Consider the following 144,179-nt stretch of genomic DNA (forward strand, 5'->3'; position numbering starts at 1 on the left):
ACTATTGTTCTTTATCATGAGGACAATGAAACTTTTACTCTAGGGTGGCAGTGAAAGGGGAGAAATTATATGTTAGCATATGAATTCTATTTGACTTTCACCATCAGAAAACCTTCTGCTTTAAAATTCACAACTTTATTCACTAAGAGAAAATGACTCAGACTCACAGGAATAAATTTAATTCTAATTCTCCAATCATTTTTTCTTCCTTCATCAGTATTTTGATGAAAGCCAGTATTATTTGGTGAGAGATGTAAAACTGCTTAAAATTAGGGTTTATATGTAGTAACTTATTCTTTCATTTTTTAAAAATCATGCACCTTTGATTTCAAGAGATCAAAAATGAAGTGCACCAACTCCAGTCTAGCTTCCTCATACACATCAGAGTATCCCTGGGGAGGATGGAGGACAAAAGTAAGATCTAATTATCCCTCTTTGAACAGGCAATTTAATGACATCTCTACATGGTGGATAATGTGAATTGGTAGTCACTATTTCCATTCCATATGCCTTTTGGCTGGAGATGTGACACCTATACTTCCCACATTCTCTTGAAGCTATGTTCTTGTGTAAATTAGGATTTTGAGATTTGGAGGTGGAAGTGAGACATAGGTTCTCTGCCTCCGCCTTCAGCTCTTTCTGCTAAGAAGCAAAGTCTTGGATATATTAAGGTTTTCCTGTCCAGTTCACCAGTATCCCTTCTCCATCCTAGGGGACTAGAGGTTATTACAGCAGCTGCAACAGCAGCACCTACTATTAATTCTGGCTTCCTATCTCTGGATCACAGCTACTGGATGTGTCTTGAAATCATAATACTGGTAGAGGTCTTGAAAGTAGAAGTTTTCCTAGGCAGTCAGTTCTGTCTCGTTTCGGGCAAGAGGATGCAATGGTTTTAAGCTCTTAGAAATTTCGAAATCTAAAGAATTCATGTATAATGCCAGAGTAATCATTTTTCCACTGGGGAACCTTGTTATTATTGAGTTGAAACTCCAGGAAGGTTGTTAGGTGAACATGGAATGAGAGTAAAATTGGGTAGGGTTTTTGCACACATTACTGAAAAATATTTTGTGTGGAACACCCCACACAAGTTGCCATAGTAAAATGATTTCCACATAGTCCAGATTTTCCATAACAGTGCTGATTAAATATGAAGTATTTAATTTTTGGTTAGAAAGTATGATCACAATATATATATATATATATATATATATATCTTTTCAGTAACTAAAATACAGTATTTTTTTTTTATTGGAGTATAACTGCTTTACATTGTTGTGTTGGTTTCTGCTGTACAATGAAGTGAATCAGCTATATGTATACTTATATTCCCCTCTCTCTTGGACCTCCCTCCCACCAGCCCCCCCATCCCACGCATCTAGGTTGTCGCAGAGCACCGAGCTGAGCTTCCTGCACTTTATAGCATGTTCCCGCTAGCTATCTATTTTACACATGGTAGTGTATATATGTCAATCCTAATCTCGCAATTCGTCCCACCCTCCCTTTCTACCCCTGTGTCCACATGTCCATTCTCTATGTCTATGTCTACATTCCTGCCCTGCAAATATGTTCATCTGTACCATTTTTCTAGGTTCCACATATATGCGTTAATATACGATATTTGTTTTTCTCTTTCTGGCTTACTTCACTCTGTATGACAGGCTCTAGGTCCATCCACATCTCTACAAATGACCCAACTTTGTTCCTTTTTATGGCTGAGTAATATTCCATTGTATATATGTACCACAGCTTCTTTATTTATTCATCTGACGTTGGACATTTAGGTTGTTTCCATGTCCTGGCTGTTGTAAATAGTGTTGCAATGAACATTGGGGTACATGTGTCCTTTTGAATTATGGTTTTCTCAGGGTATATGCCCAGTAGTGGGATTGCTGGGTCATATGGTAGTTCTGTTTTTAGTTTTTTAAGGAACCTCCATACTGTTGTCCATAGTGGCTGTATCAATTTACATTCCCACCAACAATGCAAGGGGTTTCCTTTTTCTCCACACCCTCTCCAGCATTTATTGTTTGTAGATTTTTTGATGATGGCCATTCTGACCGGTGTGTGGTTATACCTCATTGTAGCTTTGATTTGCATTTCTCTAATAATTAGTGATGTTGAGCATCTTTTCATACGCCTCTTGCCCATCTGTATGTCTTCTTTGGTGAAATGTCTATTTAGGTCTTCTGCCCATTTTTTAATTGCGTTATTTGTTATTTTGATATTAAGCTCCATGAGCTGTTTGTATATTTTGGAGATTAATCTTTTGTCTGTTGATTCATTTGGAAATATAAAATACCGTATTTATATCCAGTTGTGAGTTGTGAAAATGAAGTAATGAGACTCTAGGTTATTGGGTTTGCTAAAGAAAATATCATACATATAACCTCTATGATCAGTTGTGCTCTCCATCCAATCTTGGAATCTTTTCATGGATCCAAGAGCAACCTCCTCACCCCCTCTCTAGTGGGGATGTGTAAACACTCAACTCCCCATCCCACAACTTTCCCTCTCACTCTTGGTAGATGATCTGATTGGCTTTGCTTAAGTCAACTGCCCATCCATTGGCTGGGGAAGCAGAGGGTGTCTAAATTAAGAATGTAACTCCCCCCAAAGCAAGGAGGGAATGGATGCTAGTGGCCATAGGATACAAACTCCTTGGCATGCATACATGATCCATCATAATAAGGCACTGCCTAACTCTTCAGTATGCTCTCCTATCCCCTCTCTCTTCATACCCAGTAGTCACATATAACTCACACTCTTTGCCATCTGCATACTTTTGTACTACCATTCCCTACACTTAGCTGGTGGTCTCCAGTTCAATTTTCAAGACCCTGTTCAGTCATTAGCTCTTTATTTTGTACTTTTATTTTTTTAGGTATCCGTTCTTTAGAAATTCTTCTCTGACAACTCCCTTTTTCTCCCTCGCCTCCGCTCCAGGTTGGATGCCCTTCTCACGTGTTCCCATACCACCCATAGCATCATGATGTGTTCAAACTGTCTGTTCTCTTGTCTTTTTCCCGTTTGTCTGATGCACAGTGAGGCCAAACAATACCAAAACGTCACAGTTTGGAACAGAGAAAGGTTTATTGCAAGGCCATGCAAGGAAATGGATGGCTCACGCCTTAAAAGCCCCAAACTCCCCGAAAGTTTTTAGCAAAGCCCTTTTACAGGAAAGGTGGGGGAGGGACATGATTAGTTGTTGCAAACTTCTTGGTGTCAGATCCTTTGTTCTTGAGGTCAGGTCATGGTCAGGTAACTACGTTTCTGTAAATCTCCACCAAACAAATGTTAGTCTCTGTTCTGACAAGAAAAGGGCAAGGTCCCTAGGCAAAACTTTCACCCTCCGAGGTCCAGGTCCTGGCTAGGAGTAGGGGGTGCCTGCAGGGGCCGGTTACCCTGCCCCAGAGCGTTTGTCCAGCACCCAGTCTGGGTCCTCCCACCAGTGCCCAGGCCTGGCTGAAGAGGCAGCTCCCTCAGGGCCAGGTCCCCAGACCCTACCCAGCTGTCATCGCTGAGGAAGCCTGGCGCCCAGGACCCAGCTGGCCCTTAGGTCGCTCAAATGGCAGGGGCCAGGTCCCGCAGACTGCGACCCAGACAGACTGCAGATGCAGAGGTTGCAGAAGGGGCCATAGAGGCGGGGATGGGGAAGAGGTTCACCGCTGCCTTAAGGCCTGGGTGCAGCCAGTGGGCGGCCTTGGAGAGGGCTCTAGAGTCCTGCAGGACACAGCCCCCAGCCTGTTCCCTGGGCCCCCCAGCTCACCCGAGGCCAAGTGAGCTGGAGGGCCCTGGGGAGAAGGCCGGTATCTGCCTCTTACCCCAGTCTCCGCCTGACTACCACCACTCGGCCGACCATTGGCTGAGCAGGACCTCTAGCTGCTGCTCTAACCTTCCCGAGTTAGTGGTCTTGCAGTAACCATTGCCTGGTAATGGGTTGCCCAATAACGGCGCCCAGCAACTGGCCGAGTGCTAATGGCTGCACGTTGCCCTGCTCTATTACAAGCTCACAACTCAAACAGTATTTGAATAGAACAAATGGCAATGTCATATCATTCAACCTAATAGACCAAATGCCTTTCCAGACAATCATCATAGAATGTTAAAGATATGTATATTTCAAGTGTCAAGTTTTAATATAGTTAATAATTGTTACTGTTTCATCTATGACTTTCTTAAATGAAACTGGCTTTTTTTCTCTTTTTCTGCAAAGAGTAGTGGTGAAGAATACAATGACTACAGTTTAAAACAAAATAAAGTAAAATAAAGTAAAAGACGTGATGTCTGGAGCTCCAACAACAATTTTGGCCCAAATTTGGGGATAGAAGCCAAGCAGTAAGTATAGAGCAGAGTTTGGATCCCTGGGGTACCTACTTAACACTTTCTGAGAGAGGGGAAAAAAGCCATATGTGTTTAAGATGTTGGAATTTGGGGATGCAGGTGAACCCGTCAGTCCATCTGTTAACAGCTAGTGTGAGATTGACTGCTGGGCTTTGCTCTAATCCCAGTATTCCCATCCCTTGCAGTGTCCTTGGGAACATCCTGGGACTAGCTGGAGGCCAGGTGGCCAGTAAGAGTGGGGCTGGACCAGGATGATAATAGAGGGAGAAAAGGCGAGAAATAGACACCAGGTCCAGGGCGGAGAGGCTAGCCAAGCCCCATAGTCTGTCAGCCCTCGTCCGTACTCCTTTCCCTTCCTTCTCCCACCGAACTCCGGTGTCCTCCGGGGAGAGCAGCGGGAGTCAGAGCCGGACTTCGGCTACCCGCAGCCGTGCAGAACCGAGCCCGAGTCCACCCACGTTATCAGGCCCCCTCTCGCGGCCCTGCAGCCAGCTAGAGCCACGCCGCCGCCTCAGCCCGCCGCCCGCTTTGAAAACGCCCGAAGCTTCCAGTCGCGTCATGGGCTGTGTCGAGCTGCCATTCGCCAGCGCGCGTCACGTGCAGCAGCGTGCGGCGGCGATTGGTGCGGTACGAGGAGGCGGGGGCGGACCGGGGACCACAGAGCCAGATTTGCCTCAGACCCGAGCGCCCAGAGGTGGTGAGCGGTCTGCGAGGTGGGAGGCCTGGTAGAGCAAGGCCGTGAGGGGCGGTAGTGTTGCTTATCGTGCTGCGGTGGGCGGCGGGGCCTCTGGGACACCCCGGCGAAGCGCGGCCTGTTGGGTTCGGTTGAGGCTGGGGCCGGCGGGAGAGGAGCGAGTGGGGCGGGGCCGGCGGGGGAAGCTGCGAAGCTGACCCGCCCGCTGCTGCTAGGACTCTGGATGAGAAGCCGGGGAAGAGGTGCGCGACTTGCAGCTAACGTAGCTGCGCCTGCGACTCCAACACCGTCTTAAACGTCTGGATCAGCACGTGGTGAGTGCTGGAGGGCACCTCAGTGAGGGGGACTGGTCTGGGTCTCGGGGCTGCAGGGCCGGGGCGCGAGGGGCCGCCCTCAGCCCCCACCCAGGACCCGACCTGGATCTCGAGAAACTGAATGTCGCCATTCTCCTGTAGAAGCTCCTGATTTTTAAATGTTAGTAACTAATTAAAAGTAAATAAGTAAACACGGGGGGAACCAAACAAGTTGACGGGCCGATTCCAGACCATCAGTTTGTGACCTATGTAGACCAGATTCTCTTACAAATTTGTGGTGTGACCTTGACCAAGTCACGTCTCTCTGGGATGGGCATTCTCAACATGGGTAATAGTGCTCATATACCTGGGGGTCAGAAAGGTCTTAGAAAATACAATGGCTTGTGGCTTTGCAAAGGGCCACAGAATATAAGCAGATGTACATGTGGCGTTAAAATGTTAATAGGGGCTGGGGGATTAGAAGAGAAAATGCCTAGAAAGGCTCCTGGGGGAGAGAGTGGGGAAATGAGAAAAAGGTGAGAAACACTGCTTTAAGGGAAGAGGTAAACAGACGTTCCTGTGATAGTTGTATATATTAAAGGATTAAAACAAACTAGCATTTATAGACTGAGAGTTGGAAGAACCTGAGAGGTCATCTAACTATTAGAAAAGTTTTGTGACACCATACACGTACACACACATAATTTTACTTGGTCTCCAAAACAAACTGTCATTCCACTTTCTATAATGAGAAAATTGAGGGTCAAAGGGTTTGGGTGATGTGCTGCAGTCAGAGCTATTAAATGGAAGAACTGGGATTTAAACCCAAGTCTCTATGGCTCCAAACCCACCTACTCATCACGTTGCCTCTCAGCCTGTGGTCCAATTATGTCCCAACCAAGAATTCTACTTTGTGACTTTTTAAAAATGAAGATTCCCAGCACCCCCCACTCCAGAAATGTGAATTCAGTATCTGGGACCGGGACCGGGAATCTGCATTTTAACAACTTTACTAGGTGATTCCATTTTGGTGATCCAGGGGCCATTTGGAGAACAACCACTCTAGTAGTTGTTCTAATTTCCGACCCAGTCCCCAGTCCCCATGTCCTCATGGGATTGTACCCTAGGGATTCAAAATTCTCCTTCCAGAGCAGCGATTCCATCTCCTCTTCCAGATAGGTGACCAGCCAAGCTTTAGGAGGAAGTCCTTTGTTGGGAGAAGCCAAAGTTTATGAGATAGCACCTTGCACAGCTCTGTTTGAGAAAGTGCTGACAATTTTGCTTTTCTTTCTTTCTCTCCCTTCCTCCCCCCGTTCTTTCCTTTCTTCCTTCCTTCCTTCCTTTCTTCTTTCCCTTCCTTTCTTCCTTCCTTCTTTCTTTCCTCCTCCCTCCCTTCCTTCCTTACCTCCCTCCCTCTCTCCCTTCCTTCCTTCCCTCCCACCCTCCCTCCCTCCCTTCCTTCTTTCCCTTCCTTCCTTCCTCCCTCCCTTCCTTCCTCCCTCCCTTGCTTCCTTCCTTTTTTTGTAGAGCTTCCTTCACTGCTATTCTGACCCTCCTGAAAAACCAGGCTCAGGCATTTCTTTTAAAGTTAATATTAAACTTTAAAACAACATGAAAAAAAGTTTAAAAGCCACAATTCACTCATAATGCTACCAGTCTAACAATGTTCATGTTCCGTTTTATTGTTCTACTGTTAATTAATGATCTCCCTCTTGTTAATCATTGAACAATCCTAGATTGTTCAAGTTCACAAAATTTAGAAAATTCTTCCAAGAGATAGGCTTGAACTTCACAATTCCAATTGGAAATCAGAAAATTATGCTGAAGATAAACCTTAAATCACAGTTCTCTTGAAAGCATGTCTCATTCTTCTTCCAAATTCCTCAAAATCTGAAGGTTTTTCTTTAGTTCTAAAATAAATGGTATAGTGGGAATGAAAATGTATACACTGAAATATTTCTTCTCCAGTAACTTTATCTGTTCTTTGCCATATCACTTCAACCTCACCAAAATATATGTTTAATTACTTAATTTGCTTATATATTTCCTGTTCTAAAAAATGTAAGTTGAATAATCAAAACATTTCTTTGCAATTATTAACTATCATTTAATGCACTTTGTTGCTGAAAAGGTTTTAGTTTTCTGGCTCTTGTGGAGGCAATATGGGATAGAGAAAATAAAGTGGGTTTTGGTTTAAGGAAAACTTCATGTTCAAATCCCAATTCCAACACTTTAACCTTGGGCCATTGACTTCCTCTCTTTTTCTCACTTTGCTCATCTTTAAGATGGGGACAGTGCCACCAGGGTTTTATCTGAGACAGCATTTATAAAGCCACCAGAGTACTAAGCACAACTCTTTTTCTACTATTAGTTCTCTTTCTCCTTCACTCTTTTTAGAGCAAATTTGTGAGTTCCAATCCTGCTGTATAATATTTGAGGTCATTTTCATTTCCAAAAGAGATGCAGAGGTTTTTTCTGAGGATCTTCTATGTGTGAGGCGTAAACAAAATCCATAAAAATAATAGTGAACCACCTTTTAAATTTTTCTTTGGGAAATCTAAGGGCATAGACTATCTAGCTCTTTATCACATTTTGCTATGACCAAAATCATCCATTTGTTAATTCGGTAAACATTTATGAACACTTATTAGTGCCAGGCATCTAAATGTAGGGGATGTACCAGTGAAGAAGACAAACAACGTCCCTTATCTTACAAAAATTATATAAGAAAAGGAAAATAAATGAATAAAACAAGGTAATTACAGATTGTGATAAATGCCAGGACAATAAGACTATAAAGTGTCTCAGTGTTAACATGATAAGGAACTGTGTTCCTCACTGAGTTTAATTTGTAACAGATATTGGTTAGAAAATTCTCTAAAAAGGCTCAGTTAAGATTGTGAAAGTAGATTGTGTGTCAGAAAATGGAGAACTTAAGGAAAATAAATGATCACAGTTAAAGATTACCGAGATCTGAAATACTGTTCTTTTTACAATTGATGCAAGAGATGTGATTTACATTGGTTCCATAGAACTGTCAATGTTGATAGTTCTTCACCTTGACTTTAAAGAAGTTATAATATTTTTCTTGGAAATTATTCCCTTTAATAGAAATTAACATGGGTACCTAGTTTGGTAGAAAATTGTGTCCAAAAAACATCTTCCTCTATGGTTTCTGTAAAATTTATTGATTCTTAAGCCCATGGGAATTTTAACACACACAGTGAATATGGACTGACCATTATAAAACAGGTGTCTAAGAAACTTTAGATACAAGTCCAGTAATTTTAGATATAATTTAGAAGTTACATATCTTTATTTTTCTAGTTCATCAAACAGTGATCAATCTGATCACAGTAAATTGAGCAAATTGGATTTTTTAAAAAACTGAATTTTGCAAGTGGCTCGTTACAATGATGAAAATTTTAAACTCCCTATCTACATACACTTGCATGAAAAATATAACTTAAAAATATTAATAGGGATTCTGCTTTAGCATTTTCTCTGTTATTGATCATGTTTTCTGGGCTATGTAGTTAAGTATTTGGACATGCTTTTTTTGTCTTGGTTTAAAACCTAACATTTGTTCTCTTGGGTAATAAACCTTTATGATTTTAATCCATAACTTTTTGAGTAGCAGGTTCTACCACAAGACCATCACCCAGCCTCATTCTCGCTGCTATTTGAAAGAATACTTCCTCTCTTTGTTCTTTCTCTTGGGTGTGAATAAGTATCAGTCTTTGGATCATACTTTCTTGTCTGGATGCTGCTGTGTTTATAGCACAAGGAGTTGACCATTGCAGGTGGAGAATGGTTTGGAGAAAACCCACAAATAGTACTTGAGGGAAACAAAGGCATGCCTTTTTGATCTCTGAGTCATTTCTATTCACTACAGTTCAAGCAGCACCATTTCTTCTGCACACTTGATCTAATAATTTGTGGCACTCTACCCTTCAAAAGGAAGGTTATCTGGCTGTATAAATGAACTCAGGACTTTATTTCATCAAAAATTTTTGAATACTTGCTCTGTGCTAGACATTATGGTAGTTTAAATGGATCTGTTATTATGGATTCAGTGGCAGATTTCTGTATGTTTAAGAAGGGCCATGTGATCTTAGCTACTCATGGAAACATTTTCTCATTTAGAAACATGCCTTTGCAAAGTCAATCTTGATTATGTTACTTTTATAGCTTTATAAAGGCTAATTCAGCTCTAGGTGGAAAATGTTCTAAAGAATTTATATTTTCTCCATTTAAAAAAACAACTGTTCTAGGAATTAAATAGCCCAGTAGTTTAATTTAGTGTTGTGACTGTGGATTTTTTTTTTTACATTTTTATTGAGTATAATTGCTTTACAATGTTGTGTTTCTGCTGTACAACAGAGTGAATCAGCTATATGTATACATGTATCCCCATATACCCTCTCTCTTGAGCCTCCCTCCCACCCTCCCTATCTCACCCCTCAGGTGGTCACAAAGCATCAAGCTGATCTCCCTGTGCTATGCAGTCACTTCCCACTAGCTATCTGTTTTACATTTGGTAGTGTATATACGTCAATGCTTACTCTCTGTGACTGTGTTTTTATTTTATTCTATTCACAATACTGTTTCCCAAGAAGTTTTCATATAATATATATTGACTTTTAAAAATAATGTTTTCTAGGAAGAAAATAAAGGTATAAAGGTAATATATATTCGGTATCAAACTTAGAAAATATTAATAATCAGAAAATAAAATAAAATACACCCTGTTAATATTTTGATATATATTCTTCTGGTCTTTCTCTATGTACCTATTTTATTTATATATTTCTTTGATAAAAATGAGATCATACTCTGCATTCTATTCTACAGCTTGTATTTTTTAATCTAGTATTACATGGCAAATAAATATGCTTTTTGATTCACATGATTCCCATTCTTTGTAAGCAGATGTTTTATTGCTAGAATAGGGACTACTAGAATCTATTTATTAAATTATTCTGCAGGATAAATCCAGAAACCCAATCTACCAACAAAATCCACTTCTCTGCTCCTTTCCGTCCTTAATTCTGTCCCCCTTACTCCCCACTGCCCATTCTCCCACCCCCAGGAGGGTTCTGTTGGGGGAGTCTCTGAAAGAAGGTTTATCTAGTCAGTTACATACTAACGCTTAAGATCTCATCTTTTCAAACCTTTTCAGCCAATCCTTCAGAATTTTTATTTTTATTTTTATTTATTTATTTATTTATTAAATAAATTTATTTATTATTTGTGGATGTGTTGGGTCTTAGTTTCTGTGCAAGGGCTTTCTCCAGTTGCGGCGAGCGGGGCCCCCTCTTCATCGCGGTGCGCGGGCCTCTCACTGTCGCGGCCTCTCCCGTTGCGGGGCACAGGCTCCAGACGCGCAGGCTCAGTAGTTGTGGCTCACGGGCCTAGCCGCTCCGCGGCATGTGGGATCTTCCCGGACCGGGGCACGAACCCGTGTCCCCTGCATTGGCAGGTGGATTTCTAACCACTGCGCCACCAGGGAAGCCCAGAATTTTTATTTTTTACTTTATTTGCTAGAGAACCTGTTTTGTGAATGGCTGGGCTTATTCCTATTCTAAGGTCGAAATCTTTTATCCACCCTTTTTATAAACCATAACAGATTTCAGCTTCCCATCAAGAGTGGAGTTGGGAGGGTTTGGAGTAATGTGGGAAAATAAAAATCATATGCTGGAATTCTTGCTCAGAATTGTAGGGGAAGGGGAGATAACTGAATAAAAATATGTTTAGGGTTGAGTAATAGACATTCAAATTAAAATTTTTTGTGTTCCAAAGAAAGTAGCCTAGTTTTTAAATTCCATTTTGCCTTTTGTGTATTACTTCAAACTTTCTAGCAGTTTTGTTATATTGTTTCTAATGTACAAATATATTTGACTATTAAATATCCCTGTTTTGAAATATACAATATTTTTGTCTTCATTCTCAATGTCTTTATACTCTATGAGAAATTATATATAAATGACTCAAGCCATAGATTAAGTTTATATTGGATATTACAAACAATGGTAGGACTGGGTTTTAAATTGTAGCATGAAAGTAAATACCCAAAAGTGTACATAATTGTAACCAGTGCAACTATAGAATCTTTTGAAGACAAATTTATTTCTATAAAAGTAGAACATTTAAAAATTTAGAAAATACCAGTAGGCCAAACAGAAAAAAACACTTAGCATCCCACCATTGTTAATATTCCATTAGTTTACTAATCTAATTTGCCTTTCTCTTTCCTAATCTATAGTGAATTCTACTCATAATGGTCATATCAAATGACAGCTCTCCTGTAGGTGCTTTAACTCTATTTGAATTGAATATGTATACATTATCTTTTTTGAACCTGTTTTGTGAATGGCTGGGCTTATTCCTATTCTAAGGTCGAAGTCTTTTATCCACCCTTTTTATAAACCGTAACAGATTTCAGCTCCCCTTGCGTATCTATAGATATCTGGCACATCTTGTGTCTTTAGGGAAGCGTGTGAGCATACTAACTTTTTAAGTTTGTTTTCATAATATGAGTGATAACAAAATAAGAAATAATATAAGTAATAATGGAAAATATAGGAATGTGTGAAGGAAAAAAACAATCACACTCCCATTTGTGGTCAGTTTCTTTCAAGTCCTTTTTCTCTGCCTGTTTATTTTTACAAAGTATGTGTACAGTTTTTGTATTTGACTTCCTTAATAGAAGTGTTTTACCACTTTAAATCAATTTTTAATATTTTAATATGTCCCTGATACAATGTACTGCAGCTAATGCTAGCCCCTGTCTTTCCCGGCTCCTCCATCTGAATTCTCCTGCAGGCTAGGTTCTTCCCAGATGTCGATCATCCTGACATGGATGCTTTTTAATATTCACTGTCATCATTGCTGCCATTTCTTGAACACTTCTTATGTTTCTGTACTTTATATTGGTGGCTTATCTGAACAAGCTTACTTTATCATGTCCCGGTGAATGCTATTATTGGACTGCTCTGTCTTCCTTTCTTCCCCATAGCTGAGTTCATTTTCTCAGCCCCTGTAATCTCCACATTTCCTCCATTCTGTAAGTCTGTTTTGCACAGGTCCTACCATGCATCTAATTTAGCCTGCCTAATTTTGTCAGTAAAAGGCTGTAAAGAATCAACTGACTCTAGTTCAGTGTTTTCTTTCCTTTGAGCAAAAGCTCATTGAAAACAAAGATGATAAGCAGGACCACAGGGGAGGTTTTCTTCTCTCTGTAACTATTTGTGTGTGGTTCCTGGTGCACATGGGAGAAGTATTCTCATTTAGATAATTTTCTTCTCTTCTATCTTATGCAAATGATTAGATATTTCAAAACAGGGAAAACACAGTTCTAATTATTTGTGGATTTTTAAAGTGTGAATGCCATTAATGGTCTAAATTGCTATAAAAAGATTGTAGAATAATTATGCTTTTAGCTTGTACCTTTCAAAGTCTTGTTGTCTAATTGATTATTACTTGGATCAGTGGTAGACCTCCTAGATAGATAGACAAATCAAACTTCAAAATTCCTCACGTTGGTGAAGATGGAAATAAAATTGAACTATTTTTCTTTATATTAAATTTTGGACTTAAATTTTATACTTTTTTTAAACTAACTTTTCTAGGTGACTATGACAATATAGACTAGAAGTAATATCCTTTTGTCACATAAGCGGTGAAATTTATTGGTTTCAGCAGAGTGAATCTTGTCGTATGGGCATTTGGGGAAGAGATTTTAACGTATAGGAATCATTCACTTTGTGCCAGACATTGAGACCAAGGGAGCCTGGTACAGTATCCACCCTTCATGCCTAAGCCTATCCCTCAGGTCATAGTGAACAACCCTGACTCCTTTTCCACACTTCATTACTCCCCGGGTATATGCTTTCATCCTTTCTACCATGCAATTATGTTTTTAAAGGTCAGGGCCTATTTTATTTATCCTTATATTCCCCATGACTCTCATAGTTCTTGGCATCTAGTAGCAGCTCAAATATTTATTATCTTGAATTGGACTGTTGTTCATGTGAGTCCCTAACTATCCTGGCCTCTTCCCCTCTAAACATATTCCAGTTTATCTGTCTTTTTTCAGTTATGTTCCTTGTATGTTCTGTCTTCCGACTTTGAAAAAAAAAAATTTGCACAAAGACACAATTTTACATGATTGAAAGTTGGAAAAATATCCAAGATGGCCTAATTTTATTATTATTGAGGATGTCAAAGTTTTCTCTTACCAGACAGTTATAACTGAAAACTGTATTATTTATTTTGTTGCTCAAATTGTTCCAGCATTTGCCATTGGGAGTTCTTTCAGTTGGCTGAAAGAACTTTGGCATAGTCCCAGCAGTTTGTGTTTTGAGCACTTTCCTACTTTCTGGCACTGTAGGATGCTCCAGGATCATCTTGTATATTCCTTGCTCCACCCCTAAAATCAGCCATTTCTTTTTGTTTGTTTTTGTTGTTGTTTATTTTTTCTTTTCCATTATGATTTATTACAAGATACTGAATATAGTTCCCTGTGCTGTACAGTAGGACCTTGCTGTTTATCCATTCTATATATAATAGTTTGCATCTGCTAGTCCCAAACTCCCAATCCATCCCTCCTGCACTCCCCTTCCCCTTGGCAACCACAAGTCTGTTTGCTATGTCTGTGAGTCTGTTTCTGTTTCATAAATAAGTTCATTTGTGTCATATTTTAGATTGCACATGTAAGTGATATCATGTGGTATTTGTCTTTCTCTTTCTGACTTAACTTCACTTAATATGATAATCTCTAGGTCCATCCATGTTGCTGCAAATGGCATTATTTCATTCTTTTTTATATAAAATCAGCCATTTCAACAAGGATCCCCAGATCCTTTTATTGTAGAATGGTATTAGAAATGAGGAATTGGTCTGATCTGCTCATCATTGAAACTGGGGTGTCACTGCCTTTAGGCCCTGTCAGTGTTAGAAAGTAAATGTATGTATATTAACCTGTGTATGTATACACATCTGTGTTATTTCTACTATTACTCATCAGTTCCTAAGTTAAGCTAAATAGGAGTTCCCACTGATGTCTCAGACTCTAGTTCAGAACTACATGGTTCATTTTAGCCTCTTCCCCTTACTTATCTGTAAACTCCCATTCCAACAGTGAGAAATCTAGCTTCTACCATTCCCCATCTTTTTACTTATTTTATCAGTCGCAGTATACAAGTACAGCAGTATCAGAATTGTTAACCAGTACCTCCTTGAGAAACAACATTACCAACTACAGTATAGTGTTTATATACAGTTCCTTTTGTTTTGTCCTACAGTCTCCAGTCATTTCCAAAGATACTTAGATCCGTTCCTCCCCATCCCCTCCAGTGGGGTTATGTCATACGTTTGTAATACAATTAAATTCTTTTGTCATAGTCTGCATTCCATGCTGATATTCCCCCCGTCCACCCTCTTAGTTGAGTTTTTTAAATTTTCATTTTAAAATATTACATTAAAGTTGATTCCTTGTGCTATAAAGTTCCGTGGGTTTTGACAAGTGGATAACATCATGTACCCATCACTGTAGTGCTAGACAAAATAGTTTAATGGCCCTAAAAAATTGTGCTTTACCTAGCCACTCCTCTGCCCTTTCCAGACCACTTACAAAAACTGATCTGTTTTCTATCTTTTCTAGAAAGTCATATAAATGAAGTCATACAAGATGTAGGCTTCTCAGACTGGATTCTTTCACTTGGCATAATGCATTTAGGATTTACCCATGATTTATCCATGTTGTTGCGTAGATTAATGGCTCTTTCTGTTTGATCACAGAATGGTGTTCGTAGCATGACTGTAACATCTTGATTGTTTCCAGGTATTGGCAATTGGTAACTACGAATAGATCTTTTGCCCATTTTTTTTTTTAATTTCAGTAGAAACTAAAAAATAGAATATCAAGGTTTAATTTTTAATTTCAAAGCAAAGTTCAGACAATACAGAAGTGTATAAAGGAAATAAAATAGGATAAATGCTCCCTTTTTGCTCCAAACCTAAATCTTTTAAAATAACTGGTGTTAACAAATTGACACATATGCTGCAGGTTTTTCCCCTGTGCTTCTAGTAACACAAATGCATTTTTTCTATAATTTTGAAATTTTTTACATATAAACCTAACTAGACTAAAATTATTACTCTGCAACTTGCTTTTATTTTTTATCACTTATCACTGTATTATCACTGTATTATAGTCAGTGTTCCAGGTCAGTACATTTAAATCTAACTTGTTCCAGCTGGTTTTTATTCCATAAGAAATATATGCTATAATTTGCTCAACCATTTCTTACTCAGAAGTATTCAAATTAATACCAGTTTCTTGTCTACAAGAAAAATACTACAGTAACCACACTTTTATACACACTGATGGCCTTTTGGTTTTTTTCTTAAATAAAAATACACTATATGGATATCTATAATTTTATAATTTACCAATATATAAACAGAAAAAAAGCAGTAGGCTTCTTGGGAATGGTAATCATATTCTATCCTGAAACCTATCCTTCTTGTCAGTCTTGCTCTCACTCTCTCTCCTCACCATTTCCCTCTCTCATTTTGCCCATTAAAAAAAATTGGGTTGTTTTCTTATTCATCCTTAAAAGTTTCTTTGTATATGCTGGAAACATGTCCTTTGTCAGTATGTGATTTGCAGATATTTTCTCCTGGTATGTCTTTCCTCCATTCCTTCCTCCCTCCCTCCCTCCCTCCCTCCCTTTTTTCTTTTCTTTCTTCCTTCCTTCCTTCCTTTCTTCTTCTTTCTTTCTTTCTTATTTATTTATTATTTTTGGCTATGTTGGGTCTTTGTTTCTGCGTGCAGGCTTTCTCTAGTTGTGGCGAGTGTGGGCTACTCTTCGTTGTGGTGTGCGGGCTTCTTATTGTGGTGGCTTCTCGTTGCGGAGCATGGGCTCTAGGCGTGTGGGCTTCAGTAGTTGTGGCTCATGGACTCAGTAGTTGTGGCTCACAGGCTCAGTAGTTGTGGCTCGTGGGCTCTAGAGCACAGGCTCAGTAGTTCTGGCACACGGGCTTAGTTGCTCCATGGCATGTGGGACCTTCCTGGACAAGGGCTTGAACCCGTGTCCCCTTCATTGGCAGGTGGATTCTTAACCACTGTGCCACCAGGGAAGCCCCCAGTATGTCTTTTCATTTTCCTAACAGTGTCTTTCACAAAGCAAAGGGTTTTGATTTTAATTAAGTCCAACTTAAAATTTTTTCTTTTATGAATTTTGCTTTTGGTATTGTACTTAAAAACTCATCGCCAAACCCAAAGTCATGCAGATGTTCCCCTACATTTTCTTCTAGAAATTTTATAGTTTCTGCATTTTACATTTAGGTCTGTGATCCATTTCAAGTTAATTTTTGTGTAAGATGTGAGGTTCAATTTGTTGCATATGGACTTCCAATGTGTAGCATCATTTGTTGAAAAGACTGTTCTTTATCCATTGAATTGCTTTTGCACCTTTGTCAAAAAATTGACAGTATTTTTGTAGGTCTGTTTCCATACTCTCTATTCTATTCCATTGATTGATGTGTCTATTCTTACCCTGTGTTTATTATTGTAACAGTGAGTCTTGAAATTGGGTAATATAAATCCTTCAACTTTTGTTCTTCTTTCCCAGAATTGAATTATTCTAGTACCTTTACCTTTTCATAAAATTTTAGAATATGCTTATGTATGTCTATAAACAACCTGGCTGGAATTTCAGTAGGGATTTCATTAGGCCACAGAGAATTGACATCTTTACTGTGTTGAGTCTTCCAGGGCAAGAACACAAAATATCTCCTCTATTTATTTAGATTTTCTTTCTTTCATCAGTGATTTCTAGTTTTCTATGCTCAAATCCTGTACATATTTTGTTAGATTTACACCTAAGGACTTCATTTTGGGGGATGTTATTATAAATGTATTATTTTTAAAAATTCAAATTCTGAGTATTCGTTGCTGGTATATAGAAAAGCAGTTGACTTTTGTGTATTGACTATGTACCTTTTGACCTTGCTAAACTCATTCATTATGTACAGGAGTTATTTGGTAGATACTTTGGGGTTTTCTGCATAGATAGTTATGTTGTCTATGATTAAAGCAGTTTTGCATATTTCTTCCTTTCTAGTCTGTATACCTTTCATTTCTTTATTTGAATACACTAGCTAGGACTTTTAGTATGAGGTTGAATTAGAAGTGGTGAGAAAGGACATCCTTGCCTTGTTCCTGATCTTAGGGGGAAAACTTAACATCTTGCTATTGAGGATAATGTTAGCTGTGATTTTTAAAAAATAATCTTTATTAGGTTAGTGAAGTTCCCTTCTATTCTTAGTTTTTTGAGAGTTTTTATCATGAATGGATGTTGAACTGTTTCTGCTCATGTATTAATATGATCACATGATTTTTCTTGTTCAATGTATTAAAATGATGAATTACATTGATTAATTTACATATGTTAAACCAACCTTGCAATTTTGGTATGAACACCCAGGTGATCATGATGTATTACCCTTTTTATATATTGCTGGATTCAGTTGACTAATATATTTACATCTAAATTCATGAAAGATACTCTTTTATAGTTTTCTTTTTTGTAATCCCGTTGACCCTTGAACAACCGGGGTTTGAACTGTGTGGATCCACTTATACACAGATTTTTTTCAATAAATACATACTACAGTACTGAACGAACCCTGGTTGGCTGCCTCTGCAGATGTGGAACTGTGGATACCAAGGGCTGATTGTAAAGTTATACAAGCGGATTTTCAACTGAGTGGGGGGTCAACATCCCTAACCCCAACACTGTTCATGGGTCAACTGTATATTTTAGTTTTGGAATAGGTTACTGCTGGCCTTATAAAATGAGTAGGGAAGTGCTCTCCCATGTTTTCTGGAAGAGACTGTTAATGTGTTATTATTTCTTCCTTAAATACGTAGTAAAATTCACCAGTGAAACCATCTAAGCCTTGTGTTCTTTTTTTGTGTGTGTGGGGGTGAAGGTTTTCTACTAACTTAATTTCTTTTTTAGATATAGGGCTATTTATATTATCTATATTTCCTTAAGTAAGTTTCAGTAGTTTGTGCCCTTCAAGGACTGGTTCATTTTATCCAGATTATAAAATTTATGGGCACAGACTTGTTCGTAGTATTCCGTTATTATCTTTTCATGTCTTTGATTTTAGTAATGATGATACCTGTTTTATTCCTGATATTGTTAATTTGTAGTCTCCTCTTTTTTTTCTTGGTTACTTTGATTAGAGGTTTATCATCTCATTCCTTTTACTTTAGGTTTAATTCATTTTTCTTTATCTAGTTTCCTAAGTTGAAAGCTTAGGTTATTGATTTTAGAACTTTCTTCTTTTCTAAAATACATAATACTAAACATTTGTCTCTAAGCACTATGTTAGCTGCATCCCATAAATTTTGATGTATTTTTAAAAGTTATTTTTAATTGTAGTAAAATATACATAACATAAAATTTACCATCTTAACCATTTTAAGTGGTTAAATGATATTAAATATATTCATGCTGTGCAAGTTAAATTGTATTTTCATTTTTATTTTGTTTAAAATATTTTCAAATTTATCTTGAGACTTTTTAGCCCATATATAATTTAGAAGTATGTTGTTTAATTTCCAAATATTTGGGGCTTCCCTGGTGGCGCAGTCGTTAAGAATCTGCCTGCCAATGCGGGGGACATGGGTTCGAGCCCTGGTCCAGGAAGATCCCACATGCTGCGGAACAGCTAAGCCCATGTGCCACAACTACTGAGCCTGCGCTCTAGAGCCCAGTGCTCTGCAACAAGAGAAGCCACTGCAGTGAGAAGCCCAGGCACCTCAATGAATAGTAGCTCCTGCTCGCCTGTTACTAGAGAAAGCCCGTGTGCAGCAACGAAGACCCAACACAGCCAAAAATATATAAAAAATTGATTTCCAAATATTTTGAATTGTCTAGCTATCTTCTATTACTGATTTTTAGTTTTATTTTGGTATGCTTTGAGAACGTACTTTGTAAGGTTTCTGTTCTATTTGTTAAATTATGTTTTATGTACCAGAATGTTGATGAATGTTCTGTGTGTGCTCCTGTTGTTAGATGGAATGTTCTATAAATATCAGTTGTATCAAGTTGATTGATAGTGCTGTTCAGGTCGTCTATATTCTTACTGATTTTCTGCCTACCTGTTCTATCAATTACTTGGAAAAGAGTGTTGAAGCCTCCATTTGTAAATACAGTCATCCCACTTATGCACAGTGGGTTGGTTCCAGTATCCGCCCCCCCCTCCCCCGCCCCCAGATTCCAAAATCCATGGATGCTCAAGTCCCTTATATAAAGTGGTGTTGTGTCTGCATATAACCTATGCATATCCTCCCATATACTTTAAAACATCTTTAGATTACTTACAATACCTAATACATTGTAAATGCTAGGTAAATGGTTGTAAATACAAGCTGAAGTCTATGTAAGTAGTTACAGGTATGTAGCAAATTCAAGTTTTGCTTTTTGGAGCTTTCTGGAATTTTTTTTCCAAATATTTTCCATCCATGGTTGGTTGAATCCATGAATAGGGAACCTGTGGGTATAGAGGGCTAACTGTAGGCAATTTGTCTATTTCTCCTTTCAGTTTTATCAGTTTTTGCTTCATGTTTATAAAGTTTATGCTATCAGTTCTCAAATTTGGGCATATTATCAATTTTGAGTCAATTTTTGTTTGTGGTATGAGAGGTCATTAGAGGTTCCTGTTTTTTGCATAGGGATAGTCAGTTGTTTCAGCACACTTTGTTGAAAAGAGCATACTTTTTTCTACTTCACTGCCTTTATATCTTTGTCAAAAATCGGTTGTCCAGTAGGTGTGGGTATATTTCTGGACTTTCTTTTTTTTGTTGCATTGCTCCATTTATCTGGCTTTATGCTACTACCTCACTGTTTTTATTGCTGTTGGAAGTATTAGACTGAAAACTTTTCTTGTTCAAATTGTTTTGACTACTGTATTTCCATAAGTTGTGTAATTGGCTTGTCAATTTCTGCAAAAAAACCTCATGAAATTTTGGTTGAGATTGTGATGGATCTATAGGTCATTATGGGGAGAACTGATATCTTAGTCTTCGGAACTACTAACACAGTAGATCTTGCCCCTTTTTAAGGTCCTCTTTATTTTTTCTCAGTAGTGTTTTACAGTTTTCAGTATACAACCTTTTCACATCTTTTGTTAGATGTAGCCCTAAATATTTCATTCTTTTTGATGCTATTGTAAATGTGCTTTCTAATTTTAATTTTATTATTTATGATTTATATAAAAATATGATTAATTTTTGTATGTTAATCATGTAACCTTGTTAAGTTGGCTTATTTCTAGTAGGTTTTTTGTGGATTGCATCAGATTACATAGTTGATGTGTCATCTCTGAATAAACATAATTTTGCCTCCATACTGTATTGTGTAAAAGTGGTAAGAGTGGACATGCTTTTCTCAGTGGGGGAAATACGTTGAACTGAATGAAATTTCAACATATCAAAAACTTGTGAGCTGCCTAAAGCACTGCTGAAAGAGGATGCAAGGCTGCTTCAGTATTTGAAAATCATTGTAACTGACCATATTAACAGGTTAAAGGGACCAAAGTCACAGAATTATATCAGTCAGTGCAGAAAAAGCATTTGACACAATTCAACACTGACTTATTAAAAACTCTCAGAAAGTTAGGAATAGAGGGGAACTGCCTCAACTAGAAAAAGAGCATCTTTTTCTTACAGACCTTATAGAAGTAGAATTTATATTTAGTTTAAACTTACAGAAATACAGTTGTTTTTGTATATCAATCTTGTATCCTGACAACTTGCTGAACTTGTTTATTAGTTCTAATAGTTTTTTTTTTTAGTGGATTCCTTAAACTCTTCTAAACATCACATCATCTGCAGATTGAAATTCTTTTATTTCTTCCTTTGCAATATGGAAGACTTTTATTTCTTTTTCTTGCATTATTGCTCTGACTGGAACCCCCATTACAGTGTTGAACAGAAGTGATAAGAGTGTATGTCTGTCTGGTTCTGGATCTTAGGGGAAAGCCGTTTGTATTCCACCGTTACTTATGATGTTAGTTGTGGGTTTTTCATAGGTGCCCTTTGTCAGTATGAGGAAATTCCCTTGTAATGCTAGTTTATTGAGTGTTTTTATCTTGAGAGGATGTTGGTTTTTGTCAAATGCTTTTTGTGTCTGTTGAGATGATCATGTCGTTTTTGTCTTTTATTCCACTGATATGAGGTATTTTGTTGATTTTGAATGTTACACCAACCTCATGTTCCTGAGATAAATTCCATTTTATCATGGTGTATATACTTTTCTGTATGTTGTTGGATTTGGTTTGTTGCTAATATATTTTGAGGATTTTTTTCCTCCATATTCATAAGAGATACTGGTCTATAATTTTCTTGTGATGTTTTTCTCATTTTAGTATCAGTGTAATTCTGTACTCATAGAATGAATTGTGACATGTTCCTCCTCTTCTATTTTTTGAGGAGCTTGTAAAGGATTGGTGTTAATTCTTTAATGTTTGGTAGAACTCACCAGTAAAACCATCTAGACTTGGTGCTTTTTTTGTGGCAAGTTTTTGGAATAATAAGTTTCTTTACTTGATATAGGTCTATTCAGATTTTCTATTTTTTCTTTGTTTTAATTACTTTTTTATTGAGGTAACATTGGCTTATAGCATTATATAAGCTTCATGTGTATAATAATATACTTCTGCTTCTCTATACATTACAGCTCACCAAAAATTTAGTTTCCATCTGTCACCACATAGTTGATCCCCTTTACCCATTTCACCCCCCTGCCACAACACACCTTCCTCTCTGGTAACCACTACGCTCACTATATCTATGTTTGGTTTAGTTTATTCAACTTCTTAAAATTTGTTTTTTATGTTCCACATGAATGAAATTATATGATATTTGTCTTTATTCATCTGACATATTTCACTTAGGATAATACTCTCAAGGTCCATCCATGTTGAAAGAAATGGCAAGATTTCTTTCTTTTTTTATGGCTGAGTAGTGTGTATTCTAGTATATATACATCTATTTGTCTGTCTACACCTTCTTTCTCCATTCATCACAAGATGGGCAATTAGGTTGTGTTCATATCATGGCTATTGTACATAATGCCACAATGATCACAGGGGTCCGTGTATCTTTTGGAGCAAGTGTTTTTGTATTCTTTGGATAAATACCCAAAAGAGGGATAGCTGGATCTTATCGTAGTTCTATTAATTTTTTGAGGAATCTCCATACTGTATTCCCTAGTGGCTACACCAATTTACATTCCCACCAATAGTGTATGAGTGTTCCCTTTTCTCCACATTCTTGCTAAAACTTGTTATTTCTTGCCTTTTTGATAATAGCTTGTTAATTTTAACAAGCATGAGTTAGTATCTCATTGTGGTTTTGATTTGCATTACTCTAATAAGTAGTGCTGTTAATGTCTTTTCAAGTGCCTGTTGGCATTCTGTATGTCTTCTTTTGGAAGCTCCTTTGCCCACTTTTAAATAAGGTCATTTGGTTTTTTTGTTGTCAAGTTGTATGAATTCTTTATATATTTTGGATATCAATCCCTTATTGGATATATGATTTACAGATATCTTCTCCCATTCAGTAGGTTGTCTTTTCGTTCTGTTGACATTTTCCTTTGCTGTGCAGAAGCTTTTTAGTTTGATGGAGTCCTGTTAATTTTTGCTTTAGTTTCTCTTGCCTGAGGAGACATTATCTAGAAAGATAATAAGATCAGTGTCAAAGAGCATACAACCTATGTTTTCTTCCAGGAGTTTTATGGTTTCAAATCTTACATTCAAGTCTTTAATCTACTTTGAGTTGATTTTTGTGTATGATGTGAGATAGTGGTCTAGTTTCATTTTTCTTTTTTTGCATGTGATTGTCCAGTTTTCCCATCACCATTTATTGAAAAGACTAGGCTTTCTCCATTGTATTTTCTTTGCTCCTTTGTCATACATTAGTTGTCCATATATGTGTGGGTTTATTTCTTGCTCTCAGTTCTGTTCCATAGATCTATGTAACTTTTTCTGCCAATACCATGCTGTTTTGTTACTATGGCTTTGTAATATTCGAAATCGGGGTGTGTGATACCTCCAGCTTTGTTTGTTTTTTTTTCCATCAGGATTATTTTGGCTATTCAGGGGTCTTTTGTGGTTCCATATAAATCTTAGAAGTTTTTGTTATGTTTCTGTGAAAAATGTCCTTGGAATTTTTGATAGGGATTACTTCAAACCTGAGATTGCTCCTAGGACATTTGAGCAATGTTAATTCTTCCAATCTGTGAGCACAGAGTATATTTCCATTTATTTATCTCTTCTTCAGTATCTTTCAACAGTGTGTTATAGTTTTCAATGTACAGATCTTTCACTTCCTTGGTTAAATTTATTCCTAGATATTTTATTCTTTTTGTTGTGATTGTAAGTGGGGTTATTTTCTTAATTTCTCTTTCTGTTAGCTCAATGTTAGTGTGTTAAAAACAGCACAAATTTGTGTATGTTGATTTTGTATTCTGCAACATTGCTGTGTTTATTACTTCTAATAATTTTGTGGTGGTGTCTTTAGGGTTTTTAACATATATAATCATACCATCCACAAATAGTAACATTTTTTTATTTCTTTTTCTTATCTAATTGCTCTACCTAGGACTTCCAATGCTATGTTGAATAAGAGTGGCAAGAGTGGGCATCTTTGTCTTATCCCTAATTTTATTTTTTTATTTTAATTTTTAAAATTTTTAAAATTTTTATTTGTTTTTGCCTGCATTAGATCTTCATTGCTGCGCATGGACTTTCTCTATTTGTGGCGAGCAGAGGCTACTCTCTTTGTTGCAAGTGTGTAGGCTTCTCATTGCGGTGGCTTCTCTTGTTGCAGAGCACAGGCTCTAGGCACACGGGCTTCAGTAGTTGCAGCACACAGGCTCAGTAGTTGTGGCACACTGTCCCTAGAGTGCGTGGGCTTCAGTAGTTGGTGGCGCGCAGGCTCAGTAGTTGTGGCGCGTGGGCTCAGTAGTTGCGGTGCGCGGGCTTTAGGGTGCGCAGTCTCAGTAGTTGTGGTGTGTGGGCTCAGTAGTTGTGGCTAACAGGCTCTAGAGCGCTGGCTCAGTAGTTGTGGCGCACGGGTGTAGTTGCTCTGTGGCATGTGGGATCTTCCCGGACCAGGGATCGAACCCATGTCCCCTGCATTGGCAGGCAGATTCTTAACCACTGCGCCACTGGAGAAGTCCTTATTCCTAATTTTAATGAGATAGTTTTCAGTTTTTCACCAATGAGGGTGATGTTAGCTGTGCTTTTGTCATATATGGCCTTTATTATGTTGAGGTATGTTCTATACTCACTTTATTGAGTTTTTATCACAAATGGGTGTTAGAATCTTGTCAAATGCTTTTTCTGCATGTATTCAGATGATCTTATGTTTTTATGCTTCATTTTGTTAGTGTGATGTATCATTGTGATTGGTTTGAGGATATTGAACCATCCTTGCCTCCCTGGAATAAATCCCACTTGATCATGGTGTGTGATCCTTTGAATATATTGTTGTATTTAGTTTGCCAATATTTAGTTGAGGATTTTTGCATCTGTGTTTATCAGAGATATTGGCTGTAATTTTCTTTTTTGTGTGTTGTCTTCATTTGGTTTTGGTATCAGAGTGACATTGGCTTTATGAAATGAGTTAGAAAGCATTCCTTCTTCTTCATTTTTCTGAAGGCTTTGATAAGGATAGATATTAAATCTTCTTTGAATGTTTGATAGAATTCACCTGTGAAGCTCTCTGGTCCTGGACTTTTGTTTTGGGGGAGGTTTTTATATTACTGTTTCAATCTCTGTCTTTATGATTCAGTTTTGGAAGGTTATGTTATTCTAAGAATTTGTCTGTTTCTTCTAGGTTGTCCAATTTGTTGCTACATAGCTGTTCATAAGATTCTCTTATAATTCTTTGTATTTTTGTGGTATCTGGTTTGCTCTATTTCCAGTGCTTTCTAGTACATTCTTTATTTCATGTGTTGAGTTCTTCAGCTCCAGAGTTTGGTTCTTTTTTAGAGTTTCAGTCTCTTTGGTAAAGTGTTTTTTCTGTTCATTAATTTTATTCCTGAGCTAATTGAACTTGAGCCTTTCTGAGTTTTCTTGTAGCTTGTGGAATTTCTTCATGACAGCTATTTTGAATTCTCTATTAGATCATAATACTCCACAATTTTAAGGTTGGTTTTTGGGGAATTGTCATTTTCTTTTTGTGATACAGTGTTACTGTGGTTCTTTAGGATGCCTGATGAGTTGTTCCTCTGCTGGTGCATTTGAAGTAGCAAATACTTTTCCACTGGATTCTAATAACTCAACAAGTAAGAAATTAGAGGATTTTTTTTGTTTTCCAGTAGGTGGCACTATAGCACAAGTTTTTCTTTATCTTAGCTGAGCTGCCACTGGTTATATTTAAGAGTTGGCACTTTCCACTCTCTGCTTGTGTCAGAGGTATTGCCCCATACCCTCATTATCGCTTCTTGTGCCTTCAGGGTCAGTGGCATCACCTCCTGGGGCACAGGGATGATGGGCTCTTCTGCTGCGTCCAGAATTCCCTGAATCACAGGCTTCACCACCAAGGGTGGGGATGGAGAGTTGGGGTCATGCAGGCACCTCTGCTTGTGTCTGGTATTGTAAGGTTCGCAGGCTCCACCACTGTGGGCAGTAGGCCAGAGTTGTGGGCGCCTCAGTGACTTGGGGGATGGGGTCCTGGGCCCTAGTACTGCTGCTGCCCAGTTACCAGTGGCCATGGGCGCCACTCCTGCTGGGAGGTCAGAGTCACGTATACCACCTCCTCTGCTGCTACCTGGTTTTCTGGGGCTGTGGGCTTAGCTGTTGTGGCTGGAACGCTAGGATTGCAGGCACTGTCTCTATTGTTCCCTCAGTTGTGCCTCTATGTGTTACAGTCCACCCACCTTTTGGTGTACAGGTGCATGGTATTCTTCAGCATCCTGTTGTGTTGAGTAGAGGGGCCCTAGTTGAGTTGTCTCATTTCACCGTGCTGCTGACATCACTCTCCCAGATTTTCTGTTTCTTCTCAAAGGTATTCTTGGTAGTTTGTGTCTTTCTAGGAACTTTTTAAATATTTCTTACCTATTTGTTGGCATACTTTTCTTCATAGTATTCTCTTATAATCCTTTTTATTTCTGGTTATAATGTTCCCTCTTTATTATTATAATTTGAGTCTTCTCTTTTTTGCGGTTGCAGGGGGAAGTCCAGCTAAAAGTCTGTCAATTTTGTTGATTTTTTTAAAGAACCAACTTTTGGGTTTGTTGATTTTTCTGCATGACTTTTCTCTATCTTTTTTTTCCATTCTAATCTTTTGCATTTCCTACCTTCTGCTTGCTTTGGGTTCATCTTGCTCTTCTTTTTTCCAGTTACTTAAGGTGGAAGGTTATTAAGTTGAATTCTTTCTCTTTCTAATATAGTGTTTGCAGCTATAAATTTCTCTTTAGCACTGCTATGTATCAGCATAGCTGTGTATCATAAGGCTTGATTTTTTTTTTCATTCATCCCAAAGTACTTTATGTTTTTCATTGTGTTTTCCTCTTTGACCCATTGGTTATTTAAGCATATGATGCTTAACTTTTATATAGTTGTCATTTTTCCACATTTTCTTTTGTTATTGATTTCAAATTTAATTTCATTGTGGTCAAAGAACATACTTTGCATGATTTAATTATTTTTTAGTTTATTGAGGTTTGTTTTGTCACCTAGCACATGGTCTGTCATGGAGAATGTTTCATGTGCATTTGAGAAGAATGTGTATTCTGTTCTTTTCCGATCTAGAGTATTCTGTAGATATCTGCTACGACAAGGTAGTTTATGGTATTCTTCAATAAATTAGCTCTTTTTTGTTGATCTTCTGCCTTGCTTTCAACCCATTCTTATAAGAGAGGTATTGAAGTCTCCAACTATTTTTGTTGAATTGTTTATTTCTCCCTTCAGGTTTTCAGCTTTACTTCATGTATTTTGGGGCTCTCTTTTTAAGTGCAAGCATACTTATAGTCACTATATCTTACTGATGAATCGATCCTCTTATCATTGTAAAATATCTTTCTTTTGTATCTAGGAACAATTTTTGCCTTACAGAATTTTGTGTGATATTAGTATAGCCGTCTCGGTTCTATTTTGGTTATTGCTTGCATGGTCTATATTTTTCTATCTTTTATTTTTCAGCCTGTTTGTGTCATTGAATCTAACTTGTCTTTTGTAGATAACATATAGTTGGATTTATTTTTTTGAATGGAATCCAATTTATGCCTTTTTGTTTTATGTTTTTTGGGTCCATGTTTTTAAGACTAATTTTTTTAGATCAGTTTTAAGTTCACAACAAAATTGTGAAGGTACAGAGATTTCCCATATATCCCCTGCCCCAACAGATGCATCTCTCATTATCAACATCACTCACCAGAATGGTACATTTATTATAATCAGTGAACCTACATTGATACATCATAGTCAGCCATAGTTTCCCTTAGGGTTCATTCTTGATGTACATTTTATGGATTTGGACAAATGTATAATGACATAGTCATCGTTAGAACATCATACAGAGTATTTTCACTGCCCTAAAAATCCTCTTGCTCTGTCTATTCATCCCTCCTTATCTCTTTGCCTCCCCCATCCCCAGCAAACACTCATCTTTTTGTCTTCGTAGTTTTGCTTTTTCCAGAATGTCATATAGTTGGAATCATATAGTATGTAGCGTTTTCAGATTGACTTCTTTCACTTACTGATAATATATTTAAGATTCCTTCATGTCTTTTCATAGTTTGACAGCTCATTTCTTTTTAGTGCTGAATAATATTCCATTATCTGGATGTACTGCAACTTGTTTATTCATTCACTTATTGAAGGGCATCTTGATGCTTCCAAGTATTATAAATCTGTTATAAACATTTGTGTGCAGGTTTTTGTGTGGACATAGTTTTCAACTCCTTTGGGAAAATACCAAGGAGCATAATTGCTAGATTATATAGTAAGAGTATGTTTAGTTTTGTAAGAAACCACCAAACTCTTTCAAAGTGGCTGTACCATTTCACATTTCCACTAGTAATGTACAAGAGTTCCTATTGCTCCACATTCTCACCAGCATTTGGTGTTATCAGTGTTCCAGGTTTTAGCCATTCTAATAGGTGTGTAATGGTATCTCATTGTTGTATTAATTTGCATTTCTCTGATGACATATGATGTGGAGCTCCTTTTCATATGATTATTTGTCATGTATTTTCTTTGGTGAGGTCTCTGTTAAGGTCTTTGGCCCGGTTTTTACTCAGGTTGTTTGTTCTCTTATTGTTGAATTTTAAGAGTTGTTTGGGGCTTCCCTGGTGGTGCAGTGGTTGAAAATCCGCCTGCCAATGCAGGGGACACGGGTCCGAGCCCTGGTCTGGGAAGATCCCACATGCCGCCGAGCAACTGGGCCCGTGAGCCACAACTACTGAGCCTGCGCATCTGGAGCCTGTGCTCCGCAACAAGAGAGGCTGTGACAGTGAGAGGCCCGCGCACAGCGATGAAGAGTGGCCCCCGCTCGCCACAACTAGAGAAAGCCCTCACACAGAAACAAAGACCCAACACAGCCATAAATAAATAAATAAATATATATATTTTTAAAAAAAAAGAAATGCAAATTCTTAAAAAAAAAAAAAAAGAGTTGTTTGTATGTTTTGAATAACAGTCCATTACCAGATGTCTCTTGTGCAAATGTTTTTTCCCAGTCTGTGGTTTGTCTTCTCTTTCTCTTGACTTTGTCTTTCGCAGAGCAGAAGTTTTTAATTTTAATTAAGTCCAGCTTATTAGTCATTTCTTTTATGGATTTTGTCTTTGGTGTTGTATCTCAAAAGGCATCACTGTTCCCAAGGTTTTCTCCTATATGATCTTACAGAAGTTTTATAGTTTTGTGTTTTACATTTTGGCCTATCATTGATTTTGAGTTAATTTTTGTGATGAGTCTAAGGTCTATGTCTAGATTAATGTTTTTTTCTTATGGACGTCCTGTTGTTCCAGCACCATTTGTTGAAGAGACTGTATAGCTTTGCTCCTTTGTCAAAGATCAGTTGACTTTATTTATGTGGGTCTATCTCTGAGTTCTCTGTTTGGTCCATTGATCTGTTCTTTTGGCCAGTACCACATTGTCTTGATTACTGTAGCTTTATAGTAAGTCTTGAAGTCAGGTAGTGTCAGTACTCCAGCTTTGTTCTTCTCATTCAGTATTGTGTTGGCTATTCTACGTCTTTTGCCTTTCCATATAAACTTTAGAATCAGTTTGTTGATGTCCGTAAAATAACTTGTTGGGATTTTTTTGGCTGAGATTGCATTGAATCTATAGATCAAGTTGGGAAGAACTGACATCTTGAAATATTGCATCTTCCTGTCCATGAACATGGACTATTTTTCCATTTACTTAGGTCTTCTTTGATTTTGTTCATTAGTGTTTTCTAGTTTTCCTCATGTAGGTCTTATATATATTTTTAGGTGGCTCTTTTTCTAAATCCATTCTGCCAATCTCTGACTTTTGATTGGGGTATGTAATCCATTTACACTTAGTGTAATTACTGATAAATTAGAATTTACACCTGCCTTTTTCTTGTTTTTATATGTCTTGCAGCTTTTGCATTCCTTTATTCCTTGATTCTTGCCTTCTGTTGTGTTAGATATTTTTGATTATGCCTTTCCAATTTCCTTTTTGTTTTCTTTTCTGTTTATTTTCAGTTATTTTCTTAGCACTCACCTTAGGATTACAATTAGCTCTTAAAACAGTCTCGTTCAGATTAATACTAGTTTAATTGAAGTATACAAAACCTTTTCTCCAGTATATCTGCATTTCCTTCCTCTTTTGTACTATTACTGTCATCAAATTATACTTTTATATACACTATATGCTTATCAATCTATTTTTATAATTATTGCTTTATGCAAGTGTCTTAAAACTGGTCAAGAAAAGAGTTATGTTTGAAGAGTTATATTTATTCTCATAATACCCATTTAGTTAACTTTTTTTGGTGCTTTTTATTTCTTTGTGTGGATTCAACTTACCCTATAATGTCTTTCATTTCAGCCTGAAGGATTTCCTTTAGTATTTCTCATAAGGCAGGTCTGCTAGCAACAAATTCTCTCATATCTGTTTTATGGTTTTGGATTGTTGTTTTTAAATCTGGAGGTGTCTTAATTTCTCCTTCATTTTTCAAGGAGAATTTAGCTGGTTATAAAATTCTTGGTTGACCATGTATTTCTTTCAGCACTTTGAAGGTGGTCATCTCACTGTCTTCCATCTTTTCTGATGAGACATAACCATCTCTTGTTACCCTCTTCATGGTCGTATTTTAGGCTACAACTTCCTCCACTCAGTTTTAGTTGCCTCTTTACTTTCATCTGCTTTCTTTCTTCCAAAATCCATTGAAGACTCTTGCTCCTTGCTCTGTGAGCTTATTCTTTTTAAAATTTCTTCTCACCAGGGTCTTAGGAGGAAGGGAAAGCTAGTGTATGAGTTCAATCTACTACTTAAACCAGATATTCTCTGTATCTTGCTATAGAAGGTCTAATCTAAGCCTGTGGTGTCCCAGGAGCTACACACCTGCCTATGTTTTAAGTCATCCAAGCTTGTCACCCAAGTATTTGAAATATGTTTCACAAGATGGCTTTTTCTTTGAGAAGTAGTTCAGGAATTTAAGAGGTGTAAAATCTTGTTATCCTTCCCAATCTGTAAATAAATGGGGATAGTAAAGTGAATAGTAAACTCTGCTTCATCCAGTATTTTAAGCTTTTCATGTTGAACTAGCTGCAATTTATTTTAAAAATTCTAAACAGTATCACAATATGTGTATTTAAAGGTGAATGTAATTATATGTCCGCAATACTTATATACTTACTAAAAGGAATATTCAGATTCTAAACATCTGTTGGTTAGGAATCCTAATTATGGTCTCCAAAATGATGCGGTGTGTGATGCTTGACTAAAAAGTGGTTGATGTGGAGAGTCTTACTTCTTGCTGATAACCACTTGCATAGCGGTGCCCTGATTCCAGGTGATGTGTTTGGTTTAAAATAGAATTTTGGTAGGAACATTAGTGCCCAGGTCTCACCCAGGAACATGAGGCTTTTTCTTGATCTGGTTGATGATGTAGGACTTCTTAATGTATTTCAAGACATTGCAAAGATTGGCTCAGAAAAAAAGAAGGTTTGCTTGTGTGACAGGTTTTAACAGAACCCAGGAGACACTCTTTGACAATAACCTATAGAATATGTGCTGTTAGGTAAATGCAGATTGCTTACCTAAAGCAGTAGTTCTCAAAGCATCAGCATCCCTGGAAACTAGTTAAAAATGCAGATTCTCAGCCCCTCAGACCTACTAAGTGGAAATTCTGGGGGTGGGGCCTAGCAGTCTGGGTTTTTAAGAAAGCCCTCCAAGTGATTCTGATGAGTGTTGAATTAGGATTGTTGACCTCCTTATGAGTTTAGAAGTATCTGTGGTGGTGATGTTCACGTGAGGTTGGTTCAACCCTGTAGGAATAACCAGCCAGATGTGGTTGTTTGTGGGAAAAGGCTAGGGAGTATGGAAACCTTGCTTGTGAAAACCAGCTTCACCTATTGTTAATATCTTACCTATCTGCTTTATCATCATGTGTTTTCTGAAGAATCTGAAACAAGCAGCATATTTCTTTAAATGATGAAATGGTGAGAATCCTACTGTAGTATTGTTTTTCCCTGATCTGTGATGAGTCTCCTGAGAGACAGGGACCCTGCCTAAGGTGTATTTAAGGTGTGAGATCACAGAAGCCAGTGAAGTTCATAGCAAACTGCCAGACATATCGTGTATTCAAAGCAGTCCTAAGTTCTTTCCCTGAGGGCTTACATAGTTAGAAAGGCTGGAGGGATTTGGAAAAAAAAGAAAAGGTGTTTTTTAAATGTTGCCTGCCTGCTCTCCGGAAGTGATTTGAGGAGAAAGGGGATTTTATATAGTTCTGGGGGTTTGGGGGTGGTTTTTGTTGTTTTTTGGGTTTTTTGTTTTGTTTTTTTGAGGTTGCAGATTCGGAGGTGAGGACTTACAGTTTAAAAGTAACCTGGTTTTGTTTTGTTTTACTACATGAAGAGTCATAAGGAGTGCTTTAATTCTTTTAAGAACAAAATACTACTGTGGTATTAGGAAGCTATGTTTTATAGCATCCGAGCCACTAGATAAATCTTCAGTCAGCCCTTCATGATGAGGGGATGTGAATAAAATGTGTAATTGGTATTAGGGAAGGCATCCTAAAGGAGAGAAAATTTGGGCTGAGGGTTGAATTTATTGTCATCATGTATATTTGGCTGAAGAAAAACAGCTACACCCCTCAGGGAATTAGAAGAAATACAAATTTGTCAGGTTGAAAATAGGTGAGAAGTTGGAGATATAACTGTGATCAGGAAAGCTAAGATAGGGAGAATGCCATTCCTTGCATTTGCTTAGTAGTACTGTCATGTAATTGATAGGCTCTTAGCGATAATCTTGAGATAAGTAAAGCACTATTATTGTGCCTCCTTTACAGATTAAAAAGCTGAGGTTCAAAGAGATTAAATGATGGTGGTGTGGTGGCAGCTACTTTTTATTGAACGTATATTCATGTATTTGTTCAACAAATCTTTGAGCACCTACTACGTGACAAGCCCTTTTCTGTGCTTCTGAGACACAACAGTTGACAAAGCAGACAAAAATCTATGTCTTCTTTGGGTAGAGAAAGGCAGATGATAAACAGGATAAATAAGTAAATTATGTAATTTTTTAGATGTATTTTCTTCATAAGTCCTGAAGAGAAAAGTGGAACAGGGAAGGGGAGCTGGTTTAAATTGTAAATAGGGTAACTAGAAGGGTTTTGAAGAGAAGGGTGACATGAAGTTAACAAGATCACTCTGGCTGCTATCTTGAGAACAGACTGAATTATGGATCAGGCATGGAATTAGATCTGTGTACTGGCTCTCAGGTAATCTTTATAACTACTGCAGAGCAGATAGTGAGTCTCAGAGATGTTAGTACGTGTACTTAAGATCACAGAGCTAGTAAGTGCCAACAACTCTATTGAAAATATGTTTAGATTTTATAACGTTATGTTCAGACCAGCTGCATTTCTTTTTCTGTTGGGAGGGAGGAACCTAAAATGTGTTAAACCTAAAAGGGGCTGTGTTCTTGATATTTGTCTCTGGTACAGCAGTGAATGAAGATTTGGAATGAAGAATCAGCAGATTGCCTGCACAGAGCAAAATAAGTTTGAAAATTTTGCTGTGGAAAGGAGATCTGAAGAGTTTCTTGAAAGTGAAGAAATTATAAATGGTGCAGAATCCAGCGTAGCCAAGTTACAATGAATAGTGTAGCTGACTAACAGTGACGTTCCTTTTATTTAGTGTGAGGTCTTTCTTAATTGTTGAGAAGCTGTATGTGTAGTGGTTAAGAGCACTAACTCTGGAGCTAAACTGTGTAAATTCAAATCCCAGCTCAAATCCCAATTCAAATAATAGATGTGACTTCAGGCAAATTATTTGATTTCTCTTTGCCTTAGTTTCCTAATCTGTAAAATAGAAATAATGTACAAACTAAACATGTTCTTACCATATGATCCAGCAGTAATGCTCCTTGGTGTTTACCCAAAGGAGCTGTAAAACCTATGTTCACACAAAAACCTGTGCACAGATGTTTATAGCCACTGTATTCATAATTACCAAAACTTGGAAGCAACCAAGTTCTTCAGTAGGTTAGTGAATAAACTGTGTTACATCTAGAGAATGGAATATTATTCAGCACTAAAATGAAATGAGCTATCAAGCCATGAAAAGGCATGGAGAACCTTACTTGCATATTACTAAGTGAAAGTACCCAATCTGAAAAGGCTACATAATGTATGATTCCAACTGTATTATCAATACATTCTGGAAAAGCCAAAATACGGAGACAGTAAAAAGATCAATGGTTGCTAGGGTGGGGTAGGGAGCATAACTAAGTGGAGCATAGAGGATTTTTAGGGTAGTGAAAATATTCTGTATGATACTATAATGGTGGATACATGTCATGCATTTGTCCAGTTCCACAGTGTCCAGTATACCAAGAGTGAACCCTAAGGTAAACTGTGGACTCTGGGTGATTATAATGTGTCAATGTAGGTTCATCTATTGTAACAGATGTACCACTTTGGTGGGGGTTGTTGATAATGGGAAAAAGGCTGTGCATGTGCGAGGTAGGGTGGGGGTTTATGGGAAATCTCCGTACCTTCTACTCAGTTTTGCTATAAAGCTATTTCTTTGTTATAAAGCAGAAACTAACACACCATTGTAAAGCAATTATACTCCAATAAAGATGTTTAAAAAATAAATAAATAAAGCTATTTTTTTTAATGGGAATAATGGTAGTATTCACCTAATAGTGTTGTCATGGGTATTATATGAATTAGGATATATAAAGCATTTGGAACAGTGCCTGACATCGAGTAAGCTTATGTGTTTTAGTTATTATTCATGAACATAAAAATATTTATATAGGTTTCATGGGTTCACTTATAGACTTGGGCTTCCATCTCTGTTTTTCCCCATACAAACTTAAGTTTTTCAGCCTCAAATTCTTCTGTCATGGTTGCTGTGTAGACTCTAATCATATTGACTGTACTTCTCTAAGTGTGGGCAGAAGGCCTCTTACCAGAATGAGCTGGCGTGTAAGTTGATAATACAAATTGTTACACCAAACTTAGCAACTCAGACATTTTGAGGGTGGGCTAAGGAATTTGCATTTTCCACAAGCACCCAAGGTGATTCTGATGCAAGTTGGAGTGGTAGTGCTTTGAGAATCTAGGAAGGATTATACCACACTTCTAACTTCCCAGGCACTTCTTGATGTAATCCCCACAAATTCTCTCCCAAAAATACATGTGTAGACTTTGGCAGATCACTGTGTATCTGGAAGATGGAAGGGAAAGTAGTGACCTAAGAACTCCTCAGTCCACCTCAGAACCCAGTCTCTGGTGTGAAATGACTTTTTTATGAAGTAGAACATACTTTGTATTGAACTCTTACTTTGTGATGATTCTTAACAGTATGAGTCATAGTCCATGCTGTTCTAATTTTTAAGTATTAGGTACTAATTAGTGAGCGTGTGATTAATCCTAACAGTTGAGTCATTTTGAGGGACTTTTGGGATAAAAGCAAATTCTAGGATAGAGTGAGCAAAATATCTGTCATAAGGAGCAGAAAATGAAGTTAAGTAATATATGATGGTGCAGTGAAATGACAGGATTACTATTCAAACCCTTTTTCTCCTGAATCTACAACCAGGCACATGAAATAAATTCAGTTGTGAATGGAGATAATGTTTTTATAAATCTTCTTGAAAAGCTCAACCATTACTAACTACTGGCAGGACTGTTTTACAGATAATGAAGGGAATCCTATACAGATTCTTATAAAAAATCACAGGAAAATGAAGTGAATATAGACAGAAGGGAAAGAAACAAAAAGATTACAGATATTGGTTTGCAAATGAAAATAAACACGCATTTATTGAATATCTATATACCAGACATTGTGCTAGAAACACACACACACACACAACCTCTCATCTTCACAGCATCCTAAGAAAGTAGATATAATAATCCTCATTTTACAGAAGATAAAATTGAAGCTCAAAATGGTTCATACAGCAGGCAATGAACTGAGTCAAGATTTAAACAGAGAACTTTTGACTGTACCATATAGTTTAACTAACCTAGTTGAGCTGTATATAATTGAACAGTAAATTAATGTTTTTATGCGGAGTCAATGCACAATGAGCACTCTTGCAGAATTCCCCTGAATTTGAGGTATATGAAGAGGGCCAACGGAGATTTCTGCTTCCAACCAAGATGAAATAACAGAGACCAGAATCACCCTCCTGCCTAAAATAACTATAAAACCAGACAAAATATATAAAAAATGGGTTTTGGACATTGGAAAGCAGGCAGCTTGGAATTGTGATATCTGAGAGAAGAGAAATGTGGTGAGCCTAAGGTTGCACCAGCTGCCTCCCTGGAAGCAATCTGTAGGCTGCAGTGCAGGGAGTACCTAAACAGAGCCTTCTCAGAGATGTGTAGAGAGCCAGGGTGGCTAGAATTTGCAGCGTAGCGTACTGGAGAGAAGGGAGCAGCATGAAGAGAGCCTTCAGAAACGTGCAGAGGGCCCTCAAGTCTTTGCTATCCTAAAGTATTTGGCTGAGTACTGATCTGTGCAAATTACCCAAGACTAGGGAAAGATACAGGAAGGAGTAGACAGAACAGTTTTCGGGGCACTCAGGGGGCTGGAAATAGTTCATGTTCCCACCAGCCAGAGAAGAAAGGCCTCATAATACCCAGAGAAGCAGGTGGAAGCCTTAGAAAGATGTGGCCTTAAGCAATGGGCTGAATTAGCCTAAAATAAAGGCAGCTCTGGAGCTGCCATACTGATTTCAAATAACTAGTCTAATGAGAAAGGAGAAAAAGTCAGCACTTGAGACCTATTGAATAAGTAATGAGGATTACCTTGAGGAGAAAGAAGGATTAAGTAAAACAGGATGAAAGTTTGACGGGTTGTTCAGGAAAACAGGAAAGCTGTTTAATTTATAAAGCAGTGGAACTGAGGCTACTAGAGTTTAGATGAAGGCAAGTGATCAGCAACTGCAAGAAGAATGAAAAGGAATCTGCACTGGATGCTTTTGATGGCCCTACAGATACAAATAGAGCTGATTTTCTGTTTTAACTGTTAGATTTTGAATGGTCTTGAAATATTCTGTTTCTCAAACTAATGTTTATTATATATTTCAGATCTTTGAAAATTGGTAATTTAACTGTACGCATGTATAGTAACTCTTGGGTTACTAACACCTTTAAAGAAAATTTTCCATTCTTCCACTGTTTTTCCTAGGTTAGAAGAATTACTTTTTCATATAAAGCATGTCGTGTTGTTTGGTAAAATATAGTATTTAAGCTTTACAATTGTAGATAATTTACAAATAAGGAGAATTTTTTATTTTACTACTTTTAAAGATGACTTACAAAGTCATATTAGGATACCTATGATATTCTTTGAAGATGGACTGTCTTTAATTTTGTAGATTAACTTAACGTTTTAGCAATAGTACTGTTAACCTGCAAAAAAGGGACAGCATTTATCACCCCCAAATGGGAGACATTAAATTGGGATTTACATCTTATATTGGAGAAAGCTTTTTGTATTGTGTCACTGAGGCCAGAAAAATCAAAGGAAAAATCTTACAGGTTGGACTACAAGACAGAGTAAGACTGCTAGGCAAAACACACAACATATTTAAGACATGGTAAACTATTTTTAAAAAGATGTACAGGGACTTCCCTGGCGGTCCAGTGGTTAAGACTTGGCCTTCCAATGCAGGGGGTGCAGGTTCATTCCCTGGTCAGGGAGCTGAGATCCCACATGCCTTGGGGCCAAAAAACCAAAACATAAAGCAGAAGCTGTATTGTAACAAATTCAATGAAGACTTTAAAAATGGTCCACATCAAAAATAAATAAATAAAAAATAAAAAGGTGTGCAGCATATATGATGAAGAGTTGATATTAATATAGAAAGACATCTTGCAAGTCTGTAAGAAAGGGGCAAATGTCCCAGTAGGAAAAGGGCTAAATTCTGAAGCAGGCAGTTTATTTACAAGAAATTCACTTTTTTAAAAAAGCTTCTGAAAAACTATTTTGCCTCACTTAAGAAATGCAAAGTAAAACAATAATGAGATGATTCTGTTAAAAAGGTTTAAAATGGCTGGCATTGATAAGGACGAGAGAAAAGACTTGTCTTTTAATAAATTGTGTAAATTGGTCAGAGCTTTCTGTAGGGCACAGTGGATTGGTATTAGAAGCGTGCAGGCTGTATTCATGTCCCAGCTCTACCAGTGAAAATGTGTAATCTCAGGCAAGATTTCCCACCTGAGAAAATGGAGCTAATAATAGTATATACTGCATAGAGTGATTCTGTAAGAATGACATGGATTTTGTAAAGTAAAGCACTTAATATAAATCATGGTACTTGGTACACAGACGATTTTAGCTTCTGAAGGAGACTCAATCTGCATATTGAAAGGAACTAATAATCAAGGTTAATGAAAAGGGCCTGTTTCTAATACACTGATTGACATCCAGACTTCTCATCAGCAATGTTGTTTGTTAAAACACAGTAGACATGACATAGCATGGCTTTCAACCTAGAATTCTGTAAGTAGCCAAATTATCAGCTGAGTACGAGGATAAAATAAATATTTTCAGAATGAGAGGACTTAGAAAGTTCATCGTCCAGTCACCTTTCATGAAAAAATTACTTGAGGATAGAGCAAAGCCAAAGCAGAATCTGAGGAACAGTGGCCTCAACTCAGGGATGCAATTAACAGAAATCCTAGGTTGATAACTGTTTAGTGGGCCTAGGAAGCTTTTCATCCACATTAGAATTAGGAACCCAAAGGGCTTGGAAAAAATATTTTTAAAAAGCAAGTAGATAATATGATTATGATAATATGATTAAGAATTTGAAAGATCTTAGGGATATGATAAATATTTGTTTCTTTTGTCAGCAAGAAAAAGGCGATTAAAAACCAGGGGGAAGTCTATATAAGAAGTACATTGTCTAAATTTACAGCAGAACAAAATCTGCCCTTGTTTTAAGCAGCTAATGAAATAAAAGATAATCCACTTGACACTGATGCTTGGAATGTTTTACTTTGAGCAGCACAGGTTTTGTGATACAAGATTGCACTTCTTTTTATATGAGTCCAAGCATAAAACTTGGTAAAAAATTTTTTTAAGGTAAATATGTATGGATTATACATATGTGTATACAGATATATATATATATAATATCTAATACACTCACAATAATTATATTGTATTTCATCTTACATATTGGAATAAGCCTATAGACAAAGCATGGGAAACTTAATTACAGATATAGCTAAAGCTTAAAAATTAAAAATCTTTTAAAAAAAGAAATGATATAGTTAGCAGAACTTGGAAGTGGAGGGGAAAGGTGAAATGGAATAATACAGATAAACTACTTTTCTTATTTTACAAGGTAAGGAGTCAAGATACTGTTTAAACTTGATAGAAGAAGAGATGGTTAAAGGATGTTATTTAAAATTACAAAGATAATCAGAAGAATTAAAAATATAATGATGTATTAAATGGGCAAAGGTTTGGCATGGTGGGAGGTTGGTAGAGTAAATGAGCCAATTTCCTCATCTTTTATACCAGGAATTCAGTAATCTGGTGACTCATTTTAAAGATGATAAAATAATAACCAGAGGTGTACATATAGTCACTACCCCCCAGAAGAACTAAAGCCTATGTTTACATTGTTTACCTCTGGGGAGTAAAGCTTGGGCTGGGAAATAGGAATGGAGACTTTACTTCTCCTTCTGTACCATTTATTTCACTTTAACTTTTATATATGTTTAATTGTCTGTACTGAATGTCCATTTTTTAACCTCGAAATGTATTACAGATCATTTTTTAGCCTTTTTTTTTTTTAACAATTGTATCCTGATGTGTCTTGAGACTGCTGAAATATGATGGTAAGCCACATACACTGCAGACAGAGGAGCTGATTGTTTTTGCTCTAATTTTTGATGATCACACCCCACCTGAGGGATACATCTCAGCTCTGAGTACTAGGATATGAATAACTATAGAGTGTAAATAGAAAAGGGCATCCACGTCTGTGAGGTCTAGAACCATTACATATGAAAAACGGTGAGGGTAGGAACTGCTGGTGGTTAGTCTGGGAAGATGTAATTTGGGAGTAAGGGGAACATGATCACCAGCCAGCTTTTGATATGAGGAAGAAAGGGTTTATTTATTCTGTGTAGTCTCAAAGGGCAGAAATATTTCTGACCAATGGGCAGAAATTGCAGAATGGCCACGTTATAAAGAGCTTTCTAACTACCAGAGCTGTGTGATAACATCAGTGTTACTGTTCAAAGACATTGTGGAGAGAATGCTCTTGTGGGTTAGGATTCTAATAGAGGACTTCTGAGGTTCCTTACAACTTTGAGTTTCTGAGGGGCTAGTTAAAAAGAAAGTTTTTTAAGACAGTCCACAATCGTATTTGTACTCTTTACTACCCAAAAGAGTAAAATAAATTCAACACTCTTTAAAGCCATGGGGTTTTTCTGTTTTTTTTGTTTTTGTTTGTTATTTTGGCCGTGTGGCACAGCATGTGGGATCTTAATTCCCCGACCAGGGATCGAACCCGCGCCCCCTGCACTGGAAGCGTGGAGTCTTAACCACAACATGAAAAGCCACGTTTTCAATGAGCTCTAGGTCTTGGGGATACAGGCATAAATAAGACATGAATAGATCCATGAAACTCAGTCTAGTATGCCCATTTCAGCTCAACAGATGTGCAGTGAGTGTGTTCCTTACACCAGACTCTCCCCTTTTCTAGAGACAGAGATGAGCAAATCATGGCTTCTCCTCTGGAGACCCCGTGGTGTGCAGGGGAGCCAGTCCAGTAGTCGCCTTTCATTACATTACAGCTGAAGAGCTTAGGGTGGCATCAGGGAAGCCTTCACAGAAAAAGTGATGACTGGGTCTACCTTGTTACCACATGCTGGATCACCTGGGACATGCTTTATAACTCCTCCTCTACAAAACAACCTGGGCTAGAACTCCCCTGACTGCTCTAAAATTCCATGGTTCTAAAATGGTGGTAAATTGGTTTTTGGTCAAAACATGTTTTAAAAATCCAAATTTTTGCAAGTAATACGGTAAAAATGTTTACTGTAAATCTAATCATAATGGATATTCTTTCAAATTAAGTTTTTGCTAATGAGTTTCCTGGAACAACTTGTTCCATTAGTCCATTGACTTCTTGTCTTTATGTAACATTCATTTGAAATGTTATGCCCATTATAAAATTTTGTATTAATTAGTATGATACCAGATTTGTATACAAATATTGCAGGAATTTCTTTTTTCTTTCATGTTAGAACACCTCTATGATGTTAATTCTTGTATTTCTTTTGAAGGGAGACAGTTTCATTGAGTAGGACTTTAGATTAAAAAGTTTATACCAAAAAAAAAATAAAAAAAAAAATAAAAAAAAAAGTTTATACCTATTGAGCATATAAAAGTTGATTTTAGAAATAAAATTTTAGTGAATTTGAAATTCTTGGAGGACCCCTGAAATTCGTGAAGTGATTTTTTTCACAAAAATAAATGCTCTAAGGAAAAATATTAAGGCTGTATTAATTACCACTGTTAATTTATTGGTGCAAAAAATTTCAACAGATTTTTAGAGCATTTTTTAAAAATACATAACCATATAAAAATTATAGTTTGACCCCCCCCAGTCATTGATGCCCAAACAATAAACGTGCTTTTTCAAAGAAAAATATTAAAATCATTATTTAGAAAAAAACTTTAATGTTGTGTGTGACTTTCTGTTGTGTCACAGTCAACTCTCCCCTTCTAGAACATTCCAAGCTTCTAATCATGGCTTGGTCTTTCTGGTGACCAGCACCATCCAGGAGCCATCCAGTAGCCCACCTAGAGTTAAAGTTGCCTTATTAGAACTGGAACAAAGGAGGTTCCTAGGGCTCCTATCACTTAGGAATTTACAACGGTCTAGTTGCCCTGTGTCAGGAACCAGGGAACAAAGATCAATAAGTGTTTTTCTTATTTCACAATCCAACACATAATAGGGGCTTCAGAAAGGTGGCAGTTTTTGCTTTTTGACACATAAAAAGATTTACTTAACTTTCCTCAGTGGAGAAACCATAGCAACACAGTGATCACTTAGCCATATAACTTAGCATGATCTAGATGAAGACTGTTAACTGTAAAGTCATAAACTCAGTAAACTCTCATTTAATTAGTAAAGAATGAGGGCTTCTGTTTAATTGCCTAGTATACCGTCATGTCCACAATAAATGTTACTCCTTGAGCCCAGTTCAAGTACAAATTCCTTCTTCAAGCCTTGCACCTGCCCTCAAATTGGACAGCCCTCTTGCTTGTCCAAGACTGCCTTGTGACACTTAGCACATATTAGCATTATTTGTGTCTACATCTTATCTTCCCAACAGTCTATAGATGTATAGGAAGAGTATGTCTTATTTTTCTCTGTAATGTCCTTACTGTCTAGCACAGCACTGTACAGTAGGATATCATGTGAGCCACATATTCAAATTTAGATTCTCCAGTAACAAAAAGAATCAGAAAAATAATTTTAATAATGTATTTAACCCAATGTATCAAAAATATTTCAATGCCAAATAAATGTAAAAAATTAGATATTTTACATTCTTTTTTTGTACAAGTCTCCAAAATCTTGTATTTTATATTTACAAATCTGTACTAGCCACATTTCAAGTGCTCAGTAACCCCTTAGCTAATGACTGCTGTATTAGACAGTAGAAGTCTAGCGCATTATAGGTGATTAGCATATGAATCTTCTATAGGCAAACCTTCAAAAAGTAATCTTTTTCCCCCCCAACAGACTACCATGGCTGCAGGAGTCTTGCCTCAAAATGAACAACCATATTCTCCTTTGGTGAATAACAGTGGGTATGCTGCAAACATGAAAGGTAATAGTTCTTTAATATGCTTTTTGTCTTTGTGTAAACTAGAGTTTAATAAAGTTATATGAATACACATGAAAGAAAAGGCTGATTCTTCATATTGGAATCTCAAGTTGCAGGTACTACTTACAGCCTTTTGTTTATTTCTGCCTTACTGTTTTCACCTGTTAAAATTCCTTTTCAAAATCCTGAGTAATGACCTTAGCCTTTTTTATTCCTTAATTTTTTATACAATTTTTGAAGGTTACTTTGCATTTACAGTTCTTACAAAATGTTGACTATATTCCCTGTGTTGTACAATATATCCTTGAGCTTATCTTACACCCAGTAGTTTGTACCTCCCACTCCCCGACTCCTGTATTGCTCCCCTCACCACTGGTAACCATTAGTTTGTTCTCGATATCTGTGAATCTTTTATGTTATATTCACTAGTTTGTTGTATTTTTTATATTCCACATATAAGTGATATCATACAGTACTTGTCTTTCTCTGACTTATTCACTTAGCATAGTGCCCTCCAAGTCCATCCATGTTACTGCAAATGGCAAGATTTTGTTCTTTTTTATGGCTGAATAAATTCCGCTGTGTATATATACGCCATATCTTCCTTATCCGTTCATTTGTTGATGGACACTTAGGTTGCTTCCATATCTTGGCAATTGTAAATAACGCTGCTGTGAACATTGGGGTGCATGTATCTTTTCGAGTTAATGTTTTTCTTTCTTTTGGATATATACCCAAGAGTGGAAGTTCTATATGGTAGTTCTATTTTTAGTTTTTTGAGAAAACTCTATACTGTTTTCCACAGTGGCCACACCAATTTACATTCCCACCAACAATGTACAAAGGTTCCCTTTTCTCCACATCCTTGCCAACATTTGTCATTTGTGTTCTTTTTAATGATAGCCATTCTGACAGGTGTGAGGTGATATCTCATTGTGGTTCTAATTTGCATTTCCCTGTTGATTAGCTATGTTGAGCATCTTTTCATGTACCTGTTGGCCATCTGTATTTCCTCTTTGGAAAAATGTCTATTCAGTTCTGCCCATTTTTTAATCAGGTTTTTTTTTTTGATGTTCAGTTGTATGACCTGTTTATATCAATATATGTTGGATATTAATCGCTTATTGGTCATATCATTTGCAACTATCTTCTCCCATTCAGTAGGTTGTCTTTTCATTTTGTCGATGGTTTCCTTCGCTGTGCAAAAGCTTTTAGATTTAATTAGGTTTCATTTGTTCATTTTTGCTTTTATTTCCTTTGCTTTAGGAGACAGATCCAAAAAAATGTTGCTACAATTTATGTCAAAGAGTGTTCTGCCTGTGTTTTCCTCTAGGAGTTGTATAGTACCGGTCTTACATTTAGGTCTTTAATTCATTTTGAGTTTATTTTTGTATATGATGTTACAGAATGTTCTAATTTCATTCTTTTACATGTAGCTGTCCAGTTTTCCCAGCACCACTTATTGAAGAGACTGTCTTTTCCCCATTGTATATTCTTGCCTCCTTTGTCATAAATTAAGTGACCATAACTGCTTGAGTTTATACTAGGCTCTCTATCCCTATTGATCTATGTGTGTTTTTGTGCCACTACCATACTGTTTTGATCACTGTAGCTTTGTAGTATAGCCTGAAGTCAGGGAGCATGATTCCTCCAGCTCTGTTCTTCTTTCTCAATTTTTTGAGATTGTTTTGGCTATTTGGGGTCTTTTGTGTTTCCATACAAATTTTTTAATTATTTATTCTAGTTCTGTGAAAAATGGCATTGGTATTTTGATAAGGATTCCATTGAATTTGTAGATAGCCTTGGTCAGTATGGTCATTTTAACAATATTGATTCTTCCAATGCAAGAACATGATATATCTTTCCATCTGTTTATGTCATCTTCAATTTCTTCCATCAGTGTCTTAGAGTTTTCTGAGTACAGGTCTTTTGTTTCCTTAGTTAAGTTTATTCTTACGTATGTTATTCTTTTTGATGCAATGGTAAATGGGATTGTTTCCTTATTTCTCCTTCTGATAGTTCATTGTTAGTGTATGGAAATGAACAGATTTCTGTGTATCAAGTTTGTATCCTTCAACTTTACCGAATTCATTAATCAGCTCTAGTAGTTTTCTGGTGACATCCTTAGGATTTTCTATGTGTAGTATCATGTCATCTGCAAACATTAACAGTTTTACTTCTTCCTTTCCAATTTAGATTCTTTTTATTTCTTTTTCTTGTCTGATTGCTGTGGCTAGGACTTCAAAAACTGTGTTGAATTAGTGGCGAGAGTGGATATCCTTGTCTTATTCCTAATCTTAGAGGAAATGCTTTCAGCTTTTCACCATTGAGTATGATGCTAGCTGTGGGTTTGTCATATATGGCCTTTATTAAGATGAGGTGTGTTCCATCTACTCCCACTTTCTGGAGAGTTTTTATCATAACTGGATGTTTGATTTTATCAAAAGCTTTTTCTGCATCTGTTGAGATGATTACATGGTTTTTATTCTTCAGTTTGTTAATGTGGTATATCATATTGATTGATTTGCAGATATTGAAAAATCCTTGCATTCCTAGAGTAAATCCCATTTGTTCATGGTATATGATCCTTCTAATATATTGTTGGATTTGGTTTGGATTTTGGTATTTTGTGTTTTTTTTTGTTTTGTTTTGTTTTATTTTTTAAACATCTTTATTGAAGTATAATTGCCTTACAATGGTGTGTTAGCTTCTGCTTTATAACAAAGTGAATCAGTTATACATATACAATATGTTCCCATTTCTCTTCCCTCTTGCATCTCCCTCCCTCCCACCCTCCCCATCCCACCCCTCTAGGTGGTCACAAAGCACCGAGCTGATCTCCCTGTGCTATGCGGCTGCTTCCCACTAGTTATCTATTTTACATTTGGTAGTGTATATATGTCCATGACACTCTCTTACCCTGTCACATCTCACCCCACCCCCTCCCCATATCCTCAAGTCCATTCTCTAGTAGGTCTGTGTCTTTATTCCCGTCTTGCCACTAGGTTCTTCATGGCCTTTTTTTTTTTTTCCCTTAGATTCCGTATATATGTGTTAGCATACTGTATTAGTTTTTCTCTTTCTGACTTACTTCACTCTGTATGACAGACTCTAACTCCATCCACCTCATTACAAATACCTCCATTTCATTTCTTTTTATGGCTGAGTAATATTCCATTGTATATATGTGCCACATCTTCTTTATCCATTCATCTGTCGATGGACATTTAGGTTGCTTCCATGTCCTGGCTATTGTAAATAGAGCTGCAATGAACATTTTGATACATGACTCTTTTTGACCTATGGTTTTCTCAGGGTATATGCCCAGTAGTGGGATTGCTGGGTCATATGGTAGTTCTATTTGTAGTTTTTTAAGGAACCTCCATACTGTTCTCCATAGTGGCTGTATCAATTTACATTCCCACCAACAGTGCAAGAGTGTTCCCTTTCCTCCACACCCTCTCCAGCATTTATTGTTTCTAGATTTTTTGATGATGGCCATTCTGACCGGTGTGAGATGATATCTCATTGTACTTTTTTTTTTTTTTTTTTTTTTTTTTTTTTTTTTTTTTTTTTTTTTTTTTTTTTTTTTTTTTTTTCTGTTTATCCTCGAATGCATTACGATTTTTTTTTTTTTTTTTTTTTTCTACACACACACACTGTATTTTATTTTTACAAGAGATAGATAGACTGACACCAAGCATTGTACATGGATGACCACAACAAAAGCAACAATGATTGCAATTACCACACATGAAACACACTTATACTATGTCATAACATTGACATTCAGTCCAGTAATCCTCCACTGTAACAGCTCCTTTACTTTGCAGTGAAAATTGATTTGTATATTCTTTTCCTCTGAGTCCTTGTGGGATTTTTTTTTTTTTTAATTCAGACAGAAAGTCACAAAAATTATACTCATCCTCATCAGTTCACTCAGTCCCATGTAATTAATTTCTTTTTTTTCATCTTGATCTTTTGTTAGCACTTTTATGAGTTCATCAGTTTTTCATTAGAGTTCTGAAAATGCTTATTCATTCAGTTCAGCAGTACAGTCAGTTACCAGAAACCTGTACTTGTCAGAGTCTTTTCCATGAATTTCTTGAAGATGAAACTCTTTTATAGGAACATATTTGCAAAATCATCAGAGTACACCCAGAACTGTCTGTAAATGACAAAAGACTTAAAAATGACCATGGTTAAAGATTTGATGAAAGTTCATAATAATGCAGTTGACAAGAAAATTAGTTATTTCTGAGATATACATTTTAAAGTAATAACTAGGATTATTACTTATAACATTATACCAGAACATATAAGATTTTTAGACGTTTCCTGTGATGTCTGAAACATTTATATTAACATATTTCCATACATATTTCCATACAAATACAAATATAAGATTTTTAGAAATTTCATGTAATGTCTGCAACATTTATATTAACATATTTCCATACATATTTCCATACAAATACAAATATAAGATTTTTAGAAATTTCATGTAATGTCTGAAACATTTATATTAACATATTTCCATACATATTTCCATACAAATACAAATATAAGATTTTTAGAAATTTCATGTAATGTCTGAAACATTTATATTAACATATTTCCATACATATTTCCATACAAATACAAATATAAGATTTTTAGAAATTTCATGTACTGTCTGAAACATTTATATTAACATATTTCCATACATATTTCCATACAAATACAAATATAAGATTTTTAGAAATTTCATGTAATGTCTGAAACATTTATATTAACATATTTCCATACAAATAACCCAATGAAAGTTTAGTATTAGTTGTTTTGTTTGTTTTTTTATACTGCAGGTTCTTATTAGGCATCAGTTTTATACACATCAGTGTATACATGTCAATCCCAATCGCCCAATTCAGCACATCACCATCCCCACCTCATCGCAGTTTTCCCCCCTTGGTGTCCATATGTCCATTCTCTACATCTGTGTCTCAACTTCTGCCCTGCAAACTGGCTCATCTGTACCATTTTTCTACGTTCCACATACATGCATTAACATACGATATTTGTTTTTCTCTTTCTGACTTACTTCACTCTGTATGACAGTCTCTAGATCCATCCACTTCTCAACAAATGACTCAATTTCGTTCCTTTTTATGGCTGAATAATATTCCATCGTATATATGTACCACAACTTCTTTATCCATTCGTCTGTTGATGGGCATTTAGGTTGCTTCCATGACCTGGCTATTGTAAATAGTGCTGCAATGAACATTCGGGTGCACGTGTCTTTTTGAATTACGGTTTTCTCTGGGTATATGCCCAGTAGTGGGATTGCTGGGTCATATGGTAATTCTATTTTTAGTTTTTTAAGGAACCTCCATATTGTTCTCCATAGTGGCTGTATCAATTTACATTCCCACCAACAGTGCAAGAGGGTTCCCTTTTCTCCACACCCTCTCCAGCATTTGTTGTTTGTAGATTTTCTGATGATGCCCATTCTAACAGGAGTGAGGTGATACCTCATTGTAGTTTTGATTTGCATTTCTCTAATAATTAGTGATGTTGAGCATCTTTTCATGTGCTTCGTGGCCGTCTGTATGTCTTCTTTGGAGAAATGTCTATTTAGGTCTTCTGCCCATTTTTGGATTGGGGTGTTTGTTTCTTTGATATTGAGCTGAATGAGCTGTTTATATATTTTGGAGATTAATCCTTTGTCCGTTGATTCATTTGCAAATATTTTCTCCCATTCTGAGGGTTGTCTTTTCGTCTTGTTTATGGTTTCCTTTGCTGTGCAAAAGCTTTGAAGTTTCATTAGGTCCCACTTGTTTATTTTTGTTTTTATTTCCATTACTCTAGGAGGTGGATCGAAAAAGATCTTGCTGTGATTTACGTCAAAGAGTGTTCTTCCTATGTTTTCCTCTAAGAGTTTTATAGTGTCCAGTCTTATATTTAGGTCTCTAATCCATTTTGAGTTTATTTTTGTGTATGGTGTTAGGGAGTATTCTAATTTCATTCTTTTACATGTGGCTGTCCAGTTTTCCCAGCACCACTTATTGAAGAGACTGTCTTTTCTCCATTGTATATCTTTGCCTCCTTTGTCATAGATTAGTTGACCATAGGTGCGTGGGTTAATCTCTGGGCTTTCTATCTTGTTCCATTGATCTATGTTTCTGTTTTTGTGCCAGTACCATATTGTCTTGATTACTGTAGCTTTGTAGTATAGTCTGAAGTCAGGGAGTCTGATTCCTCCAGCTCCATTTTTTTGCCTCAAGACTGCTTTGGCTATTCGGGGTCTTTTGTGTCTCCATACAAATTTTAAGATGATTTGTTCTAGCTCCGTAAAAAATGCCATTGGTAATTTGATAGGGATTGCATTGAATCTGTAGATTGCTTTGGGTAGTATACTCATTTTCACAATGTTGATTCTTCCAATCCAAGAACATGGTATATCTCTCCATCTGTTGGTATCATCTTTAATTTCTTTCATCAGTGTCTTATAGTTTTCTGCATACAGGTCTTTTGTCTCCCTAGGTAGGTTTATTCCTAGGTATTTTATTCTTTTTGTTGCAATGGTAAATGGGAGTGTTTCCATAATTTCTCTTTCAGATTTTTCATCATTAGTGTATAGGAATGCAAGAGATTTCTGTGCATTAATTTTGTAACCTGCAACTTTACCATATTCATTAATTAGCTCTAGCAGTTTTCTGGTGGCAGTTTTAGGATTCTCTATGTATAGTATCATGTCATCCGCAAACAGTGACAGTTTTACTTCTTCTTTTCCAATTTGTATTCCTTTTATTTCTTTTTCTTCTCTGATTGCCGTGGCTAGGACTTCCAGAACTATGTTGAATAATAGTGGTGAGAGTGGACATCCTTGTCTCGTTCCTGATCTTAGAGGAAATGCTTTCAGTTTTTCACCATTGAGAATGATGTTTGCTGTGGGTTTGTCATATATGGCCTTTATTATGTTGAGGTAGGTTCCCTCTATGCCCACTTTCTGGAGAGTTTTTATCATAAATGGGTGTTGAATTTTGTCAAAAGCTTTTTCTGCATCTATTGAGATGATCATATGGTTTTTATTCTTCAATTTGTTAATATGGTGTATCACATTGATTGATTTGCGTATATTGAAGAATCCTTGCATCCCTGGGATAAATCCCACTTGATCGTGGTGTATGATCCTTTTAATGTGTTGTTGGATTCTGTTTGCTAGTATTTTGTTGAGGATTTTTGCATCTATATTCATCAGTGATATTGGTCTGTAATTTTCTTTTTTTGTAGTGTCTTTGTCTGGTTTTGGTATCAGGGTGATGGTGGCCTCATAGAATGAGTTTGGGAGTGTTCCTTCTTCTGCAATTTTTTGGAAGAGTTTGAGAAGGATGGGTGTTAGCTCTTCTCTAAATGTTTGATAGAATTCACCTGTGAAGCCATCTGGTCCTGGACTTTTGTTTGTTGGAAGATTTTTAATCACAGTTTCAATTTCATTACTTGTGATTGGTCTGTTGATATTTTCTGTTTCTTCCTGGTTCAGTCTTAGAAGGTTATACCTTTCTAAGAATTTGTCCATTTCTTCCAGGTTGTCCATTTTATTGGCATAAAGTTGCTTGTAGTAGTCTCTTAGGATGTTTTGTATTTCTGCGGTGTCTGTTGTAACTTCTCCTTTTTCATTTCTGATTTTATTGATTTGAGTCCTCTCCCTCTTTTTCTTGATGAGTCTGGCTAATGGCTTATCAATTTTGTTTATCTTCTCAAAGAACCAACTTTTAGTTTTATTGATCTTTGCTATTGTTTTCTTTGTTTCTATTTCATTTATTTCTGCTCTGATCTTTATGATTTCTTTCCTTCTGCTAACTTTGGGTTTTGTTTGTTCTTCTTTCTCTAGTTTCTTTAGGTGTAAAGTTAGATTGTTTACTTGAGATTTTTCTTGTTTCTTTAGGTAGGCTTGTATAGCTATAAACTTCCCTCTTAGAACCGCTTTTGCTGCATCCCATAGGTTTTGGGTCGTCGTGTTTTCATTGTCATTTGTCTCTAGGTATTTTTTTATTTCCTGTTTGATTTCTTCAGTGATCTCTTGGTTATTTAGTAACGTATTGTTTAGCCTCCATGTGTTTGTCTTTTTTACGTTTTTTTCCCTGTAATTCATTTCTAATCTCATAGCGTTGTGGTCAGAAAAGATGCTTGATATGATTTCAATTTTCTTAAATTGATGATATCTCATTGTACTTTTGATTTGCATTTCTCTAATGATGAATGATGTTGAGCATTCTTTCATGTGTCTGTAGGCCATCTGTATATCTTCTTTGGAGAAATGTCTATTTAGATCTTCTGCCCATTTTTGGATTGGGTTGTTCGTTTTTTTGTTATTGAGCTGCATGAGCTGCTTGTAAATCTTGGAGATTAATCCTTTGTCAGTTGCTTCATTTGCAAATATTTTCTCCCATTCTGAGGGTTGTCTTTTGGTCTTGTTTATGGTTTCCTTTGCTGTGCAAAAGCTTTTAAGTTTCATTAGGTCCCATTTGTTTATTTGTGTTCTTATTTCCATTTCTCTGGGAGCTGGGTCAAAAAGAATCTTGCTGTGATGTATGTCATAGAGTGTTCTGCCTATGTTTTCCTCTAAGAGTTTGATAGTGTCTGCCCTTACACTTAGGTCTTTAATCCATTTTGAGTTTATTTTTGTGCATGGTGTCAGGGAGTGTTCTAATTTCATACTTTTACATGTTCCTGTCCAATTTTCCCAGCACCACTTATTGAAGAGGCTGTCTTTTCTCCACTGTATATGCATGCCTCCTTTATCAAAGATAAGTTGACCATATGTGTGTGGGTTTATCTCTGGGCTTTCTATCCTGTTCCATTGATCTATATTTCTGTTTTTGTGCCAGTACCAAACTGTCTTGATTACTGAAGCTTTGTAATATAGTCTGAAGTCAGGGAGCCTGATTCCCCCAGCTCCATTTTTCGTTCTCAAGGTTGCTTTGGCTATTCGGGGTCTTTTGTGTTTCCATACAAATTGTGAAATTTTTTGTTCTAATTCTGTGAAAAATGCCAGTGGTAGTTTGATGGGGATTGCATTGAATCTGTAGATTGCTTTGGGTAGTAGAGTCATTTTCACAATGTTGATTCTTCCAATCCAGGAACATGGTATATCTCTCCATCTATTTGTATCATCTTTAATTTCTTTCATCAGTGTCTTATAATTTTCTGCATACAGGTCTTTTGTCTTCTTAGGTAGGTTTATTCCTAGATATTTTATTCTTTTTGTTGCAATGGTAAATGGGAGTGTTCTCTTAATTTCACTTTCAGATTTTTCGTCGTTAGTGTATAGAAATGCAAGAGATTTCTGTGCATTAATTTTGTATCCTGCTACTTTACCAAATTCATTGATTAGCTCTAGGAGTTTTCTGGTAGCATCTTTAGGATTCTCTATGTATAGTATCATGTCATCTGCAAATAGTGACAGCTTTACTTCTTCTTTTCCGATTTGGATTCCTTTTATTTCTTTGTCTTCTCTGATTGCTGTGGCTAACACTTCCAAAACTATGTTGAATAATAGTGGTGAGAGTGGGCAACCTTGTCTTGTTCCTGATCTTAGTGGAAATGGTTTCAGTTTGGTATTTTGTTGAGGATTTTTACATCTATGTTCATCAGTGATACTGGCCTATAATTTTCTTTGTCTGATCTTGGTATTGGGGGATGCTGGCCTCATAGAATGAGTTGGAAGTATTCCTTCCTCTGCAAATTTTTGGAATAGTTTGAGGAGGATAGGTGTTAACTCTTCTCTAAATGTTTGATAGAATTCACCTGTGAAGCCATCTGGTCCTGGACTTTTACTTGTTGGGGAGTTTTTTTTTAATTACTGATTCAGTTTCATTACTGGTAATTGGTCTGTTCATAGTTTTTATTTCTTCCTGGTTCAGACTTGGGAGTTTGTACCTTTCTAAGAATTAGTCCATTTCTTCCAGGTTGTCCATTTTATTGGCATAGAGTTGCTTGTAGTAGTCTCTTATGATCCTTTGTATTTCTGTGGTGTCAGTTATAACTTCTCCTTTTTCATTTCTACTTTTATTGGTTTGAGTCCTGTCCCTCTTTTCTTGATGAGTCTGGCTAAAGGTTTATCAATTTTGTTTATCTTTTCAAAGAACAAGCTTTTAGTTTCACTGATCTTTGCTATTGTTTTTGTCATCTCTATTTTGTTTATTTCTGCTCTGATCTTTATGATTTCTTTCCTTCTACTAACGTCAGGTTTTGTTTGTTCTTCTTTCTCTAGTTCTTTGAGGTGTAAGGTTAGGTTGTTTATTTGAGATTTTCTTGTTTCCGGAGGTAAGCTTGTATTAGTGTAAACTTCCCTCTTAGAACTTTTTGCTGCATCCCATAGGTTTTGGATTGTCGTGTTTTGTTTTCATTTGTCTCCAGGTTTTCTTTTAATTTCCTCTTTGACTTCTTCTGTGATCCATTACTTGTTTAGTAGCGTATTGTTTAACCTCCATGTGTTTGTGATTTTTGCAGTTTTTTTCTGGTTGATTTCAAGTCTCATAGTACTGTGGTCAAAAAAGATTCTTGAGGGCTTCCCTGGTGGCACAGTGGTAGGGAATCTGCCTGCCAGTGCGTGAGATGCACGTTTGAGCCCTGGTCCGGGAGGATCTCACATGCCGCAGAGTGGCTGGGCCCGTGCGCTACAGCTGCTAAGCCTGTGCTCTTCAGCCCTTGAGCCACAGCTGCTGAGCCCATGTGCTGCAACTGCTGAGGACTGTGTGCCTGGAGCCTGTGCTCCACGGTGGGAGAGGCCACCACAGTGAGAGGCCCGTGCACTGTGGCGAGGGGTGGCCCCCTCTCGCTGCAACTAGATGGAGCCCACGCGCAGCAACGAGGACCCAGTGCAGCCAGGAATGAATGAATGAATAAATAAATAAATAAATAAATAAATTTATTATTTTTTTAAAAGATGCTTGATATGATTTCAATTTTCTTAAATTTACTGAGGCTTGTTTTGTGGCCTAGCATGTGATCTATCCTGGAGAAATATTCCATGTGCACTTGAAAAGAATGTGTATTCTGCTGCTTTCAGGTGGAATGCTTTATATATATATATCAATAAAATCCATCTGGTCTAATGTGTCATTTAAGGGCAGTGTTTCCTTATTAATTTTCTGTATGTATAATCTCTCCATTGATGTAAGTGGGGTTTTAAAGTCCCGTACTGCTACTGTGTTACTGTAAATTTCTTCCTTTATGCCTGTTCATATTTGCTTTATGTATTTAGGTGCCTCCTATATTGGGTGCATATATATTTACAGTCTGTATATCTTCTTCTTGGATTGATCCCTTGATCATTGTGTAGTGTTCTTCGTTGTCTGTTGTAACAGTCTTTATTTTAAAGTCTATTTTGTCTGGACTTCCCTGGTAGTCCAGTGGTTAAGACTCCGTTCTTCCAGTGCAGGGAGTGTGGGTTCGATCCCTGTCGGAGAACTAAGATCCCACATGCTGCATGGCTCAGCCAAGAAATATAAATCAACCAATCAATAAGAATAATAAAACAATTTTTAAAAAATAAAATAAAGTCTATTTTGTCTGATATAAGTATTGCTACTCTGGCTTTCTTTTGATTTACATTTTCCTGGAATACCTTTTTCTATCCCCTGACTTTCAGTCTGTATGTGTCTCTAGATCTGAAGCAAGGCTCTTGTAGGCACCATATACACGAGTCTTGCTTTTGTATCCATTCAGCCACTCTGTGTCTTTTGGTTGGAGCATTTAGTCAGTTTACATTTAAGGTAATTGTCGATGTGTATGTTCTTATTGCCATTTTGTTGATTATTTTGGATTTGCTTTTATGGGTCTTTTATTCCCTTTCTTCCTTTGTTTTCTTCTCTTGTGATTTGATGAATGTCTTTAGTGTTATGTTGTATTCCTTTTTCTCTTTTGAATGTATACTTATTATAGATTTTTGGTTTGTGGTTACCATGAGGTTTTCATATAGCAGTCTATATATATACATGATTGTTTTAAGTTTTTGATATCTTAATTTCAAATGCACTTTAAAAACCCTGCATTTGTACTCTTCTCACGATTACTGGTTTTTCCTTTTTTATTGAAGTATGGTTGATTTACAGTATTGTACAATTACTGTTTTTGATGTCATATTTTACATCTAATCGTTTTGTGTATCATTTAACTGCTTATTGTGGATATAGATGATTTTACTACTTTTGTCTTTTAACCCCTCTACTAGCTTTGTGTGTGGATTATTTCCTACCTTTACTGTATGATTGCCTTTACCTATGAGCTTTTTCATTTTGTAATTTTCTTGTTTCTGGTTGTGGATTTTTCTTTTTTGCCCGGAGAAGTTCCTTTAACATTTGTTGTGAAGCTGGTTTGGTGGTGCTGAACTCCTTTTAGCTTTTGCTTGTCTGTAAAGCTTTTGATTTCTCCATCAAATCTGAACCAAGAGCTTTACTGGGTAGAGTATTCTTGGTTGTAGGTTTTTCCCTTTCATCCCATTAAATATATCTTGCCACTCCCTTTTGTTTTTTATCTTAGTTTTTTTAACTTTTTATTTTATATTGGATTATAGTTAATTAACAATGTTGTTAGTTTCAGGTGTACAGCAAAGTGATTCATTTATACATATACATGTATCTATTCTTTTTCAAATTCTTTTCCCATTTAGGTTATTACAGAATATTGAGCAGCATTCCTGTGCTATACAGTAGGTCCTTGTTGGTTATCCATTTTAAATACAGCAGCGTGTACATGTCAATCCCAAACTGCCTAACTATCCCTTCGCCCCACTGTTCCCCCGGTAACCATAAGTTTGTTCTTTAAGTCTGTGAGTCTCTTTCTGTTTTGTAAATAAGTTCATTTGTATCATTTTTTTTAAGATTCTGCACATAAGTGGTATCATTCAATATTTCACTTTCTCTGGTTTACTTCACTCAGTATCTCTAGGACCTAGACAATCTCTAGGTCCATCCTTGTTGCTGCAAATGGCATTATTTCATTATTTTTAATGGCTGAGTAATATTCTATTGTATATATGTACCACATCTTCTTTATCCATTCCTCTGTCGATGGACATTTAGGTTGCTGCCATGTCTTGGCTATTGTAAACAGTGCTGCAATGAACACTGAGGTGCATGTATCCTTTTGGACCACGTTTTTCTCTGGATATATGCCCAGGAATGGGATTGCAGGATCATATGGTAACTCTATTTTTAGTTTTTAAAGGAACTTTCGTACTGTTCTCCATAGTGACTGTACCAATTTACATTCCCACCAACAGTGTAAGAGGGTTCCCTTCTCTCCACACCCTCTCCAGCATTTATTGTTTGTGGATTTTTTGATAATAGCCATTCTGACTTGTGTAAGGTGATATCTCAATGTAGTTTTGATTTGTATTTCTCTAATAATTAGCAATGTTGAACATCTTTTCATGTGCCTCTTGGCTAGCTGTATGTCTTTGGAGAAATGTGTATATAGGTCTTCTGGGTTGTTCATTTTGATGATATTAAGCCACAGGAGCTGTTTGTAAATTTTGGAGACTAATCCCTCATCAGTCACATAATTTGCAAATATTTTCTGCCATTCTGTGGGTTGTCTTTTCGTTTTGTTTATGGTTTCCTGTGCTGTGCAAAAGCTTTTGATGAGTTTCATTAGGTCTCCTTTGTTTATTTTTGTTTTTATTTTCATTACTCTGGGAGACAGATCGAAAAAGATATTGCTGCAATTTATGTCCAAGAGTGTTCTGCCAGTGTTTTCCACTAAGAGTTTTATAGTGTCTGGTCTCACATTTAGGTCGTTAATCCATTTTGAGCCTATTTTTTGTGTATGATATGAAAGAATGTTCTAATTCCATTTTTTTCCATGTAGCTATCTAGTTTTCCCAGCACCACTTATTGAAGAGACTGTCTTTCTTCCATTGTATAGTCTTGCCTCCTTTTTCATAGATTAATTGACCATAGGTGCGTGGGTTTACTTCTGGGCTTTCTATCCTGTTCCATTGATCTATATTTCTATTTTTGTGCCAATACCATACTGTTTTGATGACTATCGCTTTGTAGTAGTCTGAAGTCAGGAAGCCTGATTCCTCCAGCTCCGTTTTTCTTTCTCAAGATTGCTTTGGCTATTCATTGTCTTTTGTGTCTCCATACAAATTTTAAGATTTTTTTGTTCTAGTTCAGTGGAAAATGCCATTGGTAATTTGATAGGGATTGCATTGAATCTGTAGATTTCCTTGGGTAATGTAGTCATTTTGACAATACTTATTCTTCCAATCCAAGAACATGGTATATCTTTCCATCTGTTTGTGTCATCTTCGATTTCTTTCATCAGCATTTCATAGTTTTCGGAGTACAGGTTTTTTGTCTCCTTAGGTAAGTTTATTCCTAGGTATTTTGTTCTTTTTGATGAGATGGTAAATGGGATTGTTTCTTTTTTGGGAAGGGGATTGTTTCTTGAATTTCTCTTTCTGATTTTTCATTGCTAGTGTATAGAAATGCAACAGGTTTCTGTGTATTAATTTTGTATCCTGCAACTTTACCAAATTCATTAATCAGCTCTAGTAGTTGTCTGGTAGCATCTTTAGGATTTTCTATGTATAGTAACATGTAATCTGCAAACAGTGACAGTTTAACGTCTTCTTTTCCAATTTAGAGTCCTTTTATTTCTTTTTCTTCTCTGATTGCCGCAGCTAGGACTTCCAAATCTATGTTGAATAAAAGTGGCGAGAGTGGACATCCTTGTCTTGTTCCTGATCTTAGATGAAATGCTTTCAGGTTTTCACCTTTGAGTAAGATGTTAACTGTAGGTTTGTCGTATATGGCCTTTATTATGTTGAGGTATGTTCCCTCTATGCCCACTTTCTGGAGAGTTTTTATCATAAATGGGTGTTGAATTTTGTCAAAAGCTTTTTCTGCATCTATTGAGATGATCATATAGTTTTTATTCTTCAATTTTTAAGAAAAATGAAATCATATCAAACATCTTTTCCATCTACAATGCTATGAGATTAGAAGTAAACGACATGGAAAAAAACTAAAAAACACAAACATGTGGAGGCTAAACAACATGCTACTAAACAACCAATGGATCACTGAAGAAATCAAAGAGGAAATCAAAAAATACACACCGACAAATGAACACAAGCACAACAATCCAAAACCTATGGGATGCAGCAAAAGAAGTTTTAAGAGGGAAGTTTAAAGCAATAGAGTCTTAACTCAGGAAACAAGAGAAATCTCAAGTAAACAACCTAACCTTACACCTAAAGCAACTAGGGAAAGAAGAACAAACAAATCCCAAAGTTAGTAGAAGGAAAGAAATCATAAAGATCAGAGCAGAAATAAATGAAATAGAGATGGAGAAAACAGTAGCAAAGAACAGTGAAACTAAAAGCTTGTTCTTTGAAAAGATAAACAAAATTGATAAACCTTTAGGCAGAATCATCAAGAGATAAAGGGAGAGGACTCAAATCAATAAAAGTAGAAGTGGAAAAGGAGAAGTTACAACTGACACCACAGAAATACAAAGGATCATAAGAGACTAGTATAAGCAACGATATGCCAATAAAATGGACAATCTGGAAGAAATGGACAAATTCTTAGAAAGGTACAATCTCCCAAGGCTGAACCAGGAAGAAATAGAAAATATGAACAGACCAATCACAAGCACTGAAATCGAAAAAAAACTCCCAACAAGTAGAAGTCCAGGACCAGATGGCTTCACAGGTGAATTCTATCAAACATTTAGAGAAGAGCTAACACCTGTCCTTCTGAAACTGTTCCAAAAAATTGCAGAGGAAGGAAGACTCCCTAACTCTTTCTGTGAGGCCACCATCACGCTGATACCAAAACCAGACAAAGATGCCACAAAAAAAAGAAAATTACAGGCCAATATCACTGATGAACATAGACACAAAAGTCCTCAACAAAATACTGGCAATCCGAATCCAACAGTACATTAAAAGGATAATACACCATGATCAAGTGGGATTTATCCCAGGGATGCAAGGATTTTTCAATATCCACAAATCAATCAGTGTGATATACCACATCAACAAGTTGTCACTCCCTTTTGGCCTGCAGAATTTCTGCTAAAAAACCAGCTGATAGCCTTGTAAAAGTTTTCTTGTATGTAATTTGTTGCTTTTTCCTTGCTTCTTTTAATATTCTCTCTTTAACTTTTGTCATTTTGATTACCATGTGTCTTGGTGTGTTTCTCTTTGGGTTAATCCTACATGGGACTCTATGCTTCCTGGACTTGGGTGACTGTTTCCTTTTCCAGGTTAGGGAAGTTTTCAGCTGTTGTGTCTACAGATATCTTCTCAGGCCTTTTCTCTCTCTCTTCTACTTCAGGGACCTCTATAATGCCAAAATGAGTGCACTTGATATTATCCCAGAGGTCTCTTAAACTGTCCTCATTTCTTTTCTTTTTTTCTGTTCAGAATCAGTGATTTCCACCACTCTGTCTTCTAGCTCGCTGATCCATTTCTCTTTATCTTTTAGTTTGCTATTGAGTCCTTCTGGTGTACTTTTCATTTCAATTATTGTATTCTTCATCTCTGATTGGTCGTTCTTTATATTTTTTAAGACTTTGTTTAAAAACTTCTAACTTCGGGCTTCCCTGGTGGCGCAGTGGTTGAGAATCTGCCTGCTAATGCAGGGGACGCGGGTTCGAGCCCTGGCTTGGGAAGATCCCACATGCCGCGGAGCGGCTGGGCCCGTGAGCCACAACTGCTGAGCCTGCGCGTCTGGAGCCTGTGCTCCGCAACGAGAGAGGCCGCGACGGTGAGAGGCCCGCGCATCGCGATGAAGAGTGGCCCCCGCTTGCCACAACTGGAGAAAGCCCTCGCACAGAAACGAAGACCCAACACAGCCAAAATCAATCAATCAATCAATCAAAACATACGCATCTGATTCAAGATCCTCATTAAAAAAAAAAAAAAAAAAAACTTCTAACTTCTTGCTGTGTGCATCCATTCTTCTCCCGAGTTCTTTCATCATCTTTAGGATTGTTACTCTGAACTCTTTCTTGGGTAGATTGCCTATCTCCACTTTACTTAGTTTTTTTCTGGGGTTTTATCGTATTCCTTCTGGAATATGTTCCTTTGCTACTTCACTTTGTCTAAGTTGTTATTTTTTTTTTTTATGTATGTGGTAGGTTAGTTATGTTTCTTGACCTTGGAGAAGTGGCCTTCTGTAGGAGATGTCCTATGTGTTCCAGCAGTGCACTCCTCTCTCATCATCCAAGCTATACGCTCTAGAGGTTCCCCCTAAGGGGAATGTGTGGGTTCTTCTGTTATGGGGGCTGACTATGTGGACGGTCATTTAGGCTTGGTTGACCCCTGGCCCATTTCGTTGCCAGGCCCTGCATTGTGCAGATGCTGCTGGCTGCTGTTTAGTGAGGCCTGGTCACAAAGTGGCTGGCTACAGAATCCTAGGGAGCCCCAGGGCTAGTGCTGGCTCATTGGTGGGCAGAGTCAGGTTCCTGAAGACTCCAGGGCTGTTTCCCACTCACTGGTTGGTGAAGCCAGGTCCTGGGGTTAGTGCTGGCCTACTGGTAGGCTGAGCCAGTTGTTGGAGTCTGGCTGCAGGGTGCAGGGATCCCAGAGCTTGTTTCAGATAGTTGGTGGCAGGGGTGGGGAGTGGTTCCTGACACAGTTGAGTATGGGGTCTGGGGTGTCCCAAAGGTTGCGTTGGCCTGCTAGTGGACAGGGCCAGGACCCAGCTGGTCCCAGGGTAGGGTTTGGCCTGCTGTGGGCAGCCTGGATCCACAGGCTGCAGGATCGTCATTTTCTTCCGTCTGATGTCTGCCCCCTCTGGTGGGTGAGGCTGTTCTAGAGGCTAGTGCAGGCTTCCTGGGGAGAAGGTCTGGTGCCTGCCCACTGGTGGGTGGAGCTGGGTCCTGGCCCTCTGGTGGGTAGGGCCATGTCTAGGGGCATGTCTTAGAGGTGGCTGTGGTCTCAGGAAGTCTTTGGGCAGCCTGTGTACTGATGGGTGGGGCTGTGTCCCTGCCTAGTTAGTTGCTTGGCTGGAGGCAGCCCAGCTCTAGTGCCTACAGGCTGTTGGGTGAGGCCAGGTCTTAGCGCTAGTCAGCCAAGATGACAGCTGCCAGCAGCAGTTTTCATCCAGCAGAATGTTCCCAAATGTGGCTGCCACCAGTGTTTATGTCCCCAGAGTGAGCCACAGCTGCCCCCACCTCTCTGAGAGACTCGCCATGACAAGCAGGTAGGTCTGGCCCAGACTCCTGTCAAATTACTGCTTTTGCCCTGGGTCCTGGTGTGTGTGATTTTGTGTGTGTCCTTTAGGAGTAAAGTCTCTGTTTCCCCAGTTCTATGGGGCTCCTGAAATTAAGCCCCACTGGTGTTCAAAACCAAATGCTCTGGAGGCTCGTCTTCCAGGGCTTGGGAGCCTGATGTGGGACTCAGAACTGTCACTCACTCTGCAATATAATTATTCTCCAGTTTGTGGAGAGTATGGGATTTGATTATATCGTTGAGTCCACCTGTCCTACCCATCTCTTGTTTCCTTCTTGGTCCTTAGTTGTAGGAGATCTTTTCTGGTAGATTCCAATCTTTTTCATCCATGTTTTTTCTGCATATAGTTGTGATTTTGGTGTGTTCATGAGAGGAGGTGGCCTCAGAGTCTTTCTACTCCACCATCTTGGCCACTCTCTCCTTAGCCTTTTAAGAAGGAATATTGAAAACAATGTTTGTCTCCTTCATTATCCTCTTAGACTTAAGTTATCCGGTTGTTCCTCTCATCAAATGCCTACTTGCAATTCGACCTTTCATTTTTTTCTTCTTTTTCTTCTTTTTTCTCTCTTTTTCTTCTTTCTCCTCCTCTTTTTTTTTCTCTCCTCTGTCATGGTCCTACAGTTCTGATTTTTACAAGGTGTCCCAGGAAAGGAAGGGTGCTGTGACTTGGACTCTTACTGCCACACTCACCCTCACTGTTTCTTACTGTTGAAAGTTCTAAGCTGGAAGTACACCCTGATTTCCTGCCACATTGGCACCACTAGTCTTGCTGCTACCACCAGCAGTTAGCCAAGAGACATGTTGAATAATTTTTCTTGGCAGTACCCTTTGTATGATTTCCTTATTGCCTACTCTGGATTTTGCCCAAGTTCACTTTAGTGCTCCTCTATAGGGTTTTTTCCCCTCTAAGTATGGATTAGATAATATAAGGAAAAGTAAAGGAGTAAAGGTCTAAAGGTATTGGAGTTAAATGCTTGCTGGGAATAATTGGTTCACAAAGTTGTTTATGCCTCTTATTGGAAACTAACCACTCCACCAGGGGGTGCTCTCTTTCATCAGGAAAACCAATGTTTTGTACTTGTGACCTTGTCTAAATTCCAGATCCTTGTGGATCCTCCTTCATCTGTCTGTGCTGTGTCTGACTCTAGAGGGACTCTAGAGGGACTAATACTTCTGATAGTTACCATCTGTGGACAGCTTCTATGTGCCAGACTTACAATACATTTTCATTTACCTGGTTTTAGAAAGCAGTGCTGTCTAAAACAAATGCAATAATGGTGTCTATTTGCTGCTTCTCTTGTAGAATAATGGGGTTTTTTTCCCCCTAAGTACTGTTCCAGCCTAACGAATGTAAGAATCAGATGAGCCTGTTTCTCTATCCTTTCTTCTGTTGGAATGTTACCTCTTAGTTGGTGTTTCTCACCTGGGATTCTGTTGGCTTTTGAGGCGGAGCAACTGTTCACTGTACAGGAGAACCCTGAGCATTGAAGACATTTAATATCCCTGCCCCCCTCATCTAGTAATGTCCCTAGATTACAATGACAACGAAAAAAACCATATACATTTCCAAATGCCCCCAGGAAGGTTGTAACCCCTATTGTAATCCACTAGGTAAGCTGATTTTCACCTTTCCAAAAACATTTTTTTAAATAAAATTTTCCTCATTGTATAAGTGTAGCTAATTTTTAATTAGGAAAAAAATCTGGAAAAATTAAAAAACTTACTTTATATTTAACTTTCTTAAAGTGCATCTTCATTTAGTCAGGTTAACATTGGGATGAGGTTAGTATATGTTTTAAACGTTGACTAATGGGTCATGGAAAATTTTAATTAGGGGATATATAAATAAAATACTAAGGAAAATAGAAAACTCAGGAAGAATTAGCTTTGGAATTAGACCTCAATTTAAATCTTGGTTCTACTACTTTTGAGGGGGAAAAACTTATTTCGGGAAATTTCAAACATTCACAGAAGTATACAAAATACAATAAAGATTCCCATGTGGGTACCACCCCCCTGCCATGGAAGTAACATCCCCTATATAGGTACCATCACCCAACTTTAACAATTTCAGCTCACTCACTTCCTCCACTCATTTTCTCTACTTCCATATTACTTCATTTCATTCGTTAATCATATATCATCATTGCAGTAACTTAAAAAAATTAACAATAATTGCTTAGGTATCTAAACATTGCTCAGGGGCTTCCCTGGTGGCGCAGTGGTTGAGAGTCTGCCTGCTAATGCAGGGGACGCGGGTTTGAGCCCTGGTCTGGGAAGATCCCACATGCCGCGGAGCGGCTGGGCCCGTGAGCCACAGCTGCTGAGCCTGCGCGTCTGGAGCCTGTGCCCCGCAACGGGAGGGGCCGCGATAGTGAAAGGCCCGCGCACCGCGATGAAGAGCGGTCCCCGCACCGCAATGAAGAGTGGCCCCCGCTTGCCGCAACTGGAGAAAGCCCTCGCACGAACCGAAGACCCAACACAGCCAAAAATAAATAAATAAATAAATAAAGTAGGGGAAAAAAAAAAAATTATAAACATTGCTCAGATTTCTACTTGTCTCATAGATGGATGTATCTTTGTTTGAATTGAGATCCGACAATATATATGATTTCATATATCATACATGGTTGATATGTATCTTACATCTCTTTTAAATTTGGGTTTCCCCCTGTCTCTTTTTCCTTACACTTTATTTGTTGAAGAAACCAGAAATTTTACCTTGTAGATTTTGTCACAATCCGTATTTTGCTGATTATACCCTCATAATATTTCCTATAAATTGGATTCATAGACGGTGGTAGAGTCTAGTCAGGTTTTTTTATTGGCACAATATTTCATTGACTGTGCTTATTCTTCCGTCAGGATTCCCATGTTATCTGACTGTCCCTCTTTTTGTAATATTAGTTCTTTTATTTTTGAAATAATTTCCTAACTTACAGAAAAGCAAAAAAAAATTTCTATGTATTTTCAACCGGAGACCCCCATTCAAGTTTTATCAACTGTGTCAATAATATCTTTTAATAACAAAAGGATACTTGTCATGTTTTTTCAGTTTCTTTCAATGATCACAGTTAGTCCTTTCTTGACCTTTGTGAACATTACGGCCCACTTATTTTGCAGTATGTTTCTCAATATGGGTTTACCTACTGTTTCATCATAAGATTGAGGTTATGCATTTTTGGCAGAAACATCACAGAAGTGACTCTACTTCTTATACATCCTGTCAAGTGACGCAAGATATCATTTTGCCATAAAACTGGAAATGTTAAGTTTGATCATGTCAGTAAAGTGGTATCTGCCAAGATTTACCTATTATACATTATTCTTTCTCCCTTCATAATTAATATTTTATGGAGAGATGCTTTGAGACCTTATATATATATATCCTGGTCCTCATCCAGCTTTTACCCAGTAGTTTCAGCTTTTAATTATTACTATGATAGATAACTAAATGGAGGTTTTCTAATTCCATCATTCCTTAGGCATTTTAGTTGGCATTCTACTGTGAGGAAAGAGCTCTCCCTTTCCATTTATTTGCTCAGTTATTTATTTCAGTGTAGATTCCTGTTTTGTTCAGTGGAATATCATCTTCTACCATCATTTGTTTGATCCTCAAATATGATACTTTAATCTTTGGCCCTTAGCTGTATCATTTTGACAAGTCCCCACCACTCCAGCATTCCTTGCTTTCTGGCACAGCAAGATCTTCCAGTCTCATGTTGCACTTTCCCTATCCTAGCCCTGAAATCAGCCTTTTCTCCAAGGAGCCCTTTTAGTGGGGAATGGTATTTAGAAACCAAGATGTACTCACTACTGGATGTGCTAACTACCACTGAAATGTTACAGTTCCCTAGCTCCCTAGGGGACAAAGCTAGAAAATATATGTTAATGTATATGCATATATATATATATACATATATATATATCTGTCTGTCCACTTGTACATATATATTTATTTTTGTTTCTGTCTATACATATTGAAAACCATGACTTCATATTGGTACTTTCTATTATAATCCAACACTTTGCCGTCATTCTAGCTTTTCCCATTTTTTTGTTTATAATTTCCTTCTCTAAGAATGAGAAACCTGGCTCTTATTATCCCCAATATGTTTCCTTATTTATTCAGCCCTCCTTTTCAGCCCTGCCCTCCCAGCCCTGCCCAGCCATCATCCATTTTAGCTCTTTTTTCCACACGGAGCCCACGCCCTGCCAGGTCACATACCATACACTGTTAGTTGTCTTCCCTGTGTTGGCTCTGACCTCTGCTAAATGACCCTCACTTAGGCCTGCCTTGTGACTGTTTTTTCTTTGATTATATATACATTTTTAATTAAAATATTGAGATAATTGTATACTAGTGTGCAATTGTAAGAAATAGTGCAAAAATATCTCATTTACCTTTTACTCAGTTTCCACCAATAGTTACATCTTTGAAAACTACAAAACATTGCTGAAAGAAATTAAAGATCTAAATAAATGGAAAGACATCTTGTGTTCATGGATTGGAAGAATTGTTAAGATGTCAGTACAACGCAACAGGATCTACAGATTCAACGCGATCCCTGTCAAAATCCCAATGATGTTTTTTGCAGAAATAGAAAAACTCACCCTAAAATTCACATGGAATCTTAAAGGACCCCCAAACAGCCAAAATAATCTTGAAAAAGAAGAACAAAGTTTGAGGACTTGCTTCCTGATTTCAAAACTTACTACAAAGATACAGTAATCAAAACAGTGTGGTACTGGCATAAACAAAGACATATAAATGAATGGAACAGAAAAGAGATCCCAGGAGGAAAAAACCTTGCAAATGTGGTCAATGATTTTTGACAAGGATGCCAAGACTATTCAGTGGGGAAAAGATAATCTTTTCATCAGTTGGTGTTGGGAAAACTGTATGCACATGGAAAAGAATAGTGTTGAACCCTTACCTTATGCCATATACCAAAATTAACTCAAAGTCAAGAACCTGAGAGAGATCAAGATGGTGGAGTAGAAGGACGTGGAGCTTACCTCTTCCCACAAATATATCAAAAATACATCCATATTTGGAATAATTCTCACTGAATACTTACTGAATGCTGGCAGAAGATCTCATACAACCAAAACTGCAGGAAAGATCACCATTCAACCTAGGAATAAACCTGACTAAGGAGGTGAAAGACTTATATGCTGAGAACTATAAAACATTGATAAAGGAGATTGAAGATGATTCAACAAAATGGAAAGATATCCCATGCTCTTGGATTGGAAGAATTAATATTGTTAAAATGTCCATACTACCCAAAACATCTACTGATTTACTGCAATCCCTATCAGATTACCCATGACATTTTTTCAGAACTAAAACAAATAAGCCTAAAATTTATATGGAATCATAAAAGGCTTAGAATTGCCAAAGCAATCCTGAGGAAAAGGAACAAAGCTGGAGGCATAACCCTCCCAGACTTCAGACAATATTACAAAGCTACAGTAATCAAAACAGCAGGGTATTGGCACAAAATCAGACATATGGATCAATGGAACAGAAGAGAGAGCCCAGAAATAAACCCACACACCTACAGTCAATTAATCTTTGACAAAGGAGGCAAAAATATACAACGGAGAAAAGACAGTCTGTTCAGCAAGTGGTGTCAGGAAAGCTGGGCAGCCGCATGTAAATCAATGAAATTAGAACACTCCTTCACACCATGCACAAAAATAAATTTGAAATGGTTTAAGGACTTAAATACAGCTCAATATGAAAAAAACAAACAACCCAATCAAAAAAAAATGAGCAAAAGACCTAAATAGACATTTCTGCAAAGAAGATATACAGATGGCCAACAGGCACATGAAAAGATGCTCAACATCGCTAATTATTAGAGAGATGCAAATCAAAACTACAATGAGGTACCACCTCATACCTGTCAGAATGGCCACCATCAAAAAATCCACAAATAATAAATTGCTGGAGAGGGTGTGGAGAAAAGGAGACCCTCCTACACTGTTGGTGGGATTGTAAATTGGTGCAGCCACTGTGGAAAACAGTATGGAGATGCCTTAAAAAACTAAAAATAGAGTTCCCACATGATCCAGCAATCCCACTCCTGGGCATATATCAGGAAAAGATGAAACTCTAATTCAAAAAATTCATGCACCCCAGTGTTCATTACAGCACTCTTTACAATAGCCAAAACATGGAAGCAACCTAAGTGTCCATTCACAGATGAATAGGTAAAGAAGATGTGGTGTGTGTGTATACATACACACACAGTAGAATATTACTCAACCATACAAACGAATGAAATATTGCCATTTGCAGCAATGCATGGACCTAGCGATTATCATGCTAAGTGAAGTCAGACAGTGAAAGACAAATATCACATGATACCACTTATATGTGGAATCTAAAAAAATGATACAAATAAACAATTACAATTTACAAAACAGAAACAGAATCACATAGAAAATCAACTTGTTTGTGTACCAAAGGGGAAAGTGGGAAGTTATGAATTAGGAGTTTGGGCTTAACAAATACATACTACTATATATAAAATAGATAAACAACAAGGACCTACTGTATAGCACAGGGAACTGTAATATCTTGTAATAACCTATTACAAATATCTTGTAATAACCTAATCTGAAAAAGAAAATATATATATGTTAACATACAAATTTGAATATATAGTTATATATTAACATATATAAGTATATATAAAATTGAATCAATTTGCTATACATCTGAAATTAACACAAAATTGTAAATCAGCTGTACTTCAATTTTTAAAAAATCAAAGACCTAAACGTAAGAACTCAAGGTATAAAACTCTTAGAACAAAATAAGGGGAAAATCTTCATAACATTGGATTTCATGATGATTTCTTGATTATGACACCAAAGCACAGGTGACAGAAGAAAAACATAGATAAATTGGACTTCATCAAAACTTAAAACTTTTGTTCATCAAAAGACACTATCAACAGAATGAAGAGTCATCCTACAGAATGGGTGAACTATTTGCAAATCATGTATCTAATAAGGGACTAATATCCAGAATTATACAGAACTCCTAAAACTCAACAACCACAAACAAACAACCCTATTCAAAAACAGACAAAGGACTTGAATAGACTGTTCTCACGAAAAGATACACAGGTGTCCAATAACCATGAAAAGATGCTCAACATTATTAGCTATTAGAAAATGCAGGGCTTCCCTGGTGGCGCAGTGGTTGAGAATCTGCCTGCTAATGCAGGGGACACGGGTTCGAGCCCTGGTCTGGGAAGATCCCACATGCCGTGGAGCAGCTAGGCCCGTGAGCCACAACTACTGAGCCTGCACGTCTGGAGCCTGTGCTCCGCAACAAAAGAGGCCACGATAGTGAGAGGCCCGCGCACTGCGATGAAGAGTGGCCCCCGCTTGCCACAACTAGAGAAAGCCCTCGCACAGAAACGAAGACCCAACACAGCCGAAACTAAATTAAAAAAAAAAAAAAAAAACTTACAGCTAACATTATTAAAAAAAAAAAAAGAAAGAAAATGCAAATCAACCACAGTGAGGGGCTTCCCTGGTAGCACAGTTGTTGAGAATCTGCCTGCCAATGCAGGGGACACGGGTTCGAGCCCTGGTCTGGGAAGATCCCACATGCCGCGGAGCAGCTAGGCCCGTGAGCCACAACTACTGAGCCTGCACGTCTGGAGCCTGTGCTCCGCAACAAGAGAGACCGTGACAGTGAGAGGCCCGCACACTGCGATGAAGAGTTGCCCCCGCTCGCTGCAACTAGAGAAAGCCCTCGCACAGAAACGAAGACCCAACACAGCCATAAATTAAAAAAAAAAAACAACAACCCACGGTGACATACAACTTCATATCCATTAGGATGGTTATTATCAAAAACACAGAAATGATTGTTGTCAAGGATGTTGAGAAATTGGAACTCTAATATATTACTGTATTACTGGTAGTGTAAATGGTACAGCCACTATTGAAAACAGTATGGTAGTTCCTCAAAAACTTAAAAATAGAATTACCATATGATCCAGCAATTTCACTTCTGGGTATGTACCAAAAGAATTGAAATCAGGGACTTGAGCAGATATTTGTACACCCATATTTATAGCAGCATTCACACTAACCAAAAGTGGGAAACAACCTGAACGTCTATGAATAGATTAATGGATAAAATATAGCATGTACATACAAAGGGATATTATTCAGCCTTAGAAAGGAAGGAAATTCTGCACATGCTACAACATGGATGAACTTTGAAGACATTAAGCTATGTGAAATAAGCCAGTCACAAAAAGACAAAAATAATTATTTGGTTCCACTTACATGAGGTACCTAGAATGTGAAGTTCTTAGAGACAGAAAGCACAATGGTGGTTGCCAGGAACTAGGGCAAGAGAGAAATGGGGACTTAGTGTTTAAGGGGTATACGGTTTCAGTTTGGGAAAATGAAAAAATTCTGGAGGTGGTTGGTGGTGATGGTTGCACAACAATCTGAATGTACATAATGCTACTGCACTGTACACTTAAAAATGGTTAAAATGGTAAATTTTACGTTATGTGTATTTTGCCACCTGTAACAAGGGAAAAAAGGAAGGAGCTTTCTCTTCCTCTTCTTTTTCCTTCCCTTCCTGAATTGAACAGTCCAAAAGCCACTGGGCGGGACCATAAAAAGTAGGCATCCACACCAGAGGGTGAGTAAGGCTGCAGCACTGGAAGCCAAGTAGGGTGAGGCGGATCCATATAGGGGGGCAGCCTGGCAGTCATGATTCCTGAGCAGGATGATATCATGTGGGAGGCTGACCTGATTCCTGGGTGTTAGAACACTCTAGGTGTCAGAGTTCAAATGAGGTTAGGAGTGCTCCACATGGCAGAGTGACCCCTCATAGTGTATCAGAACACAAGCAGAGTGAGGAGACATCCACACATGTGGGTGGCAACAGCAGCCTAGCTCAGGATCTTAGAGTTCAGTTGGAGGAAGGGAGGCATCCACTTAGGTAAGGGGGGCCAGCAGCAGTGAGGGGAGATTGGTCACATAGAGGGGGACTAGTCAGATAAGTAAAGGATAATAGCAGGGTTCTCACCATCAGAGAAGAGAGTTATAATTATGGAAAGGGGGATATTAGGAGGAAACCTGTGCTGTTGGATTGGAACTGGTAATGTCAGGGTGAACTTGAATAAGTTTTCAACATATATGCGTGCATATGTAAATATTAATTTAAATGTGTGATGTGTGTGTGTATGCATGTATATAGTGCACATATTCTTTAGTTCTGTCCCCTGAGAGGGCCTGCTAGCAACAACACTGTTAACAGTAATGAGCACACCTAGCATCTGGACTTGGTTTCTAAATATTATTCTTTACCAATAAACACCAGGACTTATTGGATCTAATTATGAGGAAGCGGACACACCCAAATTGAGAGATGTTGTACAAAATAACTGGCCTATACTCTTCAAAAGTCAAAGGCATCAATATCAAGGAAAGACTGAGGAACTTGTTCTAAAGCGAAATAAATGAGGGGACAACTAAAATACAGTGTGTGATTCTGAACATTGTGTAGTATGATTTTACCATAAGGAACATTGAGATAATCAGTGAAGCTTGAGAGAGGTCTGAGGAATAGTGGGCAACTAATAATGTATCAATCATAATTTTCTGATTTGGGGGAATTTTAGAGAATGTCTTTGTTTATGGGAAATATATACTAAGTTATTTAGAGTAATGGGGCAGTATGTCTGCAGCTTATTCTCAAATGGTTCAAGAAACAATAGTCTTGGTGTTATAACTTTTCTGTAAGTTTGATATTGCTCCAAAAAAATAAAATCCTCTCCAAAATTTTTTAAAAATTAAAACTAAATTTTTGGTGGAGGGAGCTTCAAGATGGCTGAAGAGTAAGACGTGGAGATCATCTTCCCTGCCCACAGATACAGCAGAAATACATCTACATTTGGAACAACCCTTAGAGAACACCTACTGAACACTGGCAGAAGACCTCAGACCTCCCAAAAGGCAAGAAACTCCCCATGTACCTGGGTAGGGCAAAAGATAAAAAAGAGACAAAAGAATAGGGATGGGACCTGCGCCAGTGGGAGGGAGCTGTGAAGGAGGAAAGATTTCCACATACTAGGAAGCCCCTCCATGGGCGGAGACTGCGGGTGGCAGAGGGGGGAAGCTTCAGAGCCACGGAGGAGAGCGCAGCAACAGGGGTGCAGAGGGCAAAGCGGAGAGATTCCCACACAAAGGATCGGTGCTAGCCAGTACTCACCAGCCCGAGAGGCTTGTCTGCTCACCCGCCAGGACAGGTGGAGGCTGGGAGCTGGGGCTCGTTCTTCGGAGGTCAGATCCCAGGGAGAGGACTGGGGTTGGCTGCGTGAACACAGCCTGAAGGGTGCTAGTGCGCCACAGCTAGTCAGGAGGGAGTCCAGGAAAAAGTTTGGAGCTACCGAAGAGGCAAGAGACTTTTTCTTCCCTCTTTGTTTCCTGGTGTGCGAGGAGAGGGGATTAAGAGCACCACTTAAAGGAGCTCCAGAGATGGGCGTGAGCCACGACTATCAGCACGGACCCCAGAGATGGGCATGAGATGCTAAGGCTGCTGCTGCAGCCACCAAGAAGCCTGTGTGCAAGCACAGGTCACTCTCCACACCTGCCCTCCCAGGAGCCTGTGCAGCCCGCCACTGCCAGGGTCCCGTGATCCAGGGACAACTTCCCTGGGAGAACACACGGTGCGCCTCACGCTGGTGCAATGTCATTGCGACCTCTGCTGCCGCAGGCTCGCCCCAAACTCTGTAAGCCTCCCTCCCTGCGGCCTGAGTGAGCCACAGCCCCCGAATCAGCTGCTCCTTTAACCCCGTCCTGTCTGAGTGAAGAACAGACGCCCTCAGGCAACCTACACGCAGAGGCGGGACCAAATCCAAAGCTGACCCCCAGGAGCTGTGCAAACAAAGAAGAGAAAGGGAAATCTCTCCCAGCAGCCTCAGGAGCAGTGGATTAAATCTCCACGATCAACTTGATGTACCCTGCATCTGTGTAATACCTGAATAGACAATGAATCATCCCAAATTGAGGAGGTGGACTTTGGGAGCAACGACATATATATATATTTTCCCTTTTTCTCTTTTTGTGAGTGTGTATGTGTATGCTTCTGTGTGTGATATTGTCTGTATAGCTTTGCTGTTACCATTTGTCCTAGGGTTCTGTCTGTCCTTTTTTTTTTTTTTTTTTTTGTATAGTTTTTAGCGCTTGTTATCATTGGCTTGTTATCATTGGTGGATTTGTTTTTTGGTTTGGTTGCTCTCTTCTTTGTTTCTTTTTTTTTTTATTAAAAATTTTTTTAAAATTATTTTTTCTTTTTTCTTTTAATAACTTTTTATTGTATTTTATTTTATCTTCTTCTTTCTTTCTTTCTTTCTTTCTCCCTCTTATTCTGAGCTGTGTGGATGACAGGCTCTTGGTGATCCAGCCAGGTGTCAGGGCTGTGCCTCAGAGGTGGGAGAGCCAAGTTCAGTACATTGCTCCACAGGAGACCTCCCAGCTCCACGTGATATCGAACAGTGAAAATCTCCCAGAGATCTCCATTTCAATGCGAAGACCCAGCTCCACTCAATGACCAGGAAGCTCCAGTGCTGGACACCCTATGCCAAACAACTAGCAAGACAGAAACACAACCCCACCCATTAACAGAGAGGCTGCCTAAACTCATAATAAGGCCACAGACACCCCAAAACACACCACCAGGCGTGGACCTGCCCACCAGAAAGAAAATATCTAGCCTCATCCACCAGAGCATAGGCACTAGTCCCCTCCAGCAGGAAGCCTACACAACCCACTGAAGGAACCTTAGCCACTGGGGGCAGACACCAAAAACAATGGGAACTACGAACCTGCAGCCTGCAAAGAGGAGACCCCCAAGCACAGTAAGTTAAGCAAAATGAGAAGACAGAGAAACACACAGCAGATGAAGGAACAAGGTAAAAACCCACCAGACCGAACAAATGAAGACAAAATAGGCAGTCTACCTGAAAACGAATTCAGAATAATGATAGTAAAGATAATCCAAAATCTTGGAAATAGAATAGTGAAAATACAAGAAACGTTTAACACGGACCTAGAAGAACTAAAGTGCAAACAAACAGTGATGAACAACACAATAAATTAAAAATTCTCTAGAAGGGATCAATAGCAGAATAACTGAGGCAGAAGAATGGACAACTGACCTGGAAGATAAAATAGTGGAAATAACTACTGCAGAGCAGAATAAAGAAAAAGAAAGCAATTGAGTACAGTCTCAGAGACCTCTGGGACAACATTAAACCCCTATAATTCCCACCAACATGCGAATTATAGGGGTCCCAGAAGAAGAGAAAAGGAAAGGGACTGAGAAAATATTTGAAGAGATTATAGTTGAAAACTTTCCTAATATGGGAAAGGAAATACTTAATCAAGTCCAGGAAGCACAGAGAGTCCCATACAGGATAAATCCAAGGAGAAACATGCAAAGACACATATTAATCAAACTATCGAAAATTAAATACAAAGAAAAAATATTAAAAGCAGCAAGGGAAAAACAACAAATAACATACAAGGGAATCGCCATAAGGTTAACAGCTGATCTTTCAGCAGAAACTCTGCAAGCCAGAAGAGAGTGGCAGGACATATTTAAAGTGATGAAGGGGAAAAGACTACAACCAAGATTCCTCTACACAGCAAGGATCTCATTCAGATTTGACAGAGAAATTAAAACCTTTACAAACAAGCAAAAGCTAAAAGAATTCAGCACCACCAAACCAGCTTTACAACAAATGCTAAAGGAACTTCTCTAGGCAGGAAACACAAGAGAAGGAAAAGACCTACAATAACAAACCCAAAACAATTAAGAAAATGGTAATAGGAACATACATATTGATAATTACCTTATATGTAAATGGATTAAATGCTCTAACTAAAAGACATAGACTGGCTGAATGGATACAACAACAAAACCCATATATATACTGTCTACAAGAGACCCACTTCAGACCTAGGGACACATACAGGCTGAAAGTGAGGGGATGGAAAAAGATATCCCATGCAGATGGAAATCAAAAGAAAGCTGGAGTAGCAATTCTCATATCAGAAAAAATAGACTTTAAAATAAAGACTATTACAAGAGACAAAGAAGGAAACTACATAATGATCAAGGAATCAGTCCAAGAAGGAAGATATAACAATTGTAAATATTTATGCACCCAACATAGGAGCACCTCAATACATAAGGCAAATACTAACAGCCATAAAAGGGGAAATCGACAGAAACACAATCATAGTAGGGGACTTAAACACCCCACTTTCACCAGTGGACAGATCATCCAAAATGAAAATAAATAAGGAAACACAAGCTTTAAATGATACATTAAACAAGATGGACTTAATTGATATTTATAGGACATTCCATCCAAAAACAACAGAATACACTTTCTTCTCAAGTGCTCATGGAACATTCTCCAGGATAGATCATATCTTGGGTCACAAATCAAGCCTTGGTAAATTTAAGAAAATTGAAATCATATCAAGTATCTTTTCTGACCACAACGCTATGAGACTAGATGTGAATTACAGGAAAAAATTTGTAAAAAATAGAAACACATGGAGGCTAAGCAGTACACTACTTAATAACCAAGAGATCACTGAGGAAATCAAAGAGGAAATCAAAAAATACCCAGAAACAAATGACAATGAAAACATGACGACCCAAAACCTATGGGATGCAGCAAAAGCAGTTCTAAGAGGGAAGTTTATAGCAATACAATCCTACCTTAAGAAAGAAGAAACATCTCAAATAAACAACCTAACTCACACGTAAAGCAATTAGAGAAAGAAGAACAAAAAAAACCCAAAGTTAGCGTAAGGAAGGAAATCATAAAGATCAGATCAGAAATAAATGAAAAAGAAATGAAGGAAACGATAGCAAAGATCAATAAAACTAAAAGCTGGTTCTTTGAGAAGATAAAATTGATAAGCCAGGGCTTCCCTGGTGGCGCAGTGGCAGAGAATCTGCCTGCCAATGCAGGGGACACGGGTTCAAGCCCTGGTCTGGGAAGATCCCACATGCCGCGGAGCAACTGGGCCCGTGAGCCACAACTACTGAGCCTGAGCATCTGGAGCCTGTGCTCCGCAACAAGAGAGGCCGCGATAGTGAGAGGCCCGCGCACCGCGATGAAGAGTGGCCCCCACTCGCCGCAACTGGAGAAAACCCTCACACAGAAACGAAGACCCAAGACAGCCAAAAATAAAAAAATAAATAATTAATTTAAAAAATTGATAAACCATTAGCCAGACTCATCAGGAATAAAGGGAGAAGACTCAAGTCAATAGAATTAGAAATGAAAAAGGAGAAGTAACAACTGACACTGCAGAAATACAAAGGATCATGAGAGATTACTACAAGCAACTCTATGCCAACAAAATGGACAACCTGGAAGAAATGGACAAATTCTTAGAAATGCACAACCTTCTGAGACTGAACCAGGAAGAAATAGAAATTATGAACAGACCAGTCACAAGCACTGAAATTGAAACTGTGATTAAAAATCTTCCAACAAACAAAAGCCCAGGACCAGATGGCTTCACAGGTGAATTCTGTCAAACATTTAGAGAAGAGCTAACACCTATCCTTCTCAAATGCTTCCAAAATATAGCAGAGGGAGGAACACTCCCAGACTCATTCTATGAGGCCACCATCACCTTGATACCAAAACCAGACAAAGATGTCACAAAGAAAGAAAACTACAGGCCAATATCACTGATGAACATAGATGCAAAAATCCTTAACAAAATACTAGCATACAGAATCCAACAGCACATTAAAAGGATCATCCACCATGATCAAGTGGGGTTTATCCCAGGAATGCAAGGATTCTTCAATATACGTAAATCAATCTGTGATACACCATATTAACAAACTGAAGGAGAAAAACCATATGATCGTCTCAAGAGATGCAGAGGAAGCTTTTGACAAAATTCAACACCGATTTATGATAAAAACCCTCCATAAAGTAGGCATAGAGGGAACTTACCTCAACATAATAAAGGCCATATATGACAAACCCACAGCCAACATCATCCTCAATGGTGAAAACTGAAACCATTTCCACTGAGATCAGGAAGAAGACAAGGTTGCCCACTCTCACCACTCTTATTCCACATAGTTTTGGAAGTTTTAGCCACTGCAATCAGAGAAGAAAAAGAAATAAAAGGAATCCAAATTGGAAAAGAAGAAATAAAGCTGTCACTGTTTGCAGATGACATGATACTCTACGTAGAGAATCCTAAAGATGCTACCAGAAAACTACTAGGGCTAATCAATGAATTTAGTAAAGTAGCAGGATACAAAATTAATGCACAGAAATCTCTTGGATTCCTGTACACTAATGATGAAAAATCTGAAAGTGAAATTAAGAAAACACTCCCATTTACCATTGCAACAGAAAGAATAAAATATCTAGGAATAAACCTACCTAAGGAGACAAAAGACCTGTATGCAGAAAATTATAAGACACTGATGAAAGAAATTAAAGATGATACAAATAGATGGAGAGATATACCATGTTCTTGGATTGGAAGAATCAACATTGTGAAAATGACTCTACTACCCAAAGCAATCTACAGATTCAATGCAATCCCTATCAAACTACCACTGGCATTTTTCAGAGAACTAGAACAAAAAATTTCACTATTTGTATGGAAACACAAAAGACCTCGAATGGCCAAAACAGTCTTGAGAAAGAAAAACAGAGCTGGAGGAATCAGGCTCCCTGACTTCAAATTTTACTACAAAGCTACAGTAATCAAGACAGTATGGTATTGGCACAAAAACAGAAATATAGATCAATGGAACAGGATAGAAAGCCCAGAGATAAACCCACGCACATATGGTCACCTTTTCTTTGATAAAGGAGGCAAGAATATACAGTGGAGAAAAGACAGCCTCTTCAATAAGTGGTGCTGCGAAAACTGGACAGGTACATGTAAAAGTATGAAATTCCAACACTCCCTAACACCATACACAAAAATAAACTCAAAATGGATTAAAGACCTAAATGTAAGGCCAGACACTATTAAACTCTTAGAGGAAAATATAGCCAGAACACTCCATGACGTAAATCACAGCAAGAACCTTTTTGATCCACCTCCTAGAGAAATGGAAATAAAAACAAAAACAAATGGGACCTAAGAAACTTAAAAGCTTTTGCACAGCAAAGGAAACCATAAACAACGAAAAGACAGCCCTCAGAATGGGAGAAAATATTTGCAAATGAAGCACCTGACAAAGGATTAATCTCCAAAATTTACAAGCAGCTCATGCAGCTCAGTATCAAAATAACAAACAACCCAATCCAAAAATGGGCAGAAGACCTAAATAGACATTTCTCCAAAAAAGATACACAGATTGCCAACAAACACATGAAAGAATGCTCAACATCATTAATCATTAGAGAAATGCAAATCAAAACTACAGTGAGATATTATCTCACACCAGTCAGAATGGCCATCATCAAAAAATCTACAAGCAATAAATGCTGGAGAGGGTGTGGAGAAAAGGGAACCCTCTTGCACTGTTGGTGGGAATATAAATTGATACAACCACTATGGATAACAGTATGGAGGTTCCTTAAAAAACTAAAAATAGAGCTACCATACGACCCAGCAATCCCACTACTAGGCATATACCCTGAGAAATCCATAATTCAAAAAGATACATGTACCACAATGTTCATTGCAGCTCTATTTACAATAGCCAGGACATGGAAGCCATCTAAGTGTCCATCAACAGATGAATGGATAAAGAAGATGTGGCACATATATACAATGGAATATTACTCCGCCATAAAAAGAAACGAAATGGGGTTATTTGTAGTGAGGTGGATGGACCTAGAGTCTGTCATACAGAGTGAAGTAAGAAAGAGAAAAACAAATACCTTATGCTAACACATATATATGGAATCTAAAAAAAAAAAAAATCGTCATGAAGAACCTAGGGGCAAGACGGGAATAAGGACGCAGACCTACTAGAGAATGGGCTTGAGGATATGAGGAGGGGGAAGGGTAAGCTGGGACAAATTGAGAAAGTGGCATGGACATATATACACTACCAAACGTAAAATAGCTAGTGGAAAGCAGCCACATAGCACAGGGAGATCAGCTCGGTGCTTTGTGACCACCTAGATGGGTGGGATAACGAGGGTGTGAGAGAGGGAGACTCAAGAGGGAGGAGATATGGGGATATATGTATATGTATAACTGATTCATTTTGTTATAAAGCAGAAGCTAACACACCATCGTAAAGCAATTATACTCCACTAAAGATGTTAATTAAAAAGAAAAGAAACTAAATTGTTCAACTGTGTTAAATGTGCTAAGCAGTCAAAATAAGATAAAAACTATAAAAAGGCATCAGAGACCTTAGCAAGATCAGTTTTCAGTGGATGCTGGAGACAGAGACCAGAGTTGAATAGATTGAGGATGAGAAGGTGACAAATGGAAATGGCAAATGAAGTCACCTTTTTTTAGAAGTTTAGCTGTAAATGGGAGAGGGAGAGCTCTCTGAAGAAGGGGAATTATAGTGAAGGATCTGGAAACAATGACATATACTAGGAATGTTTGAAAAATTAAGAAGATTTGACCCCAGTAGGGGAAGACTTAGAGAAGTTCTGTCTTCAGATATTTGAAAACCTTGCAAGTCAAAGAGATGCTTTGTTTTTAATTTTTAGAGGGAAGAACCAGGACCAATGTTTACAGAGAAATGGATTTTGACTCAACATTAGAAAACATCTTGAGCTGTCAAACAGTTGAATAGTTAGTTGCCTTGTGAGAAGTGAGCCTCCTGTCACAAAAAGTGGAAAACAAGAAGCTGTAAAGTCAGCATTCTAGTCCATTTCCAGTTCCTCGAAATGACTCCTGTATTGACTTAGGACTGAGCCTAGATGGACCTCCATCTCCCACTGCATTCTTGGGCCTATTGTTGCATGAGTTTGTTTAAATAGGAAGTTATTAGTCCTTTCTTGAGTATAAAACGGAATTACCAGTTCTTGAGGCTCCACATCTCTTTAGACTCTTTGGTGCTTTAACCACCCACATGTAGAAATTAAAGAGGAAAAGACCAAGGGCTCATAAGTAACTTTAGGTAGGTTTCTTTGTTCTTTACTGTGCTTAATTTCACATTTGCAGTGACCAGTATCTCATTTGGTTCCTTAAATATTATTCTGAATTTGGGAAGGTCTGATTGCCTACCTACAAACAGGCCATTGGCCACAAAGGTATTGTTGTGTTTAGAGTGCAGCACCCATATTCTTTATGCTTTGAGAGGGGTCTTTTATGCATTGATGATTACAGCATCTTAGGGGGGAGTATAGGATTGGTCATGGGGATTATCTTTTGTATTGTTTTCCTACTTTTTCTTGGAGCCTGATTTTTTTTTTTTTTTAGAGACAGCATATTTGGAAGAAAAAGGGTAAAAATAGTAATGAGGTAGGGTCCCCTATGATTTTATATTCATGGAATATAGAAAACTGATATTTTTTTTCTTATGTATTTAGAAAAACACTTTGTCAGAGAAGGAAAATATAGAGCCTGTTAGCAGGTAAGTGGAGAAACAACAGTAGTGTTGTTTCTTGTGGCCTCAAGTTATAACTATGGAGGAAGGAGGGAAGGAGAGCAGAGAGGTGAATGTAGCTTATAATAATGAGGTTCTATAGACTTTCTCTGTGGTTGCCAGAAAAAAAGTTTCTTTACTTTTTTTTTTTTTAACATCTTTATTGGAGTATAATTGCTTTACAATGTTGTGTTAGTTTCTGCTTTATAAGAAAGTGAATCAGCTATACATATACATATATCCCCATATCTCCTCCCTCTTGCGTCTCCCTCCCACCCTCCCTATCCCACACCCCTCTAGGTGGTCACAAAGCACGGAGCTGATCTCCCGGTGCTATGCGGCTGCTTCCCACTAGCTATCTATTTTACATTTGGGTAGTTCCTGTCCTGCCCCTAGGTTCTTCAGAACCATTTTTTTTTTTTTTTTTTAAGATTCCATATATATGTGTTAGCACGCGGTATTTGTTTTTCTCCTTCTAACTTACTTCACTCTGTATGGCAGACTCTAGGTCCATCCACCTCATTACAAATAACTCAGTTCTTTACCTTTTAGTTTCTGTTGAAAGTATGGCCCTTCATAAAATTACTCTTACTCTAAAATACTTCCATCTTATATAAAACATGAAATAGAAATTAAAATAGTCTTGTTCCTCCTTCTATCTAAAGATAAGGCTTCGCTTTTTTCCCTATTGGTAATTTAAATAAATTTTAAAATGTTATTTCTAAAAGCCTGAACAATTCATCATTAGAAATCTATAACTCATCCCAATTTAAATTTTTTAATTGATTTTTAGGCTATTGTGCCAACCTCAGAAATCCACATCTCCACATAACCACACTTTTGTTCACAGAATGTTGCCGAAAAACAATCATGCCATGACTTTATAGAGATTATCTTCTAATTCATGGAATAAAAGATATCAGAACTTGTACCAAATTGGTCTCTTTTTGTATTCTTTTTGAAAATAGTTATTTTATTCATTTTGTGGGTCAGTTTAGTTACATATACTCACATTTCTTGTTTCACACATCTGTAAGACATTGTATTTTAATACATAAACCTTTCGTTCCTTAGCTTGGTCCAGACAAGTCCTATCCTCATCAAATTCATTCTCATTTTCAGAACTGTTGAGAACAGAGTTACTTGGACTCTCCTCTGTGGATGTCCTTAGAGCTGCACAGATCAGGCATTTCCTACTCACTGGTTGAGACCTCCTAGTTGCTGCCTCACATGCCTTTCATCTCAGATGGAACTTGCCTACCGGATTTTCTCTCACACCTTCTTCTCATGGACTCCCATATTTACCTGCTTCAGTATCTTGCTGCTGCTCACTTAGGCTTGAAGTCTCAGCACCCAGCGCAGTGTCTGCCCCTGTACTGTCTTGTTGCCATGCTTAGCTCCGCTCACACAGTCCCAGTCCCAGCAGGCCCCCAGTCCTTGGCTCCCGGCCCTATCTTTGCAGGGAATGTTAACACTAAGAAACTTGAGTCAGACTCCCTGTTCCCCAGATAGCAGACTCAGACCCCTTAGTTTGAGCATTTAGGGTCTCTTGCCATCATGTTCCAACTTGCCTTCCACACCGCATCCTCTACTCTTTCCTTTCCTGTAAAACTGTGTGGAAGCTGTGCCTTCTGGATTAGGTATGTTAAAAGGAATTCTTTTCCATTGCTGTATGCAAAATAACAGGGGCAGGATGCTATACTCGTAGGAATTTGGGCACCAAATTGAGCTACTCTGTCTTATTTGACAAAGCACATCCAGTTGGGGAGATGAGGGGTGTGTTTTAAAAGGAGCATGCTTTAAAGCATTATTAATTGTTAAAATAAAACAGAACAAAACAAAGAAGAACCCTATCTATGACAGTAGACTGTTTCCACCTGCACATGGCTGAAATACCATTTGGAGAGACAGAGGGAGAGAGACACGGGGGTGGGGTTAGGGTGTGCAGCTTGACATTAACAAGAGAGGAGGCAGACAGTTGGTGGTTGTTATAGTTTCTGTGTTCTTTATATCTTGATCCTCAAGTTGCAACCTCCCCCTCATTCAGTTCCTTTAAAAAATGTGATACTTAGTGAATTTTCTTCCTATGCCTCTGCCAAGACATTACTGAAGCTTTTCCTTTCCCCATAGTCGGCAACAAAAGGCACAGAATTGTGTCTTTGAGTTTTTGAGGGCTATAGTTATGACTACTATTACTATCCAATAACCAAGAATTGGGTTTTCACATTCTGAAAATAAGAATATGAATATAAATGTCTTTTGATTAATATATCAGCCCTACAGATATCTTTATTTGTTCTATCCAAGCATTTCTTTAATAGTTCTATTAAAAAAATAGAGTTTTTTTATTTTGAAAAATTAAATGGTGTTTTAATAGTGTTAGAGGTATCTAGTATATCCCACTTTATTACAATTAACTTTTTTTTAACATCTTTATTGGATTATAATTGCTTTACAACGTTGTTAGTCTCTGCTGTTTAACAAAGTGGATCAGCTATACATATACATATATCCCCATATCCCCTCCCTCTTGCGTCTCCCTCCCACCCTCCTTATCCCACCCCTCCAGGTGGTCACAAAGCACCGAGCTGATCTCCCTGTGCTGCGTCCCACTAGCTATCTGTTTTACATCTGGTAGTGTATATATGTCCATGCCACTCTCTCACTTCGTTACAATTAACTTTTTATCTGCCCTGTTCCAGAGAGCCATAGAAAGAGAATATTTTTCAAAATGTTCAAAGAATAGATATGAAAGGAATAACAAAATTTAAATATTTTAATATGTGTGTGTTTACATCAGAAAGACGTTTTTCTAAATTCATTACAGTATTTTAGATGTAATTCTTTGAGCAGTCAGATCTTTTAAATGTGTTTGAGAAACAATAGAAAAGTCCCATTTTAGGTATCATCTATTTAAAATACATGTTATTCTTCCTTATATTTGAACAATCTGTTCAAAACAATCCATTCATATGGGATTTTGCTTGTACAGATCTGAGTGGGAATCAGTAGTTTCTTTGTTTGTCACTATGGAAACAAGTCAGCCTATCGTGAATAGCGGTTAGATCACGCAGAGTGATGCTCATGTCTCCGTGTAACTTCATCGTGGAGCAGGCTGGCGCTGACATCTCGCCTCCGGCTCTTCCCTCCTGGAAGCCCAGCGCCATGCAGGATCCACCCCGGAGGCTGTCTGCTGCGCCATTCCTCAGCTCCTTTTTCCAGGGCCGACGGCACTCTGCCTCTGACCCCATCCTGCGACTGCAGCAGGGGCGGCGCAGCTCCACTGCCAGGATGCTCTCCTCATCCTCCCTCCAGGTGATGGTGGCCATGTCCTCTGTCAGCTGTGCTGAGAGAAACCCAACTTGCCCCAAGAGAAAAAGTAAAGCTCCTTTTCTTCTTATTGATTGCCACAGCTTTGAGTTTAAATATAAGAACTGTGAAGAGGTTATGCTGTGTTGATACTTTTTAAAATTTTGACAATTAATGCTGCATTATACTTTTTATTGTCTGTTATGCTAAGAGATTCAGTAGACATGTAATAGGAGATAAAAATGATTGAATGTTTTACGTTTTTTCATTAAAAATGTAGTTTTTGCACAAAACTCATTCCCTTGTAGAAGATCTGCTTTTACAGTTTCTTCCTTTTCATTACCAATATGACATGTGGAGATGATTGTGTGCAAAAGCCTTTTCTGTAGTAAAGGATAGTGTACTTATACAAAAGGGAAACAGTTTTATTCCTGACAAAATGAAGGGGATTTAGCACCAGCTTGTCATTTACAATCCTGAGAGAAAATGGAAGCTGTTTCTCAAGTTACTATTCTGTTCAGAGAGTAGGATTTTGAATCGTCCCTTTGACTGTTCTAGGAAATTCAGGACGTCCAACACCAAAGTATACAAAAGTTGGAGAGCGTTTACGGCATGTCATTCCTGGACATATGGCCTGTTCCATGGCATGTGGTGGCAAAGCTTGCAAGTATGAAAATGCAGCCCGCTGGAGTGAACAGGAGCAAGCTATTAAGGGGGTCTACTCATCCTGGTAAGTGATTCTGTCTGTCTTTGGTAGCTCCCACCTACTGCTAAGTGGGAAAAGGGAATGGACGTGTAGGAGATGGCCAGGAGGCAGTGGGCTGTAGAAGAAGGAATGTGGGGTTTTGAAGTCAGAGGACCTCACCTCCATCCCTGGCTTTGCCACTTGACAAGCTGTGTGATCTTGGTCTACTCACACAGGCAGTCGGAAGCACAGTTTCATCATCTGTAGAATGGAAATAATGAAACCAACCCTATGGGGTTTTTTTTAATTGGATGGAATGCTGTATGTAAAGTATCTTGAAGAAATGGTAACTAGATAGCTCTTAAATTTCAGAAATTGCTAAAAATAATTAAAATGTTCAACGATAAATTTGAGAAATTATGAGGTACATAGGTAGTTTTTCAGTTTCATACAGGTAAGCTTTAGCCTCGTTTTTATTTTGTTCCTGTATTCTGTGTAAAAGAATACATTTTCATACAAATACATACACTTCCAGTCTGCCTCAGTAGAAGGTGGTACGAGTTGTCAGTTCAGTAGACAATATAAGATGCTTACTTTGTTTATGGTATGTAAGTGTAATTCATTCATTATTGAATCATACTGCTTTTATTATTAATAGTAAACTGTCAAGTATACCTTTTTTGATGTAGTGATATCTCTAAAAAATTCTGATATTCAAAACCAAATCACATTTGGAATGCACTAAGAGGAATTCACTATTCAAAGAACTGTGCTTGTGAATCATTTTATAGAGCAAGAATTCATTTACAAATTAGATATTTGTCAACCAGCTTACTAACTTGCAACCCTGTACTTTTTCATATTGGGTTTGCTGAGTACATGTGTAGTACTATAGTCTGGGGTCCAGTGTCACTGTTGTTCTCCACAAATCATGTTCTAGTTTATCACTATATTTCTTGAAGAATGTTGTGAAAAAGCAAACACTATTTCTGAGGTGTGGTCAGACAAGTAAATTTCTAATAATGCAGCTTAAGGTCACATTCATATTTTTGGTTTATTGTTGACTAAACTATCTGAACTTTTTTCGCCTCTGCTGCTTTCATGTTACATCTCTCTCAATCCTACACTAAGTGCTATTAAATTTGGGGGGTCCCAAACCTTTGGGGGTCCCTGTTAAGTTTTAGACATTGCCCCAGGCATGAGGGATAGTATCTTTCTGAATCCTGACCTGCTCATCTAATGTCTCTGTTACTCCTCTCAGGTTCCTGTGACCCACAACTTGCAATAGTCTACCTTATGTATCTTTCACCAGGTCACTGGTGAGAAATGCAATCAGAACAGTGTGAAGCCAGAGCCCTAGTGAGAGTGATAGCCATTTACTGGGTCTCTATCCATTTGTACACTCAGTAAACATCCATTTGGTTACAAGCCAGGCATGGTGCTGAACACTCTCAAATTATTATCTTCATAAAGCTCTTTAGTAGGCATCATTAATGTCATTTTATTGGTGAAGGAATTGAAGTCCAGAGACTAATTAATTTGCTACACAGCTAGAAAGTAGAAAAGCCAGCATTTGAAACCAGGTCCAACTGACTCCAAAGCCATATTTTTTGCAAAATTACAGTAACTCAGCATTTATTCATAACCACATGCTAGGATTTGTGCTAAAGTCTTTACATTCACATCATATTGAATTCTCATACCAACCTTGTGAGGCAGGCATTATCCCCACTCAATACATTAAGTAACTGAGGTACAAATAGCTATGTAACTAAAAATGCCTCCCAGCTGGCCCTCCTCATTTAGTCAGTAACCTTTGGATAACTAATCCAGGATGTCCTTTGCTGCCAGCTGAGGTTTCTCCATCATTCCGTCATGTCCACTAGAATCTCATGAAAGTCCTTGAAAGTACTTTGCTGGAGTCCATAAATACTTTATGTCCTGGAATTTTTTCCAGGGATTTAAGAAGCTAGGGTTTCTTAGAGCCCTAATCATAATACAGAATTGAAGCCGGATTTGTATAAGGAGATTCTTACCTTATAGCATTGTTGAAATCATAGAAAAAGTAAGGGCTTGAAATCTTTCTTTCTCAGTTTTGTGCATATCACCAGTCCCTCCTCCCATCTGCAGGGTCACTGATAATATCCTGGCCATGGCACGCCCGTCCACTGAGCTCCTCGAGAAGTACTGCATCATCGAGCAGTTCCGAAGGTAAACGTTGCGTGTTTACACACTTTAATAAGCCAGCTTGTGTTTTCTCTTCTATTGCTTTTGACCTCAAATGGAGAGGTGCTTTCATTTTACCAACAGGAGTGTGAAGAACTTATTTCAAATAAGACAATTAAGGTTTTGAAAGTAGTTAATAATGTTTATTAATGCCAAAAATGGTTAATTTTTTTAACACTACCTCCCAATATGACTAATTTTTTTTTCTTTTTCCTTTAAGCCATGGCATAAAAAGTATCATCAACCTGCAGCGTCCTGGTGAGCATGCCAGCTGTGGGAACCCGCTGGAACAAGAAAGTGGCTTCACATACCTTCCTGAAGCTTTCATGGAGGCTGGCAGTAAGTCCTTCCATCCTCCTCTCCATGAGTTACCAAGGACAGAACTCAGAGACTTTTTGTCTATTCAGCTCTTAGGTTAAAAAGGTGATGGAAATAAACAGTTACTGCATAGTAGTGTAGTAGGGCTTCTAAAAAGTGAAGATGAGCTAACTTTGACTTTAAATAATGCGATCATTCTTCTGTGGTATTGCTGTTGAAAGTATAAGATTTCTTTTTTCCTGTGAGAGGGATCTTGAGAGGAGACCTTGTAGAAATAATGCCTGTATAATTAATATAAACAGTATCCAGACCTGTCATCTCATTTAATCCTTAAAGCAGTCACATAATATAGTTGTTCTGCTTCACACATGAGGTCACACAGGCTGAGGAAGTTCTGACTTGCCCAAGATCACACAGCTTAAACATGGCAGCAGGATTGGAACCCAGGACTCACTCATGCTTTTACCTACTGCATAGCTCTGCCCCTGGGTAGGATGCAGGGATTCTGTATGTGACGATCTACAACTTGTTTTTAAGAAGTTTATGTTAGCTTTTTTATCCCACTAGTTAGAAAATCTATATGTACTACCTTATGCCATTTATCAGTTAGACATGTTTCCATGCTTAAACAAGGTTGCATGCTTTCCCTCCACGGTTGAGTAATTTTGGCATAGGTCATTGACTTTAATTTGCAATCCTGCTTTTCCTTAATTCTTTCTGACTGAGTTTCAGCAGGAAATGTGTTAAGTAATATAGAATGTGCTTTTTAAGAAATGTTAACAGTAAGTTTACTGGAAATGTAAAAAGACTATTATTTTAGGTCTACTCATCCAGTGAGATCTGCATGCCTTACAGCTTTATACTTTTCATGAATTCACTCACTTTTTTCAAATGTCTTTACAAGTATTTTTCCTGTATGTTGATTTTCTTCTTGTTCTCTTTCTCATTGTCCAGTTTATTTCTACAATTTTGGATGGAAGGATTATGGTGTAGCATCCCTTACCACCATCTTAGATATGGTGAAGGTGATGACATTTGCCTTACAAGAAGGAAAAGTAGCTATCCATTGTCATGCAGGGCTTGGTCGAACAGGTAAATTCTAGGAGGCGGTTTTATTGTCCTTCTACATATTTAAACATATAAGGAATATTTCCTAATTCTAGAGGATAGTTTTCAGATTCCTATTGAAGTTTTGGAGTCAAATGGAACAAGTCAGTAAAAGATACTTGAAATATCTTAGATAGCTTCAGTGACCATATATTCATGAGAGTATTTTTGAATGATTTAGTGCTAAAACCTCATCATATTGAGTAATAAATAAGTGGATTTACATAGCTAGCTAAATGATCTCTCTGATTTTCTTCTTTAAAGGAAAAAAATCAACACTTTGTTTTTAATATGCAGTGTCTTTTTAAAATGTATTTTCCTTAACCAAAATAATAATGAAAATAGCAAGCATTGTTTCACCTACTATCTTTTTAAGTCTTTAGCAACAATGTAAGTTTTGAAGGAGGTTAATTTGCTACATCAAGTAAGTGGCAGGGCCATGATTTAAAATCCATGGCTGTAAGGATTTTGTTTGTAAAGGAGAGTCTTACCTGTACCTAGAATTCTATATAAAAATCAATGATTTTACTTGAAAATGCTGCAGAATATCAATTCAACACTGATATTGGGGCACAAAAAGGGTTGGAATCTTCATTGTCATATAATCTAGCGAGACACCTGAGTTCGACTCTGTCCACAGTGTACCCATATACCTGCCACTGGGTCTTCCACCTGCTGGGGAACATCTTGAGGGTAGAGACGCATTTCTGTCCCAGATTGTCAGCTCTCACTCTTGAGTCAAAATCTCACTGTTCTAGGGATTCCACATGACAGCTCTGCAGATATTTCATACTTACCCTAAAGAACTGACATGTCCTAGTGAGAAAGATAGGTTGGACCTTGCCGTATACTAGGAAAACATGCATTTTTTCAGAGGTTCTGATTTTCATGTGTAACGAGATTCACAAACTTAGTGATTAACACAGATGTCTTTTGATTTGCCTTTTACTTGATGTTAATTAACTATTATATTTGAGTTAATTGATTATCGCCTTTTTATTATTCATTTTAATTTAGTATTAATTAACAAGAATACATAATGTTTATACTGTTAAGGCTATTTTCCTTAATATTAAGTGCTTATAGAAAAATAGTTATGGTCTAGAGGAAAATATATATTAGTTTAGGCATTAGTTTAGTCTTAAATAAGAATTATCAGGAGAAAAAAATAGATTGTGAATGTGAATAATTGCCAAAGATAAAAATACCCAAGTAGGAAAAATGCCAGTCTGGAATGTGCCACCAGTTGATGTCAAAGATGGCAGGGGTGGGAAGTTCCAAGCAGAGTGTACAGACTGATTGGATAGAAATTTTTAAGAGCTGTTCAGAGTGGAAAGCAGGATTGGCTTTCTTCCATGTTGGAGTTGGGCATTAATGACGGTAAATGGGCCAGGTCATCAGTTTATTCAGTCATCACCCTCCACACTCAGTCATCCCCCCTCACTCCACACCTACTCAACTTCACTGTGGCAGTTCTTGGTGCTTGCCCTGGAGTACAGAGGTGACCAAGGGTTCTCAGTCAAGGGGAAGGTTGCCATATAGACTTAGTAAATAGATGAACACCTGTACAAAAAGTTATCATTGTCCTTAAAATGTTTCTGTATTTATGTGGTTTCCTAACACGTATTCAAATTTTAAATCACCAAAGAGTATAAATAAAAATATAAGCTTTTCTCATATCAATATTCTCTTCTTCACTGTTTAGGTGTTTTAATAGCATGTTACTTAGTTTTTGCAACAAGAATGACTGCTGACCAAGCAATTATATTTGTTCGGGCAAAGCGACCTAATTCCATACAAACCCGAGGACAGCTACTATGTGTAAGGGAATTTACTCAGTTTCTGATTCCTCTTCGCAATATATTCTCTTGCTGTGACCCCAAGGCACATGCTGTCACCTTAGCACAGTATCTCATTCGTCAGCGGCGTCTGCTTCATGGCTATGAGGCACGACTTCTGAAACATGTACCCAAAATTATCCATCTCGTGTGCAAATTGTTGCTGGACTTAGCTGAGAACAGGCCAGTAGTGACGGAAGAAGTGGCAGAAGTACCTGGCCTCTCTGCTGAAATTGAAAAGACTGTTTCTGAGATGGTCACAATGCAGCTGGATAAAGACTTACTGAGACATGACAGTGATACATCGGACTCTTTCACCCCCAATGCAGCGGTGGCAGATTTTGAGAATCAGGATGTGATTCTTTCCAGTGAGCAAGAGTTTGACCCTCTTTGGAAGAGGCGGAATGTTGAGTGCCTTCAGCCCCTGACTCGTCTGAAAAGGCAGCTCAGCTACAGTGACTCGGACTTAAAGAGAGCCGAGTCACTTCTGGAGCAAGGGAGGACTCCGTGGACAGTGCCTGCCCAGGCCGTGCTTTGCCATAACCCCAGGCAGCAGAAGCACATAAGCCATTGTTACTCCCCACAGTCTCCACAGGTAGATTTAAATAAGGAAACGCTGGTCCGCAATACATTTTCTTTCTGGAATCATGCTAAATTTGGAGGCCTGGAAGGACTCAAAGATGACAGGTCATCAATTTTCCATAGGACGAACATTCCAAAGGAAGTACAGCGAAGTAGAACCTTCTCTTCAGGTATTTCAGGTTCATACAACCCTGGGGAACCAGTTACACCAAACTTTGCAAATATCCCTAAGGAACTAAACTGTTCTCACCAGCAAGTGTCCCACTGTGAGTGTGAAACTCATGGTGGTTGTGGCCCAAGCTCCGTTGCGGAGGACAGTGAGACTTGCCACCGCCCTGTGGAATGTGCGTCCAGTCCCAAAGCACAGTTCTTGGTTGGACCTGAAACCCGGGATAGCAAATATCTGTCTGAAGTTGCTCCATACACGGCTTTACAGTCTGACTTGAGTGTTGAAGCAAGGAGAATACTGGCAGCCAAAGCCCTGGCAAATTTAAATGAGATTGCAGAAAAGGAGGAAGTGAAAAAGAAGGTAGAAATGTGGCAGGTACTTGTATTTCATTTAATTATATATGAGTGGGAAATATTTGTGTCAGAGAAAAAACAATACATTTTCCCAAATTCATTTGTTACAGGAATTTGAAGACATGTTTGTATAATACGTAACTTTTGAACTTCAAGTTCCTCAGCTATGATACCAGCTTGCTGTCATAGAAACAACAGACACAGGGCTGTTTTGTAGGTTCATTTCAATCTCTGTGAAAGAAAGCACTTAGTGCTTAGCACTCAGCAGGGTGCTTGACTGAGCAAGGCAATGATACTGATTGATGTCGATAGTTTCCATCTTTCTCACTGGGCTTGCAGGACTGATGGACAGATGAACAGACCACAGCAGACAGCTGTAGGAACTGACCCGAAGTATCTCTAACCTGAGACCTAGCAGAGAACCACACTTTGAGAACCAGTGGCAGAGATACAAATGAAATAGAGACAATTCTTTTCCAAAGCTCATTAACCCAAGTATCAAGTAAAGCCAGAAGGACGAGTGATGGATGCTGTCTGCTCAGCATTCCCTCCTGCAGACTTCCCAATCCACCCCAGTAAGGCAGGTGCTGGATTCCGGAAGGCAAATGGTAGTGGCCACAGCGTACCTTTGTGCCACTGGTTTTATCTGAGATTGGGTTCTTGGGGTCTATGTCTTAGCCTTTACTTAAATTAGAATGTGAAATTTTAAAATTTTAACGCCTTTTTGTGTCATACTTTCACTAGGAAGACAGTGTTAAATTAACCTTGCTCTCTGCCCAAAATAAGCAGCTAGTCTAGAGGAAAGGCAGGCCTTATAAACCTAGTCATCAGAAACAGATAAACTGCCCAAATGTGGGGCTGACCTGGGGAGGCCTGGCTCAGTGAAATTTTGGCTCGTTAGCCCATAACCTACCATGAATTATTTGTGTAGCTACTTTTCCATATGCTACCGTTAATCAAACAAGGTGTGTACACTTTTCAGGAGGCCAGACCTTCCAGATGCAGAGGCGGGTAGAGGAGGCGTGGAACCTCGCCCTCACTTGCAACTGTGTGACAGGAGGAGAGCTCTTCCACACACGATTTCTTCATCAGAATTGTAGTGTTTTGCTTAATGAATAGCTAGATGTATTGCTTTCTTCCAACATGAAGTATTTTCTTTATTTCCTACTCCAAACTGAGCAAGCCTTCCACTCAGTGAGCAGGTCTCCTCTGCGTCACTGTGAGCCACAGTAGCTAGCGGCAGGACCTCCGGGTTCAGGCGTGACAGCTCACCACCCCCTCGTGGGTCAGCCCCACATGGGCCAGACTGTTTGAACACATAATATAAACGAAAGCATTTCCTAGAGGTGGATACTACCCTATCATTTGGACAGGTTTGCCTTTTTTTTTCCTTTCTAGATTTTATTGTGGGTCTTTCAGTAATAAAACAAATCAGTTGAATTCTGGAAAAAGTAAAATGAACATGATTTGAGTAGCATAATGCTGCCTGTGCCCTTATTAGGCCCTTTCACATCTATTATTTCATGTGATTTTCACAGTAACCCTGTGAGACAGATGATATTTTTTACAGATTCTTTGTTAATCTTTCAGTCCTTATGAATTAAGTATCACAGGTCAGGAAACTAAGGGTCACAGAGGTCAAGTGATGTGCTTGCGGTGATGTGGTCCAAAGGCAGCAGGGCCAGGATACAGTTCATGTGTTTAATACTTTCCATCATCCCTGATGTTTTTCCTAACCCTGCTGGAAGATTTCAGAAAACAACAATGATGTAATGGTTGTTTTACTAAGAGGGTCTTTGAGTCATGTTGTTCCTGCCCAACATAAAAATTGAGTAAAAGCTACTCTGCTATATACATGATGTATGGGATATGAAGGACTATCCACAACTAAAAGTTTTGGCTTATTTATGACATAATAAAGAGAAACCCAGTGCTGGAGGACCCTGGTAGCATGAGAAAAACATCACAGACTGGGATAGAGCAGATCTGGGTTGGGAATGTGCTCTCGCACTTTGGGCTCCTGGGCAAGTTACTTCATCTTTCCTGAGCCCCCCAGTACATTTATCTGTAAAGGGGACCTCCTTGCTGGGTTGCTGTAAGAATCAGAGATTAAGTCTTGTGTCATCGTTCCTGTCATACTATAAGTATTCTATGAATATTGGATGGGTGAATGAATGAATGGTGGCAATTATTCTGCTTATTACTATTGCAAACACGTATTTTATTTATTAAAAATAAATCTGAACCCTATCAGAAATTAAGATTCTTATCTCACTTTTCCCCTGATCTCTGTGAGGTAAAGTTTTAAAATCTTAAATTATCCCCAGATATTTGGAGTATTGGCAAGACTTCCTAGTTATTTTACCCTATCAAATTTCAGAATACAGGGCTTGTTTGTTAAATTCTACATAGGATTCTAAAAAGGAATTTGAAAGAAATACGTATACCACATTTACTAACTTTTTGGCACTTTTACACTTTACACTTTTTCATCTACCATTCTACTTCCTTGCAGTAAATATTTGTCTTGTTCCAAGGAGCCTGAAAAGGAAGGTTCCCTCTTCTTGAACTGTTTCTGTGGTCTCTAAACAAAGTGGAGAACTCAGGTTAATTAAGCCTTTCTTTGTACCAAGAGCTTTAACAGCCCTCTCAGTTAGTCAGTCCACCTGTGGGGTGGAGATGAACTTTACAAAGGGAAACTGAGACTTAGAGAAATCGCATGTCTTAGCCCAAGGTACTGCCTGGAAGTGGGGTCACTGGGAGGGGTCCCGATCTGCACCCCAGAGCCTAAGAGTTTACTCTCCTGGACAGCCTAAGGATCATCAGATGTCAAACCGTGCCTGCCTCCCTCTCCTCCTCTCTCCCTCACTTTGTCTCTCTCTTTCTCTTCCTCTCCCTCCTTTCCTGTCTGTCCTCTCCTCTCCTCTCTCCTTTCTTTTTCTCTTTCTTTCTTCCTTCCTTTTTAGAAAGAACTAAATTCCCGAGATGGAGCTTGGGAAAGAATATGTGGCGAAAGGGATCCTTTCATCCTGTGCAGTTTGATGTGGTCTTGGGTGGAGCAGCTGAAGGAGCCTGTGATAACCAAAGAGGACGTGGACATGTTGGTTGACAGATCTGCGGATGCCGCAGAAGCACTGTTTTTATTAGAGAAGGTAAAGTAGCTGTTGAACAGTTGGTGAAGTTAACTAAAGCCCTCAATACAAGATTTACAGACTGAAAAAACCCATTATAAAAAAGAGAATTCACACAGAATCCCTTATCGGGGTCTAATTTAAATTTTTCCAAGGTAAGAGAAGAAATGCATCCCCAGTATAAACATTTAGAAGATACAAAAATAAAAAAGGAAAATACCCATAACCCCAGGAGAACTACTTTAAACATTTTCAAGTCTTTTCTTTCAATCTTACTGATGCATATGTTAACTTGGTAAAAATTATTTCACATACAACTTTATACTTCATTTTTGCTCAAAATTATAACATAGGTATTTTTCCATGTTTAAGTTTTTCATTAATGTTAACTTTAATGGGTAGGTAATGCTCTAACATGGGGATATGTTATAACTAACCACTTTTTCATTTTCAAGTATTTGTTTCTACTTATTTACTGTGAGCATATAATGTGAATAACTGAGGTAGGTTGGAATATGCACTCATTTGTATTTCTTTAAAAAGGGTGTGTGTCACATATATACATTTATGTATATATTTTGTGTATGTATAAAATATAGAAGGAAAAATAAGAAACTGATAATGGTGGTTGCCTTTAGAACAGCAGTCCCCAACCTTTTTGCCACCAGGGAGTGGTTTCATGGAAGACAGTTTTTCCATGGAGTGGGTTGGGGGGAGGATGGTTTCAGGATAATTCAAGCACGTTACATTTATTGTGCACTTTATTTCTACTATTTTTATATTGTAATATATAATGAAATAATTATACAACTCACCATAATGCTGACAGGAGGCAGAGCTCAGGCAGTAATGCCAGTGATGGGGAACAGCTGTAAATACAGATGAAGCTTCGCTCACTCGCCCGCTGCTCACCTCCTGCTCTGCGGCCTGGTTCATAACAGGCCATGGACTGTTACCGGTCTGTGGCCTGGGGGTTGGGGACCCCTGCTTTAGAAAATAGTAGTAGGAGACAGTGGATCTAGGAAGCAAGGGAGACTTTTCATTGTAGATTCTTTTATACAATTTAATATTTTTAACCCTGAAGAGATATTAAATTTTCATTTATAAATAGGCTTTGTTTTGTTTTAGGAAACAATGTTATAATCAGCCTTGAGTAACCTACTACGCTGTGGTGTAAACACCTCATTGCTTCCAAATCTTCTACTACTACTATTACTACTTCATATAGACACACAGAGATACACACAGGCACTTGCTCACAGTTGTGTGATGCACATCTTTAAAGATAAGGTTTTTCCTGTATCTGCAGTCCTTTTCTTAGGCTATTTTCTGAGCATTTAAATTTTAGAGATGAAACAGGAGGGCGGATAAGGAAGGCAGTTAACTTTCATTGGGTGGCAATGGGCCAGGCCCTTGCTAGGTCATAATTTCTATTTTCACCTTTGTTCATCTCCATAACTCAGAGAGGTAGAGGCCCCACTTTTCAGAAAAGGGAATGTGAAGCAGTCTGCCCACAGTGTGCAGCATGTGTCAGAGCAGGATACAAACTCCGGCACAAAGGTCATGTACTTTCTGTCACATTGTGCTGTTTCCTCATCATTCACTCCAACCCTCACATGCAGGGCATTTACATTATTTAGAGTTTTTTTACTTTTATAGGCATCACTGTAATGATAATTTGTGCTTACAGGTTTTTCTGCATTTCAGATCATGTCCTTAGAGTAGATTTCCAGAAGTGAAATTAGTGGCTCTCAGGGGGGCAACGTGTATTGAATGCGAACTGCTCCAGTGATGGAGTTTCTCCTTTGTTTCTCCAAAGTAAGCAACCCTCAGGAGTCAAGTTGGGGACACGTTCTTCAGGGACCTTCCCCCTTATGTTATGGCATGCTCCTGGAGGGCTGTGTCTGTCTTTCTTCTTCTGTCCCTCCCCACTCAGTATTGTCTGCAACTGGCAAGACATGATGAAGGTACTGAGCACTGAGTACCCAGCCATCTAGTCCACGTATTGCTGTGACGTGTCAGCATCTACTAGCCATACTGAAATGATTATGTCTAGAAACAACAAGAATGGATCGTCCTCAGTTCACTGCATGGAAGGCATTTGATTTTAAATTGCACTTATCTTCAGATTCAACTCTACTTTGTGTAATAACTAACCAGCTTTGATATTATCTACTGAAAGCTTTTCAAGTTAACACATAACCATAAACACTGGTAGAGCCCTTGGTAGATAGTTTAGTATTTGAGATAATGATTACTTGGTCACAAACCAGTTCTTGGCTAAGCAGTTGTTTTGAGTTTATTTCATGAGGCATTTTTTTTTTTAACATCTTTATTGGAGTATAATTGCTTTACAATGTTGTGTTAGTTTCTGCTACATAACAAAGTGAATCAGCTATATGTATACATATATCACCTCCCTCTTGCGTCTCCCTCCCACCCTCCCTATCCCACCCCTAACTTGTTTGATTTTGATTTCTGCAAAAACAGGGCCAGCAACAGACTATTCTTTGCGTGTTGCATTGCATAGTGAGCCTGCAGGTGATTCCTGCCAACGTGGAGGAAGCCGTTCTTGCACGTGCCATTAAAGCCTTCACTAAGGTGGGTGGCGCTCCTCTCTCCCCCTACAGACCACAGTCAGTATAATCTTTGTAAATCAGAATCCGAGGGTCACCAGCCTTCTCTAAAATAAACCTTTTGGCCATGTTTCCCTTTAATGGAAATGTGTTTGACATTTCTTGAAAATAGTTGCAAACTTTTGGCTAAAAAATATCAGTTTCCTAACAATGATATAAAAGGCTGAACTGTGGAGTTTTTGAAGGAAAACTTTGGAACAAAGAAGTTTTGTGTAGAGAGAAACAATTGAGTGTTGAGAAAATATTTTTAAATCATGTGCCTAGTAGAACTCAGAGAATCTTTTCTTGTTGAGCCAGTTCTACCTTGGGTCTGAACAAGAAACCATCTACTGAGAATTTAACATCCAACGTTAGCAGTTCAGTACCATGTCTGGTTGGCAAATCCTAAGCAAAAAGTAAAAAAATGTTTCCTTTCCATGCACATCCTTTTGGCCTGCAGCAGTCTTTCCTGGCTGAAAAAACACACCAGATTTCATACCAAGAGGAAAGGTTCCCTTGGGACTTCCCTGGTGGTCCAGTGGTTAAGAACCTGCCTTCCAATGCAGGGGACGTGGGCTCGATCCCTGGTCAGGGAACTAAGATCCCACATGCCATAGGGCAACTAAGCCCACGCGCCGCAACTACTGACCCCGCACACTCTGGAGCCCGCTTGCCACAACAAAAGACCCTGCATGCCACAACTAAGACCCGGTGCAGCCAAATAAATAAATAAATATTGAAAGAAAGAAAATGTTCCCCTCACTTCTTAAACCAATTTGTTTGGTATCTCTCATATGTGATACAAAAATGTCATTAAACAAAGAACCCAGTTTTTCGATGACAGCATCTGTGGCAAACATTAATGATAATAGCACTTATTATTTGTACTCATTCACCAGTCTCTTTCCCCATCCACTCTTTCTAAAGTGATGTCCTTCTTGCAGGTTTCTTTTTTCCTCATCTGATGCTTTACAGCACGAACCACTTTGCATCCTCTCAGTCTCTTCATGACTGTTTCCAGAGTCAGCGCCTCAAAACCAAAGTCATGTGATCCTTTACATCTCTGTTTATGTTTTCATAGACCCAGAGGCCACTGCTGTGTGGGGATGGTTGTGATTTGGTGTTTAACAAAGTATACAGTTCAAACTGTTGTTAATGTTAATAAGTTTTTGCAGATAGGACAGACAAAATAATGATTAAGATAAAGTTAAATTTCTGAATTTAACTGGAAAAAATCCTGAATACTGGTCTCTCTGAAAGTGGTAGGAATTCTTTACAACTTCTGTTGACCTTTTAGGGGGATACTAATGAAAAGTTAAATATACCAGTTGTTCCAAATCTGTCTGTAAAAATGTTAGAATACCGTTCTTGGGTCTCTCCCCTTGTGCACAATCTTAGGAGCAAAGGCCCTGATAGCTTCTATTCCAGGCTAGCTCTTCAAGGAAATCTGTGTAGCATCTGCTTCCTGTGTAACAAAGATCATGTTTCCTTCAGGCCAAAGCTTAGCAGGCTTGCCACAGCTCCCTCATCAAACATGGGGGATTGCCTAAGCATGGAGTTCCTCAGCTGTGATGCAGACTCAACCTGTGCCCCTCTGCATCATCCCCAGGGGGCTTGGAGGGCAAGGGAACCCATGTGATTAAGGAGCGTGTGCTGCCTTCAGTCATAAAGTTGTTTGCCTCTGACCCAGCAATCTCATGTCTTCTGCTAGCATCTATAAGGTGTGTTATCAGGGTGAAATCTCAGACCCTTCCCAGCCCTTCATAAGGGAACAGGCTTCGCTCTCTCTCTCCAGGAGGGAAGGGATCACTGGCCAAGTGATCCTGATCCTTTCCTAAGGAGTCACACATTTCTTTGGTGATGGGAGTGGGGTGGAGGTGTGGTGATTGCTCTGGTTCTCTGTCCTAACATCACTCCCAACCCTGCAATACGGTGAACTTGGGTAAACAATCCAAATATGTATATGTGGTGCCTTCCCACCAATGGGAAAGAAAATTAACTTTATGGAGGTATTTATATGTGCCAAGCATGTGTTAGAGCCTCATATTTAGTACTAAGGAGATGGATGTTGTGGTCTTTATTTTACAGGAAGGTTAAGTATGACCTGAGGCTACAATTGCTGACAGGTGGAAAGCTAGGCTTCCCATTCAGGTCACCTCAGTCCAACAGTTAAGTTGGTGTGCATTGTTTTAATAAGGAGACCTTTCCCTTATACCATCCATGATTAGTCTCTGCATTCAAAACCCCCATCACACTCACTATTGACTTGCTTCATGAGTACAGTACATATCCAGGCACTAGATTTAATTTTTTTAGTTTTCATTCATAAATTTGGTATTGACATGATTGGTAGTTCTAATATAGTATTTTAATTAAAACTAGTGTGTGAAATGCATTGTGTGTGCTTTTTAATTGTGTATAATTTTGTTTATAAGTCTTTGTTTTTTTCTCCACACCCTTTCTTTTCTCCCAAAATAAAGACTGGTTAAAATTCTTGTTATAGTATCCTGAATATAAATTTTCTTTGTTACCAGGTTAATTTTGATTCTGAAAATGGACCAATAGTTTACAACACCCTGAAGAAAATATTTAAGAACACACTGGAAGAAAAAAGAAAAATGACAAAAGATGGCCCTAAGCCTGGCATTTAGTGAGGCTGACTTTCCCCTCGTGAATATTTCAGACCTGAAGATCTAGATGGCATTTCTGCTCATAGCTGAACAAGCTGAAATGTGGAACTGCTTCGTCTCATAGCACTTTATTTCAGATGCTCTTGGTTTGTGCTAAGAATGCTTGTTCCTGTTTGGAGCAATTATTTATTTTAAAATATCCTTGAGTTACATTTTTGTGTTGAAAAATTGCCATAAAGTTGGTGCCACTTCTTTTATTTATTTAACTGGATTAATATTGTTGTATTAATTTTTTAAGAATGCGGTGTTTACATCCTTATTCTTTTTGACATTTTGGAAAAAGTTGTAGCTCTTCTTTCCAAAACAATTATCTTATTGATGGAACTCTTCCTAGAGTTTTTACCAAATAGATAATTTTAGTAGTAAAACTTCACTGTGTGTCTATTCCCCAATACATGACCTAAGGAAGTCACCAGGTGTCTTAAACTGTTTTATATTTGTTAATAAGAAGGCAATTGACACAGCATTTTTAAAGGATTTTTTAATATTTGTTTGAATTTGTTTTTTCTTTTTATAAATGTGGCAAAGGGTCTCAAATGTATTATTTTTCAGAGTGATTTAGTTTTACGTTAAAAGATTGACAGTGCAGTGTTTGGGACTTATTACTGTAGGAAATAGACTTGCTCTTTGTCAGGCTTCCAGACAACCTCACTGACCTCTGCTGTCACAGGCGGAAGGAGCAGTTCTCAACACATCAAACCTTATTCCCACTCCCCTGGGCTGTTGCTGACCTGAGCAGCATCTTTACAGAGAAAGTGAGATCAGTGACGGGCAGTATGGGAAGCTGCAGGACTCCAGCAGAAAGAACTGTCTTACGGGGGCGGGCACCGTAGCCATAGCCTCTCCCCAGAGGCAGTTCTGTTCATGCCGATGTTGTGATAGCACGAGCACCAGCCCACACCTCCTAAATCTATCGTTCCATAAACCCAGTTGCCTCAGGGCCCTATCTTTGGCTGCTTTACTTCTATGAGAATTAAGACTTTTAAACTGAATTTGACTCAATGTAGGTTGCATTCATTTGGATAAGAGGAAGTAATTGCTCAAACTATTTTAGTTCCTTATAAACCAAACTATCAACAATGGAAGCCATTAAATATTATTTAAATGAATATGTGGGCACGAGAGGCCAAGCCACAGAACAGATAGTAGTTTTTCCCAATAAAAGTGATATTAAACCAATTTCTAACTAAAGCTACTACTTAACCTTAAAGACAGAATTTCAGGGGAAGTAAGGCTAATTTACAACAAATGAAATTTCTCCAACTTGTGCATTTCTGAATCAAGCTCTAGCACATCAAAAATATTTTAGTCATTATTGGTCTTACTAACTCTAGTGGCAAATGCCAAATGCCACACTGTTTGAATTATTTTAGGAAACCAAATCCAGTGAATTTTAATGAACTGGGTTGCCCATTCCTGAAATTTCTTATTTTCAAGTGCCTGATCTGGGAAAGAAGGGGAGAAAACAATTACATTTATCCAAAGGTACATTATAAAAATATGTTTTTTACCTAAAAAGATGTTTATCCTCATCTCAGTCAGTCTCACGTGGGCAGGCACCACCATGGCTTATTTGGCGAGTGGCTTTTGGCTTGTGTGTCTGAAATGATCGTTTCAAATTAGAGGATGGATGCTGCACAGCCATGATGTGACTGCAGCAGTGCATGTCTAAAATCTAAGTGCACCAGCCTGAAAAAGAGAGATGGTGGGAGAAATTAATCAGACTGTATACAGTTTTTGTATTAATTTGAATAAAAGTGGGGAAAAAAACCCATAACCATCGTCTTGTAGTTCTTTAGCTTGGTGCTCTTGAGATCCTGATGATAAAGATGTGGCTTTGTGATTAGAGTATCCTGATGGGCAGCCTGAGTTGCAGGCTGAATAGTCAGCTAGCCAGGCTCTAGTCAGTCCCCATCCTGTCGGTGCAGAATGACCAAGGGCTGGAGACCGCAGATAGGAGGGTTCTAAGAGGAATGTGTGAGGAAAACCTCAAGGTCGGCAAGATTCCTGCCTTCCTGTGTTTGAACTGGTGGGGAGTTCTTTGTAGCCCAGAGGGTAGAAATCTACCTTCTGGAAGAAGTTACAGGGCTGCAAAATTTAGGTCAGCAGAGTGGAAAGGGCCAAAAGCGTACACCTTCAGAACTTAACTACCGTGGCTGAGCACATGCATTGTCTTGCTTACTTCTCTTACAAGACCAAGAGAGAAGTATTTTTCATACTTGGCTGATGAAAGAATTCCCCTCTGACTGACTTTGAACCATGCTCACCTCCCTCTTGAGGCCCTTTCAGCACTCGACTCCACGATGGCATTATAGAACATCATATTATCCATAACTTCAGTGAAAATATCCCACATTTTTTGTCCTCTGAAAAAGACTGAGCTCACTCTGTTACTGTTTTATATATATATAAATATATATATATGCATACACACACATGCATATATATATATATATATATGATCTCTAGCATATCACACTTTTTGGTTTTTTCCTATTTCAGAGAATTTGCTGATGCTCTTTGAGATGAAGTGCTGCTGTTTTAGAGATTGCTTCATCTGTTTGCATAACTCAGAAATGCTATGCTGATCTACTTTCTCATAGCTTCAGCCAGCTTCCCAGTTCTATCTGAGAAAGAGTATGTGCTTTCGTCACTCTGGATTCCATGAAAATAACCATATATCATAATTCAATAGAGAGAAAGTTTCTCTATTTTCTCCTAAGTGGAGGACACTTACTCATATGCTTGGGTGCTATTTCTGGCTGTTCTCTAGAGGTCTACACAAATTTCCAGAGATGCTATGTTGTAGACAATGCATGCATGCCCCAAGTTCTTGATATCTGAAGGCCCCCAAATAATTTGGGTGATTGTTTAAAAGTGATAGCTTACTCATAGGATCTTTGTTGTTGTTCAAAATTAATAAGCATTGATATATTTTCAGTGCAAGTGAACCAAGAACCACATTCCCTTTGGTGCTTTTTATTTTTATGAATGTGGCCCAAGATTAGCACCTTACCAAAGGAGCCCTTTTCATTGTTAGGTGTTGAAAATTATTTACAGATAAAATGGCAGGAGAAAAATTCAACAAATCCTGTTACACAGTGGTGCATTATTTTTTAGTTATGCTTTTAGGCATGAGCTGATCTCTGATTAGCCCAATGCTGACAATAAAACTGATTTATAAGTAATCACAATGGAGCCATTCAATAGTGGAGCTGTGGCAAACCTTCGTTCTAAGCCATCAACTAAAATATCCAGTCACGGGGCTTCCCTGGTGGCGCAGTGGTTGAGAGTCTGCCTGCTAATGCAGGGGACACGGGTTCGAGCCCTGGTCTGGGAAGATCCCACGTGCCGCGGAGCGGCTGGGCCCGTGAGCCACAATTGCTGAGCCTGCGCGTCTGGAGCCTGTGCCCCGCGACGGGAGGGGCCGCGATGGAGAGGGGCCCGCGCACCGCGATGAAGGGCGGTCCCCGCACCGCGATGAAGAGTGGCCCCCGCTTGCCGCAACTGGAGAAAGCCCTCGCACGAACCGAAGACCCAACACAGCCAAAAATAAATAAATAAATAAATAAATAAATAAGAAAATCCTTTAAAAAAAAAAAAAAATATCCAGTCACTAAAAATAATGTCCCAATAAGACTTTAATATCATAAAACCTTTTGCACTCAAAATAAGTTTCATACATCCACTGCAATTTATATCACAATAGAAGGCTGTTACGCTCCTGCCTCCTGGCTTTTTTGATGAAAAGATGTTTTAAGAATGAAAAGAAGTTTTAAGATTGCCTCTGGGAGGCAAATGAAAACATGTTTTAAGATTGCCTCTTTGGGAGAGAAGTTATGTTTTTAGAATACTTTCCTACTTAAATGACCATTTGATTACAGTCTTCAAATACTCCTTGGTTTTGATTTAGTGAATTGCTTTATCATTTTCTTTCTCCTCTTAAAAATAGAACAAGACTACTCAGACGTTGAATCAGGTTGAACCATATTGAATGGCCATTTCTGCAAGTCAAAAATTATCAAATATGGGCCATTTCATATGGTTCAACCTAATACTAAATTTAATGTACCTGGGACTGGTAGGTGACATTTTCTGAATTATTTTAGCAAAGTTTAGATGATCAATTATTTTCTAAGAATATCCTGTATGCTCACATTAGAGTTCCAATACAATTGGAAGAGACTAATATGAAACTCCTATTTGTTCAGCAGTTGATTTGTGCTACTCTGTGCTTGCACTCTGCTGATGCTGGGGACGCCCAGGAATCATTCCGTCATTCATCCCGCCATCAGGAGCCAAGTCTAGTGCATGTCTATATCTGCCACGTCACTTGTCCATGCTATCTTCTCCTTCCATCAGCACCCTGAGTTCTGCATTGTATGCCACCTCGCTACCCCCTTCAGTCCACACTTGCACTCTTTCTATACAATGCTGGAAGACTAATTCTCAACACTTATTATTCAGTTAATTCTGAATGTCCTTCAAAACTCGGTTCTGATCCCTTCAAAGAATATGTTCTAACTAACTCTTTGTTAAGTGTAATTAAGTTCAACTACCTGACAGTCAAGGAGGTGGGGAGGTGTTATAGGTTGAATTATGTCCTAAAATTCATATGTTGAAGTCCTAATCCCCAGTACCTCAGAAGGTGACTGTGTTTGGAGATAGGGCCTTTTAAGGGGTGATTAAGTTAAAAGGAGGCCCCGTATGTGTGGGCCCTAATCCAATCTGACTGCTGTCCTTAGAAGAAAAGATCAGGACACAGACATGCACAAAGGGAAGATATGAGGACACAGAGTATATGGCCATCTGCAAGCCAAGGAGAGGTCACCGGGGAACCCACGCTGCTGATACTTTCATCTTGGACTTCCAGCCTCCAGAATTGTGGGAAAATAAATGTCTGTTGTTTAATCCACCCATCTGTAGTATTTTGTTACAGCAGCCTGAGCTGACTGATACAGGAGGAAGCAAAATCTCTGCTCCTCCTCAGTGGTTACAGTGTACCTTGTGTGTGTTTATAGTTTTACTTCAAATAACATATTGCTTGGTTTATAAACTTCATGTAAACTGAAGAATGCAGTATGCATTCTCCTGTGACTTGCTTTTTTTTGCTCAACACGCTCCTCATATTTATGCGTGTTGATGTGTGATCTATGTGTTATCTGCTGAGTGGTATTTCATTATGTGGATATACCACCATTTATCCCTTTGACTTGTGATAGACACTTGGTGGTTTATACTTGTACATTAGTATAAACACATGAGTGCACACATGCAAGTTTCTCTAACCTGTGTAGCTCAGAGTGGAATTTATGGGTTTTAAGGTATGCACATGTCCAGTTTCCTATGCAATAAGAAAGCATTTCTAAAAATGTTTGTACCTGTTTACACTCCCAGCGGCCATGAATGAGAGTTCCCATTGCTCTGCATCCTTGTCAACACTTAGTACTGTCTGATGAGTGCTTGATTTTTGCCAGATCTAGTTGATGGAGATAGTGTTCCAATATGTTACTACATGTTTGGGGACATTTGTGTTTCCTCTTCTCTCAAGTGTGTGTTCACATGCATCTCTGTCTCTCACAGGACTTAAACATAGGATGCTGAATTTGTTGATATTCTTTCTTTTCATCCATGGAACTGCTACTCCTAGTGTAATACTGGGTGCATAGAAGGGATTCAACAAATGTGGGTAAAAGAAAGGGAAGGGGGTAGAGGAAAGGAGGGGAGATCCCTGATGTCAGTGTATATAGAAAAAATACCTAGGGCAATTATATTTAAAAACAAGAGAGTGGAGTGTATAGGAGCATAATGGAAGTAATATTTCTCCACTTCATTCAAAGTAGTAAAATATCCATGCCAGTAGACGGTGCCAAGTTACGTATGTAATACCTACAGTAAGCACTAGGAAAACTATGCAAAGTGATACTCTCACAAACTATAATCAAGATGGACTTTTTTTTAATGTTCAAATAACTACAACAGGAAAGAAAAGAAACAAGAATGAGGAACACAAAGCAAGCAAACAATAAAATGACTGACTTAAGTTCTAACAATTACCTAAATTCAGATGGTCTAAATGCACCAATTAAAAGACAGATTGGCCAAGTGGATAAAAAATGATTAATAAGTCCTGTCTGCCAGAAACATTAAAATACAATGTTATAGATAGGTTATAGCATACATTATTTTTTTTAAAGCAGAATGGTTATATTAGTATCCGATAAAGTAGACTTTAGAGCAAAGAAAATTACAGAAACATTACACAATGATAAAAGGATCAAGCCACCAGGGACACACAATCCTGAATACGTACACATCAACCATCAGAGCGTCCAGTTACATGAAGCAAAACTTGATAGAGCTGAAAGGAGAAATAGACAAAGCCACAATTAGGGTTGGGACTTAAGCATCCCACTCTCAGCAACTGAGAGACTACGTGACAGAAAGCAAAACTGTAGAGTCACTGATACACACATACATGCATATGACAGTGGATTCTGCATACACAAATGCACACAACAAACACTGGCTCCTCTGCAGCAGTTCTGACTGGTTTATCTCAGGACCCCTTTGCTCTCCTAAGAATCATTAAGTTCCTCAAAGAGGTTTTGCTTATTTGTATTGTATTTATTGATATTTATATATATTAGTAATTGACAAATTTCTAAAATAATTCATTTAAAAGAACAAAAACCTGTTCTGTACTTCTTAACATAAATGTCTTTGTGAAAAATAACTATATTTTTAAATGAGTGGCATTGTTTTTAATTTTTGAAAATCTCTTTAAGGTCTAACAAGAGAAGACAACTGGTCTCTCATATCTGCCTCTGCATTCATTTTGTTATACTATCACACATCTTGTAATCACTGGAAAACTCCACTCTACATTCATGAAAGTGAGAAATGCATGTAACATCTTTTTTTTTTTTAATTATTTATTTATTTATTTATGGCTGTGTTGGGTCTTCGTTTCTGTGTGGGAGCTTTCTCTAGTTGCGGCAAGTGGGGGCCACTCTTCATCGCGGTGCGTGGGCCTCTCACTATCGTGGCCTCTCTTGTTGCGGAGCACAGGCTCCAGACGCGCAGGCTCAGTAGTTGTGGCTCACGGGCTTAGTTGCTCCGCGGCATGTGGGATCTTCCCAGACCAGGGCTCGAACCCGTGTTCCCTGCGTTGGCAGGCAGACTCTCAACCACTGCGCCACCAGGGAAGCCCTAACATCTTAATGCTATAATGAAAAAGTTTGAAGCTTGAAGACACCCTGAAAGAGTCTCAAGTCCCCCACAGGTAGCCCTGACAGTGTATGACCTCTATCAACTCAAAATTAACAACCCAAATCTCCTTTCCAAGAAAGCCTCCCACTAAGGAGTTGCTGCTGGAAGTAGAATTCAATTTGACAAGGAGGGAGAAATTGAAGGCAAAGGAAAAGAAGATCTTTTTAAAAGTTGGGAGAGGAACAGAAAGTATGAGTTGTTGTTGTCTTTTCTCATCACTTTTCAAAAACCACAGAGAAAGAAGCCCTGAAACCATGAAGGTAGGGAAGCCGTTCTGCCCCATCTCACATAGCATGAGCAACAATCCCATATAAAATTATTAAAAGAACAAAAAAGATTAATGGATTAGGTGCAGAATAACATCCCTATGAATAAAGAAAGGATGCCAGAAAAATACGCTTGCAAATACTTATCTAATATTTAAATGAGCTTTAAAAATTAAGATTATAGAAGCTATGATAGAATAGCAAAAAATTAGAATATGAAAAACTCAGAAATGAGATGATTGGATAAAAAGAAGTCCTGAAAAAACAGATGAACTCAAGAAAGAATTAGAAATAAAAAGGAAAACTTTGAGAAACTGAAAATTAAACTAGATGGAACACAAGAGCAAGTAAATCCAAGAGAAACAAAGGTGGGAAGGAGGAAAACAAATTTACAAAGTAAGATTAAAAAGATTTGAGAAAAGTGATAGATACAGAAGACAGTCAAAGAAGATTCAACATAAGTATAATAGGAATTTCAAAAAAAGAAAGCCAAAATAATGGAAAAAACAAATTATAAACTGTAATACCAAAAAAATTGTTCAGTAAAAGAAGACTTAAAAGGATATACTAAAAGTTCACTCCATTTATCATTACATGGGAAAATCGACCCAGACTGGCCAACAATGACACATATTCTAGTAAAATTATTGGATTTTAAAGGAAAAAGAAAAGCCTCTTTGGACAATCAGACAAAAAGACCAAGATATTTAAAAGGGAAGTAAAATCAGACTGACATCAGACTTTTCAAAAGCAACACCATGCCAGAAGATAAATGATACATGAGTATCTTGTTAAAATGTCAAGCTATTACCTAAGTTATTTACAGATTCAATGCAATTCTAACAGCCCCCCCCCTTTTTTTTGAAGAAATGGAAAAAAGGATTTTGCTTCCAAGCAATGCAACCGTTATATAAAAAGGCCACACATTTGTATGAACATAAAATAATTCAGAGAATATTATTCACATGAGTCCTTCCTAAGGAGTCTCCTAGACTTGGGATCAGGCCGAATCCAGCCCACCACTTGTTTTTGTACAATGCATGAGCCATACAAAAAGTATAAAATATCTGTGAGTCCATAATTATATAAGTAAGTGAACAATAGATAAGTGGAGGAGATGAGACAAATCTCCTCTGAAGAATTCCAGATTAATTTAGGTAGATACTCTTCTCTTCCCCACTAAAATGTGGGATGCACTTAGTAAGTTGCTTACAGAAAGTATAATATGGAAGGGGACAGGAAGGTGTATCAGTTTACAGTGGAGAAAACTGGGAAACAGGTCCTGGCCTGGGAATCAAGGTCAATATCATCAGTGGTAAGTCATGTTGATAGCATTTTTCCATGGCATGACATGGGGAGAAAGGCACTTTACCTCTGTGGTCATCCTCCCCAAAACCCATAAGTCCAGTCTAACCATGAGGAAAACATCAGGCAAATCCAAACTGTGGGACAGTCATCAAAAAACCTGGGAAGTCCTCCTCAAAACTATCAAGTTAATCAAGGACCAGGAAAAGCTGAGAAACTCTCACAGCCCAGGGGAGGCTAAGGAGACATGATGACTAACTGTGATATCCAAGATTGAATTCTGGAACAAAAAAAGGACATTGGGAGAAAATTGGTGAAATCCAAGTGAAGTGTCAAGTTTAGTTAAGAGCAATGTACCAATGTTGGTTTCTTACTTGTGACAAACATACCATGGTGATATAGAATGTTAACAGTAGGGAAATTGAGTCAGGAATATACAAGAATTCTACTCTTTCTTTGAAATTTTTGTGTTAAGCTAAAACTATCTTTAAAAGTTTATTGTTTTAGGGGCTTCCCTGATGGTGCAGTGGTTAAGAATCCACCTGCCAATGCAGGAGACACGTGTTCGAGCCCTGGTCTGGGGAGATCCCACATGCCGCAGAGCAACTAAGCCCGTGCGTCACAACTACTGAGGCCGGGTGCCACAACTACTGAAGCCTGTGCGCCTAGAGCCCATGCTCCGCAACAAGAGAAGCCACCACAATGAGAAGCCCATGCACCACAACGAAGAGTAGCCCCTGCTCGCTGCAACTAGAGAAAGCCCACGCGCAGCAACAAAGACCCAATGCAGCCAAAAATAAATAAATTTATGAAAAAAAAGTTTATTGTTTTAAAAAGACAATCTTAAGGTGTATTATGGACTAAATCTTTGTGTCTCCCCAAAACTCATATATTGAAACCCTAATTCCCACCGTGTCTATTTGGACATAGGGCCTGTGAGATGATATAGGTTAAATGAGGCCATAAAGGTGGGACCCTAATATGAGAGGGCTGGTGCCCTTATAAGAAGAGGAAGAGACACCAGAGTTTTCTCTCTGCCCTGTGGGGACACAGGGAGAAGTTGGCTGTCTACAAACCAGGAAGTGAGTCCTCACCAGGAACCAACCTGCCAAACCTTAATCTCAGATTTACAGCCTCTAGAACTGTGAGAAAATAAATTTCTGTTGTTTAACTCACCCAGTCTATGGAATTTTGTCGTGGCAGCCTCAGCAGACTAATATGAGGTGTATGATTATACTATGGTAGTATATTTGGCAATATATTGTATATATTGTATATATTGTATTTGGCAATATATTGTATATATTGTATTTCATTGTATATATGCACAGGAGGCTAGTAATATTTCATTGTATATATGCACAGGAGGCTAGTAGAACACTACAAAGAGGGACAATCAGATTATGAATTCATGATGCTACTATACACAACAACTTGTGAAATATTTGCCAAAAACTAGAAATGGAATCACATCTAAGTTTATCAGTTGTTAAAGACAACTTGGGGATGCAACCAGAATCTCCATTCTCTGGGAAACTATATAGGACAAATGACCAGATTTCTTCAGTAAATAAATCACAAGGGAGGGAATCTGTAGATTTAAAAAGACCTATCTGCCAAATGCAACGTATAGACCTGGGCAGGATCCTGATATGAACAAACTATTATAAAACAGCAATGACAACAACATCTATATAGTTGATGATATAATGGAATTGTCATTTCCTTTTTTAAAAAGTCATATTTTAAAGATATAAGCTGAAGTACTTACAAATAAAATGATGCAATGTCTGTAATTTGTTTCAAAATTACCTGATGGGAGAAAGGGTCTCCTAAGATCAGGGCAGAGTTACAGATGAAACAAGATTGGTCATAAATTAATCATTGTTAAAGCTGGTTGTTGGGTATATAGGGATTCATTTTCTCTGTTTTTGTATACCTTTGAAATTTTCCATGATGCAAAGTTTAAAAAAGAAAAGCAATATGTACAATGTATTATTTTTCAACTTACATAAATTTCTGTATATGACCTCCCCTGCTAGCCAAGACGGAAAAACAGAGACCGTATTTACCTCACTCCTGAAACAAGAATACACACACACACACACACACACACACACACCAGCACCACCACCACCAACAACAACAACAATTACAATATTTAAGAAACTGGACCTCAGACAACAAAAGACAGTGATCTTTGGGAGAAGGGAAACAAATGTTGTGAGCCGCAATATTGCCACAACTTACTGCCCTGAGAAAGTTTCCAGACTGTGGCAGAGAAAAGGAGACTGAGAACAGCCTGAGAGTTTCCTACTGGAGGAAATGGAGATGAGAGTCAGGAGAGACCAGGTGGCTAGAGCTGCTGGACAGAGTGCCACCCAGGAGAGAGCTGCACAGGCAGGAGCCCAGAGATCTGCAGAGGGCCCCCTTGGGTGCTCAGCTGAGTACTGATCATTTCATACATGAGGAAATTACCATATAAACAAACAGAAAAGAAAAAAACAGATCATCATCTTCAAGAGACACAGAAAAAGCATTTGACAAAATCCAACATCCATTTCTGATAAAAATTCTCATCAAATAATAGAAAGGAACTTCCTCAACCTGCTGAAGGGCATCTACAAAAAGCCTACAGCAGATGTCATGTATAAGGATGAAAGTCTCAGTGCTGTCCCCATAAGATTAGGAACAAATCAGGGAGGGCTGCTCTTACCAGTCCTATTCAACATTGTACTGGAGGTTCTAGTTAGTACAGTCAGACAAGAAAAGAAATAAAAGGCATCGAGAGTAAAAAGTAAAAAAAAAAATTTTATTAATTTTTATTGGAGTATAGTTGCTTTACAATGTTGTGTTAGTTTCTGCTGTACAGCAAAGTGAGTCAGCTATACATATACATATGTCCCCTCTTTTTTGGATTTCCTTCCCATTTAGTTCACCACAGAGCACTGAGTAGAGTTCCCTGTGCTATACAGTAGGTTCTCCTTAGTTATCTATTTTATACATAGTAGTGTATATATGTCAATCCCAATCTTGCAATTCATCCCCTCTCCCTTCCTTCCCTGGTATCCATATGTCCATTCTCTACGTCTGTGTCTCTATTTCTGCTTTGCAAATAAGTTCATCTGTATCATTTTTCTAGATTCCACATGTAAGTGAATATTATACAATATTTGTTTTTCTCTTTCTGACTTACTTCACTCTGTATGACAGTCTCTAGGTCCATCCAAATCTCTGCAAATTGCACAATTTTTTTCCATTTTATGGCTGAGTAATATTCCATTGTATATATGTACCATATCTTCTGAGTTTTTCTTGAATTTTATTTTATTTTTTTATACAGCAGGTTCTTATTAGTTATCCATTTTATACATGTTAGTGTATATATGGCAATCCCAATCTCCCAATTCATCACACCACCACCACCACCCCTGGCCACTTTCCCCCCTTGATGTCCATACATTGGTTCTCTACATCTGTGTCTCTATTTCTGCCCTGCAAACCAGTTCATCTGTACCATTTTTCTAGGTTCCACATATATGCGTTAATATACGATATTTGTTTTTCTCTTTCTGACTTACTTCACTCTGTATGACAGTCTCTAGATCCATCCACGTCTCTACAAATGACCCAATTTTGTTCCTTTTTATGGCTGAGTAATATTTCATTGTATATATGTACCACAACTTCTTTATCCATTCATCTGTCAATGGGCATTTAGGTTGCTTCCATGACCTGGTTATTGTAAATAGGGCTTCAATGAACATTGGGGTGCATGTGTCTTTTTAAATTATGGTTTTCTCTGGGTATATGCCCAGTAGTGGGATTGCTGGGTCATATGGTAATTCTATTTTTAGTTTTATAAGACACCTCCATACTGTTCTCCATAGTGGCTGTATCAATTTACACTCTCAACAACAGTGCAAGAGGGTTCCCTTTTCTCCACACCCTCTCCAGCATTTGTTGTTTGTAGGTTTTCTGATGATGCCCATTCTAACTGGTGTGAGGTGATATCTCATTGTAGTTTTGATTTGCGTTTCTCTAATGATTAGTGATGTTGAGCAGCTTTTCATGTGCCTCTTGGCCATCTGTATGTCTTCTTTGGAGAAATGTCTATTTAGGTTTTCTGCCCATTTTTGGATTGGATTGTTTGTTTCTTTAATATTGAGCTGCATGAGCTGTTTATATATTTTGGAGATTAATGCTTTGTCCGTCGATTTGTTTGCAAATATTTTCTCCCATTCTGAGGGTTGTCTTTTCATCTTGTTTGTAGTTTCCTTTGCTTGGCAAAAGCTTTTAAGTTTCATTAGGTCCCATTTGTTTCTTTTTGTTTTTATTTTGATTACTCTAGGAGGTGGATCAAAAAAGACCTTGCTGTGACTTATGTCAGAGTGTTCTTCCTATGTTTTCCTCTAAGAGTTTTATACTGTCCAGTCTTACATTTAGGTCTCTAATCCATTTTGAGTTTATTTTTGTGTATGGTGTTAGGGAGTGTTCTAATTTCATTCTTTTACATGTGGCTGTCCAGTTTTCCCAGCACCACTTATTGAAGAGACTGTCTTTTCTCCATTGTATATCCTTGCCTCCTTTGTCATAGATTAGTTGACCATAGGTGTGTGGGTTTATCTCTGGGCCTTCTATCCTGTTCCATTGATCTCTATTTCTGTTTTTGTGCCAGTACAATATTGTCTTGATTACTGTAGCTTTGTAGTAAAGTCTGAAGTCAGGGAGTCTGACTCCTCCAGCTCTGTTTTTTTCCCTCAAAACTGCTTTGGCTCTTCAGGGTCTTTTGTGTTGCCACACAAATTATGAAATTTTTTGTTCTAGTTCTGAAAAAATGCCATTGGTAATTTGATAGGGATTGCATTGAATCTGTAGATTGCTTTGGGTAGTATAGTCATTTTCACAATAATGATTCTTCCAGTGCAAGAACGTGGTATATCTCTCCATCTGTTTGTATCATCTTTAATTAATTTCATCAGTGTCTTATAGTTTTCTGCATACAGGTCTTTTGTCTCCCTAGGTAGGTTTATTCCTAGGTATTTTATTCTTTTTGTTGCAATGGTAAATGGGAGCGATTCCTTAATTTCTCTTTCAGATTTTTCATCATTAGTGTATAGGAATGCAAGAGATTTCTGTGCATTAATTTTGTATCCTGCTACTTTACCAAATTCATTGATTAGCTCTAGTAGTTTTCTGGTAGCATCTTTAGGATTCTCTATGTAGAGTATCATGTCATCTGCAAACAGTGATAGTTTTACTTCTTCTTTTCCAATTTGTATTCCTTTTATTTCTTTTTCTTCTCTGATTGCCATGGCTAGGACTTCCAAAACTATGTTGAATAATAGTGGTGAGAGTGGACATCCTTGTCTTGTTCCTGATCTTAGAGGAAATGCTTTCAGTTTTTCACCATTGAGAATGATGTTTGATGTGGGTTTGTTTTATATGGCCTTTATTATGTTGAGGTAGGTTCCCTCCCTGACCACTTTTTGGAGAGTTTTTATCATAAATGGGTGTTGAATTTTGTCAAAAGCTTTTTCTGCATCTATTGAGATGATCATATGGTTTTTATTCTTCAATTTATTAATATGGTGTATCACATTGATTGATTTGCATATATTGAAGAATCCTTGCATCCCTGGGATAAATCCCACTTGATCAATGAGTATGATCCTTTTCATGTGCTGTTCGATTCTGCTTGCTAGCATTTTGGGGGGGATTTTTGCATCTATATTCATCAGTGATATCGGTCTGTACTTTTCTTTTTTTGTAGTATCTTTGTCTGGTTTTGGTATCAGGGTGATGGTGGCCTCATAGAATGAATTTGGGAGTGTTCCTTCCTCAGCAAATTTTTGGAAGAGTTTGAGAAGGTTGAGTGTTAGCTCTTCTCTAAATGTTTGATAGAATTCACTTGTGAAGCCATCTGGTCCTTGGCTTTTGTTTGTGGGAAGATTTTTAATCACAGTTTCAATTTCATGACTTGTGATTGGTCTGTTCATATTTTCTCTTTCTTCCTGGTTCAGTCTTGGAAGGTTATACCTTTCTAAGAATTTGTCCATTTCTTCCAGGTTGTCCATTTTATTGGCATAGAGTTGCTTGTAGTCGTCTCTTAGTATGCTTTGTATTTCTGCAATGTCTGTTGTAACTTCTCCTTTTTCATTTCTAATTTTTTTGATTTGAGTCCTCTCCTTCTTTTTGTTGATGAGTCTGGCTAATGGTTTATCAATTTTGTTTATCTTCTCAAAGAACCAGCTTTAAGTTTTATTGACCTTCGCTATTGTTTTCTTTGTTTCTTTTTCATTTATTTCTGCTCTGATTTTTATGATTTCTTTCCTTCTACTAACTTTGGGTTTTGTTTGTTCTTCTTTCTCTAGTTCCTTTAGGTGTAAGGTTAGGTTGTTTATTTAAGATTTTTCTTGTTTCTTGAGGTAGGCTTGTATTGCTATAAACTTCCCTTTTAGAACTGCTTTTGCTGCATCCCATAGGTTTTGGATCATCGTGTTTTCATTGTCATTTGTCTGTAGGTACTTTGTGATTTCCTCTTTGATTTCTTCAGTGATCTCTTGGTTATTTAGTAACGTATTGTTTAGCCTCCATGTGTTTGTGTTTATTACATTTTTTCCCCTGTAATTGATTTCTAATCTCATAGTGTTGTGGTCAGAAAAGATGCTTGATATGATTTCAATTTTCTTAAATTTAGTGAGGCTTGATTTGTGACCCAAGATGTGATCTATCCTGGAGAATGTTCCATGAGCACTTGAGAAGAATGTGTATTCTGCTGTTTTTGGATGGAATGTCCTATAAATATCAATTACATCTATCTGGTGTATTGTGTCATTTAAAGCTTGTGTTTCCTTACTAATTTTCTTTTTTGATGATCTGTCTGTTGGTGTAAGGGAGGTGTTAAAGTCCCCCACTATTATTGTGTTACTGCCAATATCCTCTTTTATAGCTGTTAGCAGTTGCCTTATGTGTTGAAGTGCTCCTATGTTGGGTGCATATATATTTATAATTGTTATAACTTCTTCTTGGATTGACCCCTTGATCATTATGGAGAGTCCTTCCTTGTCTCTTGTAACATGCTTTATTTTAAAGTCTACTTTATCTGATATGAGTATTGCTACTCCAGCTTTCTTTTTATTTCCATTTGCATGGAATATCTTTTTCCATCCCCTCACTTTTAGTCTGTATGTGTCCCTAGGTCTGAAGTGGGTCTCTTGTAGACAGCATATATATGGGTCTTGTTTTTGTATCCATTTAGCGAGCCTGTGTCTTTTGGTTGGAGCATTTAATCCATTCACGTTTAAGGTAATTATCAATATGTATGTTCCTATGACCATTTTCTTAATTGTTGTGGGTTTGTTTTAGTAGGTCCTTCTCTTCTCTTTTGTTTCCCACTTAAAGAAGTTCCTTTAGCATTTGTTGTAGAGCTGGTTTGGTGGTGCTGAATTCTCTTAGCTTTTGCTTGTCTGTAAAACTTTCGCTGTCTCCATCGAATCTGAATGAGATCCTTGCCTGGTAGAGTAATCTTGGTTGTAGGTTCTTCCCTTTCATCCCTTTAAATATGTCATGCCACTCCCTTGTGGCTTGTAGAGTTGCTGCTGAGAAATCAGCTGTTAACCTTATGGGAGTTCCCTTGTATGTTATTTGTCATTTTTCCCTTGTTGCTTTCAGTAGTTTTTCTTTGACTTTAATTTTTGCCAATTTGATTACTATGTGTCTCGACTTGTTTTTCCTTGGGTTTATCCTTTATGGGACTCTCTGCACTTACTGGATTTGGGTGGCTATTTCCTTTCCCATGTTAGGGAAGTTTTAAACTATAATCTCTTCAAATATTTACTCGGGTCCTTTCTCTCTTTCTTCTCCTTCTGGGACCCCTATAATGTGAATTTTGTTGCATTTAATGTTGTCCCAGAGGTCTCTTAGGCTGTCTTCATTTCTTTTCATTCTTTTTTCTTTATTCTGTTCTGCAGCAGTGAATTCCACCATTCTGTCTTCCAGGTCACTTATTCATTCTTCTGACTCAGTTATTCTGCTATTGATTCCTTCTAGTGTATTTTTCATTTCAGTTATTGTACTGTTCCTCTCTGTTTGTTCTTTAGTTCTTCTAGGTCTTTGTTAAACATTTCTTGCATCTTCTCGATCTTTGCCTCCATTCTTTTTCCGAGGTCCTTGATCATCTTCACTATCATTATTCTGAATTCTTTTTCTGGAAGGTTGCTTATCTCCACTTCATTTAGCTGTTTTTCTGGGGTTTTTTCTTGTTCTTTCATCTGGTACATAGCCCTCTGTGTTTTCATCTTTTCTATCTTTCTGTGAATGTGGTTTTTGTTCCACAGGCTGCAGCATTGTAGTTCTTGCTTCTGCTTTCTGCCCTCTGGTGGATGAGGCTATCTAAGAGGCTTGTGAAAGTTTCCTGATGGAAGGGACTGGTGGTGGGTAGAGCTGGCTGTTGCTCTGGTGGGCAGAGCTCAGTAAAACTTTAATCTGCTTGTCTGCTGATGGGTGGGGCTGGATTCCCTCCCTGTTGGTTGTTTGGCCTGAGGTGACCCAATACTGGAGCCTACCTGGGCTCTTTGGTGGGGCTAATGGCAGACTCTGGGAGGGCTCTCGCCAAGGAGTACTTCCCAGAACTTCTGCTGTCAGTGTCCTTGTCCTCACGGTGAGACACAGCCACCCCCTGCCTCTGCAGGAGACCCTCCAACACCAGCAGGTAGGTCTGGTTCAGTCTCCTCTGGGGTCACTGCTCCTTCCCCTGTGTCCTGATGCTCACACTATTTTGTGTGTGCCCTCCAAGAGTGGAGTCTCTGTTTCCCCCAGTCCTGTCGAAGTCCTGCAATCAAATCCCACTAACCTTCAAAGTCTGATTCTCTAGGAATTCCTCCTCCTATTGCCAGACCCCAGGTTGGGAAGTCTGATGTGGGGCTCAGAACCTTCACTTCAGTGGGTGGACTTCTGTGGTATAAGTGTTCCCCAGTTTGTGAGTCACCCACCCAGCAGTTATGGGATTTGATATTCTTGTGATTGCACCCCTCCTACCATCTCACTGTGGCTTCTCCTTTGTCTTTGGATGTGGGGTATCTTTTTTGATGAGTTCCAGTGTCTTCCTGTCGATGATTGTTTAGCAGTTCGTTGTGATTCCGGTGCTCTCACAAGAGGGAGTGAGAGCACGTCCTTCTATTCCACCATCTTGAACCAATCTGTACCACATCTTCTTTATCCATTCTTCTGTTGATGGACATTTAGGTTGCTTCCATGTCCTGGCTATTGTAAATAGTGCTACAATGAACATTGAGGTGCATGTATAAAAGTAAAATGGTTTTTATCCTTAGACATGATCATCTATATAGAAAATCTGATGGAATCTGCAGAAAAAAGTTGTGAGAACTAATAAGTGAGAGGGTACAATATCAATATATAAAAATCAGTTCCATTTCTATGTATTAGCAATGAACAACCTGAAAATGAAATTGGAAAACAATGCCATAGCATCAAAAAAGAAGAAATACTAAGGTATAGATCTGACAGAAGATGTGAACAACCTGTTGTATTAGTTTCTTAAGGCTGTCAAAATGAATTATCACAAACTTGGTGGCTTACAACAACAGAAATTTGTTCTCTCCCTGTTCTGGAGGCCAAGAGCCTGAAATCAAGGTGTCAGCAGGGCTGTGCTCCTTCCAAAAGCACTAGGGGAGGATCCTTCCTGCCTCTTTCAGCTTCTGCTGGCTTCAGGCATCCCTTGGTGTGTCTTGGCTTGTAGCCATATCACTCCATCTTCACGTTGCCTTCTCCTCCTCTCTCTCTGTCTTCTACATGTCTCTTATAAGGACACTTGTCATTAAACTTAGGGCCCATCTAGATAATCCAGGATGACCTCCTCATCTCAAGACCCTTAACTACATCTACAAAGAACTTTTTTCTAAATAAAGTCACACTCTCAGGTTCTGGAGATTAGGATGTGGACATATCTTGGGGAATGGGATGGAAGGGCAATGATTCAGCTCACTACACCTATACACTGAAAACTACAAAATATTGCCAAGAGAAACTTACACCCAATTAAGACAAGTTACACCTGTCCATGAGTCAAAGGACTCAATATTGTTAAAATGTCATTTCCCTCCAGATTCTACACAATCCTACCCAAAATCCAAGTAGGCTTTTCTTGTAGAAATTGACAAATGATTCTAAAATTTAGGGGAACTCCCTGGCACTCCAGTGGTTAGGACTAGGTGCTTCTACTGCAGGGGGCATGGGTTCAATGCCTGGTCAGGGAACTAAGATCCCGCATGCCATGCAGCACGGCCAAAACCAAAATTTATATGGAAAGGCAAAGGACCTCCAACAGACAAAACAACTTTGAAAAAGAACTAAATTGGCAGGCTAACGCTATCTGATTTCAAGATTATTATAAAGCTACACTAATCAAAACAGTGGTATTTTTTACAAATAGATCAATGGAACAGAAAAAGAGTACAGAAATAGGCCCACACGTACATGAACACCTGCTTTTTTACAAAGGTGGAAAGGCAATGCAATGGAGAAAGGATAGTCTGCCCACAAATTGTGCTGGGACAATTTGGATATTTGTATGAAAAAAAAAAAGTACTTGGATCCATACCTTGCATCATCTACAAAAATCAACTTTTAAATGTAAAATCTAAAACTATAAAATTTCTAGGAGAAAGCACATGTGACCTTAGGTTAGCCAGAGATTTGTTAGATATGACACAAAAAGTGCTACCGAGCAAGGGCTGACTGCCCGACCTGCATAGAAACCAATACAATGGTACAGGCTTTTGAGAAAAAGAAAGAGCTTTATTGCAAGGTCAGCAGGTAAGGAGACAGGAGGCAGGGCTCAAATCTGTCTCCCCCTCCAGAGTTCAAGGTGAAATTTAAGGGGTGAGGGGAATAAGCTGATTGGCGAGTCTTAGATCAGTCCACATATGGTAATCAGCTGCTGGAAGCTGGATTTTCCTTACTGAAGGACTTCTCACTTTATAAAGGGCTCCAGTGGCAACATTTCTATTATTTGAGTTTTGTAGACTGAAGATTCTTGGTCCTGGGGTCATTCAGGAGACATGGGTTCCCGTCTTGCATATGCGCAGTGCTGTCTCTGTAAAATAGCTCCAGGTTTGATTAATCAACTTGTTTTAAGGAAGCAAAACCAGTTTAAACTGGTCAGTGTTTCACGTGCTGTTTCCAAAGTACAATCCATAAAAGAACATGTTGATAAAAAAGGATTACATCAAAATTTAAAACTTCTGCTCTTGGACTTCCCTGGTGGCGCTGTGGTTAAGAATCCACCTGCCAATGCAGGGGACATGGGTTCGAGCCCTGGTCGGGGAAGATCCCACATGCTGCGGAAGCAACTAAGCCTGTGCGCCACAACTACTGAGCCTGCGCCCTAGAGCCTGCACGCCACAACTACTGAGCCCGCATGCTGCAACTACTGAAGCCCGCGTGCCTAGAGCCCGTGCTCCGCAACAAGAGAAGCCACCACAATGAGAAGCCCACGCACCGCTACAAAGAGTAGCCCCTGCTCACTGCAACTAGAGAACGCCCGCGCGCAGCAACGAAGACCCAATGCAGCCAAAAATAAATAAAATACATAAATTTTTTAAAAAACCAAAAAACTTCTGCTCTTCAAAAGACACTGTTAAGAAAATGAGAAGACAAGCCATAGACTAGGAGGGAATTTTGCAAAGCATATACCTGATAAAGGGCTTGAATCCAGACTATATAAAACCTCTCAAAACTCAACAATATGACAAAAGAAAAATCAGCCCAAACTTTTAAAAGTGCAAAAGATTTGAGTACACCACCAAAGATATAGAGTTGGCAAATAAGCACAAGAAAAGATGCTGAGCATTATTAGTCAGAGAAATGCAAATGAAAACCACAACGAGATATCACTTCACACCTTTCAAAATGGTTAAAATGAAAAAGACACACCATACCAAGTGTTGGTGAGGATGCAAAGAAACGGGAACGCTCGTGCACTGCTAGTGGGGATATAAAACGGTACACACTTTCGAAAACACAGTTAAACATGCACCTAGTTTGTGATCCACCCATTCCACTTCCCGGCATTTACCCAAGAGTAAATGCCCCTACATGTGCATGTCCCTACAAAGACTTGTACACAAGTACTCATATCAGCTGTATTTGGAATAGCCCAAAACTGGAAAGAGCACAAATGTCCACGAGTGGGTAAATGGATAACTACATCGTGGTATATGCACACATGGAATGCCATGCAGCAATAAAAAGGAATGAACTATTGATACATACAACAACAGGAATGACTCTCAGCCTAATTGTGCTGAGTGGAAGAAGTCAGCACCGCCCCCCAACCAAAGTGCACATTGTACAATTCCCTTTGTATAAAACTCTGTAAAAATGCAAAATAATCTGTAGTGACAGGAAGCAAATCTGCGGTTGCCTTGGGGTGGGGGATGGAGAGAAGGGAGGAATCACAAAGGAGCACAAGGCAACTTTGGGGGAGATGGTTATGGTCACTGTATTGATTGTGGTATTGGTTTCATGTCAGAACATATCAAATTGTACACTTTAAATATTGTATGTCAATTGTACCTCAATAAACTTGTTAAAATAAAAAAATAAAAATTTGTAAATGAGGAAAGAAAACATTTTGGAAGGAGGAATGTTAAATGGTCACAGTGGTTTTCTCAGGAAGGGGATTGAAATGGGTGGTTACTTTCGAGGGGGACTGGAGCTTTAACTGCATTATTTGAATTTTTATAACACAAACAGGCCCACATACTAACTGTGTTATTTTTTAAAGTTAAAAAGAAATGGCTGGCACCAAGTGGGTTCTGATGTTTGTTGACTCTGAATCTTCAGAGAACCTCTATGAGTTGTAATATTTTTACAGTGGGAACTTTGTTTTTACAATCTAAGATATCTTTAAATGAATTGAAATGTATTTCTTATTTTAAATGTTTTTTCCTGAGAATTTCTGAAGAACTGAGTTTGGAAAAATCTGCTTTTTAACAGATGTCTTACGTTCCTTCCTCAATATTTTTCTAGACTCTGACTAATGCATGAATTTTTTTGGCCACCACCCTCGGCACACAACCTCTGTTACCAGATGTTTGTCTTCCTGCTTTTTGTATTTAAAGGATTCAGAGGAGATTTCGCCGTTATAGCCACATAGCTATTTTTTTCAACAATTAAAAATTTTGACCACCACAGTGTCCACAGACTAATTAAATTGAGGCATAGAAAGCTCAATTTAATTAAAGAGCTTCAGAAAAGGTTCAGCCTGTTGCCTCCCATGATGGTGCTGATGGTGTGCCCAGAAATCATTACCCCAGGAATTCTGATAGACACAGCCTCCTGGCTGCAGCCCAGAGACTGTGAGCCATGAAGAAACCCCATGTGTAAAATAAACCTTCAGGCAAATGAGAAATGGTCCTTCAGAAAGTACTGTGTCTGAGCCATGGAGTAGAAAGTTGAATTAAATATGGGACCATCTAAGTTCTTTCTCTCTGGCGTCATTCATTCAGTCCTCACTCAAGCACCTTCAGGTCCCCCATCCCTCCTTAGGAACACAGGATGCACAGCTGGCTCCCCTCTAAGGAGGCAGGTGGCCCTGGGAGCACAGGAAGCCCAGGCAGGACAGGCCCTGGAGCCCAGTTCCTTTGGGAAGAAGGAGAGGCTCCCAGGCCCGGGGGACACTTGCACGTGGCCTACGGAAAATAGGGGGATGAGAATTCTGGACAAAGACACAGTACATGGAAGTGCTTCTTGTCTTTTGTTCTGAGACCAAATCATTCTGTCCCTGGACTGTAGGAGAGGGTTGGGGGAGAAATAAAGCTGGGGATTGTTCTGGTGATACATTTCAAAGAGCTCCCTCCTCTTCCACTCTTTTAAATCCACATTTCTTTACTTTCTTTAGATCAACTCAGTGTTGACTACAAACCCCCATTTTCCCCCAGGGCTGGTGGAATATCTGATCTAGGTCTTTCTGGTCCCCAAGATTGTGCCGAGGTTCAGGGGTCATTTGGAGCTGACATGTGGAATATTGCCCTCAGGCCTGGGTCCTCTACTCCCCCTCCCAGCTGCTACAGTGGGCTTGCAGCCTAGGTGCCTTCAGCAAGGCTGGAACACATACATATTTTCTCCTTAAAATATAGAGCTGTGTCCTGGAGGCTGGCCCCTCCCAAGCAGCCAGAGGGTGAGCGCCCCCTCCGAGGTGAGTGGGTAGAGGGCTGTGTATGCTGTCTGCTCCCATAAACATCCTGATACACAGGGCTCCAGGAGTTCAGAGACCTGTCTTCTAATTTGGGATCCACTCTTGACCCAAGGAAATCACTTTTCTCTGTCCCTTTGTCTGAGTCTGGCTGAGGAGATGGCTTGTGTAGGAGCTCTCGTAACTCTTAGGAGAAAGTGAAAAAAGAACTATGATCCTCTCCAGTGCACCCATGGGGGGCTGTCTGATGGGGGGGGGGTCATTCATCTTTGCTGAGGCTGTCTCTGGCACAGAACACTGATGGGATGACAAGGAAGAAACAGGGACCTCCAGGATCTGTCCTTCCCCCAGCTCCAAGGACCAGGCTTGTCTGGAGAAGCCCCTTCCCAAATCCTCCCCCAGTGCCTGAACCCACGTTCCAGGCCCTCCTCAGCCCTTCACAGCAGCATCAGCCACCCTGTCTCAGCCACCTCCCTCAAGAAGCCTGTCACCCCAGTGGCTGCTTATTTTAAATTCAGGTACATTAGATATAATTAATATACAGTCAAATCCTCTGTTTTTCATGTTGTGAGTTTTGACAAACACACAGTTACATAATCACCACTGCAGTACAGATATAGGACTGCTCCATCCACGCAGAAAGCCCCCTGGTATCCCTTGGCAGCCCTCATCCCCGGCCCTGCACCCACTCATCTGCTTTCTGTCCCTCTGGTTTTACATTTCCAGAATGTCATACAATATGCAGCCTTTGGGGTCTGGCTTTTCTCACTTCACAAAATGCATTTGCCATTTGCCAATGCTGGCTCTATCCGTCGTTTGCTCATTTTCGAGTTGAGGAAGTTTCCATCGTATGGATGGACCACGGCATGTTTATCCATTCACCCAAGGACACTTGGGCTGGTTCTAGCTTTTGCCAACTGTGAGTAAAGGATGGGACGATACACGTGCGTGGGTAAGTTCTCCCCCCAAAACTCAGTTTTGGTTACTCTTGGTGAAAAGCCTAGGAGAGGGATGGCTGGGCCAGGTGGTGAGCAACTTTATAAGAAGCAGCTCTTTTTTATTGTTTCCTCCAGAGAACCCGGCTCCCCTCTCTCCTTGACTCTGCCTCTGCCTGCTCCCTCCTACATGCCCGAGCTTTCACTTTGTCCACAGATTCATGGGTAATTGTCTTTCAGATCCATTCCCTGGTTTCCAGCCACCCTCCAGTCTCTGGGTCTCCCTCCACACTTCCCATGCCTTTCTAAAGACGCATCTCATCACATCTGTCCCCCTCAGTCTCTCTGGGGTCTGCCTGATGGGCACCAAACTGGCATCTGCACCACGCAGGTCTCAGGACCCGCACATCCCTGAGCCCTCCTGCTCTGTTTTTACCCCTTCCCCAGTGACATCCGGCCTCCTGGGCCCACTGGAGGGGAGCCTTTCTCTGTGCAGCTTGCCAGGGCCCAGGCCATGTGAGAGTGCTCTCTTCTGCCTGACTGCCGGGTCCTGGAAGGTGGGGGTGGTTTCTCATTGAAGTCTGGCCCCCCCAACCCAGCAGACACCTGGCACAGAGTTGGTGTCCGAGGGGGACACAGGCAGGGAAGACTCTGCCCCAGAAAGGGGGCAAGTAGAAAAAACAGAAAAGCGGGAAAACCCCACTCTCAGCAGGAGCACGGTGGGGACAGGGAGGGAAGACAAAGAGGCAGAAAGGTGTCCACCCTCATTCAGTCTGGAGTTCGCTGGGAGGAGCTCAGGGTGCCTGGCAGACGCACAGGGTGTGCATGGGTTTGCTGCTCCCACTCCTCTCTCCCGGGTTCCCAGTTCCTGAATCCAACCATCTGGCCTCCACGCTGGTTCCACTCCCGGCTTTCCTGAAGCCACAGGTGAGGACTGAGGCTCCGGGTCCTCCTCCACCTGCTCAGAGGTGGACACACCCTCTCTCCTTGGCGCTCTGTCTCCCCTGGCCCCTCTGGCTGCTCCAAACCCTTTCTGGGTTCTTCCCACCCCAGTCCTGCCTGGGTGGGAGGAGGGTTCCCTCCGCTATGCCCACCCCCTCCAGCTCCTGTGGCAGCACCAGAGAGAACTTGGCCCTGGAGGCTGTCCTGCCCGGGTCCAGCCACCCTCCTGTGACCTCCACACCTCCTCTCTGTCAGTTTGAGTGGCGAAGGAGGGTGCCAAGGGCTTGGGGAAGAGAGAAGGGGGTAGTTATTTAACAGGGACAGTTTTCATTTTGCAAGATGAAAAAGGTCTGGAGATGGATGGTAGTGATGGTCGCTCAACAATTTGTTTGTTTGTTTGTTTTTAAATGGTGGCTCAACAATTTGAATGTACTTAATGCCACTGAATTGTGCACTTAAAAATGGTTAAAAAAGTAAATTTTATGTTACGTATATTTTAACACAATAAAAAAATGAAAAAAAAAAAAAAAGCAATGGCTTAATGAACAAAAGCCTGCTTGGTGCTGGAAGTCCCCAAAACAGGGAGGGGCTGGGAGAGTGGCCAGAGGCCAGCGCTTACCTGCCCAGCCTGCTGCTCGCAGTCTTGACTGACCACGCGGCCTTAGGGAGGCTTGGACATGCAGAACCAAATGCCCAGTCCTCCAGAGAGCCTGTGCACAAGCCAAGAAAGATCTATAGCATGCCCAGCTGACAGGGCTTAAGCAACAAGGATGTCTACTCTTTACTTACAAGAAGTCTGGAGCCAGGTGGTCCCAGGGTTCTTTCAGCAGCTCACTGATGTCGGTATCAATAGTCTGGGTCAGCGTCTCTGCTGATCTTCAGGGATTTCCCTCTTGATCATAGATGGCTGCTGTAGCCATCACGTCTTCACACAACTGTACTCAAGGCCAGAAAAAAAGGAGTGGGAGATTTCCCCTTTTATTATGGTAGAAAAATTTCCCAGTAACCTTCTAGCAAAATCCCCCTAATTTCTCATTGGAGAGAAGTGGGCCATGTAGCCAAGCTAGCTCTAAATGTCTGGGTGACTGGCCAGGGGGTTGACATTGCTGTTAGGGTCTCGTTTCAGTCAGGGCACATCTCAGGATGAAGCACTTTGGAGTCTTGAGTGTAGCTGGGAGCTGTTAGGAAGACAGAAGGCGATGGCTCTGTAGAGTAAGCAATAGCGCTGCTACATTGTCTACAATCCTTTCTGCTGTGAATAATTCTCAAAATGCTTCCAGCTTATCTCCATGTCTCTTAATACTTCCTGCCTTGTTTTATCAGTTAGGATTGCAAACCCAGTTCATGGTGGCTTTGTTTACTCACATACAGTGAACCGGAGGAAGGTGAGTACTGGCATCATTGCAGCTGTTCACTGATGTTGGGCTCCATATCTGTGATCCTCATGGTTGCAAAGTAGCTGCTACAACTCCAAGTTTTACATCTTCATACAAGGCAGGAAGATGAAGGGAAGTGTGCTGAAATCCGCATCAATCTCTTTCATCAGGGAAGCAAGACATTTTCCCCCAAATCCTCTCGGCAGACTTCAATACAAGTCACATTGGCCAAAAGCCTCTGACATGACCGCCGCCCAATGTCAGACCTTTGGATGGGACAGAGTTGGTATTTCTGGCCACTGTCCTGAAGACAGCCAGAGAAGGAATGGCTGGTGGGCCAGCCAGGGCATCCACACCTCTCCTTCTGTACCTTCCGTCTCCTTTGGACTGACAGCTCTCTGAGAGCAGGGATTTGCCTTGTCTGTTCGTGAATTAGAGCCGCTTATACAGGAGTGACGTGGTAAGTAGACAGGGTGGTATATGCTGAGCACCAGTCCTAATGAGCCTGCAGAGTGGCTGTCACTGTCATGAATAATGAGCATCTTAAGCCCCCACGTGACCCATCATGTGTCTTCAACATGTTCAATGCTCAATCTGTGTTTGTCTAATGGACGCTGAGAGCACAGGAGGTGGGTTTTCACTCCTTTGTCCCTGCTCTCCACGGTCTCATAAGCACATCTAGGAGTGTAAGGAAACTGTACATTTCACCGGGAACCTTCACATCTGCAGGAGGACCTCATTTGTGAGGCAACAGCCCATCAGAAGCAAAGGAAGAGTACGGGTGCATTACCAGCTCTGCCACCCTCATGAACTGAAGGCTTGGGCAGGTTATTCTACTTCTCCAGGCTTCAGATTCCCTGATGCAGGTGAAAGCTAATGACTTGAGCCTCTTCCAGTTGTGGAGATTAAATGACAGATAATGTGACAACTGCCTGGCCCAGCCTGGTGCCAAATCAATGCTTCTTTTTAAGACTAGTTCATCTTCTGAAGAACCCATGGGCCAGGTAAGACCTGTACAATTGTCCCCTTTGTCAGAGGGGGTGGAGGTTAGGAAAGCCAGAGACTAGATGCGCAGAGTTACAGAGCTGGTAGGGATTAGAGATGACCCAGTTCAACATATTGTGGAAGAAGGAATAGGAGAGAGGATAGCAGTCACTGGCCTATGATCACCCAGCTCGTAGACTGTGGGCTGGAGGCAGGCCTCCTGCTCCTCACTCAATCCCACCGACTCCTGAGGTTGAGTGTGCATATTAGGTAGACTGGATTCCAGTTATATTTATCCTCTAAATTAGGGTCAGCCAACCCTTTCAGTAAGGAAAGAAAGTAAATGTTTTAGATGTTGTAGGTCTAATGTGGCCTCTATTATATATTCTTGCTTTTTTTTTGATTTGTTTGTTCTTTGTTTTTTGCAACACCTTAAAATGTGAAAAAACATTTGTGGCTTGTAAGTTGTACAAAAAAAAGCTGTGGGCTGGATTTGGCCGGCAGGCATGGTTTGCCACCTCCACACAAACACGTCCTGGTGCCCCAGGTGTCTGTGGAGCTTCCCTTGCTTCTTCCATCCTCTGAGGAAAGCCTGGCGGTGTCTATTGTGACTTGTCTCACATGGCTGTATTCCGCACCTGTTCTAGAAGCCTGGTGGGGGTGGGCGGCCTGGGAGAGACAGGCGGCTGCAGATGCCATGGAGGCGCTGGGCGCAGTGCTGTCCTGTCCCGTGTGCATGGAGCTGTTTTCACCCCCGGTGCTGCTCCTCTCCTGCTCCCACAACTTCTGCAAACAGTGCCTGGAGCTGATCTTGGTGTGCCAGAACTGTACCCATGGCAACGGACAGTTCTGCTGCCCAGTGTGTAGGAAAGTAAGAGAGGTTTGGGGCCCTTCTGCTACTGAGATAGCAGATTTCTTTCTGGTCATCACTTCTTGGATCCATTCCATAACAGAACTAGGGATATTTGGCCTGCAAAATGAAGACTGGCTGGCCAGAACTCACATCTCTGGTGGGTTATCAGGGGGTGGGTGGGGAGCAGGCTTAGAAGACATGGTGGGACCCAAGGCAGGAGCTACAGGAAGACATGCATTGTGGTTTAATGTTAGAGAGAAGGTTCTAACAGAACCACCAAGAGATAAAATATGCCAGTTTTCACTTACTCAGTATGTGCTGGGGTAGGGGGACATTTATCAGCACCTGCCAGAGGCCTTGTCACTGTGCCAGGACCCCAGGGACGCAGAGATGAGTGAAGAGCATCCTTGCAGGAGCCAGTGGCCCTGTGTACAGTGAGAGGTCCCACAGTGGAGACACAAAAGGCTGCAGAGGAGGTGACAGCTGGGGAGAGTCTACAGAGCAGGGCACACAAAGAGAGGATAGCAGATGCCAAGGGCCAAGAAAGGGGCCTGCAGCCGAGATGCTTAGAGCTGGTTAGTAGATAAGAAGGCTTCAGTGTGGGATTGTGGGAGATGTCAGGGCACGTAGGGCATCCACCAGGAGGGCAGGTTGGGACATATTGAGGCCATTACAAGTCATGCAAAAGGCTTTGCATTCTGTCCTGTAAGCAATGGGGGCCAGGAGAAATGTCTAACCTGGAAAGGGTCATACAGCATTGGCGTTGAAAGTGCACCATTGTCTACATTACGTACGCTCATGAAAACTTTTTGTACAATGACTTGTGTAGAGTCTCTCTCCCCACCTGGGACATAAGAACTGTGATTGGTGTTTCTCCAGGTCCTTTGGGTATTTGTGGAAGGAAGGAAGCAAGAAAGGAAGAAAGGAAGGAAGGAAGGAAGGGAAGAAGGGAGGGAGGGAGGGAGCGAGGAAGAAAATATAAAACAAATAGATTTCAGGAAGAGGGAACTTATGTAGGAATCTCTGTCAGTAGGGACAGAGGGTGGGCCGATTGGAGAGACAGGTGCTGGCTCTCCAGTGGTAACCAACTGAATATGGAGGCAGGGGTGCCAATGAGGAGGCAGTGTGTGTGTGTGTGTGTAGGGACAGCAGTTCAAAAGCAGCAAATGCTTAGATTTATTTATGGTTTTCATTTTTCAACCTGGAATTTTCACTTATTTGTGCATTTATTTAAAAATCATATCAAAATAACACACAGACAAGGTTAAGAGGGCAAACCCTAGAAAAGAGTTTATAATGAAAAGCCACACTCTCTGCCCACCCCAGTCCCACTCCCCAGAAGCAGCCTCTTCTAACTTTTTCTAGATAGTTCTTCCCATGGTTACCTTCATACCTCAAAATACTGTGCTAATTCAGCTTGTTTCTTTACCATCAGTTGTGGCCACTACTGGCATTCATTTACTCTGATGGCTGAGTATTTAGACCACAGCTCCTCCCCCACCCCTAGGGGGCTTCATCACTACCTTTAGTGTCTAGAATGTGATTTTTAAGTAACACACTTAAACGTCTGCTTCTTGTCCCAGCGACTAGAGACAGCAGAACCCTCTGACCACCCACTCTGTGGGTGAGGCTGCTCTCCAGCTTCCCCCCTTCCAGGTGCAGACACGAGACCCTCACACTCTGAGAGAATTGCAAAGAGCACAGGAAGTGTGCTGGCAGCTTTTGTTGAGCTTGGATTTTGCAGAAAAGACAACTGGGTCCCAGAAGGATTTAAATTGCCTGGTTGGAAATCAGCGGATGGAGCTAGCATATTGGTTGTTTGGCATCTATTCCCCTCTCTAGCATATGAACCCCTGAGGGTAGGGCCAGGTGTGTCTGTCCTGTTCGCTATCACATTCCCAGCATGGTAGGTGCTTAGTAAAAGTTTATTAAGCAAATGGAATTTAAGGTTGTTGCCAGATGGGTGGACTGCTATGTTAACTCAGGGTAGCATATGGCCTTGTCTTTTTTCCTTGTGTTTTTAAATGTAGGTTTTATAATTATTCAGGTATGATGAGACCAACAGATCAGGGGATGACTGCCATTGAAAAATAGTTTGTAACTCGTAGATCCCAAGAGGGGCCATGCCACATCACAGGTGGCCACATGTGGAAATCAGGGTGGGTCAGGAAACAGGGAGATGGGGGAAATGTGGACAAGAAAGACCTTTGTTGTGGTTTCTCCATGAAGGAATGGGTGAAGTAGGGTGAGAAGGCTTAGGATTGGACAGTTTGAATAATTTCAGTGGCCTCTGGGATAGGTAGGGCTGCCCCTAGATGTCTAGTACCCAGCCCTGGATGATTAGGGCAGGTGGATAGGGGAATAGCAAATATAAAGGAGGTGGTTGGGTGTGGACCCCAGCTTTATTGGTTTGCATGTGAAAGGTATGCTCCCGGGTGAATCCTTTACTGTCTCTAAGAATTGGCTAGCCAATGGGAGGGGCCATCCCAGGCCCCAGGTGCCAGAACATCAGAACACACTAAATAAAATACATGTTTAATACACTTTGGTCTTCAATGTCTAATTTAGGCATCTTCTTGAGACTCCAGTCCTGCTCTCCTCCATCACCCCAGGGAGACTTAGTCCTTCCTTTTTTGTGCTCCCCTGCACACCTAACCACACAGTCCTCTGTGAGGGTCTGTCTTCCCACTGGGCTGGGCTTCTCCAGGAGACAGAGCAGGTACTAACCAAGACTCACGGGGTGAAAGAAGGCAGGTTCCTCTTTCATCTGATGGAGTTTGTGGCGACTGTCTCTGCAGATGGTGCACATACTGGCCCAGGTGAGAGGGTTTTGGAGCGGGAAGAGTTATTCTGCAGGGGCGAGGAGTCTTCACAGTAATTTCCTTCTGAAAGACTGGTCAGCGCTCACTCAGGCCAGTGGCCTGTTCTCTCTTGCCGCTCACTGCTGTTTACGTGCAGGAAGGGAGGTGTCTCATCCTTCCCCATGATGATGTCACAGTTGATGATGGGAATTTGCCACAAGCTCATGCCAGCTCTGTGTTTTAGGTCATTTATTTGAGGGGAAGGGGAACAAATGGATTGCAGAGGAACATCCTGGCTGAAAACATACTGGAGAAGTTTAAGGAAGAACTTGAGATGCTTCACACCAAGGAACAAAATCAGCTTGCTCAGACGTGTGAAAAGCATGGAGAAAGCGTGAATCTGGTATTCAATTACACTTTTAGTTTCATTTTATTCTTGCTTAGCTACCCAATCTGCCAGATTACTCGGTAACCTTATGGTTGAAATTGAATATTTGCTCAGGAGTATAGTAGAGGATTACTTTCCAAATAAATGCACATACCAACGCTGACTTCATTCTTCATTCTTAGTTCTGGAGTGCAGGTTTTGGGGGTGTGTGTGGTGTTCAGACATGCAAACCATGGCAAGATTTAAGGGACCACAAATAGGCTCAAATAGTTACAAATAAGTTGCATTATATTCAGATTTATGAGAATTTAGCTACCTTTGATTACCCCAGAGAGAGAGGGTGGGGTAAGATGGGACCAGTGATTCTGCCATTCCTCCTGTTGGTTACACATGTCTATTTGGAGAGCTGAGTATGATTCCGATGTTTAATCTTCAGCATGAGTTTTTCATACAATACATCATATGAACTCTTTATTGTACTCTGCATTATGCTGTACACATTGTACATTTATACACACATCTACAGTGTGATTTATACAAAACCATGTGTACTGTACTCTAATTCCATATTCCCTAGCTAAGGGATTTTCACGGGTAATTTGACACATGTAATCTTCCCCTTTGGTACTGACTTTAGGATGATCCCCATGTCAGATATAACTCAGATATGAATCAGAGATAACACCACTTCAGCTCTCATTCTTCACTGTTGACAAAGCCCTTTCACAACCTTGAGCCCATTTGATTCTCCCAACAAACCTGGAGGGGCAGGAGGAGGCAGAGTTTCCATGTTTCACAGACTGTGTAGCACCAGCCACCAGGTTTAGGTTACTTTGGTAATGGTCAGGGATGAACTAAATCGGTGATTTCCTTGGAGAAGGTCAAAAGTATCCCCAAGTCTTCATAAACTGGCTCTAGCTTGAAGATCTGCAGCCAAATCCTAAAGCATAGGTGTGGCTCCAAAAGAGGGCTTCGTAGCTCCAGGGGCCCCCAGCACTTCAGTGCAGAATATCAATGGTCTGTCCTCACAGGGTAGGGTTTCTCTGCAAGTCTTCACCCTCAGCCAATCTACTGGGCTGCTCCGAGCTCCACCAGACTCTGCTCTGTTCCTTCTACCCGCCCCTCCTCCTGCAAGGACATAAGTGGCATGCTTGGGGCAGGCTAGCTCAAGCCACTAAGAGGACTCAAGAGAATAGGATGTGATTTGGTATTCCTGTTGGACTCTGGCTTTAAAAATCTGTTCCACTTATCACAAATTCTCAATGGTTCTGTCTCATCCTCAGTAGTTACCTCCCCTTCCAAAATTCCAAGAAAGAGTTTTCATTCCAAGGCTCCCTTTAGCCGAGTGAAGAGGCAGAGGGGTCAGCAGGGCAGTGAGGGTCCTCCTCAATCCCTTTCATCTAAAATAGGCCCAGTTTGGGGAATTCACTGGCGGTCCAGTGGTTAGGACTCCACGCTTCGACTGCAGGGGGCACGGGTTCTATCCCTGGTCGTGGAACTAAGATCCCGCATGCTGGGCAGCATGTTACATGCATCATGGTATTTAATCCTCACAAGGCAGTGGCTTGGCCAGGTGGAAAAGGCTTTGCTCCTGGAGTCAGAAAGCCGTCATCTTTTTTGGGGAGGTGTGCCGCGTGGCTTGCAAGATCTTAGTTCCCTGACCAGGGATCAAGTCCGGGGTCCAGCAGTGAAAGTGCTGAGTCCTAACCACTAGACTGCCAGGGAATTCCCAGAAAGCCCTCGTCTTCTAATCCCAGTGCTATCCCTTCCTAGTAGTGTGTCCTTGGACAAGTCACTTAACAACTTGGAGCCTTCTCAGCTTTCTCGGGTATAAGATGTACGCAATACTATCCAAGTCAAAAGGTCATTGTGAGGAGTCCATGTAATACCAGATGCGGTATGTGCTTACTAAATTACAATTCAAGCATCCTAGTACTACCCTCATCTCTCTCCTCCAGGTGCCAGGGCCTCCTGTGTAACTGACTCTTGATACCTGCTTAAGAATACATTCAGAATGTCACCAGCCTGAAGTATGGCAGGTCCTGAGTGTGTAGGGCTGGAACAAGAAGGGAAATAAGTATCATTGACTTTTCTTTTGTCAATCAGATATGCCTAAGTGATGAAGAACCAATATGTGAAATATGCAAGCTCTTTGGGGACCACAAGTCTCACCCAGTAGCCAAGATTTCTGATGCCTATGCAGAGAGGAAAGTGAGCTTTGCTAAGGATATTCAGCTGGTACTGCAGAAATCTGAGAGCGCAGCACAGGCAGTGCAGGTATGGCTCATGTGGCTCGTGTCCTTTCTCCAAGTAAACAGCAGGGCAATGTTTGGTTTCAGTTCAAACAGTTGCTGTTCTCTTGAGGGCACTAGGCTGACAAAGGGGGTGTTTAAATATGAAGGGGAAATTCTCTAGAGACTGACTCTCCTTAAGTGTGTCCTGAAATGTGTGTCAAGTTTTGAAATGCGCACCTTGAGAAATGGTTGAATTCTGATTGCTTTAAGGGCCTCCAAGATGATAATTTAATGGCTATTTTACCCTCTTTTAAGATGACTAAGTAAGATGTATACTAGCTTCTATGGCTTATTTTCCTTATTTCATGACTTTTCCCCCCCCCAAAATATAGGTTTTAGGAATTAATCTCTGGATACATTTTTCAAGAGAACAAAATGTTTTAAGTCACCAACACATACACACACACACACACACACACACACACAAGCCTAGACAGTCTTTCAGAAACAAATTCTAGTTCTAGTGGTAAGATTTCAGCTCTTGTAGAGAAGGAACATCTGCAGAATGGCCAAGGCAGAGGCCCGTAGGGACTGATCTCTGGGCCACACTAGCCACCTAACAGTTGGTATCACAGGTTGTGTTCTCTGGAAGCAGAAGCTGAGACAGAGTTTGGGGTAAAAGATATCCAAGATTGACATCTGTAAGAGGAAGGAGGAAGAAATAGATGAAACAGAAGGGAAGGCAAACTACACCACAGGCCTGACAAGCAGCTCCTGATCCAGTGGAATCTGGAGCCAGATTTGCCCATCAGTGTACCCCATGTTGGGCTGAAATGGCCAGGCTATTATAGGTCCTCTTGCTCAGCCACCAAATGTGGGCTGCTGTGGGAAGGGCACAGCAACCCAGAAGGATCTGACAGCTGGTGGCTGGTCATACCTTGGCAGGCAGCAAGTCCTCTCTGGAAAGGGGGGGATCTGGGCAGAATATCTGTGTCTACCACAACTGACTTTTGTAGATCTTCTTCTAAATACCAAATATTTGTTAAAATTTCATTTATTATTTCCTTATTTGTCCAAGGTAGAGTAACAAAGTCTGAATTTACCCTCCCTTCTGGAAAAACAAAACAAAAATATATGAAACAACAGTTTTCAAGACACTGGACCTCAGGCAATAAAAGATACTAATCTCTGAGAGACAAGATATAAACAAGGTTAGCTCTACAATTGACCCAGCTTATTGCCTTGAGAGAGTTTCAAGTCTGAGGGGCAGAAAGAGGGAACCCAAGCAAAGCCTGGCGGATTTCTTGTGTTTGGGAGATGGAGCTGAGATTCTGGGGAGGTCAAGGCATTTCAAGTGCACATGACAGAGTCTAGAGAAGACAGGACTGCACAGAGAGAGAATCCAGAGATCTGGGTTAAGAGTCCCCTGTGAGTATTCAACAGACTTGAATAGGTCAGCACTTGTCTGTGAGGACGTTACCTCAGGCCAGGGAAGGAGCCATAGGAAAGGACTGAGGGAACAGTGCCTGGAGCTCATCCAGGATCAGAACAATGCCTGTTCCCACGAATGAGACTGGAAAATCTCATAAATCATGAGACACGGGGATGAGAACTCAAGAAGTCTTAGTCCCAGACTGGGCACTGCTCCAGACTCACCCAACAAATAATGAAAGCAAGCACTAAAAGATCATTCTTTCCAAGTAACTTAACAGTACTTCAAAACAAATATTAAGATTCACAGGAATAAAAAAAATCCAACATCAAACAAAGTAAGATTCACAATGTCTGGCATCCAAAGATTACCAGGCAGGCAAAGACGCAGGAAAATATGACCCATAATGAAAACAATAATAAATCAATCAAAATCAAACCAGAACTGAGACAGATGTTAGAATTAGCAGACAAATATATATTAAAAATTAACACAATTGTATTCCATATTTCAAAAAGTTAGAGACATGGAAGATATAAAAAAAGATTCAAATTGAATTTCTAGAGATGAAAACTACAATGTCATAAAAAATATACTGGAGGGATTAACAGCAGGTTAGACACTGAGAAGAAAAGCTTTGTGAACTTGAAGACATAGCAATAGAAACTACTCAAGGGTTTCCCTGGTGGTGCAGTGGTTGAGAATCCGCCTGCCAATGCAGGGGACACAGGTTCGAGCCCTGGTCAGGGAAGATCCCACATGCCGCAGAGCAACTAAGCCCGTGCACCACAACTACCGAAGCCCACGTGCCTAGAGCCTATGCTCCACAACAAGAGAAGCCACCACAATGAGAAGCCTGCACACCACAACGAAGAGTAGCCCCTGTTCGCCACAACTAGAGAAAGCCCATGCACAGCAATGAAGACCCAGTGCAGCCTAAAAGAAATAAATTTATTTAAAAAAAGGAAAAGAAACTACTCAAAATGAAACACAGAGAGGAATGAGAATTTTTTAAAAACAGAATTAGTTAGCTGTGGGGAATTCCCTGGCAGTCCAGTGGTTAGGACTCAGTGTTTTCACTGCCAAGGCCAGGTTCAATCCCTGGTCAGGGAACTAAGATCATGCAAGCCACGTGGCATGGCCAAAAAAAACCAAAAAACAAAAAGAATTAGTTAGCTGTGGAACAACTTCAAGTGTCCCAATATATAGGTAATTGGAGTCCCTGAAGGAAATGACAGAGTGAGGAAGGGGCAGGAAAAGTATTTTAAAAAATAATGGCCAAAAATTATCCAAACTTGATGAATATTATAAACCCACATCCAAGAAATTTGACAAACACCAAGCACAATAAATATGACTAAAACTATACCAAAGCACATAATAGTCAAATTGCTGAAACCAGTGATAAAGAGAATATATTAAGCAGCCAGAGGGGAAAAAAAGGCATGTTACATACAGAAGAACAAAAATAAAGATGACATCTGACTTCTTGCTGGAAACAAAACATGCAGGGAGACAGTGGAGAAAAATCTTTAAAACATGAATTTAAGGGCTTCCCTGGTGGCGCAGTGGTTGAGAATATGCCTGCCAATGCAGGGGACACGGGTTCGAGCCCTGGTCTCGGAAGTTCCCACATGCCGTGGAGCAACTGGGCCCGTGAGCCACAACTACTGAGCCTGCGCGTCTGGAGCCTGTGCTCTGCAACAAGAGAGGCCGCGATAGTGAGAGGTCCGTGCACTGCGATGAAAAGTGGCCCCCGCTCGCCGCAACTAGAGAAAGCCCTCGCACAGAAACGAAGACCCAACACAGTCAAAAATAAATAAATAAATAAATTTATTTATTTTTAAAAAATGAATTTAAAAGCAGTCAACCTAGAATTCTATATCTAGTGAAAATATCTTCAAAAATGAAGGCAAAATAAAAACTGTTTCAGACATACAAAGCTGAAAGAATTCATAACCAGCAGACTCACACTATAAGAAATGTTAGGGGCTTCCCTGGTGGTGCAGTGGTTGAGAATCCGCCTGCCAATGCAGGGGACATGGGTTCGAGCCCTGATCCAGGAAGATCCCACATGCCGCGGAGCAACTAGGCCCGTGAGCCACAATTACTGAGCCTGCACGTCTGGAGCCTGTGCTCCGCAACAAGAGAGGCCGCGATAGTGAGAGGCCCGCGCACCGCGATGAAGAGTGGCCCCCGCTCGCCACAACTAGAGAAAGCCCTCGCACAGAAACCAAGACCCAACACAGCCATAAATAAATAAATAAATAAATAAATAAATTATTAAAAAAAAAAAAAAAAAAAAAAAAAAGAAATGTTACAGGAAGTCCTTCAGGCAGAAGGAAAATCTGGATCTACACAAAAGAATAAAGAGCATCAGAAATGGCAATGAAAAACGTAACTATGTAAGATTGTTTTCATATTATTTAAATCTTTCAAAAGATAACTCACTGTTTTTAAAATAATAATATATTGTGAGGTTTGCAACATATAAAAGTAAAATACATGACAATAATACCATGAAGCCTATGAGAGGCAAAATAGAAGTACACTATTATAAGGGTTTTTTAAAAAAATTTATTTATTTTATTTATTTATTTTTGGCTGCATTGGGTCTTTGTTGCTGTGTGTGGGCTTTCTCTAGTTGCGGCAAGTGGGGGCCACTCTTCAGTGCGGTGCGCGGGCTTCTCATTGCGGTGGCTTCTCATGTTGCAGAGCACGGGCTCTAGGTGCTCAGGCTTCAGTAGTTGTGGTTTGTGGGCTCTAGAGCACAGGCTCAGTAGTTGTGGCGCACGGGATTGGTTGCTCCGCAGCATGTGGGATCTATCTGGAGCAGGGCTCGAACCCGTGTCCCCTGCACTGGCAGGTGGATTCTTAACCACTGTGCCACCAGGGAAGCCCCTATTATAAGGGTTTTATACTATATGTGAAGTGGCATAACATTACTTGAAGTTAGACTGTGATAAGTTAAAGATGTGTGCTATAAGCCCTCAAACAACCACTAAAATAATAAAGAGTTGTAGTTAATAAGCTAGCAACAGAGATAAAATGTGATTATAAAAGATACACAATCTTAAAGAAGGCAGAAAAAGAGGAGGAAGGGAACAAAAAACAGATTGGGCAAATATAAATAAATAGCAAGATGATAAAACTCAAATCCAGCCATATCAATAATCAATCACATTAAATGAAAATGGTCTAAACACTCCAATTAAGAAGGCTTCTGTCAGAATGAAACAAAATCAAGACCCAACTCTATGCTGCCTATGATAAATGCACTTTAAGTATAAAGACACAAATAGGTTAAAAGTAAAAGAATGGAAAGAGACATGTCATGCTTACATGAATCAAAAGAAGCTAGAGTGGCTCTATTAACATCAGGCAAAGAAGATTTCACTCCAATAGTATTACCAAGGGGAAAGAAGTTCATTTCATTTTGATAAAGGGATCAGTTAATCAAGAGAATAATAACAGTCTGAAATGTTTATGCATCTAATAAGGAGGCTTCAAAACATATAAAGCAAAAACTGATAGAACTACCAGGAGAAATAGACAAATCTGTAATTTTCAATACCATTCTCTCAATAATTGATAGAACAAGTAGGCAGGAATTCAGCAATAAATAGTAGTCTTGAACATTATTAATCAGACCTGACTGACATTTATGGAACATTACACCCAATGACAGCAGAACACATTCTCAAGTGCACACAGCTCACCAAGCTAGACCATAAAACAAGTCTCAATAAATTTAAAAGGATTCAGGGACTTCCCTGGCTGTCCAGTGGTTAGGACTCCATGCTTCCATTGCAGGGCACATGGATTCAAGCCCTGGTTGAGGAAGTAAGATCCTTCAAGCCATACAGCGTGGCCAGAAAAATAAATAAGTTTTTTAAAAAAGGATTCAAATCATACAAAGTATGGGTTCTGACCACAGTGGAATTAAATTAGAAATCAATAACATAAATATTTTTGGAAACTCTCCAATTATTTGGAAACTAAAAAGCATATTCTAAATACCTCATAGATCAAAAAGAAACAAAAAGGGAAATTAGAAGGTATTTTGCACTGGATGAAAATGAAAACAAAACATATCAGAATTACGGGGTGCCACTAAAGCAGCATTCAGTGGGAAATTTTAATTAGAAAAGAATAAAGATTTGAAATTACTGACCTCACCTTCCACCTTAAGAAAGTGCAAAAAATAAGAGCAAAGTAACCCAAGTAAGCAGAATAAAGGAAATAATAAAGACAAAAGCAGAAAATAATGAGATAGAAAACAAAAAACAATAGAGAAAAATCAATAAAACTAAAAACTAGTTCTTTGAGAAGATCATTTGAATCAAACTTCTAGCCAGACTTCTCAAGGACAGAGAGAGGGAGAGAGAGGGAGAGAGGGAAAAAGGGAGAAAGGGGAGTGGTGAGAGGAGAGAGAGAGAGAACACAATTTACCAAAACCAGGAATGACAGAGGTAACATCACTACAAATGCTATAGATATTTAAAAGATAATATAATAGTCAGACTCCATGTTTGATGTTTGACTGCTCACAGCTTTTAAGTCTCCATTTTCCCTCCTTGCCTTCTGTTCCACATCCGGAAAAGCTGATAAGCAAGCCTAGGTGCTCCCTTCTTTGGCACCTGCAGGAGTTTAAACCACGTTAAGCCCAGCCTGGCCGTGGGAACCTTCAACACCTCATAACCCACCATAAAAACTCCAAACCAATCTAATCTGCGTTCCTTGCCCTCTCAAGCTATTTTCAGACCTTGTTGGAAGCTGCCCTGCTCTCCTCCAGAAAGCCTCATTATGTGAGTAATAGCCCCTTTTCATCACCTCTTGGTTTGTGCGGTGTCATCATCAGTCTTTCTGTGTCTGAGGAGTGGCTCCAACAGATAATGAGGGACTATTGTGAAAAAGTGTATGCCATTAAATTTGACAACTTAGATTAAATTGTGAATGACACAAACTATCAAAGTTCTCCCAGAAGAAATAAGTTACAAGAATAGCCATTTTCTATTAAAGAAGTTAAATTTCTAGTTAAAAACTTTTCTACAGTAAAAACTCTAAGCCTGAATAGGTTCATTGATGAATTTTACCAAACATTTAAGGAAGCAATACCAAATATACACAAACTTCCAGAAAATTGAAGAAATGGGAATTTGTCCCAACTCATTCCATAGGACCAGGATTACCCTGAAACCAAAACCAGGCAAAGAAAATTACAATATCCCTTATGAACATTGATACAAGAATCTTTTTAAAATTTTGCAAATCAAATCCAAAAATATATGAAAAGACTAATACATCATAACAAAAAGGGGCTTATTCCCAGAATACACAGTTGGTTTAACATTCAAAAAACAATCAATATAATTCACTATAATAACAGAAGAAAAATGAAAAATCATATGATCTCAATAGACAGAGAAAATAATTTTGAAAAACATTTAACATCAATTTTATAAAACTCACCAATCTAGTAATATCTTAGATTCTCTGGTTCTCAGACACTCACTGGGTGTCCAAAAACTTAATTCAATTCTGACACTATCTCTAGTTAGTGCAGACCCTGCAGGTTAAGGGCTGTCCCACTTCAGACACCAGTCACAAGTCTGAAGTTGCCACGTGTACTTCTGACTCACTGGCTATAAACTGGGGGGTTCCTAAAACCCCCTCCTCAGGTTTGATAATTCACTAGAATGACCCAAAGACCTCAGGAAAACACTTTACTATGTCCACCTCTTTATTATAAGGATACAACTCAGGAATAGTCAAATGGAAAAGATGCACAGGACAAGGTAAGGGCTGGGGGGTGGTTAGAGGGGTAGCTCCCATGACATCTCTGGGTGCCCCATCTTCCCAGCATATCAATGTGTTTACCAATCTGGAAGTTCCCTGAACCTTTTTTAAAGGTTTTTTGTTTGTTTGTTTGGTTAGCTGGTTGGTTTTTTTTTTTTTCAATTGAGGTTCCATTATTTAGGGCATGATTGATCAAATCATTAGCCATTGGCGATTGAACTCAATCTCCAGTCCCTCTCCTCTCCCCAGAGGTTGAGGATGGGGCTGAAATTTCTAATCCTCTAATCAAGGTTTAGTCTTTCTGGCAACTAGGCCCCATCCTGAAACTATCTAGGGACCCACCAAGAGTCACCTAACTAGCATAATCTCAGATATGTTTGAAAGGGGTTTATTGTGAATTATAAGAGCTGTTCCTATCACTCAGGAAATTCCAAGAGTTTTAGGAGCTCTGTACCAGGAACCAGGGACAAAGACCATATATTTCCCATTATACCACAGAATAGAACATAATAAAAGGCATCTATGAAAACCTACAACCAACATCATGCTTAATCCTGAAACACTGAATGTTTTCCCTCCAAGATCAGGAACACCGAGAAATGTCGTTCTCATCACTGCTATTTAACAGAGCAGATTATGGAGGTTCTAACCAGTGCAATTAGGCAAGAGAAACTAATATAAAAGCATCCAGATAGGAAAGGAAGAACAAAACTGTGTTTATTCATAGATGACATCACTGTCTCTATAAAAATTCTGATGAGCTTTACAAGCTACCAGAACTAATATACGAGTTTAGCAATGTTGAAAGATATGAGATCAATATACAAAAATCAATTGTTTTTCCTAAATATTAGCAACAAACCATTGACAATTTTTAAAATTTAAATATCACTTACAATTGCATCAGAGATATAAAATGCTTTGTGGATATCAAAATCTTACCAGAGATGTGCGATATCTGTACCTGGACAACTATTAAATATTGCAGAGAGAAATTAAGAGGATCTAAATAAATGGAGAAATATATACTATTCATGCATGGGAAGACTCATCGTGGTTGAGATGTCAGTTCTCCCCAAGTATTTCTACAGATTTATTGCAATCACAATTAACATCCCAGCAGGCTTTCTTTTTTTTTTTTTAATTGACTAGGTGATCCTAAAGCTCATGTGGAAAGGGAAGGGTTAAGGTTAGGGTTTGAAAACAAAGTTAACACTACCTGAATTCAAGAATTGTTCTGGGGGCTTCCCTGGTGGCGCAGTGGTTGAGAGTCTGCCTGCTAATGCAGGAGACGCGGGTTCGAGCCCTGGTCTGGGAGGATCCCACATGCCACGGAGCAGCTGGGCCCGTGAGCCACAGCTGCTGAGCCTGCGCGTCTGGAGCCTGTGCCCCGCAACGGGAGGGGCCGCGATAGTGAAAGGCCCGCGCACCGCGATGAAGAGCGGTCCCCGCACCGCGATGAAGAGTGGCCCCCACTTGCCGCAACTAGAGAAAGCCCTCGCACGAACCGAGGACCCAGCACAGCCAAAAATAAATAAATAAATAAATAAATAAATAAATAAATAAATAATTAAAAAAAAAAAAAAAGAATTGTTCTAAATCTTTGTTAATCAAGGGAGCATGGCATTGGCATAAAGATAGACAAATAAAACAATGGAACAGAAATAAACCCATACACATAGATACCTGACTTTTGACAAAGCTGCAAAGGCAATGCAGTGGAGAAAGAATAGCCTCTTCAACAAATGGTGCTGGAACAATTGAAAATCCATATGCAGCAACAACAACAACAAAAGGCAGAAAGGAAGGAAGGAAAAGAAAAAGAAAGAAAACTGCATCCGTCCCTCACAACATGTGCAAAAATTAACCCTATATAGATAGTAGACCTATATATAACACCTAAAACTATACAATCTGTAGAAGAAAACATAGGAGAAAAAGAATCTTTGTAAATACATATCTGATAAAAGATAAAGAATTCTCAAAACTCAACAATAAGAAAACAACTCAATAAAAATAGGCAAACTATTTGCACAGACTCTTCACAGATGAGCTATACAGATGGCAAACAGCACATGAAAGGATTCTCAGCACCACTAGTCATTAGGGAAATGCAAATGAAAACCACAATGAGATACCACAACACACATATTAGAAATGCTAGACCATATCAAGTGTTGGTGAGGATGTGGAGGAACTGGAACTCTCATACACTGCTGCTGGGAATGTAAATGGTACAAGCAGTTTGGAGAACAGTTTAGTAATTTTTTTAAAAGTTAAATGAATGATCCATTCACTCCACCTAGGTTTCAAATCCCAAGAGAAAAGAAAATATATATGCATACAAAAACTTGTACACAAATGTTCATAGCAGCTACAGTTGTAATAGACAACAACTGGAAACAACCCAAATGTCCAGATGAAAGGATGAACACATTGATACATACAATAATCCATGAATGAATCTGAAAATTGCTGTGTTAAAGAAGCCAAACCCTCTCCCTCAAAAAGAGTATGATTCCATTTATATAAGATTCTAGAAAAATGCAAACTAATATACATTTACAGAAAGAAGGTCAGTGATTGCTTGGGTAGGGGAGGTCAAGGATGGTCATGAGGGAGGAAATTAAAAAGGAACACTAGGAAACTTTTGGGGGTGATGGATAAGTTCACTATCTTGAAAGTTATCAAATTGTATACTTTTCCCATGTCAATTATGTTCAATAAAGCTGTTTTAAGAACTTAAAGATATTTTGAAAAATTGGGTTTATTGAAAGCTAGTATGCATATGGCATTATCAGTAAAGAAAGCATACACTTTTCTCATTCATTCATTCTTTCGGGTGCCTTTTGGGTGCTAGACAGCAGGTGTCAAACGGTGAGCAGGACAGAGGCTCTGTGCAATGAATTTATGCCCCTGCTGCTCACAAATGCTTTGGTTTGACCAGTAGATTTGTCAGTCATTAGTATCTAGGTTCTGTCAAAGGAAAAGGATTGAGTTAAGCTGAAGTTCAATGGTGGTGAAGAACGAACACAAATAGTTTTGTGAGATACCCCCATGGTAGATACCAAGTGGGAAGGCTCTGCTACAGGACACCCTCCTGATCTCACTCCTATATTCACTTGAGAAAGCCACCTCACCATGGATTGGAGAATCCAAGTGTATTTTAAATGATATTCAGAGTTAAGCAAACTTGTTCTTTTGTGAACTTTGTGGGACTTGCTGTCCCTTTACAAAAAATAATTTTACTGCATCACCTATTCCTTTTTATAAAGACAAAAATTCAAATGACTCATTCAACCTAATGAATAAGGTGTTGAAATCTGTTATTAATTTATTTGTTTAGTATTTGTGGCTCTGTTCTCTAAATAAAGCCTAAAATACTTATCAGAAAATACATAATTTTACATTTATCTATCAGAAAATAGATCATTTTACAAGTATAAAACAATCCACAGTTTGTAGCATTTTAATATTCCCTGTATGTTACGGAAGTATAAAGTTTCTTGGAAGCTAAAGAACAACCAAACTAATGTTCAAAACTCAAAGGAAATACAAAGAAATATTTAAAATTTTAAAAGACCCAAGTGGGTGAAGGATACAAATGAGATCATTGGCCTGCTCTTTATTCATTTCTTTCTCTCTTGCCTGAGCTAACATCTCAGAAAACATTTGTTTCCATGGCCAGTAACACTTTCTTGATTGGAGTAAATTAAAATGGCCACTTGACCTCTGGGACCCCAGCCTTTCCTGGCTGCCCCAAGTTCTGCCAGTAACTCCTGCTCAATGTTTTCCCACCTCTCCCAGAGTTTTTTCTCCAACCCAGACGTCTGTCCTGAGCTCCAGGCCCACACTTACAATCCAATTTGCCTACCTCTCCCATCTCTCCTGCCCACTCTCATCACCACTGGCCTGGACTCTCTAGTGGTTCTCACATGGGCTCCTCGTGCCCACTCTGTCCCCCCTAGTAGCCAGAATCATCCTTCAATATTTTAGATCATGCATTCTTTTGTTCAAAATCCCCAGCTGGTGAGGGGTGCATTATGCTGTGAATAAATCCATTGCCTGGCCCCACCTGCCTCTCCGCCCTCCTTGATCCCACTCTAAGCCAGGCTCCTGACTGCTCCTCAGACATCCTTGTTTCCATCTCAAGCTTTGTCCCCATGGCCCTTCTGCCTGGAAAAATCTTTCCCTCAGATATGACCATTGCTTGACCATCATCCAGAGTTTGGACATCTCCAAGATGTCTTCCCAACCACCCAAAGTCGAGAACCACCTCCTCCCTCAGCCCTCTGCCCTACCCCTGATCCTGCTCTATTTTCCTTATCTTTCCTCAGAGCACTTGTCAGTACCATGAGATTCCATTGTATATTTATTATGTCTGTTTTTGTTGCCCTTGAGACTAGTCTAATGGGTCAAACAACACACCTAAACACATACTAGGCAGGCAACTCATGATGATGAAGGATGGCAGGCAAATCTATTTACCAGCTAAATTGGCAACTTAAAAACATGGTTTTGGAAATGGTGATTCATGATGA

At 39.2% G+C, this 144,179-nt stretch overlaps 1 protein-coding gene across 7 annotated transcripts; it reads left to right on the top strand.

The window, feature by feature from the left end:
- The first annotated feature begins 4,978 nt into the window (after window positions 1-4,978).
- Window positions 4,979-100,590, top strand: PTPDC1 (protein tyrosine phosphatase domain containing 1). Of its 7 annotated transcripts, none has more exons than XM_057549068.1 (11): window positions 4,979-5,038; window positions 5,251-5,349; window positions 42,857-42,944; window positions 83,678-83,849; window positions 85,935-86,015; window positions 86,251-86,369; window positions 87,303-87,440; window positions 89,161-90,419; window positions 93,364-93,549; window positions 96,019-96,129; window positions 98,678-100,590. In XM_057549068.1, exons 3-11 carry the CDS (start codon window positions 42,863-42,865, stop codon window positions 98,792-98,794), a joined length of 2,265 nt encoding a protein of 754 aa, XP_057405051.1. In that variant the 5' UTR covers window positions 4,979-5,038; window positions 5,251-5,349; window positions 42,857-42,862; the 3' UTR covers window positions 98,795-100,590. The 7 variants fall into 7 exon arrangements, with proteins under 7 accessions (XP_057405051.1, XP_057405052.1, XP_007182077.2 ...); XM_057549069.1 differs by having other exon boundaries at window positions 5,007-5,054; XM_007182015.2 differs by having other exon boundaries at window positions 5,010-5,349.
- The last annotated feature ends 43,589 nt before the right edge of the window (window positions 100,591-144,179 follow it).

Source organism: Balaenoptera acutorostrata, chromosome 6, assembly GCF_949987535.1.
Source record: "Balaenoptera acutorostrata chromosome 6, mBalAcu1.1, whole genome shotgun sequence".
NCBI lineage: Eukaryota > Metazoa > Chordata > Mammalia > Artiodactyla > Balaenopteridae > Balaenoptera > Balaenoptera acutorostrata.

Excerpts from the sequence above, each read along its gene's own strand:
- PTPDC1 (XM_057549068.1), top strand. The coding sequence starts at position 42,863 with ATGGCTGCAGGAGTCTTGCCTCAAAATGAACAACCATATTCTCCTTTG. Across the intron at positions 86,370-87,302 it reads AGCTTTCATGGAGGCTGGCA|TTTATTTCTACAATTTTGGA; the intron begins GTAAGTCCTTCC and ends CTCATTGTCCAG. Across the intron at positions 90,420-93,363 it reads AGAAGGTAGAAATGTGGCAG|AAAGAACTAAATTCCCGAGA; the intron begins GTACTTGTATTT and ends CTTCCTTTTTAG.